Source organism: Helicoverpa zea, chromosome 16, assembly GCF_022581195.2.
Source record: "Helicoverpa zea isolate HzStark_Cry1AcR chromosome 16, ilHelZeax1.1, whole genome shotgun sequence".
Lineage (NCBI taxonomy): Eukaryota > Metazoa > Arthropoda > Insecta > Lepidoptera > Noctuidae > Helicoverpa > Helicoverpa zea.
In genome coordinates, this window is record NC_061467.1 from 1,805,996 (window position 1) to 1,950,174 (window position 144,179).

General features: G+C 35.8%; 1 protein-coding gene and 1 pseudogene across 1 annotated transcript; one reads left to right on the forward strand and one right to left on the reverse strand.

Annotated features, from left to right (window-relative positions):
- Positions 1–6,367: 6,367 nt before the first annotated feature.
- LOC124637842 lies at positions 6,368–7,545 on the reverse strand (annotated as a pseudogene).
- Positions 7,546–8,673: 1,128 nt separating this feature from the next.
- Positions 8,674–89,636, forward strand: LOC124637440. The gene is made up of 6 exons (XM_047173928.1): positions 8,674–8,987; positions 35,557–36,338; positions 40,521–40,608; positions 48,082–48,178; positions 84,882–85,004; positions 86,194–89,636. Exons 2-6 carry the CDS (start codon positions 35,651–35,653, stop codon positions 87,178–87,180), a joined length of 1,983 nt encoding a protein of 660 aa, XP_047029884.1. The 5' UTR covers positions 8,674–8,987; positions 35,557–35,650; the 3' UTR covers positions 87,181–89,636.
- The last annotated feature ends 54,543 nt before the right edge of the window (positions 89,637–144,179 follow it).

Below are 144,179 nucleotides of genomic sequence, written 5' to 3' on the forward strand. Positions count from 1 at the left end.
TGTTATGATAAATGAATATGTTATATGTAAAATTCATAAAATATAGGTAACGCTCGCTTAATTACAATTGTTCTACTGTTTCCACAAATAATGAATAAATATTAAAAGTTAATTGTAGGAACGTATAATTAAACGTGTTTATTCACAGATGAGTAGAAAAATATTTTATTTTGATGCTTACAACATATTTCAGAAAAAGATTTTGATTAATTATATTCGAGTTAATTAACAAACACGTTGAACATAGAACTACTTTTTTAGAAGTCGGTAAAATCACGTGCTACAATTCATATTTTTTGTTATTTTCCCGTTCAAATTATAATGTGTTTCCGATTATTTGATGTCAAATCTTCATCATAGAAAATATATAGGCATATGCAAGAATATTTTACCCTTTGATCCCGAGGATAAATGAATAAAAAGCTTTTCCTCAAATAAAACTGTCCATACATATCTACATATATATATGTACTAATATTATAAGGCTAAATAGATTGTCTATTTGCTTCAATGTGCAAATTATAGAAACTACTAATTTCAGTGTTAGATAGCCTATTTATTCAAGGAGGCTATAGATATACTACTTTTTACTCGGATGTGTCAAGTACGAGATTCCTACGAGATGCGGGTGAAACCGCTGCAAGAAGCTAATGCAAATTTTTTGTAGTATGTTTATGTTAGAGCCATGTTTCACCTTCACAGTGGCATGTTCATTCCATTTTAAATTCAATCACGTTCAAGAATCTGAACTCAATTGTAAAATTACCAAGATATAACTTACTCAATTCCATAAATAAACTCACAACTTCAAAGAAAACCCGAGTGTTAGCGCGTGCGGCGGCAATAATTAACCTTTATCTCGGCATAATGCACCAATCAGCTGCAATCCGGCGCATAATGAGTCGCTCTGACCCACTTCTAATGCACGGTCACGTGATACGCGTCCTACGTGTGTGCTAACTTGCACTGCGGCGTTGCTTGCTTTAAAACTACAGTATTGAAAATATTCATCGACTGACTAGTTTTTTTTCGAGTTTATCCCTACTAATGTTATAAATGCGAAAGTAACTCTGTCTGTCTGTCTGTATGTCTGTCTGTTACGCTTTCACGTCTAAACCACTGAATTGATTTTAATAAAATTTGGTACAGAGATAGAGTTGACCTTGAGAAAGAACATAGGGTAGTTTTTATCCCGGACTTTTGAAGAATTCTCTTAGAAATGCGATATAACCGAACTCTACGCGGGCGAAGCCGCGGGCGGAAGCTAGTATTTCATAAGTCGTAACAAACGTCAAACAGTGAAGTTAAACGCTGCCCCTTGTTACGAAGTTTTACCGTGTTACGTCACAAAAATTAAGACAGTTTGGACGCACTATTACTTTTGAGATATATTTCAGACTTTTTTTAAATTTAAATTCCACCTTTTCATGGTTAATGTCCTAAAATGACAACATCAAGGTTATCAGAGAGAGCTACCAGATCTAAACAAAGTACTCGGTGAGTCTGTAAAACGATATTTTGTAATTGACAGACAACCAACTACTTTTGCTATTAGTTAACCCACCTCCACACAGTCATGTGTGAAGTGTAGCTACCAATGAGCCTCGAATGGCACTTCCATTCAAACGTATATATTATATCTACGGAGCTCTGGAAGCGACACCAAACGGCGTGCAACTCGTTATCCAATTGATGACAATGGCTCAATCACGATATAGTTATTGTACGTACTGGAGTGGTACAATTCATTTGTGAAGGTCAACATTTTTGCTGGCTTGTGCGGAGTTTTAAAACGCTGTATTGAAGAATCTGTGTTGGCGTTGTAGTCTACTTTAAATATTTTAGTACTGCTGTGTAATATTTATGTAATTTTCTAGAATTCACCTTTTTATATAACCAATGTATTGCTGGATAATAAAACAACTTTTTATAAAAAAACTGAACATTGAAAGACTGGACTGTTGTTTTTATTTTCCAAATCAGTCCAGGCATCTTCGAGAAATTATTTAACAAAGACAAAAAAATAAAAACAGTTGAAAAGATGTAGATTCATAGATTCACATTTTTTAAATCGTTTAAAAATCCATTATCACACCGAATATAAAAAAATACTACTTATTTTTTAAAATAACTCGAACATTGCAACAATTATGCAAACCCCATTAGCTGACACTATAATTACCAACACACTTAGAACAGAAAATAAGGAATGGATAGAAGAAGGCAAGCTGGACACTTTTAACCCCCATCCCCCATCCGTTGGGGTCTCTCGGGGGATGATCGTGACATTATAGTAATGATAATACCCCCACTAATGTTGAGCTGCTAAGTGCTGGTCATTTGGCTGGAAAACTAATAGTGAAGATTAAATGTTATGATAAGGCTGAGTAAAGTGAACGACTAAATATTTGGTAGACATTAAATTCCGTGTTGTATTTTGTAATAGTTTTGTACTCTGGTACATTTTAGTAACATATCTTTGGAAGGTTCGGACAACAGTGTTTTATGACTGCCAAACAACAATCGTGAACATATTTGTGACCATTTACGATGTTGTTAGTATAATTGAAAACATAAGCTCTCCATTGCAAGAACTTTATACTGATTTGTATCTCACATGGAAATCATAAGCTTACCCAAATACTCAATGAGCTCTTCCGTATCAATCAAATCTCACTCAGCATTTTCGCAGAAAACACAAACAAATTGCAACTTAAAGCTGTTAATATATGAAAATCAGCTTTAAATATTGGATTACTGCACCATTATTCGTATTATTTAATTACCGGCCGAAGTAATTAGTGCCGGAGAACAGTTGACACAATTACTGAACTACCCTCTGAATGAGCGTTCCTCTTTGTCGGCGTTGAGCAAAGAGAATATTTGTTATTGTTTAAAATTGGATCTTTGTAGTGTGTTAAAAATGTTAATCGGTTGAGGTTTCTTTTTAATGGAGTTTCTATAACTTGTGTAAGTATTAAGTTAGATACAATTTAATTTTGTATTATTCAATCCTAGCCTGTTGAATTGGTATATTTGTGCAAATATTATAATTACTTTAGATTTTCATTTTTGAAAACCGTATAATTCATACTTATGATAGATAATAGAATTCAATTTCGATGGATATCTAACTTCAAGCCAATTTTAAACTTTTGCTTGTTTCAAAAATCTTACTCTTATTTTACCATCTAAATTAAATAATTTCCAACTAAAATTTCAGTAACTTGAAGCGCTTTCAAGCAATACTTGTAGTGTATATTAACTTAAAATTATTTATTATGCGAACCACTCCGAGTACTGTGTAAATGAATACTGTTCTACGTAAATTCCGTAGCTGCTATGCTGCTACGAGGCTACGGCGTAGCACTAGCAATGTTGTGTTTGGGTTTATTTTGCTAGAATTTCTCAATTTAGTGGAGTCTGTTTTCTAACGTAACTGGAGAATATTGAACCTAAGAGTTTTAGGTCAATGACTTGCTGAGAAGCGCTGGATATTTTATAAGAAACTAAACAATGAATAACATTGCTGGGTACATTTTAAGTTACAAAGTACAAATTGAGTATTAAAAACATTAACATTATTTCTTAGAGCGTAAATTGACAAAAAAAATCCGGGCATCTTTTCAAACACGGTCGCTCAGTCAAAATGGCTGCTAACACAACTGATAAACTATACATACCGACCCAGGAATCGAACCCTGGACCTCAGTTTCGGCAATCCGGCATGGTGACTATATTGCGCCGTCAAAGTTGAGTACTTTATAATTTCTCCTCCTCCTACGTCACAAATTGCTACACTTATCTCAAAACACACATACCCTTACACCTTCTTACGTCAACTGCATGCTACGTCACTCCTCAAAAACCCGTGACCTTGCCAAGGTCATACTCCTCCCGGGGTCACTCCCACGCCTGGCCTTCCTGTTTATGATCACAACATACTGGATGCTATCCTATCAGGTGCCACTTATCTTTTACTGGCACCTCGTAAACATCCGTCGAGCATCGGGAAATTACGGAGAGGAATTTTTGCGAGTGGGTTCTGGAGTTGGTTTAAGATTAGGAATAAAGAGCATAAGAAGTAGTAGTTAATTATTCTAAAATACAGTAATGATACGTGGTGAGATTCCACTAAAACTATTCGTGAACAAATGTGTTTGTATCGGCGCGAGTCCACTCCTAGAAAGTCGGCGTACAACGTTTTAGAAAAATGTTCGCACACAATCTTACCAACCAATTGAATAAGTTCTTTCAAAAATAATAAGGAACTTATTGAGTGCAGAAAATAAATGATAATTATTTTTGTTTCTACTACGCTTTACTACAGGTCTGCCCCATACCCCAAATGGTCCCTCAATTTAATTTGGCTAATAATTTCTTGGAAACCACAAGAAACAAATGACTTCAAGAAACATGTATATTACATTACTACACCTATTTATGAAGTCTACAATACAAATGAACGAGGAGCATTCTTGATGTGTGAATAATGATCGTCATGTGTCCGGTGTGCGCGCACCTTAAGCTGGCGGCCACCGGTCGCCGGCGACGGCAGCCGGATCGACATTGTGGGGATAGGCGATACCACTACTATGGATACTGATTATTGATTATTTTTATGGTACATAGCTTGTGTATTCTGAAGTGAATTTGTGTGGGTACTCCAAAAAATCTTACTTATATTATAAATGCGAAAGTTTGTTAAGATGAATATCTATGGGGTATGTTTGCAAGTGTTTAACGAGAAAACAGCTCAATGGATTTGATGAAGTTAGGCAGAAATATACATAGCTTGTATATTGGATTACCATGTACTTTATATCCATATCCTGGAAGCAGTTCCCCCAGGTCGTCGAAAAAGCTGGCGAAAGACATTCACCAAAAAATTTTATTAAAAATATTTATTGCTCTTAATTTACGATAAAAATTCTACCAACCAAATCGAGTTAACCCGTGAGCAGCACACAACTAGTAGGGTCTATGAACACGTGCAGCACAATAAGGCGCGGAAACAATTACTTACATTGTATCACAAACGTTTCGCGCTGAATTGAGAGAAGACATTTACTGCGTGCTCATGTACTGGCTGATGACGCTGCTTACAGTAGTTAATCTCTATGAAGGAAATTTGTTTACGATCTAGTTTATATAGGTAACATTTATTCCATTTTATGTTAATATACCTTTAAAACACTTGAACTTCTGAAGCACCACCTAGTTTAGGCAAATAAATATACGTCAACATACGTATACATTTTGAATTAAGATTTTTTTTGCAGAATTATCTAAAAAATTAACAAACGATTTACTTATTCCATCTGTATATCAACTTATCCTCATTGACTAGCTAAAAATAACAATATTCAGTTATGTTTCCTATTTAAAAGTTCGACATTTATACGCATATCTACTTTGCCAACCTTCAAGTCTACTATAAAGCGTCTATCAACATTTTTTTGAAACAACAATCAGTTCCAGTTTTCACCTAAACAGCAAAAGCTATGTTAATCGTTTGAAAATCTACAATAAAAATAATCCAAATAAAATAAAATCCTCAGCTCGTTCGCTCTGATAAGCCGAGGTACCGCTTTATCGCTCACTTTGCGAATTAGCGAGGGATGTTAGCTCTTTATACGATGCTCTGATAAAAGAAAGATACTAGTATTTTATGATGATGTATAAAAATAATTGTATATTGGTCAAACGCTCGAAGTCCAGTTTGATTGGAGTATAAATTAATATTTTCATTAGTTGTCCTGCACGTGTAAAATCCTAGGTAATTAAAATATCCCTTTTACCTCAAACAAACAAAACAAAACTAATTAACATAAACAGCCAATAAACTACGTTTAAAAGGTTAGAAACTACAAGAGAAACAAACACATACGAGTAGGCGGAACTACAACACCTTCCGTGAAAAACAAGTGAACGAACAATCGGATTCGAAAAGTTTATGATTTGAAATAGAGGTCTATTATAAATAATAAATTGTTTATTACTTCACTTTGAACATAATTTTACAATATTTTGCTAAATCTAAAAAGTGCTGATGTATAATTTGCCCGAACTAGGTAAAAACTTGTGTCTCGGGCGTAAAAGTGCTTATTATAATATTTATAGCGAATTAACAATGAATTGCTTTAAGTAACTAAAAACTAGGTCAATGTGACAAATACAGTGTTATTACACATGTTTGTTATAATGCTTACATACTAATTAAAATATAAATAGACATATTGAGTACCTACAATATTTGAGTGTTAATATGCGGGCCTAAAAATAATCAGTAATCCACTATCCCTAAGTAAAATATGAAATTATATAATGAGTAAAAATGATTACAGCTAAATATTATCTAGAGTTTGACGCTATCAGACGCCTTTATAGTCTACGGAGTTTATGTCCCTATATTCAGCGGCTTTTCTAGCAGGGCATTCGGAATATCCCGTCTTGTGATTGTGGGGTTTTTTATAGCGCTTACAGGTTGCACATTTCGGCGGTTCTTCCTTTGAAGAGCACTCTTGAGTCGCGTGTCCTTCTCCTCCACAATGGCCACAAGTAGAGGTAGCAGATTTGCAAGTCTTGGATGCATGACCATACTGCTGACACTTGAAGCACCGAGTCACAAGGGTGAAATCATGTACCGGGCACGACTTCCAGTTTATGTAAAGTCTATTCTGATTCACTAGTGCTTTCCGGACGTTGGCTGGTACTTCAACAATGTAGTTGCAGCTGTCAGCATCCCTTTTTCCTGACTTATGGCTTAATTTACATGAGGTCAAAAATGTATCCTTTGTATATATCATGTTGGAAGTTTGTCGACGATATTTTGTTCGTAAATACATCTAAATACTTCTTTCTCTGCCATATCAGCAGGTACTCCAATAATTATAATACGGGGCTTCCGCTTCTGAGGTTCACTCACAGTAAATGCAGACGTGGAGCGCTCGACAGTCTGCTTCAATTTTAGAATGTCATCCTTGGTCTCCGTGCTTATGATAACACCTCCATTTCTTATTTTCCGAAGTCCATGTATAGTCTTGGTATGGTCACTAGGATATATCGCAACTGAGCTAGTTGCTTGAGGCCGAATAAGGCTTTTTGTACCCTTTACCATGTCTGCGAAGGAAGTGCTTTCCGATTTAGGTTTGATGAGAGTCTCTTGTAGTTTCTGCTTGATTGCTTGATCTCAGTCAAACTAATGGCGAGGTCTTGATTTTCCTTAAACGTTTGCAGGGTGGTGTAGTTCTGGATGGCTTTATGTTTTAATGACTGATATTGCATAGCCATCTGAGAAACTCCGTGTCCTACTTTGCGACAGAGGTTAGTAACTCTTTGTTTTTGTTCGGAATTCATCTTGCCTTCCGAAACCGTTATCGATACCTCATTCAGGCACTGTTCAATGCTAGACATCCAGGATTGAATTTCAGAGGTAGAAAGAACTTCAACTGTTTCATCCTGTGCTCGACTACTGGGTGGTGCTGCTGCTGGTGGTGAAGAGTGATGCGACAGACCACCACGATGGGAAGGGCTGCTATCCATAATTGTAGATAATCACTTTTTAGCCATATTTGTAACAAAAACTGTATAATTTCACAACAAAAACGTTATGTCTCTAGAACTAGGTCACAATAAAAATGGTTAATTATGCTATTTTTAAGTTGCTTTGTTGAGCACGTCTGTATTTGTCCTATTGTAAGCCCATGGCCTGACTTTGGCCAAATATCTATTAGTTTGAGCGTGGGTGATTGGGACCAGTGAATAGGTAACGAATCTTACGGTCGAATGACCACAATGGTCGAATTCACCCAAACTTATGTTACTGAAGTAGAAGGGACTGTCAGACTCTTACTGACTAAAACCTAGAAGCTTGCATTCCAAAGTCGAAAAAATCCTAAGTACTAGCAGGCTTTAAATTGAGCCTAGGCAGGAAAATGTACTTAAAACCAAGAAACTTTTACCCGGATGTGGCAATAGTTACCTCGGGATGCCAGTGAAGCCACAGGCGGAAGCTTGTATGGCATAGCTAATATCTATAACATTTTTGTTCGATTAGATTTATCATCCATGTTAAATTGTTACCTATTAATCCCTACGAATCAACTCTTCAGCAAAAAAATTAAATGTAAAATTAAAATTAAATTAAAAAATATCTTTTTGAATTTGGAACGTGCCTAGACAACAAATTGAGAGGATTATTGCACTCACTTCGGAAGTGCTGTCTCGCTCTATATAACGAAGCCGGTATTGTCGTCTCGCTTTAATTTTCCAGTTCACGCCTGCGCACTGAGGGTTTTCCCGAATGATGTGGGTCGGTCGAAGCTTCGTATGGTGGAAATAATTTTGCAATATTATAGCGATTGTCGGTTCTGGTTTTGGTTTTAGGTGTAGGTAATAATTTTGGAGTTTTGCAAAATGTTAGTGATGGATTGAAATTCAAGTGCAGTTTTTTGAGTTGCAATTTTTTTCTCTGCGTGATCGAATTTTTGGTGTGTAACCTAAAAATAATTTAAATCAAAATTAAACTCTACAAATAACAATAAAAACATTCCTTAACCAATTTAAAGGATGAATTGCAAAAAGGAATGATTATAATATCAGTTACGCAAGAGGGGAGGCGCAGTATACGCAGCTTCGACTATCGGTTGGGCTAGACTCAGCCGCTGGAACCGGCGAGATCTCCCGGGCGAACGTCGTGCGCGGACGAAAACTCCCGGACGCCGGACAAAATTCGATCAGTGCCCTCGTAATAATTAAAAAAAGTAATCGAACTGTCAAAAAATGCGTCTGCCGCGTTTTCGAGCTGTCACATTTGAATTTGGAATTAATTTCTTTTTTATTCGGCCAGTGTGAGAGTGGAGGTTCCGCGTGTGATTGTGACCTTTGTTTTAGAAAAAAAAACGGTATTCGGTTATTGTCACATTATTTTTTATGTTCTAGTGTGGTGACGATTTGTGATAACCGATTCGGACATGCGATTTAGGGTAAGTCTGTTTTAAATATGCGAATAGGTATATAACAATGTACTAACCCTTGCTTGAATATTCATTGTTCTTTATTAAACAACCTGAATTTTTACCGGGTGTGACAAAACTAAAGCAAGATTTTTTTAGAGTAACGGTTATTTCATGGCAAAGGCAACAAGTAGAGACTTCCAATGCTTAACCGGTTTTTCAAAGGCAACAATGTAAGCAACAATTGCGGTACATTTATGTAACTAACGTTCAATGGTGCTATTGTCTACCTATCTCTTTGACCTCAAAGGACTCGAGGATTTAGGTTCATCTCGTCTCGGCTTTACTGGTTTACCTGATCGAGGAGTTTTGATGCTTATCGGATTATCTTCGGTATATGTTTTATGGACTTTTCAAATAAGTGTGTTTTGTGTATTCCTAGTAGATGATACCTGTTATTTGAACAGCTTTAGCAGTCGTTATGGGTAGTCAGAAGCCAGTTAGTGAGTGTGACAATAAGTCTTATTAGTATTGGTTTGCCTGGGTTGAGGAAGTCAGATAGGCAGTAGCTCCTTGTTAAACACTGGTACGCAGATGCATCTGGTTAGACCGACCCCAAACTAGTTGAGAAAAGGCTAGACAGATGATGAGTAGATGTTTTTTTGTCATAGATTCACATTATTCTTTTGGTTCTTCATTAAATTGGCTCCAATGTCAGTGCGTTTCAGTTCCTTTTTTAAGTCGGAAATAATTCGACAAGTTAATTAAAACTACTGTTTAACTACATTTGTTAATGAAGTACTTGTTTGTGGTTGTCAGTACTTATTTAATTGGCGTTGTTGCCACTAATTATGTAATTATGCGACAGCAATTGATTCGATTGACATCAATCGATCACGTGATTTAAGTTAATCATATGTGTATCGTTTTACTTTTGGTCATCGTTAATAAACAGACGTACTGACTGCACATCAAACTACCCTTTTTTAAATATATTTTTTACTTTATCAAAATAATGGAATGTTAATGTTCGATTGGTGAAAGAAAGGGTTTGGAGGAGGATAATACAGGTTTGAGGAAACCTTGACTAGCTTAAGGAAAACCAACCACCGAATAGACGGTAACAAGGAAATTAATATACGTAATGAAAGAATAATTCAGCCCTTCTATTATGAGCACACACACACTATATCACAGTTTCCTATAAAAAATATTCATTCTCATTTTACTAAAATTTTCACACTTTATGAAAAGAAGTCATTGGATTAGTCAGCATACTCCAGTGTTCTATAATTACAAACATTTCACGTAAAGCATTGCCAAGTGCCTCGTTGGTTACAGTAGCTGCAGGCGGTTTCGATTTCGGGGTCAAGCTGAAATCGCTTTGTGGGTCTTAGAAACTTTCACAAAGCAGCCCGGACACTGGAAGTTGAGGTGTTATACCACCGTTCATGAGAGGGCACGTTGAACAGGCAGATTTCTGAAAACTGTAATAAAGGGCTCTTTGGACGATTCAATTTTCAGCTCTATGTAAAACAGTGGTATTTAGCTGAATCTGGTAAAAGCACGAGCAATACTTTTGATACTTTTCCAAGAAGAATTAGCGGAATCTATATCTTTTATTAATAACAAATTATATAGCTAGCATCGCTTACCTCAATCTAACCAGTTCCCGAAATAGTAAAAAATATAGGTACCTACGTTAAAACAGCTACTAAAGTAAAACCTATAGGTACTTAAGCGGAGATTGAATCTCTCTATCTCACTTCCAGTGATATAAGGCCGAACCCTTCGCGTTGTTATCACGTTCTCAGCCTTAGACCTTGAGATAAATAAAGATTTCTAGATTATACCTTCTTTCTCTTTAGTGCTAGTGAACATATTTTATTGAAAATTATCTGTTTTTTGTGGTTCTATGTATCTGCGTCCCGAAGGAATTACTTCTCGCTACTGGTAAAATAGTAGCCTTTGTCTTTTTTCGAGCTCTTAGTCTATCCGTGTGTCAAAATTTATTAAAATTGGTTCAATAGTTTTAGCATGATATACTTACATTATACTTAGTTTTACGTATTTATAATATTACTAGCTTTTGTCCGCGGCTCCGCTCCCGTCAACTGACTTCTCTACTTTACCCTATTTTTTTCATAAGAACCTTCTCCTGACAATAACAAACACAACAAAAAAAGAATTAGCCAAATTGGTCCAGGCGTTGTTGAGTTATGCGCTTACCAACACATTTTGCGATTCATTTTTATATTATAGATTTATTTTGGTTTGGCCGATATTATAGACAAACAAGTATAAAGTTTTATATTTATAATATTAGAAGGAATATTCGAGAATATGCTTTAATTGGAGACTGACAAATAATCATAATGGCTGTCCTATTTGATATTATAATCTTGTTTATGAAGGCTTGTTGTCGAGGGATTATGTAAATTCTCATTATCCTATGTTAATCAGTGTTATTTTAGAAATCAGTAAACATGAAAGATATTAAATTAAATTCAAGATAGCTAAATGTTATTTATATAAAACGGAGAAGACAAATTGTTTTGAGTATTTTGCCTTATTTACCATAAAGTTACTCTTCTCTGAGTGTAAAAAGAAAATAGAAAAACATAAACTGTCTCAAAAAAGTACTTTGCAGTAAAATATAATAGAGAATTATATTTTCCTTGCAACATTCTCTAAAGCGAGAAGGTAATAAATAAATCAGCTGTTTCAAGCGAGGCGCGGGTCGACTGCCACAATAGCGCTCATTTGTTTCTACCATAGAGCAAGAAAACATAGCGGAGATGCCTTAAGGAAGGTAGGTCAGGCACCTTCTTGTAGGCTAAGCAACGTACGGTAGGTGTGATCAGTTAATACAGCTAACGAGACGTTCGGGTTCCTTGTCAAATAAAAACCAATCTGTCGAAGATTGGCCTTGATTGATTGATGATTTTATTTTGGCAATCGTGGGCGAGTTTCATAGAAAGCGTGTTAGGGCGGATCTAGTAACGTTCTTCGTCGTAATTTTGCGTTATGACATATCCGCCTGTTATTTTGTTCTCCATGGATCCTACAGCGGCCATTTTCTTTTAGCGCAACAAATATGGCGCTGTATTTGTTGTCATTAGTAGGGTTTTTCCTGAAAAGGTTTTAAGTAAAGTTTGGAGTGCTAAACACAGTAAATTAGGTGTGAAATTGTTTGTCCCTTTTCGTTTTCCAAATTCTGATGAGTGGTTTTCAGACCGCTGATGGTTTTTCCGCTGCTGGTGAAATTGCAGATGCACCTATTATGTAATCAGATACGATTGTTAGTTTGTTTCTGTATTTTTAAAACCCATATCTGAAATGATTTAGATTCAATTTACAATGTACTGTTCTTACTTAATATACAAAAGTGAAAGTAAAGCTGTCTGTTGCGTTATATCAATATTGGTACACATTTGTGTACGTGAGTCGACTTGGCTAAGCTAGTTTTTAGTCGGGTAAAAAAGTAGCTTGTACCCAGATGGAACCACGGAGAACTAGTGGTTTAATTCTTCTTGGATTCTCTCAATTTAACTAAAGAATCCTAGAAAATCTTCCGTGTGAAACTTTTCATTAAAAAACTGAAATCGAGACTTCGAGAGTTCTTGCTGTTTGTGGCAATATCCTTAGCAATCGTTTTTATTCCCGTTAGTGGCGGCGCATACGTCACAATGGACGTTTATAGCCTTTGTGGGGGTGTGAACGCGGATCTTTGTACAACTTCGCACAATAGGATAATGTAGGACAATGCTGTAAGCGTGTGAAAATGTATTGGTTTGCAGATTAGAAGGGCTTTTGGAGAGGTACTTTCTTGTTGCTGAAGGAAATTGTGTTTTTTTTTCACTATGAAAATTCTTGTTAATAGGCTATTTGTGCCATAAAGTTAATGTTATGAAAATATAATGGTTTTCAACTATGCCCTTGTGTACGTAGATAAGAAGAGCTGAGTAATTTCAACAATAATGCTACGAGATATCTGTTTTAAAATGGTAGAATTAATTTAATTCACACTCTAATTCATTTTTTGTACATCTAACTTGATGATCACATTCAGATCTGCCTTCATCTACCATTTTACTTTTACCAAAAAAATCGCATCAGCTTCCCTCAATTTGAACGCAAAAAGGTCACATATCTGGATTACATTACCTGTGCGATTGGATTGTCTCTGGCATTTCTTCAATATCTCACGTCTTTATGGGCTGAGCCCCCGGCTTGCCCCGGCCTGCCGGCACAATGATTTGTTGGCAATACACACTCGCTTGTGTAGGGAAGAGGCAGTAGCGTTTGAGGGTTATCGAGATGTGATTTGAATTTGTAGATCGTTTGTGCTTTTTAGGGTTCCATAGGCAAAGTTTACCTTTTGCATATGGGACTCTAATACGTAGTGTTACTAAGAATTCGTTGTCCGTTTGACAAAAGGCTGTACCTCATGAACTGTGATAGTTGGTCTGACAGGTGATGTATTTCTTTTGCCGCTGATCATCAAATGAAAACTAGAATATAATAAATGTTTGGGGAGAGTTTCCATTACATCAGACATTATTTTTTTTAGCAATTTTAAGCAATGTTAGCTACATGTTCTGCCTAGTCTTTTCCTAACTTTGTTGGGGTCGGCATTCGGATTATTACAACACTAAATATTACCTATATCTATAGTAGGTATGTACTGTCCATAGTATTGTACAGTACCTAAAAATAAACTATCTATACAACGTGCCGTGTTGCCGGTCAGAATACGTAACTACGAGCTTAGCAACTCCAGTTGATCCCACAAACACTGGTGACGTCTATTGATGTGTGTCTATTGTTTACAGATACATACATGCATATACATAAACTTTATATCAATGGGAACTTTGTGTATAGGTACACCTACTGTGCTCCGTTTGAGTAGGCGTTTAACTAAAGGTTAAACGCCAAAAATAATGAATTAGCCGTTAATTTTGATAGAACGTTTAAAAAGTGCAGCAGTGTGAATAAATGATTTTGAGGTTGAATACAAATACATATTTAAAGAAATAAACTGCAACTGAAAATATTGACTCGATTGATTAAGTTACTGTGGCTATTGAATTGCCATTGATTTTCGCCTGGATTTAATTTAGTTTTGAAATAAAAAGTCATGTCAAGAGTTGTGCTTAAGTTAAGTGCCTGCGCAAATAGAGTAAGTAGGTAGGTTTTATTAGTTGTCAGGAATTTAATAGTAAAGTTAGTAAGCCAAACCTGAAGTAAGTTTCAAACTGCAAAGCGACAAATCCTCTGCTCATAAACGAACGTAACTGCAAAAAACCTCATTCAAAATAAAGCAATGAACTAGAAAACACGCTAACACGACTTACACTCTCTAATACGAAAAACCGTTTATTTTTTAACAGAGTAAAATAATTCCTCGGAGTAACTTCATAAATATGCAACATGTCCTGTGTTCAGTCAGATTAGTCAGAACTTTGTTTTTTTAACATCCCTCGTTTCAATTTTGGGAAAATCGATGAGTTGTGTCACACGAGATTAAGGCCTGTTTCACTGGTTATCGAAGTGTTAGTTAGCTAATAGTTAATGCTATCTGCTAGATAATGGCTGCTTATGATTTCTGCTAAATATTGCTATCCGAAACCCGTTTGACTGTGCAAATAGTTACCAAATCCTATAACTATATTATTTGTGTAGTACATTTATAATAGGTATGTATAACTACTACTAATTAGTGCGAGTATTTACCCAAATTAGTGGAATGCTACTATCGGATTTTATGTAGTTATAGGTTTATTTCGTAAAGTCATATTGAACAGTCTTCTAATTTGATTTAATTTAGGTATTGTCAACTCTATCGCTAAAATGTTGAACTGAAGTATTTAAAGTTCATGCTAACAATAAAAATAAAACTACAACATATTGCCACAATTTCATTCAATAAATTCCCATACAACAATAAAACAAAAATCCTCAAATAACCAATATTTAAAATCTAACAAAAGACCTGAATTTCAAAACAGAATTGCACACAAGCGCACATTATTCAGATGAGCGTGAAAACTGTTCACTGTTCGAAACAAAACAGCATCGAACATTGCACAGTGAACGAACATTGAATATCGTGATATTGTGATATTGCGAGCAATATGTGGGTTGTGTAGGATTCGTCATCATTGTGTTTAGTGACGAATAACGATGATGTTTTTGTGAGATCCTCCTGTTATAATGAAAATAAACGATAAATTTTGCTTAAGGATGGTAATTTTGACGTTTATTCGATTGTTTTCTATAAACTAATCGTTTATCTTTGCAAGAACCGAAGGCATTTCCTGCGGTGAGGTTACATAAGACATAACTTAAGAAGTTTTTTTTTATATAGTTAGCTTAGCTAGAAGGACAAAAAAATATTAATTAGGGACAAAATAGTCTTATTAGTACTTAAAAGAAAAAATAGCATAAGAAATGTAATAGGAAAAGCTCTGACGGCAGTCAGTCGGTTCCACAAACGTAACATGCAAATCAGAATTTTAAAAGGATTTTTTTCTTTCCCTTAGTATAAGGACGAAGAGGGACGAAAAAGGCGCGAATGCAAATAAAAACCAAAAAGCTACTCAATATACTAAAAGCGTCGTTACTTGGTTTTTGCTTCTAAATTACATTTTTATTGTTTCTGAAGGGATTTTGTAAGACATTACAATTATTTGAAGTAATTAAATGAGCCATTACAAGCATTTCGGAATTTAAATGGCGCTTGGTCGGAATGCTGGTGATTTTCGGATATAAACTCATTTTACACGATTGTTTGAGTCTTATCTTTGAAAAAAAAAATAAGATTCAGTCGATTTCTAAAGGAAAATCTTATATTTTCATTTCATCTCACCTTCCAGGGTTACATAACACAACGCTAGTGAAAAAACATCACAAATATATTCACGTATGGCTACCCTGGAGCTAAGTCAGGGCTGGCAATAATTTGACTGTCAGTCGCACGATAAAGGCGTTTAATATTTTTATATCGAAAAGGGGACGCGTGTTGTGTGTCAGCCATTAAGTCCTTAAAACAAGGTTTACACGAGTAAATAAAATTGGGCGCCCAATGTTTGGCAGTCAAACAACGTTGTTTTTATACAAAATCCCACAGTGAAAAGTCGGAGGGATAAAAATAAGTTTTTTTTTTACATTTACCTTTGGGTAACGGTCGGTTACAATGAAGGGCGCCAACAATGGCACATTGAAGGTATCGTTTGACTTTTCTGGCGCCCAGGGTTCATACTTCCCTGCAACGTTTTGGTAATTTTAGATATTAATATTTTATATATTCAGTGGATAGTGAATATGTATCTTGAAATTCTACAATATCATGCAACTGTTATTATTATGGTAGCGGATACCTACCGTCAAAAATTTGGTTTCGAAGGTTATGATTTCTAAACAGAATTTCCTATATGGCCCGTATTAATTAGTTGCAGTTAATTGACTTTAACTTAAACATTTTGCAGTTGAACGGGTCGATTTCTCACTAGACACAAGCTAAGATGGAATGGGTAGTAGATAAACTAAGCTTGCATTGTAGTTTATTTATAAATAAGTTATGTACCAAAAATATCAATAACTGAAACACAAAATTTGATGAACTTGACCTTCAAATTACCAATCAAATCAACTAAGACTATCCATCCAAGATTATAATCTGTGCTAACCCTACAGTAGTTGGTACTCACAGGTCACGTTGCACGTTAGTCCAGAGTCAGCAAGGGGGGGGGGGGGGGGGGGGGGAAGCTGTCAGTCGCTCAACGATGATTGACGTACGATTAAGTGGGTTTGTGCGCGTGTGAGTGTGAACACATTGATTTATAATATAGAGGAGCATGTGATGTGTGTGTGTGTGAGTTTGGAGGGGGCTTTAGGAAAATGCATTTTTTTAGAATGAGGAGACTTTTAAATGTTGTGCTCATCCTACTTCCTACTTATATTATAAACGTGAAAGTTTGTGAGAATGTATGAATATATATGTTTGTTATGTTCTACACAATGTAATGTTGTTCTGAATAAATAAATGAAATTCTTTCACGCAATAATGGCTGGACCGATTTGGTTGAAATTTGGTATGTAGATAGGTGATACTCTGGATTAATACATAGGCTACTTTTATAGTGGTAGAAGTATAAAATATTCATAAAAAGAGTCGAATCTTTATTCCAAGTTTATTTATCGGGCTCCTCCAAGTTCACAAAAACACCAACTGGACCACTGACTGTGATGTTTTATCGTTGATAGATCTATCTTCTGATTTAGACCACCTCCCATTCTAACCAAGAAACTTACAATGTTACCCATAGTCATACCACTATCCAAGTCCACATTATGGTTCCCTTGACTATAAAATCCTATGCAGCTATATCAATGTATGCTATTACAGGACAAAATCCTATACTTCTCTGCGTAATCAACATATGACGCGAAAAATATTTTTAAATAAAAAATACATACACGGCCACTTTATATGCCAATATTCATACTTAACATAAACACTTGCGTATATTGTATATGTATATAATATGTATATTGTATATACAGCATGTTTTGTTATTTGCCAAACGTGCGTGGGTCTGACGTTAACCCAAACTGACAAGTGACTGCGCGCCATTTTTCACAGATTTTTGCGCACAGATGTGAAAATGGTATTATTTTTCGAAAATGATGGTTTATTGAAATATTTGACTGCCTTTATTTAAGATACGCAGTTTTTTTACTAATGTTTGATTCCTTAACGCACGGACGGTTAACTCTGTGCTAACACAACTGATAAAAGAAATATAGTTACTTCAAATATATATTATGACACCCAGACCACAGTCAACAAGCACGCTCATCACACAAATCATCAAATATTAACCGTACCGAGTATCGAACCCACGTTCATCAGTTCGACAGTCATGCATGGTGCCCATTACGCCAACAAACCGTCTTAGTAGATTATGCTACATTAACTTATTTTCACTTTTAAAATCGTTATCATTTTACTTTACCAATGTTAAGTTAGTATGTGTTAGTACATGTGAAGTTTACAAAATGCTGTTTTAAAATCACGACGCATTTCCAAGACACGCGTGATTTCACACAAATGTAAAAGATTACAGTGTCTTATTTAAAATTAACAAGCCGGCGTTGCCTAGCAACCGTTCGTCGCGACATAATTAGTAGCGTTGGGGGGCGGCGGCGTCAATTGCTCATTAGAGCACCCTGTAAGTGTATTAGTAGGCACACCTTGTAGACGCGGGGTTTTAATGGTGATACGTTTTCTTAGGTTTTATACTGATCAAGTGGAAATACCTCTATCTTTAGTAATACTTTTTTTCTTTTAAGTGGGACTTACTTGGACTTACTATACTTACGCGATATATTTGCTTGCATATAGAATAAACCATAAAGAAGATATCCAAGTACCGTTTATGTGTAAAAAAGATAGTCTTTGTTGAATTACCTACCATACTTCCATACTTCTTTACTATACTTCCATGTGTGTATAAACGAAACATTATCAAAAAACTCCATATATCTACAAAAGCCTTATAAAGTGTAACTCGTGGGCAGCGGACACTGACATGATGTGACTGACTGACTTTCAGTAATTCTCGCCGACTGTGTGGCTCCACACTGCAGTTATTTGAGTAGCTAATTAACCGTTCATTTGTTCTGACTTTATTTATTGATGGATTAATTTTATTTATTAACGATTTTTGACGCGTATTGTTGTAATGCTTGCCTGAGATAATTATTGGTGATGATTATTTTTCAAAAGATATGAAAAGTCCTGCTAGATAAAGCAAAACATCAATGTTTTAAGACAATTTTGGATATAAAATTTCATTGTACTAGAGTCAAATGTCTGTTCATTTTTTTTATAACACTAATGTTCTAGACCTCATAATAAAACTATTCAATAAAAGCATATCCCAAAGCTTTCAAGGTGCGAACATTCAGTCCGTAATATATCGAATTCCCTTTCAATATCAAATACGGCTCCTTCCAATAAATAATAATAATATACTGCTGAATTTTAACCACCACTCAAGCATACACGAAATATGTAACTAATATTGCGAGAAACCTTTGTAAATTATCCAAAGGCACCTTGTATGAAGGAAGCCTCTTTGGAAAATAAACGGACGTCCTCAAAGAGCAATTTGAGGCTTATTTCCATTAAGTGAGATGTTGAGAACCCTTTGCGAAACAATTACTGATCAGAATTAGGGGTCCCCTTTCTTGCTTTTTTAACAAATTGACGGATTGAGATGATGGAGTTAGTCGTTGTGTGTTTGTGCTAGTTTGTTAGAACGGTTTTGTAATTGGAGAATAATAATAGTGATTGTTTTTCGAGTACAGAAGAAATTGATTAGAGGACGTAAAATTGGGTGATAGTATAGTGTTGGCCATGAAGACTATCATAATATCTGTTTTCTCACATAGGGCTCGTGGTATTCATATTTATGTATATAGTGATATATAGACTCAATAATTAATTTGTAATTAAAGTGCGCTAAATACTTAGCAAGCGTACGAATTCGTAAAAAGTCACTTGTCGAACCAAAAAATTTAAACGCTCCTTTTTTTAACATTCTTTTTCTACTTCGTTTCCAACACTTATTTACAATCGACACCAACCACATTCTAATATTGCCGTAAAAACGTACTAACTGCAACCACTACGCAATTACAAACACCATTGACTTAACAGCACCCTAAGCAATATCCCACAGAACTACAGCTCCCATGGGTGCAATGGGGAAAATGCCGCTGAAACCACATAGAGAAGTAATAAAATTGAGCGTGTCAACAAACGTGACGGTCTAGGAATTGGCAGCTGTCTCCACGCGTGACGGACTGGAACGTGACGCGGTTGCAGTAGGGAGTAGTGGCTTTATATAAAATGTAACCCTTCTTGAAAGTTGGGTAAAAAAGGGTGTAAATACATATTCTTGATCGAGGTAAAATGTACCCCCTTCGTCCTGCAGAATTCGTTTTTCATCTATAGAAGTAAGTTCCTTTTCGTTTTTATTGTCTCACTACTGGGCACTTATCATCCAGGAACAACCGCGACCACATTTGCTCAAGGTGGATTGGCGATTTCAGACTTTAATGTCCAGGTTTCTTCGAGACGTTTTCAGTCAAGATATTGAACTGACTTGAAAGTAAACACGCACAATCGTACTCGAGAGGCAGGGGATTTGGCCACTAGGTTTTATAGTCAAATGTTATGGCATTCGAGGTATATTTGTTCTCTTTACTATAGTTCGGCCATTCAGAGAATGCGTTCCTGACACGTCGCGATTGAACTGACGACGTAACTTTGCAATGGCGTTGCAGTTACGATAAAAATATTTTTGCTGGTTGTTTACCGTTTTAACAATTGAGGAGCATTAAAACAACATTATTATATCAATAATCAATGAATGTTATTACGTCGTCAGTTCAATCGCGACGTGTCAGGAACGCATTCTCTGAATGGCCGAACTATACCAATTGTAATAACTTTCAATCTGTTCATTTGCTTGCTAAAGACAGGATTCGTACGATGTCCTGATTACCAAATTGATTTAAAGAATGGTTCAATCAGTCTTGGGGTCGTATTTAGTGGGGTATGAAACGGGATGACCTTATTAATGCATGAATTAAGACGTTTGAATTGCAAAGCGATTGCTTTAACGCTTACACATGTAAACAGGGAAGGACTTGAGAAAAGTTTACCATTTAAAGTGAACTTATAACTCGCGTGTTTGATATATATGGTGGGTTTGTATGAAACCGACTGTACGCCACTGCACGCGACGTAAGAAATGCGTAATTGATTAGTTTTTATACAGTTTGTATAAGTTCCTTTTAATTATTTTTCAATTTTGTCTTCATTTTATAAAATAACTAGCTTCCGCCCGCGGCTTCGCCCGCGTAAAGTTCGGTTATATCGCGTTTCCAAGAGAATTCTTCAAAAGTCAGGAGTAAAAACTATCCTATGTTCTTTTTCAAGGTCAACTCTATCTCTGTACCAAATTTAATTAAAATCAGTTCAGTGGTGTAGACTTGAAAGCGTAACAGACAGACAGACAGAGTTACTTTCGCATTTATAATATTAGTAGGGTTTACAAACTTATTTACAAGACAATGAAATCATGCTGGTAGAGGTATACACAATAATTACTAGATAATTTCAGTCAAGCCGTTCAGTGTGTATTTTGCTCGTTGTAAAAAACACATCGCCAAACCCTAACTACACAACATCATAATATGTCTGCTTATTTTGCATTTTATTTTATTTCGAATGCAGAGTTTTAACAAAAAAATCCTCGTTAACAAATCTAATGTAAGTTTTAAAAGTTTTGCCCACGTTAAAACCTCAGGTGGAAGTTTTAAAAACTTGAACTGAAGCTAACGATTTGTTCCGAGTCAAGTTTAAAGCTGGTTCCCACCTGAAAACTTCGTATTATTGTGGAGTCCACTAAGTTACCGGTAATAGCTTTTTGTGTTTTGTACTTGTGATGCCGGTTCGATTCTCGGGTGAAGTTCGTTTGTTATTGACTTATGGGAAACTAGACTTATATTATAAAGCTATATGGCCTCACTACAAAAACTTAAAACCCTGTTTTACACTTGTCTAAAAAAAATTTGGCTGCAAAATGAACCATATGTCAACGTCATAATTTGAATTTTTTTTAGACAAGGCATAAACTGACGTTTAAAAGTTTTTGTGGTAAGACGGATAAAGTTTGTTAGGAATAAAAAAAATCTATAATCTAGTTACATAGCCTATTTCTCGAGAAAAGCTATAGTTGGCCCGATGGTTGGCTTAGAGTTTATTTTCAAGATAATCGTGAATCTAATTAAACTAAACTTTTCGCTGTAATGTGGGCACTATTATTTATCACCATACTGATTTATGAGCCCTATCAAACTATCTAACTAACTATCTAACTAGCTTATCCTGCCGACAAACTGTTAATACGCAGTTTGGTGGGTTTATATATTGTAAAGTATGTTGGTACAAAGAAAGGATTATTTATTTATTTATCTTCTGTCTAAAACTTTGCTATGTGCCGTTCTAGGGTTTAATAGAGGTATAAAACATCTTTTTCCTCGCTACCTCGTCCTTATTCTATCTTATATTTTTTACAATCCCAGTCTTTACCACGAACACCTTTCTCATTATTCTCCCGAGTTCAGAAGCACTGACAATAAAACGGTGAGGAACAATGTTTTTCCTTCTCAAAAGCAATAAAATAAATTCTGCCGGACGATCATCTAATTTCAATGAAAGCTTCGTCCGCAGTAAATCTGCCGCGTCTGTTTGTGTGTCACTTGTTAGGATAAATGCAGAAGGTTTAGTTATAAAAAACCGGCCAAGTGCGAGTCGGACTCGCGCACCGAGGGTTCCGTACAAATCCTGTATAGATAAAAAGTGAGTCTCGCGCCAACCGTTCAGTTTAGAACAATCATAGTTATGGTAATTTCGTGAGAGTCAAAATAGTTAATATTTTTTATTTTATAATATAACTAAAATAGTAGGCCAGTACCTTGTAAAAGTTATTTTATTAAAGTTATTTATATACAACATTTTATAGTTATCATTCAGAAATCCGATTGAAAATAACTAATTATGTCTTAAAGGTCATTGGGCATATCTGACCCGCTTTGTAAAAAGTGGCGGACACGAATCAAAGTAGTTTTAAATCGTGGAGAATGGTATGACGTTTCTTTGAATATAAATATTTTATTAAAATTCCATGGAGACGAATGTCCAGGATCGTTTGAAAAATATAAAAGACAAGCAGTTTCAGAGGATTGTACAGGTTGCAATGCTAGTTTTTATTGTTAAAGACTTTTCATAAAGAAGGAAGATGCCAATTCGGATGACCAGGATCTGATAAGGATCTGGAAACTCTGAGAAATCGAGGGCTATCTTGAATATTGTAGGCACGCATCGAGTCAAAACCAGACATGTGAGTGTATTTTTGAGGGTACTGGTAAACAGTGAAGGTTTGGAGCTGATTTGATTATGGAGACTACAGAGAGTCGAGGGAACTCCTGAACGGTATGTTGCAACTACCACGTGTTTGGGCTTATTTTATTCGTATTGGCGAGACTAAGACTTTCCACATAGATAGGTTTGACTGCCATTGTGGGATCGATAGCAAAGATCAGATATAGTTATGGGAACTCCTTAACAATTTATAACGTAACTTACGTAACCTTGTGTTGGAGCTTATTTTATTTTAGGTGATGAGAATTTACTACTAATGGGATCTTTTATTTTTAAGGGATTAATCACCTAACCTAACCTAACGAGCCCCAGTTTCAGGTTTTTTTCGAAACTGCCTGAAGACTTATAACTGTCGAATTGTAACAACGACTGCTAGAGAGTAGGATTCGGGGCTGCTGGCTTTACGTTTCTAGCGCCTTGACAAAAGTGTAATTCTGTCCCTTTCTTTGTTTTATAAATTCGGCTTTATTTTATTTTGTAGCATTTTACAAACAAATCCAACTTCAAACATATAAAAAAGCAACAAGAAAACAAAAGCAAGAAAGAAATTAAAAAAGATGTTAGATGCATCGGTCTAGAAGTCGGTGTCTAGAGGATGCATCTATAGTTATTTAACCACCGAGATCTAGACCGATGCATATAAACAGTTTTCTTGTTGTTTTTAGAAGTTGTTTTTTTTTTTTTTTTGTAAAAAGTCTTTATTTTTAAATTTTGTGAAAAGTTCTCGTCAATACGAATAATATAAGCCCAAACACGACGTAACTAAAACATACAGAGTTCTCTCGACTTTCTCACGTCTCCATCATCAGATAAGCTCTAAACCTTCACTGTTTGATAGTATCACCAGACATACATCTGAGAATCAAGTTTTAATCCTATGCATGCCTACAATTTCTGATAGTTGCCCTCGATTTCTCAGGATTTCCATCATCAGATCCTGACCTGATGACAATGGAAATAAACGGCGAGTATACTCTTTCACTACAAAGAAATGATTTCTCAAATCCGTCAAACTTGGTCGTTTAAATTCCCCATTGAAATGAGGAAAATATTTGATGTTTACACCTGATTTTCTCTAGATTCCCATGGTTCACATTGATGCGACTAATGCCATAGTAAATCAGAGCCTTTATCATTATACTGTGCTATATTTCGTTCGTATCCGCCGTGGGTATGGCTTCCATACTAAGGTGCCCAATGACCTTTGAATGATTTAAAATTGTTCACAGTTTAGAGGCAATTATATTTAAGAAGTGTTTGGTATGAATTTCAACTTTAATATCTCTACGCGTTCATGTGAAAAAGGGTAGGTAGTAAGTTTATAATTATTAAAAAAATATTTTATGTCATGTAAGCAAAAATAATATTTTAATATTTTATGTACCTTCAAATTTATCATTTTCGCAATTTTTCCTTTATCTGTACTATATAACGTTGCTTCTTGCCGAATTTCAAGATTCTGAGTTCACGGGAAGTACCTCGTAGGTTTTGATTCCCTAGCGTGTGACGGAAATTCGTCTAAGGTGTCGGTATAACTGCTGTATCTTTTGATCGCGTTAACTTAGAAGTTTCATTTTTTCACTGCCTAAAGGGACAATAGACCTAGGTATTTGGTATAAATTTCAAATAAATACCTTTATTCGTTCGTGAGAAATAAGGTAGTAAGTTTCATTTTATTAAAATATTTTTTTTATATTATTTAACTAAAAAAATGAGATTTTCGAAATTTTTCCTATATTTGCATTATATGACAATGCTTTGTGCCAAATTTCAAGACTCTGAGTTTACGGGAAGTATCCTGTAGGTTTTGATTCCTTTGCGAGTGTCGAAAAGTTGAAAATATCGATAAAATCGGCTGTATCTTTTGATTGGCTTGGCGTAGAAGTTTGATATTTTCACAGCTTAAAGGGGCAATAGACCTGAGTATTTCATGTGAATTTCAGCTTGATACGTCCACGCGTTCTTGAGATAAAGGGTCTTGACAGACAGACAGACAGACAGACAGACAGACAGACAGACAGACGGACAACAAAGTGATCCTATAAGGGTTCCGTTTTTTCCTTTTGAGGTACGGAACCCTAAAAAGTATTAAAAAATGTTTATCGTTTAAAAAACTATCATTTATACTTATGCACAGATCTACTTGTTTATAAAGCTGAAGAGTTTGTTTCATCATCATTGTCATATCAGCCAATTGCCGTCTACTGAACGTAGCCTCCCCCAAGGAACGCCACGAGTGCGGGTAAAACCGCTGACAGAAGTTGTCTCCGTATATAGTATCACTAAAATCTAACCTACTGCAAATATTCTTTATTACGGCACAGATTTGCTTCGTCTACTTCCCGTCTTATCGTTAAACCGTTGTTTTGAAATACCTTTGTACCACTTTCAGAGGTAATCGTTTAAATGGATACTCTACCTGGTTTTCATAATACTATTCCTGAGCAATGGTTTTTAAGAAAACGCAGAAATATTCAGAAGGTACTTAAACTCAAAGTGATAGCATAAATAGACAATATACAACTATTTTACTGTTTTGAAGCTATCAGTAATGGGACTGGTCCTGAGATAAACAATTTTTTTATAAACAGGTAATCTTTGATTGTGTTTCCTAAGATGTTGTAGGCAATTTTAGAAACCATGTATATTTTTGCTTCTTACTTGGGATGAAGTATGAAACGAATATGTTCTTTTAAGGTAAAAAGGCGTAATATTATGGCTAAGCTCGTGCAGCAAAACACTAGGAAGATAAAACCCGTATTGTATAACATTTTTAATACCCAGAGCTTATGTGAAAATTTCCAAGGATTTAATTTGAAAGGATTAAAACGAAATTTTGTAAAGCGGTCGTGAGCTCGCAAACATTTTTAAATCCTGTATGATTAGACGCCTACGGAGGTAACGTTCACAAAATCGTGAAAAGAACAAACAAGACCAGACCGCCTTTTTTTTTTTAAAATAATATTCGCGTTGTAGAGAAAAACGAGGTAAATAAGCACTTTTAAAGCGTCATTTTTATGTAGGAAAAGGACGTATCAAAATATTTAGGCATCGTTGTTTCTGTAATAGCACATAGCAAAAAGTAATTAATTTACATCAGTCATTGTTCGTCTTATTGTCTTTCTGCAGAGCTAAAGGCTCTTCTCATACTAAGAAGGAATGAGTGTTAAGCACTAAGTATGTTTGCTCAAGGCGGAAAGTCCAGGAATCCCCGAGATGTTTTCCTTCTACTCCGTCATGGGTGTCTAAAACCCACCATGGTTAAATCATGACACGAAAAACATAACAAAATAAATCACTCAATAATTTCCTTCTTCCATGAAGAAAATTCTTTACGAGGAATTTGTCAAACTTTAGATCAGCGACCAATTTTCCCCGATATTAAAAAATGCCAGTGCAAAAATGTGCCGTAATCGCGGGCGTACACCGAAACCCTTCTATGTCACGTCGGTACTCAGGGCGTGACAACTCAGCTATGTAACGCTTCGTTGATTTATAAATGGAAGTAAATAGGTATTACAGAGTTAGTAAAGTTGGCTGTGACGATTTATTTAAGGTGTTTTTGGCTTTGAGATTGATGCTGTAAAAACTTATTTCAGAAGTTGAAAGAACTAACCAAAAATAAATGATCACATGAGATATTTTATTAATTTATAGGCAAGTTTGAAACAAGCAAGCTGTCTTACCAAAGGGTATACAGTTGCCCAGGTAAATGTGTTGATTAAGTCAGATAGGCAGACGCCCCATTTAAACAACGTTTCTCAGCTGCATCCTTTTAGACTGAGAGGTAAAGTTCAAAAGAAACAAGTAACATTACAGGTTTAAAAATCTCAAACTTGAAAATAATATCCACACATTACTTTTACTCCAGTGAACACAAAAAGATACACGAACAGAGAGCCCACACAACAATTTCTTGAACAATGTGCAATGGTATCTGAAGCATTGTTCTGCGTGAACCTGGGTTCCCGCGGGAAATCTGCACTTTAAATTAACTTGCCTCGCAGCCTGTAAAGTAATAAACTCTTGTATTTCATGAAGGCTTTCCGTAAGGGCTGTAAGTAATGTTTCTACCACCCTTCATGAAATAATCTTTCAATTCGTTGCGTTTAATTTATGTAGCCTGTCGTTAACATACAACTTATCTGATAAATCAAAAACATAAGCTTATTTTCTTGAGATCACTAGATCCAATAGAGGCTTGACGTATTTGTCTTTGATTTAGAGCGATACAAATTTTCTGAGGAGCATTTAAATATTTATCGAAATATTTTACTGCATTAAAAAAAACTAATGTTGATTCTTTATAACAAACTAATTGTTTCCCACGCTTTCACTTGCATCCCGTGGAAACTACTTCCCGTATCTGTGTGGCTAAGTGTAGCTAATCAACAATGACATTTTCCAAATCCGTTCAAAAATTTCAGACCCTACAAACAAACAATCATTTTTTAATACTGTACAGAAATCGAATTTACAAGAATATACCTACACAAAACACACATAAGATTCCAGTTTCCCCATACGTTGTAAGTTCCAATATTTTAAAATATCTGATAAACACGCTCTCGGTAACCCATATTAATATCCAGCTCAGGCGACTATGTCCAATATCTAGCTGATGTTACGCTTCATTGATTTTGCAAGTAAGCGCCTGCCTAACTGGATTAATGTAGGCTGAAAGTTAGCCTGTCTTGTGGAACGGTAGGCCGATATGCATTATATTATCAAGGATGATTTTGTGTCTGGAATGATTGTCATACTGTGGAGCGAAGCAATGCGACTTAACGTGATGAAAACGTAAGCGGTAGAAAAAATATTGTTGCGCAATCAAAACTAAATATTTTTCTCCTTCTTTTCCTGCCATACACAGGTATCCCACATGGTGTTGGGGACAGCTATCCTTGTTTTTCTCGTACACTTCACTCTGTCCATGACATCCTCTTATAATGTTATTTAGTTTATTTAGTTATTTATTTAGTTATCAAAAACACAGCTAATTTAATCTTTACAGGCACTTAGCCTAATACGACAAAATTAGTTACATTATATAAAATTTAAAAATTCAAAATTACATTATACATACGAAACTAAATATAATATCACAAAAATAATACCACAACTAAAGTTTTAAATACTAACAATACTATAGGTGGCCCTTGTGAACTCATTCAGCGAACAAGTAAACAAATCGACTCTACTCGACACTGCGTTGAGCGTGCGCAAGGCGCGCGTCAGTGGCGCTCGCTGCAGCAGGTTGGTGCGCGCGCTCGGCACCGCCAGCAGCTGCGGCCGTAGCCGCCTACTCACATACCCATCCGGCACGCACATGCGTAGCTCCATAAGAATTGTGGAGTTAAATAATTTACCTCGCAATACTTTAAATAAATAAACAGCCAGTGCCACTTCCCGCCTAGTCTCCAGTTTGAAGTATCCCACCATACCCAACACAAATAATGTTGGGTATAGTAGAGGATAGCCGGGGTATACCTTGTATATTTTTAAATACAAAAATCGGGTGAATTTATTTTGTATCCTCTCAACCATGAATTTGTATTTGGCTTCACTTGGTCCCCATATCACTGCACAGTACTCGAGGTGAGATCTAACCAAGGCGTCATACAAAGCCTTGAGAGCCCCCATATTATTAAAGTCATTAGCTTGTCTCAAGATAAATCCCAAATTTCTTACTGACTTTAATAATATGACTTCTGAATTTTAAATCGGCCGCAAAATAGACACCAAGGTCTCTAACCTCCATCACTCTCTCCAAAGTTTCACCCTCTAACTTATAACAGTGGTGGTGTGGACTGCGCGCACGAGTGAAAGACATTACTGAACATTTGGAGACATTGAAATAAAGTCTGTTATCATGGCTCCATTTAACAACTCTGTCTAAATCTTCCTGGAGAACATTATGGTCAGTAGTGTCTTTCATCACACGGAATAATTTTAGATCATCGGCAAAAAGCAAACAAGATGATTCTTGGACTACTGCTGGTAAATAGTCAATCATTAATATGAAAAGAAAGGGACCCAAGTTGCTGCCCTGACTAACGCCTGATCTCGTATAATATGGCTCAGAAAGGCATCCTCTACAGTCGACAAACTGACGCCTGTCCCGCAAGTAACTGGCAAAGAACCTCAACGTATGTGGCGTGCAACCCTTGCCAGCTAACTTCGAGAGCAAGACATCATTATCGACTGTGTCGAACGCCTTCCTGAAGTCAAGATACGCGACGTCTACTTGCAAACCAGCATCCACCGCTGGTACTAATGTTGACATAAGATGAAGCAAGTTTCCTGTGGTTCCACGTCCCGGACAAAAGCCATGCTGAGCGTTAGACAAGTGAGCCTTAACCTGGTCATAGAGGGAACTATGCACAGCTGCTTCAAATACTTTGGCAGGAGAAGACAGAACAGCAACAGGTCTATAATCGCTCGCCTCTGTTCCGCCACTTCCTTTTGGGACTGGTTATAGATTTTTGCAAAGTAGGTAACCCCTGATTCCAAAATTTAGGTGTTGAAAACTGTTGTCTCAAACCACTCGTATTTTGAAACTGCTATGATAGTTATGTAACTACAAAAACACCACTTTGACTTATCACTTCCGCTTCAAAAATGCCACAGTAACATTCACACAAATATTAGCTTTTAAAGGATTTAAAACCTCACTCACTCATAAAAATCGTACGTGTGCTAGTTATAGGCTCGCAGCGCGACAGATAAGCACGCTCCCCGTAACTTAATAGTGCATGAAGTGGTCTCCAACGCGACGGGTTTTATCACTTTTAGACCACACTGCAAACTTTTAGTCGGCCGATAGTTTTGGGCTCATAAATCTGTATGAAGATGAATGGTACTACGCATATTACAAAGACTAGCTTCTGCCCGCGACTTCGTACGCGGATCCTGTCCCTTATGTCAGCGACTACGGGGTCAGCAAAATCAAAGATCTGAATAGTCTGATATTGAATTTTAAGGGCCCGTTGACTTGAAGACAGCGGAATACGCATAACCATTAGAAACGTTCCATATATTTAATTTTTGTACTTTAACGGCAAAAGCACAGCAGACTAAACAAAACGCTGAGAACTGAACCGCAATAGACGTGACCATAGGGATAAAAGTAGTGATTCTAATTAGTCAGCGTAAAAAAACATTAAATAGAAGACGAAGTCGTGGTGGTTTAGTGGGTAGAGAACCAATCTCTCAAGTATGAGCGTGCGTCTTTGATTCCAGGTCTGGCAAGTGCCTGCCAATGCAACTTTTCTAAGTTCGTATGTACTTTCTACGTATATTTTGGATACCAATGACCGTTATTTGGAGGGGATGTTAAACTGTAGGTTCCGGCTGTCATTGAACATTCTTGGCAGTCGTTATGGGTGGTCAGAAGCCAGTAAGTCTTACCAAGGGGTGTTGGGTTGAGCGGGTAACCGGTTTGTGGACGTCAGATAGGCAGTCGCTCCTTGTAAATACTGGTACTCAGTTGCATCGTGACTGGAAGTCGACCCTAACATAATTGGGACAAAGGCTCTTGAGATAATAACGACAATAATAATGAGATATAGGCACTGCAGGACATCTGAGGCTGATGACGGGGAGTAGCGACCCCGCGGGGCTATATATACTGAGTTCTCCAGGGAGAGTATACTGTCCCCCATCTCCGGCCGGTCGGAGTGAACTATGACGGGGGTAGGTCTCACGTCTCTGGCTTGGCTTGGCCGTCCAGAGTGGAGTCGCTAGAGCAGGATTAGTAGCCCTGCTCGGAGGGTAGGTGCCTCATGGTAAGCACAGGGAGCGCGTAATCTGCGTTTAAAGTCCGCCGAGGTGTCCTCACCCTTCAGCCGCTCATGTCCCTGTTGCCCTCTTGTTGCTATTCAGTGACTGGTTCCCGGGGGCCCAGTAAGTGAGGTGGCGAGTCTCCACCTGCCATTTTTACATGTACCTAATACATTGTCATCCACTAATATCCCATCACAATAGCCCAAGTAGTTTTCCTCCATAGTTAGCAATAGTTTAGCACAGTACCGGGGATTGTCTTTTTTTTAAGGACGTCCACCGGGGATTGTCCTTGGGTTCATTTTTATAGTGTTTAAAGGGATAATCGTCGGTTTTGTCATTTGTGTCACCATTTCATTAAAGTTGTCTCAAAAGGGCTTCAGCGTGTTGGCTTCGGCCCCACGTTTGCCTCCCAAAAATTCGGAACTTTGTAGTCCCGAGGTCTGGAAGAGACATACAAAATAATAATGAGATATAATAATGTTGTTGTAACTTCGTTATTATTTGTTTGTGAGAGAGAGAAAAAAAATACGTGTCCATTATTTTAGGGTTATCTCAAAGACGGACTTATTACTTTTTTTGATTCACCATACCTATTTCATAACATTAATTTCTATACATTTCAAGTGTAGTATTGCTCTTGAAGTTCCACATCAGGTGTTCCAGATCTTCGATGTTTATATGTACGTCAATAGAGAGTGCTTATCAGATTGAACCACTTTTGCTAAAACGTCATATCTTCATATGCTATAGTCTAGCTGGGCTCCTGGAGTTCCACATCAGGTGTTTTAGAGAGTGCTTATCAGATTGAACAACTTTTGCTAAAACGTCATACCTCTATATGCTATAGTCTTGCTGGGCCCCTGGAGTTCCACATCAGGTGTTTTAGATCTTCAATTTATTTAGTCAATAGAAAGTGCTTATCAAATTGAACAACTTTTGCTAAAACGTCATACCTGTATATGGTACAGAGAAGCTGGGCTCTTGGGGTTCCACATCAGGTGTTCCAGATCTTAAAATTTATTATCTCAACTGAAAATGCTCATCACATGAAACAATTTTTGCCATGGCACCATTTTTGTATCTCTTATAGTTTTGTTGGTCTGTTGGTGTTCTGCATCAGGTCTTCAAGTTTCGAAGATAAATTATAGCCTATATGTTGACCAGGCTTAATACTGATACAACAAAGAAAAAATCATTGAAATCCGTCCAGTAGTTCCGAAGATTAGCGTGTACAAACAAACAGACATACAGACATACAGACATACAGACATACAGACATACAGACAGAATTTTTTTTTTGGATTTGTGCTCCATCACTGTTTCTAAACCCCACTCAATTATTATTTTTTAAATATATTCAATGTACAGACACAGTTTTTTTACAGATTTATTATATGTATAGATTAGGTGTTTAGCTGGTATTAGACAGAGTGAAAACTTTGATTGGAATCAAGATTCATCATTATTCTCCTTTTATTATCGAAATGTTCCTCTTTGTGGTTGGCGCAGTTTCTTCTTTCATAATGAAATGAAATGAAATGAAATCGTTTATTTAGCAAGTTGGACATTACATCACTTTTACACGTAATTTTAAGAACGCTGAGGTCGGCATTTCCTAACTGACTGATCCCTGAGAAGAAACGCCGAAACAAACTCAAGGGTCATAGTCTCTTTTAAAGTCCAAACATAAATCAAGTAATATTATGTGTGAGTGTCACCATGTACGCGGTCTGGAATGGCCTTTTGAGGAAAGAGCCACATCAGGCTGGAGCTGACCAGTTCCAACAGACGGCACGCATGCATCAGTCGTCGTGTAGCTCAACCATATCTTAGGGAGCTCAACGACCTGTCACACGACGATACCAGATCTGCAGAACATTTGCGTAGGCCATTCAAAAATACTCAAACCCGCCAGACAGTATACTCTTCTGTATGCCGTCATCTTACAACCCATATTGACTTTACATAATCCTTCCATCGTTTCTTTGATCGGGTTAGTTGGAATCAAATTGCCAACCATTTAGGTCCACTGTCGGTCGACAGTTTTGTATACAGTGTGTGTAGGCAATTTTATACTGCTCCTTAAGTACTCTCCGGTATCTGTTGACAACGCATTTTATGTCACTTAATTGCATTAAAAGTTATTTACCTTAAGCACGGATTTCACGCAGAGCTTTAGTTTGATTATAAAGTTTGTTCAAAGAAAAATAGATAAAGCAATTTACGACGCTCTAGTTAACGGTGTTTTTTTAATTAGAGAAGTTTTAGTCCAATCTGAAATGGTGTCACTGGAAATTTTTGCCTATAAAATACATAACACCGCTTAGCTGTTTTCTACTTTTCGTACATGGCTAAAAGTGTCCTGGGTATGTCTTTTCTCGGGTTCCAAACTATCTTGTTTTGGTGTGAAAGCACGACCGACACACAGAGTTACTTTCGCATTCTTATTATAATACATATACAATGATTCTCGTACATGACATAAAGGTTTGCCATATTCATAAGCATAACACATTTCGCCATGTGAGCATAAAGAATTTTAAATTACATACGTTGACAAAGACTCTCCCCACATTATTCTAGGTAGGCAAAGAAAAGCCACAAAAATAAACAATATTGTTTTACAAAGATTTTGAGAACAAACAAGGGTTCAAGGGTTCAAGGTCATTGGGGTCTTTGAGGTGTAACCCTTCCACCGCAACGATGTTAAAGGTCCACATTATGTAATGCGTAGATTTAAGTGACCCATGCCTTGGTATACCAAAGGTGCTTGTGGGGTTTTTAATAAAAGCACAAAAATGAGTTTTTTTTCACAATCACACTTTATGGTATACGCTTATTTTTCTTCTGGTATCTATGCTTATTCTCAAAAATAAAATTGAGATAAGAGTAGGAGGATGATGATGGTCTATGCTTCTTCTCATACGGAGAAGTATTGAGCGTTGTACTTGAGGTGGACTTGTGATTTCAAATGTTTCAAGTTTAAGTTTCTCCACGATTTTTTTCGCCATTACTAATCAATGCTGTGTAGACTTTGACAGTATACTATATTTCGAGTATATAACTTTGATACCTATTTGATAATTTTATACCCGAGAAGCAGGAAGTTTACCCTCTCATCCACTACTTTCACGTTAACTTTTAACCGCGTCAGACCAAGAAAAAGGAGATTTTCTCAAAATACACGTCATTCAATTGAATGAGACGTCGCGCTTGACTTTGACAAATTGCCGGCAAGTCATTCCTAATTCATACGTTATACTGACGACCTCCTCACGGCTCCCGAGGTACCTCCATGCTTGCCTCTTTAGGGTACTCTGCACACGGCAAACTTTTTGTCGGCCGATAGTTTGTTTGAGCTCATAATCTCTATATATAAAAATGAATCTCTATATCCCTTGGTCATGGTATCACGCGTGAACGGCTGGACCGATTAAGTTGAAAACTAGAGAGGAGATAGCTTAAACCCTGGAAATGAACATAGAATTGTTTTTGTACCCATCCAACTAAGGGAAGCAGTTATCTCGGGACGCGGGTGAAACCGCGGACGGAAGCTAGTTCAGTATGAAGGTGAATGGTAGGACTCACATTACAAAGTTCGTCTATTAAGACTTTATAGACTGAAAACCTTGAATGGAAACAAGTTTTACTTAAAAAAAAAAATTGCCAACAAGTTGGTCGACTATTTAGTCTGCGGTGTGTACTCTTAACGTTATCGTGAAGCCCAGATTGTATTATGGTGAATTCTTTATGTACTGTTCATTGTAGTTGCGTGTTCATTTATTTAGGGGGAGCGAATTATTCAATTTAGGGGTTATGAGATTTTTCTTGTTGCTTATTAGGTGTTTGTGATGATACTAAGTAATGTATTGACGTAGGTAATGATTTAGCGCCTCTAAATTAATTGTTTTTTTACGTAACACATTTCAGAGGTTGGGTTGGGATGTTTGTTACATTGTGATGAAAATCACATCTCTTCAAATCATTTGCACTTGTCGAGTTTATTGCGCCACTTCATCTTTCCAACAATAACACATAGTATTTTTTTTGACGTTCAAGAAGTGCTGATTTTGAGCCTAGTTTGATAACATCATCTTGATTAAGAAAATATCGATAGTTAATCCAATACATAAGGTTTTGGACATATTACCTGGTGTATATTTCTTACAGTAATATCAGCCTAGCCTATATCTTTAAATTACATCTTCTAGCACACTATACATGCGTTAGTTAAATTCATAGCACATTGTTAGATGTTCAGAAGTGGGTCAACGCGCAGGGTTAACTGTACGGCTGGCCTGTTAGACCAATTACATTGTTTAGTTCGTGGGTAAGTGCTAGCAAATGTCTTACTTGCATATAGTCGGCGTTTGCATGCGGTGGTGTTGGGGTAATGGGTCGTGCACTTTGGTATATGGGTTTTGGTAGGTAGAGAGTGTAGGTATGGCTGAAAGTTATGGGATAGGCTAAGTGTTTAATCTGTATAGAGGGTTTGGAATAGATCGCATCGAAAGATTCACTGTATCGATGGAAAATTTTCAGGGCATTTGGTTATAGTTTGAGTAAATGATGGATGACGATTTATGAAATGATGATCTATATATTAAATAAAACATATCAAATAAAACAGTCATAGCATATCCTAGCGGATTTAATAATAAAGTTTCATCAATAACTCCATCACAGAGCAAGCGTCCTCGTGAAAAATTAATTAGCCAGCCATTGTTGCCGCTCAGACATTAATCAAGTTAGTTCCAACTTTAATAGTTAACCGTTCTTTGTCCTCAGATGTCTGCCGACAACCACTGAAGCGCCGAAGATCCCCTCATTAAAAATGAACTGACACTCCAAAAATAATAATGTACTCTTGATCAAAGGAAAGATGACAAACGTAAAATTAAAACTTATGTTCTTCCTGCTGAATGCTTTACTAACCGCGGATATAGTTCACGCGAGACCGTACTCCGACATGAACAACACAGACATCGTGCTGAAGTTTGGGAATAACAACAACACTTTTCATTTACCCATCGATCCTAACTCTGATACTCTAATCGTAGCTGAAGAGACTGAAGAAGAAATAAGAGAAACTGACAGAACATCTAAATCGGAGCTAGAAGATTTAATGAATGCAGAACAAGGGAGGGATGAGGATTTATCGAAGAAGGTTATGAGAGATCAGACGAAGATTGTTGATGTTCCTAACAGTGGCGCTGAGGCGGGCGCAGCCGAAAAACAAACGAACATATCAAGTAGTTTGCTAGATGATATCATCAATTCGGAGACAGACAGAGAAGATACTATTACAGATATTCTTTTCAGGCCAGAATCGGAGTTTGCCGAAGATATGCCAAAGTTTGAATTTTTGATAGCAGCTAAAATAAATGAGAGTGACTTTTTAAATAGAAGTGTAGGTGAGGTGGACAGGGATAGAAACAGTAGTGATGTGCTGAAGAAGGTGGACTATGTGGAGCTGGTGGAGGTGGCGAGGCCGTCGAAGGAGAACAAGAGTGCGCTGATGATGAACATCACTGGGCATGAGGTGGATAACGATTTGGCTCCAGATACGAGTGAGTATTCAGATATTTTTCAATTTTCATTAATAAGATAAAAAATAGGATTTCAGGTTTTAAAGCTCCAACTGCATCTACTTAAAATGTCTTTGAAAGTGTTCATATATCACTCAGTAACCGCCTTAATTAAATCTTAAAGTGTACCGTACTCTGAAAAGGAATATTAGTAATCTTCCAACTCACCTGCATTTATAAATTACTCCCTATCGCTTTCATAATAGGGTTGCTTTAGCACTGCACCTCTCTTATCTCATACCACCTGAGCAGTCTCTGGACCACTAAATTAATAACCAAGAAGGTTTGAATGTAGTCATTGAACCGGATCATTGAACTAAACGTTATCTAGTCGAGATACACCTGGGACGGGTGGAAATAGATCCATGTTTAGTTTATATGAGCTTGGCATATAAAGCAAGGCTCATCTAAAAATTGGAAAGGGTCCGAAACTGCTGTTTAGTTGCGAAATTATGACAATTAAGTACATAGATGTAAAAAATAAAATTACCATAATTTTAGGGTTTACCACACGCATTACGAATTTTTATTTCTATCTTCAGACCTCGGTCTATTTACATATTTTTGCAATTTTACCAAAACGGATCCTTTTCACAACAATACAACAAAATTTAGCATTAGCATTCCTCATTCCATTTCAACCATTTCCTGCATAATATAACGAGATTATGACTTGAAACATGAGTGAGGGTCGGAAGCATTGTGAAACCAACGTTCTGCTATACACCGCTTTGTCCCAAATACCTTTTTTGACAAATTAGCAGGCCTTTCTTGAAATGTATATGGCTGGGATCTTGCTCCACGCAAATTTGTATTCAGACCCTGTAGGGGTACGGTGGACTAAATCATATGGTGTGTTACAAAAAAAGGTAATAAGTGGCTTTGATGTCAAGTTTAATTTATTTTTAGAAAGATTTGTGTTTTGGAAAATAGAAGTTAAAGAATATTAGATTATATGACATAAATAAATAAAAGACTAGAGCCAGTTCAATACATTTTAGATCACATTCATAAAAAGTGTATAGATAGAATGAAATATTTGTGAACAATATTTGTTGATATGCAAAGCATCAAAAATATTATTTGCAAAGCCTGTGGTTTCAAACAAAATACTTAATCCTAACATTCCGTTTTGATTGCCCAATAAATTCACAAAGCTGAAGTATGCAGTTGACAAATAATGTAATTAAACGAATAGCACGCAAATGATGGTTCATTTGTCCCCGTGTTTGTTATTCGGAAGCAGTTTAAAGCTCATTGTTTGTGTCAATTAATTCCGTTTCATCGCAATTCGTATTGTTCTCGCCAAGCCTCGTAGAAGCTTCAGTTATTGATTGTAAAAGCTTTTGAGAAACGATATGAAAGGATTTTAACTGATGGAGTTTCGGAGAAGTGGGTGTGAAATTGAGTCCCCAGTAAGGAATGACTGATTGATTAAAAAAACTCAATTGAAGTTTTAAATTAATACGAATATCAAGCTTTTATTCCATAGCATCACTGAATGAAAATATCCTTAGTACCGTTTAAAACAACACGAATACGAATAAAACATAGCAGTTTCCAATAAATAAGAAAACGAGTGAACCGAATAAATTCAGGAAAAGCAAAAAGTCTGCGAATACGTTCCATTGCGGCTTATTATTGGCTAATTCCTCAAGCGACTAATTGGTAGTTGGGTCACGTAAAATCGATGCTTGTAACGGAATAGCGCCGAGATTTGAGCAGCGGCAAGATAGACCGGTCCCACGGTGGGTGCCAATTGGAAGTCTGCCCAATGTAGGATGTTTGCTTCAAAGAACATCGGAAATTGACTTATTTAGAGCGTGTTCTTTAGCGGTGAGTTTAGGAATATGCTACATGACATATGTACAGTCCAACGTATTATAAGCACTCTTGTTGTTGTCGTATTTGTATGCTCGTATCATATTTCTTTAAGTATCACCTTGTGTGAAGGGCGGGCGTTTTGGGGGCTGTCTTTTGTTTTGACGTTCGAAAAGTGCTGATTTTCAGCCTACTTTGAATAAATGACTTTTGATTTTGATTTTGATTTTGTACAATTGTACCACGTTTGGGCGCCAGTTGATAATTGGCGCCCAAGATGGGACTAATTATTTTGGGATGGGAGATTTCATGGATCGAGTACCACTTCAAAGATATGTAATAATAGGCGTAAAAGCTCTTAATTTATAACTTATGTTAACAATATACTGAATTGAAAGATAATTGAATCTCACACAACGTAGCTTCAGACTAAATATTCGATCTACCCACGTTTTGCCAGTAACTTCTACTTCGTCGGAGCTATTGTTCGAACTTTATATTCATAGAAAGTTTATTATGAACATTACACTTTCCTACATTTACTCAAGTCGGTTCATGTTTATGAAAACACATCGGTGTGGGTACACCTGAAGGCTGTTATGGGTTCACAAACTTTAATAACACTTTTATTTGTAACTGGCTGTTTCCCTCGGCTTAACTTTATATAAAACGCCAATGAAAATCTGGTGTCAAATATCTTTAAAACCAAGCGTGAAAACATAAAATATATTAAGTTTTTTTTTTTTTTATAATTAAAGGTGATTAAACTACCAGTCTTCCCATGGCGTATTATTGGGTTGCCCATGTTACTGGGTTGAAGAGTTCAGATAGGCAGTCGCTCCTTGTAAAACACTGGTACTCAGCTGAATCAGATAAGACTGGAAGCAGACCCCAACATAGTTTGAAAAAGGTTGGACAGATGATGATTGTAAGGTTATTATTAACCACTTTATATTCAAAGATGTTAGTATGAAACCGATTACTTCTGTTTTCTAAGTGCTAAAGAGTGCCGCAGTCGAGTTGTTGTTGTTTGAATAAATGACGATATTCTGCACTTTCAGTGTTATGACGCGCGCTCCATTTCAGTAGCGGCTCTTAACTGCATAAAGAGTGGTTTACTCTAGCAATTTTATGTAATAGTTCTGTTGGTTTGTATAATAATATTTATTTATTGTATATGTGTGTATGTTTTAAGTTCTTCGGTACTGTAAGGTTTCTAATATTCCTGTTCCTATTATATACAGATAATAGACTTTTTAGGATTCTTAAACAAAAGTAATTTTACGGATTTTATCGTGTTATATTAATATTATTTAATCCCGACGTTCCGTAATAGTAGTTTTATTCAAATACTCGCGTAATTAAGTGTCAGAAATCAATATTTTTATGATTTTTTATGGGTATTTTCCTATGAAAATAGACGGTTTGGCAAATAATTTGGACTGTAACAAGATAGAGGGGGGATTAGAACAGACGGATTGCGGTGATCCATCTTTTCCATTTAATAGGTGTGATGGAGCGGTTCATGCGTTGCCGAAAATGGGCACATTTTTTATTGAACGTAGTATTTTTTAGTATAGTAGCTTCGTCTAGCGAGCTTCACCCTCCTGTTGTGTTAACTCTACACACCTGGAAAAAGTGTAGAAGAGAACGAGAAGTAGGCTGTCTAACACTGAGAGAGATTTTTGACATCGGAAATTCCTAAGATAAGCGTGTTGAAGAAAATTAACAAACTCGAAAAAATGAATGCGTGTACTATTAAAGTTGACATTGGCTAACATTATTATTTTCTTATGTACATCGTCTTTTACATACCCAGAGTTTTAGAATCTCACAAGATTATTCTTGAACAAGACTAAGCCCTATATTTCATGAAAGGACTAAGGCCCCGGCTTCATCCCTGTCCTCTGATTTATTATCATAGTTTGAGATAGATGAGATATATTCTCAGCTCTTATGTGTTTTCGAGATTATGTGGCTTATATTACCATAGTGTTGAAATGCTAATGTAACTGACTTAATTTTTGTACAGACTTCTTTTCATCAGTAAAGCTAGTTTGCCTGTCTGTCCATCATCGGTCGACATTAGTGACAGCAGGAAATAATAGAAAAATACAAGAAAGCTTTTTGAATAAATTGTAGCGCCATCAGCGCGTTCGATGTTCAGTCAAACAACTGCCTATATGACTCAGCCTATGACCATCAGTCAAGACCTTTGCGGATTAGTGATTTTTACAAATTGAATTTACAGGTATTTTACCTGTCAGCCAGTCTTTTTAGTCGATGCTAGTAAAGTAAGCTGCCCTGGCATGTGAACTGTCGCAGTTTTGTCTGTTTTCTCAGGCTACTCGGATGTGCAGACTTTGTTCCTCGCGTGCTTCGGGACGTTGCTGCCGCTGCTGGCTGTGCTCTTCGCTACGCTGCTCATTAGGTGAGTTCTATATGGCCTTATATGTATGTGATGCGTGAGGGTGATGCGATCGGTGTGATGTGTACCATGGTCTTGCTGATAATATAATTATAATATTGGTTATTGTTCTGGGTCTGTGTTTAGCTAGTAAGATGACAGTGTTCAATGAATTTAAAAATATAAAGTAAAATATGCTATACAACTGGTTATTAGGTAAGTAATAGCAGCCCTTATATGGAACAATGGCTAGAGTGACAATATTGCCAAAACTACCTAAATACTCAAATGTTCCACTAAACAGTAACATCTCAGACAAATTGCTACTAATTTCTCACAATACCTTTAATTACTACTCCCTCACAACTAAATACGTTTTCCTAATATTGAAATCGTCACCACAACTAATTACTCTTGTTATTGAAATCCAAATTGTTATGTAAACGTCACAAACCCAGCTCATATTTCATGTCTTAGTTACCGGTAGTTGAAATTAAACGTCTCGTCATATAGCCGTTTTGTTGTAACTGAGGTGTGGGTAGTCGGAACTAGGAACTATGCAGGCGTTTCCACGAATTATGGGCCGTTATTTAGTATATTGTTTTCGAGTTTCCTGCTGTAAAAAGAAATCTACAGGTGGTTAAATATTTGCTGTTATGTTCAACGATATTTAGAGCTGTTTACAGAACCTCTAGTGTTTAATCTATTTAATGGTAGTTCTATTTATTCGGATACGAATTCGGAACGTATTGCTCGAAATTTTATGAAGATTATATTGGGTCTTAGAAAGATTGATCTATTCTTTATCAAAAACCTCATAGAAACTCCAATGAATGGCACTAAATATATGAAGGAAATAGATATAGAAGAAAATATGACGAGAAAATATTACGGCGCATTTCCTCTTTCAATACACGACTCATGACAAATAACGGAACATTACTTAACAGTCTGTCAATACCCATTGGTAGTCACTCGAGTTTTTTTGCAAGCGAAATAAAACCTTATGTTAGTGTGATAAGGTGCAATATCCCTTGTCTAATTTCAAAGTATGAACGTATAATATAAGGGCACTTGTACACGGCAGGATGGGCTTACAAATAGTTATTGGATTTGTCGAGTGTAGTCGGCTTTATTTTTTGTTTCATAGTAAACGAGCGGCAGTGTGTCGCGGGTTTTATTCCAACTTTTGCATTTGAGTTTTATGAAGTGGGCGGAATATTAAAAATGTTTCGCAATTTGTATGCTTAATATTTTTGTGTTGTTTTGTTTGTCGGTGCGTGTTCAAGCTCGAGTTATTTATGCACGTGTTCTGTTTTACTTACTTTTTAAGCTATTAATTATTTCTCTACTGGACTTAGTATTTTGCTATTTTATTCAATGCAATGTTAGTAGAGTTGGATTGGTTATTAAAACCTTTAATATTTTCTTTAATATGGACGTTTATTTAACACGAAACCATTTAAGACGACTTTTATTTCAATATTGATATCTAACAATCTAAGGCAAACCAGAAAGCCACTAATTCTGCAATAAACAACAAAACCTTCTAACAAAACACACTAGCCAACTTAGAAAACTACCATTCCACAACTATTCTTCGTAATCTATACATATAATAAATCTGTAAAAAAACTGTGTCTGTACATTGAATATATTAAAAAAATAATAATTGGGTGGGGTTTAGAAACAGTAATGGAGCACAAATCCAAAAAAAAAAATTCTGTCTGTATGTCTGTATGTCTGTTTGTTTGTACACGCTAATCTTCCGAACTACTGAACGGATTTCAATGATTTTTTCTTTGTTGTGTCAGTATTAAGCCTGGTCAACATATAGGCTATAATTTATCTTCGAAACTTGAAGACCTGATGCAGAACACCAACAGACCAACAAAACTATAAGAGATACAAAAATGGTGTCATGGCAAAAATTGTTTCATGTGATGAGCATTTTCAGCTGAGATAATAAATTTGAAGATCTGGAACACCTGATGTGGAACCCGAAGAGCCCAGCTTCTCTGTACCATATACAGGTATGCCGTTTTAGCAAAAGTTGTTCAATTTGATAAGCACTTTCTATTGACTTATACAAATTGAAGATCTAAAACACCTGATGTGGAACTCCAGGGGCCCAGCTAGACTATAGCATATAGAGGTATGACGTTTTAGCAAAAGTTGTTCAATCTGATAAGCACTCTCTATTTTGACGTATAAACATCGAAGATCTGGAACACCTGATGTGGAACTTCAAGAGCAATACTACACTTGAAATGTATAGAAATGAATGTTATGAAATAGGTATGGTGAATCAAAAAAAGTAATTAGTCCGTCTTTTAGATAACCCTAAAATAATGGACACGTATTTTTTCTTTTCTCCTTCTCACAAACAAATAATAAGATATAACACGCTTGAATTTTGTGTTAAGTCACTGCTTAGTACAAATTTTACATACCTAGACGTGGCGTCACGAGCCTCCACTCTCCGATTTTTTTGCGTTATATATATCTCATTATTATTTTGTATGTCTCTTCCAGACCTCGGGACTACAGAGTTCCGAATTTTTGGGAGGCAAACGTGAGGCCAAAGCCAACACGCTGAAGCCCTTTTGAGACAACTTTAATGAAATGGTGACACAAAACCGACAATTATCCCTTTATACACTATAGAAATGAACCCAAGGACAATCCCCGGTGAACGTCGTTAAAAAAAAAGACAATCTGTGCTATACCATTGCAAACTGTGGATGAATACTACTTGGGCTATTGTGATGGGATGCTATAGTTCGGCCATTCAGAGAATGCGTTCCTGACACGTCGCGATTGAACTGACGACGTAACTTTGCAATGGCGTTGCAGTTACGATAAAAATATTTTTGCTGGTTGTTTACCGTTTTAACAATTGAGGAGCATTAAAACAACATTATTATATCAATAATCAATGAATGTAGTTACGTCGTCAGTTCAATCGCGACGTGTCAGGAACGCATTCTCTGAATGGCCGAACTATAATAGACTAGGAATGGGGAAACTACGGGAACTATGGCTCCTGCCGATGACAATGTATTAGATACATGTAAAAATGGCAGGTGGAGACTCGCCAGCTCACTTACTGGGCCCCCGGGAATCTGTCACTGAATAGCAACAAAAGGGCAACAGGGACATGAGTGGCTGAAGTGTGAGGATACCTCGGCGGATTTTAAACGCAGATTACGCGCTCCCTGTGGGTCACTTACCACGAGGCACCTATCCTCCGAGCTGGGCTACTAACCCTGCTCAAGCGACTCCACTCTGGATGGTCAAGCCAAGCCAGAGGCGTGAGACCTACCCCCGTCATGGTTCACTCCGACCGGCCGGAGATGGGGGACAGTATACTCTCCCTGGAGAACTCAGTATATATGTCCCGCGGGGTCGCTACTCCCCGTCATCAGCCTCAGATATCCTGCGATGCTTATATCTCATTATTATTGTCGTTATTATCTCAAGAGCCTTTGTCTCAATTATGTTAGGGTCGACTTCCAGTCACGATGCAACTGAGTACCAGTGTTTTAAAAGGAGCGACTGCCTATTTGACCTCCACAACCCGGTTAACCGCTCAACCCCCAACACCCCTCGGTAAAACTGGTCAGACATACTGGGTTCTGACTACCCATAACGACTGCCAAGAATTTTCAATGACAGCCGGAACCTACAGTTTAACATCCCCTCCAAATAACGGTCATTGGTATCCAAAATATACGTAGAAAGTACATACGAACTTAGAAAAGTTGCATTGGCAGGTACTTGCCAGACCTGGAATTAAAGACGCACGCTCATACTTGAGAGATTGGTTCTCTACCCACTAAACCACCACGACTTCCACTAAGTCATCACGACTTTGTCATCTCAGTAACATTTAATGTTTTTTACAACTTAAATGCGGACTAATTAGAATCACTACTTTTATCCCTATGGTCACGTCTATTGCGGTTCAGTTCTCAGCGTTTTGTTTAGTCTGCTGTGCTTTTGCCGTTAAAGTACAAAAATTAAATATTTGGAATATTTCTAATGGCTATGCGTATTCCGTTGTTTTCAAGTCAACGGGCCCTTAAAATTCAATATCAGACGATTCAGATCTTTGATTTTGCTGACCCCGTAGTCGCTGGCATAAGGGACAGGGTCCGCGTACGAAGTCGCGGGCAGAAGCTAGTACGTAATAAAAACTTTCAGTATCACACTTATATACCCGCATACCCGGCTACACCAGCATACCCGGGTATAACCAGCAGACCCGGGTACCCGGTTTACAGTAATTCGATAACTTGGTTGACCCGCTTCTTGATTGTGTTCCTCGGAGTCCATTTAGGCTGTATTGTGTTAGGTATACAGAACTATGAGAAGTAAGGTTAGATAGTTCATGAAGATTATTATTGGTTTTGGTTTTTGGTGGGTAGAATTGAAAGTGAAAGGCCTTAAAATATGGCAGTAAAATTTGGCTTTGCTTGGAATATGTAATTTCATCAATAATTTTACCGAGGTAATTAAAAATTGAATATTACGTAAACATTATATAAGTATGTATTTATTTACGTCAATTTACTTATCTGAATTTGTCACTCATTTTAAACAGGATAATTTTTAATTAACTTCCAGAATTTATAAAACGTCATTAGGCAATTGATAATTAAATTTTGCTTTCCTTTGATTTTTTTTCCTGTTGGGTGCCAATAAGTGCTAATTGCGCCTATTGTGGGACATAGTGTAAATCACATAATTTGAAATAATTACTGCCATTCCAAGGGACCTGAATAGACTAACATAAATTGTTTGAAATAAACATAACCTTTCTTGGCAGTCGGTAAAAACAAGGCTAAAGAAGATTAAACAGCAGTTTATTACAAACCTTTTATATTTCCCACCCACAAGGGCTTGTTTACCGCTCAAACTCCTTAACAAGGCTGTTAGCATAACCGAACGTTACAAAAGGTTGATTTTACAAGTACGTCATTGTGTCCCACGTTGGGTGCCATTATCCCGGGTCAGTGGACGTATGTCTCTTTGGTGAGTAGGTGACAAGGGGTGCTCAGTTCTCGTCTTAATAGAATTATTAAGGTAAGAACCTTTTGGTAAAGGGTATATTTATTAGGTTATAAGCTGCACATGAATATTATAGCTTATTGGGGTATGGGTGGAGGATGGATAGAAACTCGTTTTGCTCAGATATCTAATAGTCAATCCTAAATATAATGTATTGTAGGGAGGCTTCCGGAAGCGATACATGATATCCACATACATTACCTTTAGTACCTACTAAATTACCAGTAAAACCTAATGTTTTAATATATGCTGTATGTAAAAAAATCAATCTAAACATTACTATACGTCTACTGATAATGTCATACGATGTTTGACAATCATTCATTAACTAAATTGGAAATGAGCCTACCCAAATCCTGTCTAATTAACAAATCCTTACTACACAGAACACTCAATCGGAATATTTATTAATGCCTCAAACACTTAATTCAATATAACCAGACATTAAAAGTCCAGACCAATTTCTTTCCCCAAATTGGTTTCAGCTAAAACTGTCGACCGGCCCCCGAAGTAAAATTAAGTCGTTTTAAAATATATTCAGTGGCGCTGGAGGCGAGCCAAACTGTTTATTGAATTCTATCGACTGCTTAAAGTCTACCTTTATGTTGTACCACAGACTAAAGAAGGATGAACGGAGATGCTTTAATGCAGGTAGGTCAGGCGCCTTCTTCTAGGTCAATTACGGTGGGCATGACCGAAATGATAAGTTACGAGTGAATTAACAAGGCGTCCGTGTTTTTTGAGACATCTGTCAAAGATTTTTGGTATTACAAATATTAAGGGGTCCAAAGAAGGCATATAAAAGGTCCTTCACACACACGCATTTTGGCGCGCTATTCTTTTAGGAAGATTTTCCGTTATGGCACCTCCACTAGTCATTATGTTCTCCTTATGCTGAACCGACTTTGAAAAATCGCTAAGAATTCCCAACTATAGAAAATGGTGTTCTTGCAATGAAAAATGGAAATAGTAATTGCTTTGCGCAAGTTTAAAAGTGCAATAAGCAATTTTATTGCGGTGATCTTTCATGTTAGATTGTGCATGTTTATCGGGTGATAAAATGAGGGTAGTCTTTCATATTATTATTAGCATTTAATCAGATTTAATTTTACCACTGAAATAATTCTGAAATAAGCGTTTAATTATGAAGTTAAAATACCTTTATATACAGGTAGCCTTGAACTTATAAACCTAAATTTCTCAACGCAAGAAAATCTATCTATAAAAACTGCATTAAACAGTAATGGCCTTACTACAAAAACTTAAACACCAGTTTTACACTTGTCTAAAAAAATGCGGCTGCAAAATGAACCATATGTCAACGTCATAATTTGACATTTTTTTAGACAAGGCATAAACTGACGTTTGAAAGTTTTTGTGGTAAGACGGGAAGTGGTTTATTTCAAATTATTGTTTCCTCAAAGAAAATGGCTTCTCCACTTTTGTCACTTTACCTCATTATCCAAAATAAACAACCGAACCAAATTCCGACTACCCGCTTTACCTTGAATAATAATTTTGGCGCCAACCTTCGTATCCTCCTATTGATAGTACACTGGTCCTATATAAGTTTCATTAAAAGTTCACTGCACACTAAACAGTTGGCCGACAGTTGAACCGATAGTTGGCAAATATTTTTTTTAAGAAAATCTTGATTCCAATTGTAGTGTTCGCCCTACCTGTATCCCATCCGATAATTAGGATATCGGCTCGCTTGTCCACATAACGTCTTACTCTCGTGCCACACACTCTCACGGTTTTCCGCCAACTGGCCATAGAGTATAGTGTGCACTCTCCGCGTCTATGCGACAACGAGACGACAGATATCGGTGATAATACAGTACACTACACAATCACACTTTTCAGTCGGTCCTACAGCTCAATACCTGATCTTTGTAATGCGCGTACTACCATTTATCTTCATACTGCTTTATGAGCCCAAACAAACTATCGGCCGACTAAAAGTTTGCAGTGTAGTGCTGTAATTCACACTTGATGTTCACACAAAAGAGATTCCATTGGCCTGAGGTCTGTGGATCAGGATGTAGTCTCGGTATTGTGTGCCGTTTAGGTATTTGTCAGCTAATAGACACCACGGTACGTTTGAATGTATGAACACTATATTTTTCCATCTGTGAATAAGTGTATAGAATTCTAGAACATTCCATAGATACGTGTAGTTTTGTTTTTGCACAAGAACACGGATCCAGAACAATATTGTTTCAACTGTGTGGTAAGCTTTTATACACGGTGTCGCTGTCAATTCGAAATCTTCAACCCGATTTCTTTTGACTTTCTGGCTTCTGAATACCCACAATGACTACCATAAAGGTTCAAATTACAGCAAAGATAGTCCTTCAATGATACTGAAATATTCATCCAATTATTTCAACAATAATTAAAGTTACACCCGTAATTTCTCAGGTGTCTCTGCCGTCGCTACTGCCCCACGTTCTGCAAGAAGCCGACAGGATCCACCACCTCCGACAGCAGCGAGAAGCAAGATGCTAATCATCAACAGGTAAGAGATCAGATATTCATTACAATTCTCTTCGGACAACTTTGCTTACACAGACAACGTTATTAGTGACTGCAAAGTAGTAAGTAAAATGTACTAAGAAAATACGCGCTGCGTATACGCGATTAAATGGATAAGTTTATGAAAAAAGGAGTAATTTGACGAGAACTGTAAAGTGGAAATGACGAGTATCATCTTTTAATACTTCGTATCTATTTACGTTGAAAAATATATAATTTATCTTTAGCCTCACAGTTTGGTCTACACTGGCATCATAGTCCCGGACTACAACTTTAACACATTCACTGCGTTACGGCAAGTATTTAGCCGTGTTTGACTCTCAGCCAGTGCGGTAGCTCGTTGTCCTTGTTTTGCGTACTGTGCGGGGGCGATTTATCTAAGTTCCCTTGCGCGTAGGAATGAGATAGTGATATTTTCAATATTGTTGCTTTTAATATAATAATATTGTACACTAACAATATACGGCAAAATAGTTGCCGTAACGCACAGTAAAATAATTATTTTCATTCAGTGCGGTACGGCGAATATCTTGCCGTACCCCCCCAACCCCGCACCACACTGCATGCGTCCGCGCGGCGGTTCAGTGTGCGCTAGTGCTGGCCGTAAGCAAGACGTAACAATATTTTTTGTGAAAAATATTACGCGGTTCTGCTACAATGAGACGTTCACATAAAAAACTGGATTTGAGTAGAGAGAGAGAGGGGAAATCATCATCTTGATGCCAAAGATGTCAAGTGTGAAAATAATTCAGTGGAATAACTACCTACTTACTAAGTTTCATACACGTCCTTTAATAGTTTTTAGTTTTTTTTAAATTTGTCTGTTGGCGTAGTGGTTGTGGGTTAGATTCCCACACAAATCAAACATTCTTTGTCTAGTTGTCTTGGTCTGGGTGTATTTTCTAACTATACTATGCATTATATGTATTTGGGACTAGGTGGCGCTATAGTGTGATTGTGGTAGAATATAAATACATATTTATACATATTATATAATTAGGTTACATAATTATGTTGATTTATATAATAATATAACACTGATAAATATGAATATTTTATCTACAATAAAAAATATTTTTAAACCATCGACTATCATTCCAGAAGTAAACCCCATCCCTAGCATTTTTTCACTTCTACGCTGTACGGCATATATATTGCCGCGAATGAAAGATTTTGAAAAATCTCTGTATCTTTCAAAGTATAACAGAGAACCCGGGGCGACTGCAGCTAGGTGTATACAAGGATATAGTCTATCGATTTGTTGATAAAAACCATTGATATAGGTGGTTTCCACGTCTGTATAGGCTTTGAAAGTCAGGTTCTGGTACGGCAAAATAGAAGCCGTAACGCATATCAGGAAATATAGATACGGGCAGCATTTGTCTCGTATCGCACTAGTAGAAAGTTTAGATTTAACGCTGCCGCAGTGAATGTGTTAAAACAAAGACAATTATAAAACATCAAGTATTTAGCGTCACAGTTTGGCCTATGCTGGCGTCGATTCTATACCACCACTGTAAAACGAAAACTAAAACATCAAGTATCATTTTAAACTCCAATAGTCGTTGCCTACTATCCAAAAGATTCGGTTAGCGAAAAACCAATTGTACATCGGAGGCCCGGGCCAAATATTTGCTGAACCAAGCGCCGGACATTTTAAACAAGGATTATATTCGATATTTTCTACCAATAATGTAATTGGATTTAGCTTGTTTGAGGTTTGGCCAGATATAAAATTAATTTTGGGATTGGCCTTTTCATGTCCCGCTTTGTACCTATTTTTGCTGGTTTAATAACAGGGTGATCCTTTTATATGTTTTATGAAGTCAATCTATACAGTATACATAGATGTGTTATCTCACGAAACCGCTTTCATGAGATAAAACATCTATGTATACTCGCCCGCGTGAGTAATACTTGTGAGTGCTAATTGTCTTTATGTGACTTGCGTCCCTCGGGTACTACTTTGTGCACTCGGATAAAAAGAAGCATTCATCAATTAATGGACAATATAACGCTGAAGATTAGCGAGAATTATAGAAAAAGTTATCAAGATTAGCGCGTTCAAACAAATAAACTCTGCAGTTTCTAATATGTTTGTTAAATAGAACAGAATTTTTCTATTAACACACAAATAGTAATAGTAAGGCCTCATACGTCAGAAAAATCTACAACGATACATAAAAACTACAGTTCAAAGGTAATCTTCCCTTAGATGTAATCTTTCTGTCGAAGGTACATCACACCTAATATTGATTCTGCCAAGTTTCCGGGATCTCAGATATCCCCCGAGATCAGTTGCTAGCAGAGATGGATTTTATGACGGGAAACTATGTACTTAAGTATAGCTTCCATATGAAAAATAGGGATTTTGGGCAGTATCGATTTATAGTTTTTGATGCTCTACGTTATTTAAGGCTTGGATTTATGAGTAATTTTGCCGGGTTTTATCACATTTATGATATCCACACACTGCAAAGTTTTATTCAGCTGATAGTTTGTTCGGGCTCATAAATCAGTAATGAGATTAATGCTAGTATGGACATAACAATAATCAGGTATTTAGTCGGCATCAGACTGAGTGAAAACTTTGATTGGACTAGAAATTTTCTAAAAAAAATCAACCATCAGGTCGACTGTCGGCCGACTGTTTATTCTGCAGTACCCCAGTACTCTTATTGTTAAATTATCTAGAGAGGAGTTAAATAATAATAGTCATTAAAATACTATTAACCTCTACATAAAATATTCTGGGCAATGGTGAATGGAAACGGAATTATTTCACCATTAATTTTCAACTAATAACAGTACTTTATATACTCTAAAATCCTTGCATCCATTCCAATTCTATTTTGCAATAGTATTTGCAAACGCCAGCATTAAGTTTCCCAGAATCAGGGGCCGAGTGATCTGACACGAACCAGACGTATATTGTAATCTGTGCATGCAAATGCTTTCTGGGAAAGTCCGTCAGAGTTAAGCCGTGTGTTGGATGATGGTAACACGATTTGTTAAAATCGGGAGAAAATCTGTGCGAGTTGATTTTACTGAAATGGTTTTAAAATAATAATGTTATAGTGCTCGCAATTAGACAAAATGTTGCCTATGTACTTTCTCAGGCTTAAGAATATGTGTACCAAATATTCAAATAGATTCTGAAGTTTTAGCTTGAAACCGCGAAAGACAAACAGATTTAATTTACTTTACGTACTCACCCGTGTACATTATTTATTTCTTCTAAAATTTATATTTCTCTATAGATAGTGAGTGCAATAAAGGAAGATAATACATAACACTTTTGCATTTATAGTAGGTAATAGTAAGGTACAAAGGTAACTAGGTGCAAATAGCAACCCAAAATCATATTTAATAACATTCAAACCCCCTAACTGTCCAATTTTCGGCAAGTTTATATCAAAGCTTAACACGAGTAGTATAATAAAGTTACATAAGTGCCAGTTATTCAGCAATTCACTGGCGAGACTAGACGGTACTGGACCTAACCCAATCCGCTGCTAAAGTGATTCCGTTGATAACCAAAAGCAGCTTGTACAGGTATTTGATAACCTTATTATGTATTTAACTGGTCTTTTATGTATAGAGTAGTGAATTTGTGATGGCTGAGATGATGATGATGATGATTATACTAGGTACAGTTTGAGTTTTGTTAAAGCGCCTGCCAAAAATATGTCCGCAAGATGTTTTTAAGTATAGTGAACGTAAGACGCACTTTAACATTATTATTATTTACCATCATTTTTTTAGCTATAGGATGCTCTAGACAAAATGCTGAACACAGAACTCCCTGATTTACTTCTTATACACCTTAACGTTACCAAACTTAGCTGTTTCTATGTATGTATATTTCAAGGAAATATAAAACATTTAAGCAATACCTACGTATTTAGCTTGTGTTTTGGTGTTCAGCTCTTCTTTGAAGTAAATACTTTTCTAAGGAGTACACACCTTTTCTAAAAATTCATCAAAACATAGTATAACCTATTAACGTTTAGTTTACACAGCAGGAACAGTGTATACGTTACCGAGTGAAGTGAAACCCGCATATAATTGCGGCGCCGCGACTGTTTGCGCGCGTCAACACAGCAGGCGCTTGCAGGAACTTGGAGATATTTACCTTCTGTATTACATTTGTATGTTTAGTTTAGTTATTATAATTGTAACTAAAGGATAAAAGTGATCGACTACATTTTTATCAATAAAAGTGTGTTAGAATCTGTACCGAGTTATATGAACTATTTTCGAACTCTGCCGTCATAGACATAGATAGACAGCTGATCTAATAATTTAATAAAAATAAAAATAAATACATTTCTTTACAAGTTTAATAATACATGTAAAGAACATACATAAAATGTTGTTATTTACTGTATCCATACGATATTCTCCTCCCAATTTAAAATTACTTTAAGGTACAACTCCTTCATTTTGTATACCATGTTTAATGCAAATAAACGATTTATTATTATTATTTTGTATGTCTCTACCAGACCTCGGGACTATAGAGTCCCGGATTTTTGGGAGGCGAACGTGGGGCCGAAGCCAACACGCTGAAGCCCTTTTGAGACAACTTTAATGAAATGGTGACACAAAACCGACGATTATCCTTGTATACACTATAGAAATGTACCCAAGGACAATCCCCGGTTCTGTGCTAAACTATTGCTAACTATGGATGAAAACTACTTGGGCTATTGTGATGGGATGCTAGTGGACTAGGAATGGGGAAACTACGGGAACTATGGCACCTGCCGATAACAATGTAATAAATACACGTAAAAATGGCAGGTGGAGACTCGCCAACTCACTTACTGGGCCCCCGGGAATCAGTCGCTAAATCGCAACAAGAGGGCAACAGGTACATGAGCGGCTGAAGGGTGAGGATACCTCGGCGGACTTTAAACGCAGATCACGCGCTCCCTGTGGGTCCAGCATCACCGGCCCACTCGCCACTTACCACGAGGCACCTACCCTCCGAGTGGGCTGTTAACCCTGCTCTAGCGACTCCACTCTGACCGGCCGATGAAGGCAAGCCAAGAGGCGGGAGACCTATCCCCCGTCATGCTTCACTCCGGCAAGCCGGAGATGGGGGACAGTATACTCTCCCTGGAGCACTCGGATATATAGCCCCGCGGGGTCGCTACTCCCCGTCATCCGCCTCAGATGCCCTGCGGGGCTTATTATTATATTATTAACTTGCACCAAATGTACATTTTTGCTAAAGAAAATCTTGAATGACTTAGAACGACTAACAAAAACATAAAAAAATCACCAAACCGTTTCCAAAAAATACGAATAAATTAATGACCAACCAAATGACATTAAAATAATCCTCAATAAACACTCCTACTTCTTCAACCCTCGGCAGTAAGTAAACCCACAGACGGGGTATTTGCACGGGAGTCATGACGTCACGGAGGTCACAGGATTTACCTTCCCCCGGGGAGGGATCACACGTGCCGATGATTTACTACCCTCTGTAGTTACTGCCTATTCTTTTTCAGGGTTTTTTGGTATTTTTTTGGCACGTGTAAGTTAATAAATAGGTATGTACGTGGTCCATAGAAATCGTTTTTGGTCCAGACTTGTTATACAATGTTATGTTGGCTAAGCCGAATTTTCGTAGTTATGATTTCATGTTATAGTCTTCTTCTTATGGCTCCACTGCAGAGTGCTAACCTCTTCTTATATAGAGAAGAAATGAGCGTTAATTACCACGCATGCTCAAGGCGGATTGGTGATTTCAAATGTTAAAGTCCAGGTTTTCTCAAGATGTTTTCCTTCACCTTTACCCAGCCTTTGTCCATTGCCATCACCTATAATATAGTTATCAATTTGATTATATTTTTTTTATCTGAGTGATACTTACACTCTATACTCATACTTTATTTTAATGAGTTAATTTAGGTCAGGAACATTCACTGCTATATAATTGTATTAAACCATTCCATTGTGAACATAAGCTTCACATGTAACACACTTTTCAAACCAAACTAAATTCAAAGGCAAAATAATCTGCAAGTTCCAAAAAATATCGCTAGTTTCATAAATCAAACAAAAAGAAACCATTGCACGGCCGTACAGCAACGGCCCCGAAATCGGTCGCCGGCGCATAGGTCAAACTCCTTCCATCTCTTTTCAATGCAGGCGTTAGAGCAGGACGGAACCATCGCTCTCTAGAAGCCAAAAATGCAGTTTGGACAAGCTTGCAATCGAAGTAATGAGATATTTGGCCGTTGACTTTTTATTGCACTTCTTTGCTGGAACTAATGCGTGAAAGAAAGCTGGGTTTTTAGTGGTTAGAATATAATGTAGGTATATATTGTATGTGCATAATATATGTAAAGAAAATATATTTCTTTAATTTTGAATTTGGCGCGCTTCGCGCGATCTATGGTAAAAAGTCAAAGTTTTTGTCTATAGTTGGTTTTATAGGTTATGAAAATTGGCATGTGGTGTTACGAGAAGAAAACTTTATGTGAGATATATTTTGTGATAAAACGATTGGAATTGGTGGAAAAATAAACTTTGAATGTCGTTTCTTTGTTTTCAGGTGAGGATTTTACAATAGTGCATAAAATAAGATGTTTTCTTTGTTAAGTGATTATAACAAAATAAAACTTTGTTTTCAGAAGCAACACATGAGTTTATTTGAATCCTAGACTATAAGATATAGTCTTATAAAACGACGTATTCAAAAAAATTCGATAAAACCGGTGAAGGACAACCTAATTTCAATAAGGGATTTCCCAGTACCAAAAACACAAAAGAATGTCAGACAATTTTTAGGAAAAATAAATTTCTACCATGAATATATACCAAGAAGCGCTATCATACTAGACCCACTACATAACTTACTTAGAAAAAATCAGAATTTTTTTTGGTCTGAAGAATGCCAAAAAGCATTTGAGAAGATAAAGAGTCTCTTATGTTCGCAACCAATACTAGAAATATTTGATCAAGATCTACCAATTAATATCTATACCGATGGATCACTGAAGGGCGTTGGAGCAATTTTAAAACAGGTACAAAAAGATGGTAGAGAAAGACCAGTAGCCTACTTTTCAAAAAAACTAACTGGAGCTCAAAAGAAGAAAAAAGCTATATATTTAGAATGTTTGGCCATCAAAGAAGCCCTGAGATATTGGCAGTACTGGTTAATTGGGAAATCATTTACAGTTTACTCAGACCACAAACCATTGGAGAATTTAAACTTTAAAGCAAGAACAGATGACGAGCTAGGAGATCTCACTTATTACCTCTCACAATACGACTTTAAAATAAAATATTCCCCAGGAAGAGAAAATTTAGAAGCAGACTGTTTAAGTCGAAATCCTGTGTTGGAACCAGAAGAAAATATAGAAGATCAATTGAAAATAGTTAACTTGATTACTTTGGAAGATATTATGATAGATCAGAATAAAAATGAAGAAATACAGAGAAACAAAAACAAAATAATTGAAAAACATAATGTATACTACAAAAAAATAAGAAACAAAGAAAAAATAATTATAACAGAAGAACTCAGTATTAGACTTATAAAAAAAATACACGAGGATTTGTGTCACATTGGAGTTGGACAAATGCTAAGGACTGTAAGTTCATTGTATGTAGCAAAGAATTTAACAAAGAATATAAAAAATCTCTGTAGAAACTGTGAAATCTGCATAAAAAACAAAACAAGAGGACAGGACAAATACGGATTGATGTCACATTTAGGTCCGGCGACAAGACCTCTTGAAATAGTATCAATAGACACAATTGGAGGATTTGGTGGTTCGAGATCAACCAAGAAATACTTACATCTTCTAGTAGACCACTTCACTAGGTACGCATTTATTGTAACATCAAAGACCCAGAGTGCACATGATTTTATAAAGCTAATAAATAAAGTTACCGAAACAGAAGAAATTGAAATGCTTCTCACCGACCAATACCCGGGAATAAATTCAAAAGAATTCAAGAAAGTTCTTAGTGACAAGCAAATAACAATGATATTTACAGCGGTGAACGCGCCTTTTTCAAATGGCCTAAATGAAAGACTCAATCAAACATTAGTAAACAAGATAAGGTGCAGAATAAATGGAAGTGGAGGAAAAAAGGCTTGGACTACTATTGCACATGAATGTGTAGAAAAATATAATCAGACTAATCATTCGATAACTGGCTACGCACCATGCTATTTGTTATATGGGACAGATGCTACACTATTACCAAATGAGCTACGCCAAGAATGCATACATAGTGACTGGATCAAAGATAAGGAAAAAGCGCTTAATAATACTTTAAAATCACACTACTATAATAAAAAGCTCTATGACAGAAAAAGAAAAAATACAGAACTTAAAGTTGGAGATATGGTATATGTAGAAAATGGGAATAAACTTAATCGTAAAAAGCTAGATGAACTGAGAATTGGACCATATAAAATAGTAGAAAAAAAATCAAATACCATTTATGAGATAGATACAGGACACAGGAAAACAGAGTCAAACCTATTTCACATTTCTAAATTAATTCCAGTACATATAACAAAAGATGAAGATGACGAGGAAACAAGTGATGATAGATGAAAGAAGAACTAATCGAGAGCCTGAGAGAAAATTCTCAGGTGAATTTTCTTCCTCGGGAGGGAAGATGTAAAGAAAATATATTTCTTTAATTTTGAATTTGGCGCGCTTCGCGCGATCTATGGTAAAAAGTCAAAGTTTTTGTCTATAGTTGGTTTTATAGGTTATGAAAATTGGCATGTGGTGTTACGAGAAGAAAACTTTATGTGAGATATATTTTGTGATAAAACGATTGGAATTGGTGGAAAAATAAACTTTGAATGTCGTTTCTTTGTTTTCAGGTGAGGATTTTACAATAGTGCATAAAATAAGATGTTTTCTTTGTTAAGTGATTATAACAAAATAAAACTTTGTTTTCAGAAGCAACACATGAGTTTATTTGAATCCTAGACTATAAGATATAGTCTTATATATATGTTCGTAGGAATGTGTGTTGCAAATGTGTGCAACGGCTGGGGTTCTGTTTTCTTTTGTTTTCACATTCATAATATAGTTATTTATGATTATGAATACTTAGAGATATTGTACTGATCAACAAAAGTACATTGACTGTACACTTTCAAAACATTTTCTCAACTCTCAGGCACTTCCTGTGCAAAGTGATAGTTGTATTATCCAATTTTAGAATCTATTTTAGATCTATTTTACTAAAATCTATTTATATGCACCGTTGCATGAAATATACCCCAGTCTTATTCGGACCTTCACAATTTTCCTTTACCATCAATACCGTACCCTACAGAAGATTATACCCTACAGAATTAAACAAGATTTATTTGACAAATACTAGTTTCCAATTTACTACACTGTCTTATTTTAAAGGGTATCAGTAAGCCATATAGGTGAGCGTTATAGCTAGTTGCTTACTGCGGACAATAGTAATAATTAACCGATTGTTTGGTTACCAGTCGCGCGATCGCTAAACGAGAACCACTGCTCTACGCAGGGCCGGAGTAGGGAGGTTTTTTTATTTATTTATTTATTTATCTACATACATTTACCATTACAGGTTGTTGGTATGCAATGGAATTGGGTTTCAAATAATGATTGAAAATTCATTCAAATTATTGTTTGCTGAACGGAAGTAAGCAGAGAGTCTGGATTAAATAGTGGAACAAACAACACTCACTATTAAACAAGATTTGTTTCCATCACTAGAAATTAACAAGTGTATCATCTAGAGAGTTCTGATCAAGGTGCGCATATGGTTAACTGGTAAAAAAAATATTTTATTCATGGTTTGCTTACTGAAACTATGCTATAATTGTTATATTACGGAGTGATAATGAGATGCAGTGAGTCTTACCAATATTTTAGATGTGAACGTTTGCACACATTGTGAAGTTTGTTACTCAACCACACTCAATAGCTCAAGCAGAATGATAACGGTTTGACTTAAAAAACAGTACATATAAACATATTATATATATCATATTATCCGTGAGTAGAACGTTATTCACTTAGGACGTGAATAGAAGCTAGTATCTAATGCCTCTAAAATAATATAAAAATATTTTCTTTCCCAGTTAAAACATTTTCCCAATATATCAGCAGCCCGTACCAGACCCAATCCAGCCCTGTCAGTGTTCGTGATTTAATTAATTAGCGCTTGACAGTTATCGATTTCGGCGAGATGTCGACTTGCTTGAAATTCATCAGGTTACCGCGTCCATTTTGTTATTTTAGCGGCTAAATTGAATAAGATGAAGTTAACGTTATTAATTTTATTCGTGAATTCATTTTCTTTCTAATATGTGTGGGCTGGCTTAGTTATCAGTACTTATGTAATAGCAATAGAAGTATTTTATTTTATTTCTGTGAAGCACCTTCGTACTATGAAAACATGTTGTAGGTAAATAAGTACCTTAAACATCAAAAACGTGTCCAAGACAGGTTATTTTTTGTCTTCACTTAGTATATACTAATAAACGAATACTTGGAGATCATTTATTGAACTTGAGCTAAGATTAGTTTATACATCAGCTTTCGAAAGTTTGATTTCACTACTACTTGAAATGGTAGGTAGCTGCTTCTACACTATCCAAAACAAAAAACTTTTATTTATTTTATCACATACAAACAAACAGTCAAAGAGTTATAAGACTCAATTCGGTAAAATACACAAGCAATAAAACTTTTAAACTTAATATCGAGGTATCTTCGGACACATACATGCATACAAGTCTTCTCTCTAGTACTTACGAATAATGATCTGCACGCACACATGCAGAAACACACACACAAACATACCAATACATTGATATGTGTGCATTGCTATAATGTGCGTTCACTAAAATATGCTGCGAATTTTAGTGAGAAAAATCAGTACCAAAAATATTCTATTTTTTCATTGTTTTATTGAATAAATAATAGCAGTGTGTATTTTAATTCAATTTGTTAAAATTCTGTTAAACAATTTCATATAGTTGGTATTTTGGTGTCGGGTGTAATTCATGGAAGTTGTGAACTGATGTTGGAAATTTAATTTATTGAACATTTTCCCCGAATGAAATCGATACCAATTTCGTGTATTTTGTAAAATAAAGTGAATAAAGTCGTGGGAAAAAACTAACTATTGATACTATTTATTCATCTATTTAGGGTTGCCAACATTTAATAATACACTAGCTACGAAACGCCTACGAAATAGACGATACTACGCGTGTAGCACTTCGTAGCACTTGTTAGATTTGATACATAATAGAGCAATTTAATTTATTATTTAATTACTGAACTCTCAAGAATAAATGTAGAAAGCAAGGAATAAACATAAAGGTATAAAAAAATAAATAAAACAATTTCTATGATCAATATCAAATCGAAATGAAAAATCATTTATTCAAACTTGGCTGCAAAACAGCACTTTTAGAACGTCAGGATTTTACAATAGACAGCCCCCAAAACGCCCACCCTTCACCACTTCCTATGTGTTTTTGCTGGGAAGAAGAAGTGGTGGAACAAACTCCCCAGCAACACAATTCTGTCTGTATGGTTATAACCCATTAGAACATAAATCATATATATCATAAAGAAATAATTCCATATGGTACCCAATGTAATACACAGTACAGCATAAATATATCTTAAAGACATGTATAAAGCGATAGATCACTATACATTTTAAACATCAGCACAATAATACATAAAACGACAATTACAATAATCACATCACAGTAAGAAAATATAAATCAGGAAGAATACTTAACTTTCGTGAGTTGTCTACACCTCAACGTCCACCAGAAAAGTGCCATGACTATTTTAAAACATTATTTCGAACAGTCATACTATCCCGCCACAATTGACCAATCACAGACGAGTAAGCTTTGTACACAAATAACTAAATTCACAATTGAAATAAACTAATTTAAACACACCAAATCTTATTTAAAACTTATAACGATAATTTTAATATTTATTTTATCATTAAACATGTAAGATTTTAGATATAAAATTTAATGAACATAAAACAATTACATAAAGGTACCCTCGTTTTCATGTGCGTTTACAGAGACAGTAAAAATATTCAATATTTGACATTTAAAGTTCGTTTACAAAGATAGTTAAAATCAAGAAATATACAATAATCTAACACACTCATCTATTTTGCTACGAATTTCGTAGTCTTAAGCTGGGTACTCACTTAGAAGTGTAGCACGTAACGTATCAGATACGGTATCAACCTGCAAGTGGGTACGGCTCGTCCACGGTCCTCACGAGCACACCGCGAGCCGCCTTTGTGTTCGCAGTGAAACCGCCACTCAGCGGGTCACTGCGAGCTTACAGCGCTCCACGCGCGAGCGGCTCGCAGCGAGCTCGTGCCTACGTACTCACTTGTTACCGTATCTGATACGTTACGTGCTACACTGCTAAGTGAGTACCCAGCTTTAGACATGCATAGATTCAACCATGCATATTAGCATAGCATGTACGTAGCATTGCATATAAGTAGCGTAGCATGTAAGTTGTATGAAGACACGCGTGGCATGCACGATGCGACAATGCAACGACGTAAGAGGCTTATGTTACGGGGCCTTGCAGTTGCGCCGTGCGTGGTAATTTGTGAAGCTCCTTAACATTCACAGTATATTTTGAAGGTATATTCCGGAAGATACTTACAAGGCTGTGAAGTAAAATGGATTGTTTTCTTTCATAAAATATGTATAAATACGAATAAACATTTACAAAAGGAAAGAGAATTGAAATTGATACGGATTTCTGAAAATTTTCACCAAATCGAACCACATAATTGTATATTGAATACCAAAAAAATAAATAATATAAATCAACGCACCACCATGTGGAGATCTAAGGGGGAGGCCTATGTTCAGCAGTGGATGTCCTATGGCTGAGATGATGATGATGATGATGAACGCACCATCACCAATCGCACGACCTATAAGCGCAACACAAAATTATTGCCAAAATTTCCCTTTGCCCTTCCTTTGCATGTGTGCGTCTGCGCTTGCACGTCACGCACACACACACACCATACCTGTACTAACCACGTCTGTGTGTGTAAGCCGGTTTACCAAAGTACATTTTTAGGGTATACATCTATAAATAGTTTAATGAGCACTGTAAGAAATTTTGGGGATTATTTCGTATAGAGAGGCATCTGTTAAAGTTTTTTTGTGAATTTCGATGGCCTCTGGCAGACTGGTGTAAGGTCTGTGCCCTTTTTTGGAAAGTAATTTGAGTCTATGGAGTGTTGTGTAGTCGTGTTTGAAGTCGAAGGAAGACATTTTGAGGTTAAGCGTATGATCACGTTTACGATTTTTAAAAAGGAGATTAAATCTTATAGTGTAAAACTCGTCAATTGAATATATTAGTTTAATTATGTTAATATATTTAATATATTTGTTTATGCTTTGAAAATGACGTTGAATGCCCAGTATTGTTGTGTGTTGTATGTTAATGTACTTCTTGAAATATCGTAAATTAGTAGTTATCTACTGAATAACTTATGTTAATCGATTTGTACGACTAAAGCTTTCGTATCCTACAACTTTAAAATCGTATAAAATTACCATTAATCAAAGGATTACTAAATATCATATGTCTTGTCACCATAATACTGCCAAAGAGAACTTATAATGGTCAAATCCAGTAGCCTATATTTTTTTTGGTGAAGAAAAAAATATTTTTTATGTGTTTTCACCCTCGTAATGAAGTTGAAGTTTTATTATATAGTTTTTGTGATTTAACTTATTTTTTATAACTTCATCAAAATTGACTTGTTTACATCTTCTGAACTTGGACTGTCTGTGTCTATCAGAGAAGTTTTTGGTGGTAAATATTTTTTTTGCGATGTCGGCTTTTCGAATTGTATTGGTTCGTTTAATAAGATTTGAATTTGTGTCTGGAAGATTTTCGTTTTCATCTCATCTGTACTTTAACTAAAGAGCCGTTAAAATATAATTTATAATAAAGGTTTTCAATTGCCAACATTTTTTGTGTGGTGATGAACGATCATTCTTTCTCTATATGAGTGAGAAGAGGCCTCTACCCTGCAGTAGGACAATAAAAAGTATGATGATGAATTGCCACTCTAATTAAAGTGCTCCAAAAATCTGGGGTCCTTTTTCTCAATTCAACATCAATACAAATTCTTAATCAAAAATACTATCTTCATTGTCAGCATCATCTCACGAGCCTATTACCAATTATGTTGGGGCCAACTTCCAGTCTAGCCGGATAATAACTAGATGTACAAACATGTAAAAAAATACCTTGTATAGAGGTAGTATTGTTTTTTCCTTCATATACATACATATTATCTCCAGAATCAACCAGAATCAATTGATCACCAATGATCCATGTTACTGGATGTAAATTTTAATTGGTTCTCGGCGAACTATCAGCAGTTTTGTAACTTCCTCGGCGCTGGCAATTAGTGGTGCCTTGTATAGCAACGTGAGACGAATTGCGAACCACAGGGGACTTGGGGGAACATGGGGGAATATGGGGAAGTAGGGTAGGTGGGGTGTTGAGAGCAATAAATTAGGTGTATATTGTAGTGATGTTAAGATGAGGTGTGGTGAAAAGATAATGTTAGTTTATTTTGATAATGTAAGAATTGGTGATTTCTCCGTATAATGAGTGTATGTACAGCATAAAAGAGAATCCATTTAGAACTTTTTATTAGCATCGCTTAGGGCTGCAAGCTAGTATTAAGTACTAGCCAAACATTTTACTACCTATCACTGAAAATGTAGTTGTGAGAGTGGCAGAAAAGAAAACAATTTTTAGGAATCAGCGGGTGGCGGAGATAAAGGGAGAGCGATGGGCCACGTGCGCTTACATTTTATCGGGATTTTGTACCACATACTCGTAACTATTATGGTTGAATTTTGACATTACAAGTACGATTGGAATTTATCTCCGCCTAACTAAACCTCCGTAATAAAATCTTCTGACCAGCAATTTCCCCAAATTCTCTTGTCAATAACGTCCAGCCTATCTGAGTGAAGGCTGAGCTACAATAACCACGATTTATGATCATCCCACATTCCTCACACGTCGCTGCCATAACAAAAACCATCACCATTGTTCACGAAGACCTATACAATTGGCAAACCCGAATAAATTGCACCAAACTTTCTAAAACACCCGTAAAAAATTCCCATGAACCTTAGTGGTGTGGCAATAAGGGTGATTTTTGCTTGTCCATGGTGTTTATGATGTGATGGGTTAAAAACCACAGCATCTTTGTTACTGGCTGTTTTGGGAGCTAACGGTAATTCAGGTTTGCGAGTACCTATGTAGGTTTTGAACTTTGTTATATATTTCCTTCACAAGATGGTCGGTGAGTGATTGAAAATGAACCCTTTGTGGGCGGGTAGATTGATAACGTTTGAAGATTAATTATTTTATATTTCGGTAATGGTAAAACTTTTGAGTAATGAATCATTTTCATTAGTTTTGTTTCTTTTGACTTTGATGTTAATCCTAAGTTAGTTAAGTGCTTTTGATGGTATAAAATCATTTTACTTTTCAAGAAACTACATCTAAGGTCACCCGTATGTACAAATAAGTGAACACTTTTTTCAAATCAAATCATATTTATTAATATAGATATTAGTAGCTATACACATACGTGTTCGTTAATTTAAATCTATAATTATTAACTTCCGAGGATAAAGATAACTGGAATGGATTAGCCAGAAGCAACATTATATTTTTATACATACTTTTTACCAATTAACACAACTTAATTAATATAATTGATATTTCTGCTATAAGTATAGCACCTTTTCGACATTATAACTTCTAGTTAAACAATCTGCGCCACAATTACTTAATATTATCACCACGTACTGTCTCAATTACATAACACAAGAAAATCTGAAAACGGACCTTCCAAAATTACTAGAAAAAAGGTTGGAGAAAACTTTACGGTCAGCTAACGGACGGTTTTCAAAAGAAAATGTGTTAACACATCTTTTGTTCTTTACAATGACACAAAGAAGTACATTTTTAGCAAATATTCGACCTGTATTTTGGCACTTTTTCCTTGTACTTTTCAAAAACGCTTTTTTACGATTTCGGGTTGTAAATTATAATACCTTTTTTTCTTGTAGATTTTGTAGGCAAAGTGTCATGAATCATTTCGTTGTGCAATTTGAACAAAAATAAAGGGAAAATATATTATGTTGTGGCTTTGAGAAAGTATATTCCAAGTTGGTGATGACTATTCGTATTTCAGTGGAACTGTTAGTAGGCTACGATTATATTCTTTTTGTGGGTTTTTATCTCTGCGAAAGATCGAATAGTTGTCTGTTTTATTAGTTGGGTTATAAGTCGTAGATTCCTGTTAGCAAGTTTACTTAATACACATGTTAGGAAAACGTAACTTTTACTTATTTTTTTCTCATCAAATGAGATACTCGTGAGAGAGGCAGATACTGACGGTGAAACATTTTCGTTTAGTTCCAGTTGATAGTGAAATTACAACTTCAAATAAATAATCGTGATACTCAATCTCAAAATTACATATTCAAGTTCAACTGGTTTATTAAAAAAGTTGATTTGTTTAATCAGCACTTTCTGAAAGTCGAAACAATCGACAGTTATCAACACTCCCCATATTTTTGCTGGGAAAAAGTGGCGCAACAAACTCCTTAGTAATACATCTTGGTCTACATAGGTTTAAAAGACCAATTCCTAAATTAATCTCATAGGGTATCTTCAGAAGACCCAATATACGGTCTACCACGGCGGGAAGTAGGCGTTGTCGCTACCCAGCGAGCCGTCAACTGCATGTCGATTCTATAAAATATCACAACTCACTTCGACATCACTCTCACTTCGACTTCGATCTAAAGGTAGAATTCCGTGGACGCGACAATAGTCAACCTTTGAAAATGTATGGCACCGTTGTCGAGGCCCGTGACAGTCGCGCGCGGCCGACGAATTTCGTAAGCTGCTCGCGGCATTGTCAAAAATTTAATTCTGGTTTTACTAAAATTCTATAGATGTTATTAAGCGCTAGACCATGTTGAGAAGCGTACGGCCGCGAGCGGCTCACGAAATTCGTCGTCCGCGCGCGACTGTCGCAGCCCTCGGCAGCGGTGCCATACATTTTCATAGGTTGACTTTTGTCGCGCGCGGCTGCGACAATCGCGACCCACGGAATTCTACCTTAAAGTTTCGTGATTGACATTGTCAAACTACACTAGCGCTTCACTATCGAGCGTGTTGACAAGTTGAACTAAATCAAAGTCGAGATTTTGACAGATTTGTCAAAATCTGTCTATCTATAGGGGAGGTAGGGGAGAGATGGGCAGTTGGGAGACATGATCAAATCAGAATAAAAGGGGGGTCCTTTTATTCTGATTTCTGATCATAGTTTTGTTTTTTTTTAATTGGGTAGTTTACGTTACCGACTGGTAACGGTGTTCATCCATAGACTATCTGTCATTTCTGTGAGTTGTCAAGAACAAACACTCGTAAAAGTACTTAAATATTTTGTTGCGGTTTCGGATCGTTATAAAGAGAAAACTAATGAAAGGTATGTGTATTTTCTATTATTAATTATTGATTGTCAAAATCTCCAGTTACAATTATAGTAAGTCGATGCAATCCACACCTATTATACCTTTAGAAGAGAGTACTACAGCAATAGTTAATGGGCCCCACGTTTTTATTTTAGTCTAATATGACCGGGACCACCTACGTAGGTTGACAGGTAAGTAACTATTTTTTATTTTCTAGTTTTCAGTGCACATAAGATAAAACCGTTTAACTTAAAAGTTTTTTTACCGATTTTTTTTTCATAAACTAAGTCAAAAGTGTCCAATGCTCTCTATGGTAGGGAGGCTTTTCTTCGTCAGTGAAAATTTGTGAGGTTATAAATCTGCGCGAAAAATCCTTTATAGAATCTTGTTTCAGGTACCGTTGCCAACTTGATCTAGAGACTATTATATTTAAAATAGTGTTTAAATAAAGTTCTAAGTGTTTTAAAGTGATTAAGTGCCTACATTTAACGACGGCTAGAATGTTTTTGCTTAAATCTTTATTAGAAGAAGCTCATGCTTTAGATAATTTAGAAAAGCGTCAACAATCTGCTAGAATTCGTAGTTTACCTTTATTAACTCGCGATGATGACTATGTGAGCATATATAGATTGTCAAAGGAGCTAATTGACCAACTGGAGTCTGATTTACTGCCCCTGATAAAGCCCACAAAACGTCGAGGCAAAGGACTTACAACTCGTGTAAAAGTAAGTATTGACACAGTTTATAGTTGAAAAATTGTAATCAAGCACACAATAATAAGAAAAACACTTAGTTCTTAATAAGGAGTATTCCCTTTATGTGGTTTCCCCGCCAGCTGATATGTTTTCAAAAGCCTCTGTACTTCAGTTATAATATTGGTATTCTCTTAAGCATGAAAATAACCAAATTGGTCTCAATTTTGTTTTCACTAAATCCAGATAAAGTAGGTATTACATTTTTTATTGATTTATTGTTTCACAGATACTATGTACTTTATCATTCTTGGCTAGTGGCAGTTACCAGAAGGTTATTAAAGAGGGCATCAGAACTTATTTATCGCAACCGTCTGCATCTCGTTGCATAAATGAAGTAGTGGAAGCTCTGAACAATCCGGCCGTAGTAAAAAAATATATAAGGTTTCCTCAAAATCAGCAAGAAAGGCAAATTTTAAAAGAAAGGTTAGTACCTAGATATAATATAATTTTAATATTATTATAATTAAACTGACCCTTTTATTTTTACAGTTGATCATGTTAGTGATTATTGTAAATTACAGGTTCTACAAAAGGTTTGGGTTTCCAGCCACCATAGGCTGTATTGATGGCACTCTGGTGGCAATGAAGAGACCAGCAGAGAACGAAGAACGGTTTTACTGCCGCAAAGGCTACCATGCAAGAAATGTGCAATTGGTAAAATGGATTTCAATGTTGTAATCAATTATAATTAGGTATAATAGAGTCATTGTAATTTATTTCTTTTTCAGATAACAGATGCAGATTTAAATATTTTACACGTGGATCCCACATATGGAGGAGCTACTCACGATAGCTTCATTTTTAATTATAGTGCTATCAAAGACCATTTAGAGGCATTAACAAATGCTGGTGAAGAAGTAGTTTTGCTCGGTAAGTAGATCCTTTCCTGACCCTGCTTCAGAATATAAGCCTAATTACTAAGTATAAAAACTACATAGTTATTTTTTTTTCAGGTGATTCAGGATATGCTCAGCGTGCCTACCTCATGACGCCAATTAGTGGCGCTGAAGAGAATTCCCCTGAAGCTTATTACAATAAGCGTCATTCAACTGCTCGCAACTCAGTTGAGAGAACAATAGGCCTCCTAAAAGGACGATTTAGGTGCTTATTAGTACACAGAGTACTCGACTACCATCCAGATGTAGTTGCAAAAATAGTAATTGCATGTTGTGTTTTGCACAACATGTGCAATCGCGCGGGAATTCCGGCAATCTCTATTTCCGAGGAAGAAAGAGTAGAAGAGCTTGAAATAATTGCTGAAGCAACAAGGAGGCAAACTAGAGATTTAAACAAAACCGTTTAAATATCTCGTAATGTTGAAACTGATTGTAATTTTTAGGAAAGCTCTTTCATTATATCTAGCCGAATATAAGAAATGGCAATAAAAGTTGATAATGATCTGTAAAATCTGATTTTTTATGCAATAAATTGTGAAAAAGTGCCCATCCCTCCCCTACCTCCCCTAAAGTATGAAATGACATTACGAATCGAAGTGAAATGCGAGTTGTTGATCGAGTTTTATAGAATCCCAGTACTGATCATTACCTCTATAACAATATTTAAAAACCGTTTAGTAGTTACGGTATTACTTCATGACTAGTCGTTACCCACGGCGTTACTCGTGATACAATTATAAAGTATTTTTAATTAAAAAAAAAGGTTATAAGATATTCTCAATAATATCTACCGCATCTACCAAACATTTAAGTTAGACAAAATATCCAGAGTATATTTAGTTATATTAATTGTGTTTCAAAAGTCAACTTGTTTTAGGTACTTAAGCCTTTAAAAGCACTTACGAAAGTCTAATCTAAAGAGTCATTAAATAACATTGAATTTAGCTGAACATGTGAACCTTTCATTACACAATATACAAGGTTTACTATAGTTCTATTATATTTTATTAAATGACAAACAGACGAAGCAATTTCATTTGCATGGGTATATAACCTGCAATGCAGGGAGTTCCACCAGGTTCGTCAGGAAATAGACCGTGACTCCACCGTGCTCAGGGAATACACAAATATTTAACATAACGGCTGTTAGCATGGGAATTCATCAAATTGAACAATCTGTGTTATTTCAACAGTTTTATGGACTTTCAAGAATTTTTAAAATCGAGTTAGTCGTTTCTGAGTTTGTATAAATGCATTTAAATAATAAACAATAACACACACAGAATAAAGCTATTATTATGATAATTTGTTTGTTTGTACCGTAAAGGCTCCGAAACTATGGAACAGATTTGGAAAATTCTTTCACTGTTGGAAACGGGTTATATTTAATCTCGGCAGGGGCAGTAGTTCCCAAAGGACGCTATAAAACCGTGGGAAACGGCTAATAATAGTATATTATGTATACTTGGGTACCGTTGATCTGTGACGAATAATGAGAAAACTTTTTTTCATTTAAGTATATTTGACTAATTTGTTCTTACAAATATTGCTAAATCCTCGACCCACATTAAACAAAGCATGTTTTTACAATATATAACATTGGATCCATTTTAACCTGCCTACATAAAGAGTGATGCGCAGTATTTCGTAAGGTTACCCCAAACACGGACTTTCTCTGCTAATAATAAAGGCAAACTCGATATTTAAGGACTCGTGCAGGGTGAGCGTGGCAGTAATCGTCCTTGGTATTATTTATGATTTTATGTGCCAATATTATTTTTCGGTGATTGAGTGTGATAATCATGGAAAATTGCTGTTAGTTATAAATTCGTATTAAATTACTTTTCTTGATATTTCTATTATATTTTATTGATTTTATTTGTATGATACTGTATAATTTTCTATAAACTTAGTTTTGAAAAAAAGCTTTAATTATTTCAATCCAAAGAACAAAATATTTGTGAAGCCTATGATTTGTGATGTTTATCTGACACAAATGTAGTTCAAAAAGTTTAACTTTCAAATCAATGATTTGGCTCTTATACTTATTCGCTTACTGCGCGAATGTCTACCGAAAGTTATACTTAGAAAGAATAATGTTTCATAAAAACTTTTATGAAACTTTTTCTAATAAATATTTCTAAGATATGTGCGGTGTCTAGAGCAAGACTTGAGACGGCAGTATATCAAAAGTATGAATTACTGATGTGACCCAAAAACTACGCTTACACTCTCTAAACTCAAGCAAGGTTAATAATATGTATCGCTAAAACTTAAAGTCAAAATCAAAGTCAAAAGCGTTTATTGAGAGCAGGCTAGTTTTTAGCACTTTTTTGGCGTCAAAATTACAAAAGGACAGCACCCCCAAAACGAAACCATTGACCACTTCCTAGTGTTATGGCTGAAAAGAAGAAACGGTGAAGAACAAACTTCCCAGCAACATATTTTAACACCGTTAACATATTAAAAAAGGTTTGAACTTCCAAAGATAAACAAAAGATTAGAAAATTGTGGCTTCAAGTTAATTACGGTAGGTTCAACAATTATTGGCTAGAACCCCGTTATTAGGCCCTCGGGCATTTTATTTTATTAACGGCCGACTGGGTTTTCTCAATTTTGTTAAACTTACTCCATTATTCATGTAAATATAAAGACTTGAGTTATTTATGGTAAAAAAGCCTAAATCTTTATTTTTGTTAGTATTAAGGCTAAAATTTAAGTGAAATGAAATGTAAATCAATATTATGCTCTAAAATTTAGCAGTTTTATTACTCAGCTTTAAAACTTTTATTAGTACACAAATTATGGACGTTAATTCTTATCAAAGGGTATTGAGTTGCCCAGGAGACAGAATTGAGGAGATCAGATAGGGTAGTCGCTTTTTGTAAAGCACTGGTACTCAACCGGTAAAACTAGAAGCCGACCCCAACATAGTTGGGAAAAGGCTAGGCAGATGATGACAAAGACTTTAGTTATTTGTGGTAAAAAGCTAGTACTGTGGCACTTATTTTTTCATATTTTTTTGTAAGTAAAACTTCTTTTTTAAATATTTAATCTAAAATTAACGTACTATAAGATACAAATCAGTGTTATACCTTAAAAGTGAGCAGTTTTATTACACAACTTTCAAACTTAATCAACAAAGTTATGGACGGTAATTCTCGCGTTTACCCCAAAGTTTTTGCAATACATGTCAACTTTCAAACGTTGGCACATCTGCCGATGCCTCTAATTAGCAGGTGTGCGCTCACTTTAATATTTTAAGCCTTTTTCGAGTTTCTTTAGCCTTTTAGGAACCCCACCTTTGGTATCCAGTTAATACTGATTAGTTTATTTGCATAAAATCTGAATTAATACGCAATGTAAAATCAAGCTTGAGATTGTATCTCTGATTATTTCAGATTGATTAAGTTATAAAAAGATCTACTTTTTAAAGTCCAAAGGTATCCGTTGTTCAGCATGTTTTCTTCTCAGAGTTCAAAATTCATTCATATTCTTTGATATATGTAGATCTCATAATTGTTTGTATAACAGGTAGCCCACATACTTTATTTAAATTGTTAACTCTAATCTTTTTATTTATTTAAACTTCATGTGCTCAAAATAGTATATAAGCGGATTTATACCACAAGGCATTTTCTACCAACCTACCACCGGATTAAACGGAGTTGACATAGTCACTATGCTTTAATAAACTTTGTTTTAAACCAGTTTCCAGTTCAGAAATACTGAAGAGCCTCTTCTTATAAACATGTTAACTAGACACCTTAACCACACACCTCCAGTAACCCCATTGTACGTAACCACAAGTTAAAGTTAACTTTAACTGACCCAGTTATACGGGCCTTTCTCTCATTACTGGGGAATCGAAGCGCCGACCCCTAACTACAATTTATTGCTTATATATGAGATAACGTAACTGGGTGTCCGATACAAAAGGTTGCTGAAAGTTATAGTTATTAAATATTAAATTTTGGGACCGTGGAGAATCTTTATTGTTCCTTTAATGTAAAATGGGTATCAAGATGTAATTATGGACCTAATATATATATAAAATAATAGAAGCCTGCATGATTTATAATCATCATAATTAGCCCAGTTTTTCTCCAAATGTCTTGAAAGAGCGATTGACTATGTGACTTCTTCTACTACCATATTATGATTTCAAACGATCCTGAAAAAAATACGATTATGAAATAGAGAAAAAAATATGTTTAAATGTTCTTAATTCAATGTTTGCTTACGCTTACATACTTAAAAAGCAATTAAATATAAAAGATTCATATTAAAAAGCAATTAAATATAAAACATTCATATTAAAAAGCAATGATTATAATTTATTAAAAGAAAGATAAGCTTGTATGTTATGTATCTAGACACATAATGTGACAATAATTACATTCATTAACTTTATCACCAAATTGTAAATCTGACAAAATAAATCACAATAGACAGATAAGAAGTTCTGCCACGTAATTGAAATTGTTTTTCATTTACCACCACAACTCGCACTTATCCAAAAAAGCCAGTAGGTATCACTGAAATCTTGATAGTGAGACAGGAGCCAATAAAATATGATTAATGTGTATATCCTGAAGTGGTATAGTTATAAGTACAAACTTTCTCCACGGCGTTAGCGGCTCACCACACCCTTCAGAAGAAACCCAATAGGGTGACCATAACTCAGTGACCAAGTGAGGGACATTATTTTTTTATGTAGAAGGATATCAAGTTAAAAAAATAATAAAGATTCATTACTAGAATTTTTACAAAGAATTTTCTTTTATTTCTACTGATGTATCAGGGCTTTCAGCTTATACTGGGATAAAAAAGAATTGTAAATGATTACAATATGGCAGTTGAGACGACTCAAAAATATGTTTATATTAAACTTCAGCTTTTACGCAATTTTATTTATAGATAGAAATATGAGCGGCCTGATACAGGCCGCTCATATTTCTATAAATATTATACATAAATATTACTATTAAATTTAACTATGATAAATATATTGTCTTCGTAGCTTATAAACTTCATACAAAAGTTTAAGTTTTGCTACAATACTGAAATGTCAAACATCACAGTCACCCTACTCATGATCGATAACTTCAAAGCTGCGCGCGCGCATTGCTTTCTCCCGCTAACGCAGTCGTCCCACTTGCGCGCTATTTGAATGAGTTACGTAGAATTCGTCACCGCATCGTTACGCGCGCTCCATTTTACGTAATTAGACGTTAAGTTGTGCCTATTCGTAGAAATAAAGAGATTTCTTTGCGGAAAATGGCGACTTTTACTTTTGCTTTGGCAAAATGTTGAGGATAATTAGTTAATTCGCTTTTGTGTATTTGCTATTGTACAATGAAGTTTTCAACCGCCCGAAATAAGAAGGAGGTTTTCAATTCGACCCCGTATATATTTTTAGGGTTGAAATTATTCTCAAATGATGCCCCTATACCATCGTATTTACTTTACGCTAAATGCTATAATACATGCAAAACTAAATACAATAAGCAAAAATACAGTTCAGAATGTTCATATTTTAAAAAAAATTTGTAAATAGTATATTTTTCTTTCTTCCAATTAGTTGTAAAGAAAGTGCACTGTCTACCAAACACAAAACAAGGGAATATTGTGTAAATTGTCTTCTTCCATTAGAGTGCCCGCAGTAACACATTATGATAACGTCGAGACATTGTAAGGTCGCTCTCCGTTTCATACAGGAGATTATTGCCTTGTTTTTTATTTTTTTCTATAACATTACTAATAAATCTTTGGACACTTTCCAATTTGTACTGAAAATTGTAGTTTTAAAAAAACGGTGACATAACGTAAAATCAAAAAAGCTTTAATTATTTCAATCCAAAGAACAAAATATTTGTGAAGCCTATGATTTGTGATGTTTATCTGACACAAATGTAGTTCAAAAAGTTTAACTTTCAAATCAATGATTTGGCTCTTATACTTATTCGCTTACTGCGCGAATGTCTACCGAAAGTTATACTTAGAAAGAATAATGTTTCATAAAAACTTTTATGAAACTTTTTCTAATAAATATTTCTAAGATATGTGCGGTGTCTAGAGCAAGACTTGAGATGGCAGTATATCAAAAGTATGAATTACTGATGTGACTCAAAAACTACGCTTACACTCTCTAAACTCAAGCAAGGTTAATAATATGTATCGCTAAAACTTAAAGTCAAAATCAAAGTCAAAAGCGTTTATTGAAAGCAGGCTAGTTTTTAGCACTTTTTTGGCGTCAAAATTACAAAAGGACAGCACCCCCAAAACGAAACCATTGACCACTTCCTAGTGTTATGGCTGAAAAGAAGAAGCGGTGAAGAACAAACTTCCCAGCAACATATTTTAACACCGTTAACATATTAAAAAAGGTTTGAACTTCCAAAGATAAACAAAAGATTAGGAAATTGTGGCTTCAAGTTAATTACGGTAGGTTAAACAATTATTGGCTAGAACCCCGTTATTAGGCCCTCGGGCATTTTATTTTACTAACGGCCGACTGGGTTTTCTCAATTTTGTTAAACTTACTCCATTATTCATGTAAATATAAAGACTTGAGTTATTTATGGTAAAAAAGCCTAAATGTTTATTTTTGTTAGTATTAAGGCCAAAATTTAAGTGAAATGAAATGTAAATCAATATTATGCTCTAAAATTTTATTAGTAAACAAATTATGGACGTTAATTCTTACCAAAGGGTATTGAGTTGCCCAGGAGACAGAATTGAGGAGATCAGATAGGGTAGTCGCTTTTTGTAAAGCACTGGTACTCAACCGGTAAGACTAGAAGCCGACCCCAACATAGTTGGGAAAAGGCTAGGCAGATGATGACAAAGACTTTAGTTATTTGTGGTAAAAAGCTAGTACTGTGGTACTTATTTTTTCATATTTTTTTGTAAGTAAAACTTCTTTTTTAAATATTTAATCTAAAATTAACGTACTATAAGATACAAATCAGTGTTATACCTTAAAAGTGAGCAGTTTTATTACACAACTTTCAAACTTAATCAACAAAGTTATGGACGGTAATTCTCGCGTTTACCCCAAAGTTTTTGCAATACATGTCAACTTTCAAACGTTGGCACATCTGCCGATGCCTCTAATTAGCAGGTGTGCGCTCACTTTAATATTTTAAGCCTTTTTCGAGTTTCTTTAGCCTTTTAGGAACCCCACCTTTGGTATCCAGTTAATACTGATTAGTTTATTTGCATAAAATCTGAATTAATACGTAATGTAAAATCAAGCTTGAGATTGTATCTCTGATTATTTCAGATTGATTAAGTTATAAAAAGATCTACTTTTTAAAGTCCAAAGGTATCCGTTGTTCAGCATGTTTTCTTCTCAGAGTTCAAAATTCATTCATATTCTTTAATATATGTAGATCTCATAATTGTTTGTATAACAGGTAGCCCACATACTATTTAAATTGTTAATCTTTTTATTTATTTATTTATTTAAACTTCATGTGCTCAAAATAGTATATAAGCGGATTTATACCACAAGGCATTTTCTACCAACCTACCACCGGATTAATCGGAGTTGACACATAGTCACTATGCTTTAATAAACTTTGTTTTAAACCAGTTTCCAGTTCAGAAATACTGAAGAGCCTCTTCTTATAATCATGTTAACTAGACACCTTAACCACACACCTACAGTAACCCCATTGTACGTAACCACAAGTTAAAGTTAACTTTAACTGACCCAGTTATACGGGCCTTTCTCTCATTACTGGGGAATCGAAGCGACGACCCCTAACTACAATTTATTGCTTATATATGAGATAACGTAACTGGGTGTCCGATACAAAAGGTTGCTGAAAGTTATAGTTATTAAATATTAAATTTTGGGACCGTGGAGAATCTTTATTGTTCCTTTAATGTGAAATGGGTATCAAGATGTAATTATGGACCTAATAAATATATAAAATAATAGAAGCCTGCATGATTTATAATCATCATAATTAGCCCAGTTTTTCTCCAAATGTCTTGAAAGAGCGATTGACTATGTGACTTCTTCTACTACCATATTATGATTTCAAACGATCCTGAAAAAAATACGATTATGAAATAGAGAAAAAAATATTTTTAAATGTTCTTAATTCAATGTTTGCTTACGCTTACATACTTAAAAAGCAATTAAATATAAAACATTCATATTAAAAAGCAATGATTATAATTTATTAAAAGAAAGATAAGCTTATATGTTATGTATATAGACACATAATGTGACAATAATTACATTCATTAACTTTATCACCAAATTGTAAATCTGACAAAATAAATCACAATAGACAGATAAGAAGTTCTGCCACGTAATTGAAATTGTTTTTCATTTACCACCACAACTCGCACTTATCCAAAAAAGCCAGTAGGTATCACTGAAATCTTGATAGTGAGACAGGAGCCAATAAAATATGATTAATGTGTATATCCTGAAATGGTATAGTTATAAGTACAAACTTTCTCCACGGCGTTAGCGGCTCACCACACCCTTCAGAAGAAACCCAATAGGGTGACCATAACTCAGTGACCAAGTGAGGGACATTATTTTTTTATGTAGAAGGATATCAAGTTAAAAAAATAATAAAGATTCATTACTAGAATTTTTACAAAGAATTTTCTTTTATTTCTACTGATGTATCAGGGCTTTCAGCTTTTACTGGGATAAAAAAGAATTGTAAATGATTACAATATGGCAGTTGAGACGGCTCAAAAATATGTTTATATTAAACTTCAGCTTTTACGCAATTTTATTTATAGAAATATGACCGGCCTGATACAATTTAACTATGATAAATATATTGTCTTCGTAGCTTATAAACTTCATACAAAAGTTTAAGTTTTGCTACAATACTGAAATGTCAAACATCACAGTCACCCTACTCATGATCGATAACTTCAAAGCTGCGCGCGCGCATTGCTTTCTCCCGCTAACGCAGTCGTCCCACTTGCGCGCTATTTGAATGAGTTACGTAGAATTCGTCACCGCATCGTTACGCGCGCTCCATTTTACGTAATTAGACGTTAAGTTGTGCCGATTCGTAGAAATAAAGAGATTTCTTTGCGGAAAATGGCGACTTTTACTTTTGCTTTGGCAAAATGTTGAGGATAATTAGTTAATTCGCTTTTGTGTATTTGCTATTGTACAATGAAGTTTTCAACCGCCCGAAATAAGAAGGAGGTTTTCAATTCGACCCCGTATATATTTTTAGGGTTGAAATTATTCTCAAATGATGCCCCTATACCATCGTATTTACTTTACGCTAAATGCTATAATACATGCAAAACTAAATACAATAAGCAAAAATACAGTTCAGAATGTTCATATTTTAACAAAATTTTGTAAATAGTATATTTTTCTTTCTTCCAATTAGTTGTAAAGAAAGTGCACTGTCTACCAAACACAAAACAAGGGAATATTGTGTAAATTGTCTTCTTCCATTAGAGTGCCCGCAGTAACACATTATGATAACGTCGAGACATTGTAAGGTCGCTCTCCGTTTCATACAGCAGATTATTGCCTTGTTTTTTATTTTTTTCTATAACATTACCAATAAATCTTTGGACACTTTCCAATTTGTACTGAAAATTGTAGTTTTAAAAAAACGGTGACATAACGTAAAATATTGCTAATATTCATCTTACTATGTTTTGTATCTATGTAAATGTTTTTAGTAAGTAGGTACAAAAATAAATTCCATTTGCAAAATTACAGTTCAGAATGCTCATATTTAACAAGGTTTTGTAAATAATAAAATTTTCAAGACAATAGGATATTGTGTAAATTGTACTACATTAGAGTGTTGCCGCAGTAACACATTATGATAACGTCGAGACATTTTAAGAAAGCTCTCTGTTTCACGCAGCAGTTACATCATTTTATATTAGTCGGTTTATTTATTTTTTGTTAGAAATTGTTATTGTTGTCGTAAATCGGAATTACTTATACATATATGTATTATGTGCAGTCCAGATGATTTAGAAATATGTACATGTGAAGACTTGATAAAGAGTATCGGTTGTTTGTCACTTTTACTCAGAAAATAATGAATGGATTTAGATGAAATGAGGCATAGGTACAGGATTAGAATTCAGATAAATGTGTTGCAACAATTTGCCTTTTAAGTATATTAGTTATGTACCTCTTAAAGATCCGACATTACTTGAAGTTTCAACCGAAAATCATGGTCGTATAAAATTTAACAAAATTAGAGTTACGACGAGAGTTAAAATGTTATATTTTACGATATGCATAGAGATAATATCGCTCATAAAAACAGCATTAAGTGTGTTTACGAGATTTTTTCATTACGGTTGAATGTTCGCGACTCAACTATGTACGTAAGAGTAAACTGTAGACTAAACAGTCGGCCGATAGTCTACCCGATAGTTCGCTAACATTTTCTTTAAGGAAATATTTATTCCAAATTAAGTTTTCAGTCGGTCTGACACCAGCTAAATGCTTAATCTTTGTAATGTGCGTAGTACCATTCTTCTTCATACTGATTTATGAGCCCAAACAAACTATCGGCCGACTAAAAGTTTGCAGTGTGATCGTACTAAGGCTGTTGTTTTTGCTTGGAGTTTCGGAAAACTTGCACTGCCTTTGTTGCAAGTAGGATAAGAATATATGTAATGTTGTATGTTGGAGTTTATTCTTTGTGAGCCTTTTAGCTTACACGGCGCGCGAGATATTACTCTTGTAATGTACCATTCGAGTTTTTCATGAAGGTTCTCTTTCAGCTGAAAATGTTCAGAAATGGTTTGTAAAACCTTACTAAGCTAAATAGAACTGAATTTTTATTCAACTTTGCGTTTATTTTTATGCATATGTGATAGTTGTTTGTGGACAAAGTTTTGTATTGGCTTTCAAAGTCTGGACTTAGATATTATGAAACTTTTGTGGACATCTTTTTTAGCTCACGAAATTTTTGAACTAATGTGATTTCGATAGAAAGGTTGGGCTTTAGTTTTTGGATATAATATGAGTAAAGTACAAAAGTAATAATCTTTACCAGATAATATTATGAAGAAGATTTTTTTTATTGTTTTTTATCCTAAACTCCCCGAAATTATAGAATCGCTATGAAAGTTGCACGGGTGACATTAGCTGTATCTTCTTGGAAGTTTTTTGCAAAGTTATTTCATAAGAGATGGGCCTGTCTCTGGTAATAACTGCCACACTTCTTGACCTGAAACTCCAACACAAACGACATTATTCTCACTCACAATTATCTCAACTTTTAAAATATACAATTATTCTTACTACGCTTATAACGCACAATCTTCACAAAACACCCAAGTTTCAGAGGGTGAACCAACCCTGAAGGGATTACTCACAACTGAATAACATATAGGACAAGTGGCTGGGGAATACGGGGGTACTTGACGGTCCTTGTAGACTTGATTCGTTTAGCTACTGATTTCACATGAGACGAAAGCTTTTAGTAGTAATATGTTAAGGTGAATTCGATGACTGGTAGCGGATATTCAGACGTGAAACAGTTTTTTGATGTCTTATCTAAATTAATTGCAGATATGAGGCGTGATCTTATAACTTATGTTTTTTTTTTGGTCTGATGTTTAACTCCGAAACTGTTTTCAATTCAAATGTTAAGTACTTCTTAAATGTCCACGAAAATGCAACTTTTGTGTGCAAATATATACTTGCGTTTATACTACTATGTAGTGGACTTGCGATGACGCTTACACAATACATGTCATGATTTGTTTGCAAAAAAATGTTCTTTAATTTCAAGAGTTGCTTTGAACCGAAATAAATGAGTTGTAGACCAAAACATCGCCACATTTCTAAAAGAATACACTTCAGACCGATAAAACAGCCTATAAAAGTCTTTCTTTAACCCCCAATTCCTGCAAAGACGACCCCGAAATTCCTGAAAAATTATGAAGGTGTTTCAATAGATACCTATTTACACAATTGGGGGAAAGGTAGGATGTTTGAAAGACGGTAACCGGATGGTAGGTATAGCTGTGTCGGCCATTCGGTGCTGAATGCAAATAAAAGGGGACGCGCCAAGAAGCCTTCCGGGTCGGGCCAACATTCAGATAGGTCTTGGAATGTAACGATACAAAAAAAGGGGTGAGATAAGAGCCAATTTTTTAAAACTTTTTTATTATTTACTGATTGTTTCACCCACGTTCCGGGAGAGCCACTTCCAGCAACCGAGCAAAAAGTAGCCTTCTGTCTGTGTACCTTTCGATCAACAGAAAGAGTTACTTTCGCAATCGAAATATTAGTAAAGATGAAACTTTAATTTAATGAATGTGTCCTTTAATTAACTTGTAGTAGGTACTAAAAAGTAATAATAAAGTACTCACTTTGTTTTGTCATACCAAATGTCTTACAAAGCGAAAACCTTATGTCTTTCATCTCAATCATCAATCCACTTTGTCTCAAAAGACTATCAAACAAACTCTTCAATCGAATAACTTATAAAGATTAGATAAAACAAAGGTCTCTTTATTGTTATTTTTAGAGCACAGGAACAAAATACAGTTGACCTTTCCTCAGTCTGAAATTCAAGGGTCCCTTTGATCTAAGGTCAGAAGATACAGGGTCTGACACAAGGGCTTTGGAGTTAATTAATGCCCTAGATGCCTTTGAGGTATCGCTAGTAATGTGTTTAGCTTGGCCATCCGGTTGCCGGTATGTGGAGGTAGCTTGGTAAATTGCTGTACTATGGTTGAGAGAGATATGAGGTTTAAGTTAGGTACTGTGTTCCTTTTTTCCTGGTTCAGTGCGTTGGATTTTATGTGAATAACGTTGTCATTAATTGCAGTGAGCATCAGGTTAATTTTAATATGAGTGTATAAAAACGGAAAAAAAATGCAAAAGGCGATTATGTTAACTAATAAATGTGCAGTTTTTTAAAGTCGAAATCCAAATTCATATACCCACTAGCTGTTGACCGTGATATCCCGGGCGGTCCGGCACCCGGGTATAAGTAGTTTGTTGGTGTTTCTGATGCTCATTTTAGTAGTTTTGGCATCAAAGAGTAACAAGTAGCACAGGTATAAAAATAAAGCTGGAAAATTTGTTTGCATGAATTCGCGAAAAATTGTGTCTAGACTCTGGAAACTACTTTTGATCCGGGCGTTCTTGTGAACTTGCAGTGCTGCTTTGAAAGTATAGATATTAGTGTAAAGTTACATCAATTTATTCTGCTATCGGTACGTACCTATAGGTATTTCGGCAGAGGTCCGACCGCTGACCGTTAGCGCCGATAACTCGCGTCGCCCCGGGCTATCGATATATATTCAGCTGCGATAGTATTTAGTGCAATTATTCATGTTAAATGTGCTATATGTCTTGGGTACAGCTTGTTTGTCAAGTAAACTAATGTTGTAAATTATAAAAGTAATCTAGTACTGGACCGATCGAGCAATGTACTACTGCGTACGAGTAGTTTAAGGCTTTCTTTCAAATTGGTCGTTTCGTGTCAGTGCAGCTGCAGATAAAAAAAATGTATAAAAACTCTCTGATCTTTTCCAAAAATACAAAAAAGTTTGTTTTTCTTTAGGTATGTGAATGGGATGACTGCACCATTTTAATTGGTCGTTTGTGACTAAATATTGGGTTTTACAGTGTAGGGATAATCGATTATACATGGCGAATTGATTTAGCCACCGATTTCTAATTACTTACCTTTTTAATTTCCGTCCGGTACGTTAGGTACCTACAATAATTCAGCTTGACTCAGGATAAAAAAAACCCTCAAAAAAGTCATTGACTTTGAGCCCAGTAGCCGAAGTTTCATAATTCCCAATTGGTATTTCAGAAAAAAAAAAAACAATGTTATCGGAATCGAATCTGAGACATTAAACAATTTGCTATTATCTTGAAAAAAAAAAACTTTAACTAATAATTTTTTTTTGGTCAGAAAACCAACCAATCTTAAGTTAAAAAAATGTCATCCGAATTTTTACTGCCACAATCACAAAGGATACCAACCGCATTAACGTACATTCGAATCAAATCTAACGTCAAAATCCTAATTATCACAATATTATCCTTCATCTCTTTCAAAAAGCCATCAGAAAGTCATAACCACGCCATGTTCGTCGGTGCGGGGGGGTGGGACCGAGGTTAGGGGAGAGGGAGGAGGGGGGGGGCTGCGCATGCGCCGCGCGTTGCCAAAAATCTAGTCAAACTGGCTCGCTATAGTGCAACGCACTTCTGGATGAATGCGTGTGCGCGTCCGAGAGGTATGGAGTTGAAATAGATGGAGAAACTTTTTCGTGGGAATTCATTTTCAATTTGACGTTAAAAAAGCACTTCTGCTATAATCAGAAGGATTCGCCTGCTTCCTATGACTACTACTTTGAGCTTTGGTAAAAAGTAGCCTATGTAGCCTTACTCATTAAATTGATATTTTCATTTGGATTGGTCACAAATACCCTGATATGTGGGTAACAAATGTAAAAGAAGTAGGGTGAAATAAATACCATTTCCCGCGTAGTTATAAAATTCATTACCTGCACAATTATTTTATCTTTATCCTTATCCTTAAACGTTTGGTAAATACACAACCTGTGTTACTACAGCCAAGGTGTACTTACAATTTACTATCTTTTAAATACCTCGAAAAAATTGTGACTTCAATAAAGACTACATACCCATGAGCATAGCCATCTTGACATACCCACACAAGTCCCAAATATTTGCAAAACATACCTACTCCACGCCACTCTCTATTCGGGTCGTTAGATAGTCATACGACTCAAGTAGGTGCATCTAAAAACTGCAACTCGATTGGGAGGCTGCGACGAGGCGGGGGGAGGGAGGCCCCCAAAAAAATAAGTGTACGCCAAAATGCGCGGGCGTCGACCGGTCAATGAACTAACTTAGACCTACAGTCCTAGGTAGTAAGAATGTGGGCGTGAGGATTGTATTTTGTTTTTTTTTTCTTGTGTTTTATTAGTATGTACTTGTGTGTAGTTAGGTATTGAGGGTTTAATGACTGTGTTTTGTTTGTGTGTGTGTGTGGTGTGGAAACGATAGGGTAACATTTTGGGTAGGAGTGTTGAAGTGTAGGTACAGTTCATTGCTGCTGTGAAGTTAGCTACATACTTGTAGGCTCTGTAGGCTGCATTAGTACTTCGTGAAGACACTGGTAGTCAACATCGGAGCGGCAAAGTTATTTGATGAGAAGTGGAAATAAGAATAGAGCTGCAGTAGACCTAAGTGAGAGCTAAAGAGCAAAATGAAATCTATTGTCACTTTATGCTGGTCTTAATTTCGTAGACAAAGAAATATCATAAATATGTTATTAACTATCCCTACTTCATAAAATATCTTTTTTATATTTTATATGTCATTCGAGTCTAGAACTACGTAGACTGAAAATACACGTTTAAAAGCACATGTCCTCAATCCCACAGTTTTTCCCGCGCTTACGTGTTGAACTCCACGAGTGGGTCTGAAACGTGCGCAAGCGCAAGCTTCGGCGCGGGCAAGCGTGATAAGCACGTGGCTAGTTTTATAGTCATTTTGAGTTATGAGCATTTTGAGTTAGTGAGTCATTTTGTATTGTAAAATTATGTACAAAGTGAAGAAATAAACTATTTATTTATTTATTTATAGTTATAAAAATATTATTTGTGTTGTTTTGGTTCCCTTCTAAAAGGTCTTGCAGGTAGATTGTAATGATATAATGCGGAATAGAAGCAAAATTATTTTTATATAGGTATTACTCTATGAGTTATTTATTGCAACAAGTTTAGTTTTATTTTTATACTAATTTTAATAAGAAGTTACACGGAAGCTGTTAGTAAACCCTTTAATAAAAAAATAAAAAATAATAGTATAAGATTTTTTTTTTATATACCTAGTAATTCGGTTTAGACATTCTTGAAACTAAAACGGTTCCTTGTCCATTTGATATTTTATAACCCATTGAATATTTCAAAAACCTTTAAGCGAACGGTTTTACGTACGCTCTTAATTTAAGCACGAACCCTTATTTCAAGGCAATTAGATCAAAATCAATGTTACACATTGATATCATATTACTTTAATAAGTAATTAAAACCCCACAATGTTGCCAACACCTGGACACGCTTCATTGCCCGTCAAAAAGTTGAAATACCGAAACACTTTTTTATTTTTGTATTCAAACGCAAATCATAAAATTACCCCTCAAGTAAATTCCGACGTTATTTCGGAAGCAATAGAGTACAAAATCCGTATTTCAATCGTTATATCTGCATATATCTGAGTATGAAATGACGGGTAACCAATTTAAGTAGAACTGCCCCGCTGCCTTCAGTTCGGAAATTGTGAAACGAATTAGGGATTTTTTATGTAACGTTAGAGGTCCTTTTATTTTGGTTCGTTTGGTGTAAAGCGTGGGAGGTTGCGATAGCGATGAGTTGACCTCTAACGCTGTCCGAATCCTTATAATCGTTTAAATCCTTACGATTTTTGAGACACTTAGCGGAATAAAATCCATGAGAATTTGATTTACAGGCCTCAGTCAATGTACCTTTGGGTCACCTTTTTTGAACTAAGGATGACGCCTTCTGTAATTCGGATTTAATGTAAAGTGCACTTATTCCTGACATTTCTTCAGTCGATTATCATATTTAGGTATCATAATTTAGATAAAGTCATCATTTTCCAGTCTATGTTGGAGTTGCTTTTTACTCTTACCAGATGTAGCTGAGCAGCAGTAAATAGAGTTGACAAAGATCAACTGTCTATGTCGATGTGGCCTCCTTAGCCCCGTGACCTGATCTCGATATTCCTAGTTCTGTAACGACTGTCAAAGACGTACAATCAGCAGCCGGTACACTCAATTTTTTTCAAGCTTGCAAACCCGTTTCCTCCTATACCTTGCAGCCATAACGTGGGCGAAGGTGAACGATTTGTCAATGCGGGTCATTAGCGGGTCCAAACGAGAGGATAGTCTCTTTGTCAGTGGCCTTACGTTAGTCATTACGAATGCCATCACCATTTTCAGTAATAACAGTTGTTATTGCAGGTAAAACATGGCTGACAGCGTTTGAATGTGGTGCTTAAGTTTTTGATATATATTGTATACCAGTTTGAGGGCTACCTTATAATAATATGGTTTGCTGTTTTAGGGTTTGTGTGAATCCTGTCCAAAAGTTTAAATAAAATCTCAATAATATCCATAGTGACAGAAAGCTTTGAGAGTCTTGTCTAAATGAACAATAACTTATGCATTATTGAGGCCTGTTATAAAGGCTTTTCTTACTTTAGATACGCTAGGCAATTCATATTACTTCGATGAATCTGATGTCCGAGTCTATCGATTTATCACCCTAATTTAAATAAACAGTTTTGAGTTTGAGTAAGCAAAGATAAGTTATTGAAATCCGATTTACTATTTTAGAACAACATGATATTGCAAGGTCATTTATCCTTATTTTCTCTTGTAATTCCAGTTGAAGTCTCCAACGGAAGAGAGTACCGGTACCGATGGCGGGGAGGCTCCGGCTGCCAACGGCTCCATCTTCACCATGACCTTGAAGAACAACCATCTCATTGTGGAAACTGAGGAGAGGAATGTAAGTATTTATAATTGATTTAATCTTTTACATTAAGGCAACAATAGCCCACAGATATACCTTAAAAACGAACATAATATGTATATGTTATATAACACAAAAAGATTATATGATACTGTATTGAAAGATAATAATTACAAATTATTGGGAAGAAGGAATACCAAAAAAAAAAGAGAAGAGAAAGGAATAAAAAAATAAGGAAAGTAGATGACGCTTGATCATTCAATTGTTTTATTGAGAACGAAATGCAATAGTATGTAAGGCGATTATCACACTGCCCCGCATGATGCAGCGTAGTGCGTGGATGCGTTTTTTTCCGTTGTATGGAAATATCTCCGTTTGTATGGAAAACACGTATAGTCCAACACACTGAAAATGCATCCACGCGCGTTCATGCGGATCACGCACATACATGCGGAGAAACACGCACCCCCGCGCGTAGGTGCGGGGCGAGCCGCAAGGTATGGCACACTGAATCCCGCAATGCCGCGCGTGATTTTGAATGGGCGTGACGTGTATATTTGAAAATGGAACTCGCTGTGCGTGAATTTACAAAACGCACCTACGCGCGTGAGTGCGTGAAAAACCCGCACGATGATGCAGATCTGCACTCCCGCAGGAACGCGCGTAGGTGCGTCGACACGCAAGATGCAGCGTGATGCGGGGCAGTGTGAAGATCACCTAAGACAATGGGAAATAAATGGAGTTTACCTTAGATGGATGAATAAAAGACGTTTGCGAACAATTTGGGTTAGAGACTTGTAATCTCATTCTTTATGCGGTAAAAAGTCCCTCTTACTGATTTCAGACAAAGGGACTATTGGTCCTTTTACCATCAAATCATATGCATGAAAGCGTCGATTCGTAGAACAATATCCCAAACTATCGAACTAGTTCGGTTTGGGTAGTTACGAAGTTTGCGTACACATGCATTCTGGAGCAAATCGCCTGCAGGCGAACTTTGCACAAATTCCCGACACTGTCAGACAGTTTTTCGGGCATTGCGTTGATGTGTCCAAACGTGGTGGTTAGAACTTTTTCTTAGTTTAGATATCGTATTAGATATAATGTTGGCAGAAAGATTTTAATATAGGAAGCTTGGCTATGAAAAGCTTGGCATAAAACTGACAATAGCTTTACCATTTACAATGAACTCTCATTTAAATATGCTTATTTCTTGTTTTTTCAGGACATAACTAAAAACGGTCGAGAAACCAAAATGAAGTATTCACCTGACAATGATGGCATCTTCGTTGTAGAGGTTCAGCAGTCAGCGGCTTACAGACCCAACAAGAACATCCAAAACTCTCCACAGCATGATCCTCAAATCTCCACCAACCAGGCCCTCATACACCGCGTTCCTGATGAATTGGACAAGAAGATAGAAGAAGACAGTGAAAGAAGCAGCGAGAAGTTTGAAAGAGATAAGGCACTAGCTTTATCTAGTACGGGACTTTCAATTTCAGACCTTAGCATGTCATCCATTGGTTCCCATAACGTCAGCTATTCTTACAGCAGTCAGATGGGCTACGAACAAGGTCCATTTGGATATCCCGTGTACGTTGGCTATGATACATCTAAAGACGATATGCCAGAAGGTATAGTTAACGATAATTCCCAAGAACCTTTGATTACCAAAACGCCAACTGACCCTGATAAGCCTGTAGTAACCGCAGCCATTTTTAAGCAAGATTCCATTATAGGTAGCGAAGCGCTGCAAGGACCAGGCTACTGTATCGAAGGCTCAACTGACGGACCGTTGCTATCAGATGTTCAAGCGAGAGAATACAGCTTACAGCACCTTCACGACCAGAAAAAAATGGAGAACGGTGTAGCAGTTCCTGTGGCAGAGAAAGTGGAAGGTTTAAAATCGTTAAATCGAGCTGACAGTCTTCCAGTGCGGTTAGAAGAAGATGAAGTTGAAAAAGTACCGATGGAAACTATCAAAGAAGACGACGGCTCTGGCAAAGATGTTTTGAAATGTAAGAGAGGGTCATTGCCGATTATAAAGACGGATATGTACGAATCAGTGAAGGACGTGATTTTACCTTCGGGGTCTCCGAAGTTTGAGAAGCTGATGAATGAGACGTCGCCGGGGGATGGAGCATACGACTCGCCTCCAATGATCACGATCACAGAGGAGAGTGAATCCAGCAAGTCTGATGGCACGAGTTAATTTTAGCGCTCGTTTTTATGTATATAGTATGTTTCAGGTTGTTTTTAATGTGTTGAAGTGCGGTGTCGGGGAACGCGATAAGAAACCAGATTTTTTTATCATTTTATTCATGACAATTCTTTGACTTTTTGATTGACTTGATTGTTATAACACATTTTTCTTCTTATATCTTTCTGATCTTCACCTGACCTGGTATTATCTTCCCCATCGACACCGTGTATCCTAGTAAATAATTTTGTAAAATCTATTAATGTAGTCGTAAGCTTGGAGTCACCTCGTTTCATTGCGTTCAGGTTCTGCCACTAGTTACCCTGACCGTTCTGTGTGTCGCTCCGTAGGTGAATTTGTATAAATTAGATTATTGCTGGCATATTTGGATGATATATTTTGTGAAGGTTAGGGGATGGCTCTTGAAGGTCAACGAATAAAGATATTTCAAGTATACAGAAAATATTGTGATTAGCATCAAATATTGTAAAGGGATCTGGGAGAAGAAGGGAACTGAGTTAGCCAATTGGTGGTAAATATGATGTAATGGCTAAGCTTGATGGCGATTTTGGAAGACAGGAGGAATACAGGTGGTGGGCTATTGAAATGTTAGACATTTTTATGGGAAGTCTCAATTACTGCTATAAGGTCGATATCAGAATTAGTATCGCTTCTTAATTCTTTTCTAGGAATATTTCATCGGTACCCGTAAGTTTCGGTATCGGCTTTATAGTGTTAATTGATGACAGTTGTATTGTTTTTGATGTTGATATGTCATTTAAATATACCGGTATTTAGGGGTTAAGGATGAACTTTGAAACTTGAGATCAGATTCGTTGATGGTTAAAAGTTGACAGTTGAATTCAAATTAGTGATCCAGCTGCTTTTAACAGTATTGTTGCTAAAACACTTGAAACTGTAAATTCTATAAAAGATTTTAGGCAATTATTTTGATCATTTTACCAAGTGACTTTGACTGGGGTCAAGAGTTAATGTAGTCTGAGTTTTATTGTGTTTTTGACTTCAACTTCATCATGTAACCATTGGGTCTGTGGTGCAAGGCTGTCGTTTCCATGATATGTACATTTCTGTTCTTCATCGTTGTGGCCAAATAGATGTATGTATAGACTAAGTGATAGTGGGGGAATGTTGACAGGGCTATCATTTATAATGTCATTTCTATCAAATCTGTCTTGAGGAAAGAAAACTATGGAAGGCATGTTTTATGTGGAAGGTATTTATTTCCAGGGTATGACGATAATTTCCTTGGTATGTTTTCGAGCTAATTATTACCTAGTTTACTCTTAATTTAATTTGTAATTCGAAGGAATAGTGTAGGTTAAATGGAAATTACTGAGCTCAAGAGGTCTTTGCCTAAATTTTATCCTATCCTATTTTGAAATAATGGTTGAATAACATAAATTATTATATACTGTGTGATACAGATGACCCTGTCAACATTTAAGTTCTGCATTTACACCAAATTTCGCTACTAACTAGTTTAAGATACTTATTGTTAAAAAGTATTTATAAAATTAAGGAATTGATTCCAGTATTCGAAGCTCTTTTAATTTGTATTCATATAGTTTATAAATAAAATATTATTTGTTAGTTATTAGGTATGATAAAGTTAGTTTTGCTCAGTTTTTGAAATTATTTTTAAAGTTGTGATAGAATTTATAGATATTATGAAAACTAATGTTTTTGTCATAAAGGTTTCTGTCGAATAAAGTGTAATGAAAGTCAACTGATTTTAACACAACAAATTCACGTGTATTTTATAGATTTTATTTTTAACAACATAACATAATAAGAATTTATAAAATACAAATATAAAGTTAAGGCATTAATACCTTCCCGAACACAAGTTTACAATACGAATGTTACGGAGTTACACTACAGTCGACAGATGTCTTTATCTATATTTAGTTTGAGCGTTAGTGCCGTCCGCGAGACAAACGAAATGTTTACGTGCCAAATCAACCTTTATGAAGAGAAAACCTGTATTAAACTATACAGTTTTACGGATTTTTAAACTGGTTTTAAAGAAAAATGTAATTTTGATTTTAAGGATTGAACGCGTTCTAATGTCATTTGAGCATCTTTGGCAGTCTGACAGGCAGTCGTTCCTTGTGAAATACTGGTATATACTCATCTGCATCCCAACATAGTTCAGAAAAGGCTAGGCAGACCTTAAATAAAAATACAAGTTCAGAAAATTATCTTTGGTTCTTTTTGCTCGGAAAATCCGTAAAGCTATAGTAGTATAATAAAATGGAATATTCGCGTAAATTGATTATGAATTAAAGAAATTATGATTTCGTTGTAGGCTAGTTCAAAAGCTAAGAGTTTGAGAAATATAAATTAGCATGTAAGTGATAATTATTGTATGTAAATGAATTTAGTTTGCATTAATGATTTTAATATTTTATTTGAAGTTACTTTTATAAAATAAATTTAAAGTGATTTGCGGAATTTGGCGGTTTTTTTACCTTTTGAATTTAGTTATTAGGCGATTATCACACTGCCCCGCATGATGCAGCTTAGGCGATTATCACACTGCCCCGCATGATGCAGCGTAGTGCGTGGATGCGTTTTTTTCCGTTGTATGGAAATAGGCGATTATCACACTGCCCCGCATGATGCAGCGTAGTGCGTGGATGCGTTTTTTTCCGTTGTATGGAAATATCTCCGTTTGTATGGAAAACACGCATAGTCCAACACACTGAAAATGCATCCACGCGCGTTCATGCGGATCACGCACATACATGCGGAGAAACACGCATCCCCGCGCGTAGGTGCGGGGCGAGACGCAAGGTATGGCACACTGAATCCCGCAATGCCGCGCGTGATTTTGAATGGGCGTGACGTGTATATTTGAAAATGGAACTCGCTGTGCGTGAATTTACAAAACGCACCTACGCGCGTGAGTGCGTGAAAAACCCGCACGATGATGCAGATCTGCACTCCCGCAGGAACGCGCGTAGGTGCGTCGACACGCAAGATGCAGCGTGATGCGGGGCAGTGTGAAGATCACCGTAGTGCGTGGATGCGTTGTTTTCCGTTGTACGGAAATATCTCCGTTTGTATGGAAAACACGCATAGTCCAACACACTGAAAATGCATCCACGCGCGTTCATGCGGATCAAGCACATACATGCGGAGAAACACGCACCCCCGCGCGTAGGTGCGGGGCGAGACGCAAGGTATGGCACACTGCATCCCGCATTGCCGCGCGTGATTTTGAATGGGCGTGACGTGTATATTTGAAAATGGAAGCCGCCGTGCGTGAATCTACTAAACGCACCTACGCGCGTGAGTGCGCAAAAAACCCGCACGATGATGCAGATCTGCACTCCCGCAGGAACGCGCGTAGGTGCGTCGACACGCAAGATGCAGCGTGATGCGGGGCAGTGTGAAGATCACCTTACCCACACAGTTCAATATATAGAAACACAGACACAAATTTTCAAAACCACTTTTAGGAGTTAGTACAGGAAAAAATACATAGATGGCGCTACTGCGTATAGGCAAGAGTACACTAAAGTTTAATAAAATGCCATCTATCGGGTGGTGTGTGAACTAACAAAAGCTTGACTATCGTAGTAATGGAGTTTGTTTTCTTTTTATCAAAATGTACGTGGGTGATTTTGTGTTTGAGTTTTCCCGTGAGTGAAAAGTGCCAGGAAATCTATGAAGATGGCGGTTCTTTATATTTTCAGTATGTTAAGTTCACGCTTTTCAATGTGTATGGAGTAAGCAGTTTTAGTAAACTAAACTGAGCATAAGAAAAGGACAACATAAAACTTTTCACATGGCTCTAGAAGTCAACCACTATCCCTAAATCATATACCTACCGGGGTTTTTTGCGAAGCAATAAGAAAGTGTAGTTAGGTTCTGAAAGTGCCAGGAGTTTTGATAATTCTTATTTGGAATATTGTTCCTGTATTTACTTACTTACTAAGTAAGGCAGGGTAATAAAACTGCCACTCAAGACCGCATAACTGTGCGATTCCATAGAGAGTCTTGTTAGTAACTCTCTTCTCTTCTTCTTTTTTCTTATCTAGCAGTCTATCTTATCATACAAGTAGGACGGCTCTTTGTATTTAACAACTCCGAGGGTAGGCAAGCCAAGTACAACTTACGACGTGAGTTAATTGTAATTATGGAGTTTTTGTTTATTATATATGGATCTACTGTTGTGTTGTGTTGTGTGAACTTTCTATATTTTACCACTAGCTGTTTTCCGTCGTGTCACCTGTGACGAGAAAAAGTTTAGTAGTTTCGGAGCCTTTTGGGTACAAACAAGAAATGATTCATTTTATATAATATCAGTTTAGATCAATCCCATATTAGATATCATTTTTGATTCAGATCTTATTTTTTATTTGGGTTCGTTTTAATTACCACTGTTTAATTAATTTGCCGACTCGTACACGTACATGTTATTCGTCCGTGATCAAAATGTGTTCGAACAATTTTGTCATTTTCGACATAAATACAGTTCAGTCCAGCTCTATTACCTACTAACTACTTGCTTGAGAAGCTATAAAAGAAACAAAGTTCTCTGATTTATGACTAACTTCATTACCATTTTTCGAAGCTCAACCTACAGCTACGGTAATATAATTATAATGTGTTAAACTTTCACGTTTGCAAAATAAAGGAGATTAATGTTATTCCGCCGCAATATAACAGGAAGTACCTTCCGAAAATAAATTATAAAAAAATACATGGCGGTTATTTATACCCGCGCGTATGTTTGAAATACCCCTCGTTTCACTACGTACATTTTTATTCCCCTGGACCGCAGCAAGCGGGAAATAGGTCAAACAACCGCCGTGCGCTCAAACACGGAAAAATTTAAACTGATAAAAAGACATTAGCCCCGTCACAAACATCACAACTACCCTCATCTCGCCGCTATTGATTCACTGCGGATAATTGAGTACACGCGTGTCACCCCCTCCACACGACTCCCTGCCCCCCTCATCACCCCCCACACACACGCGTCGCACCTCATTTGATTACAACAGAAAAAGCGGCGAAAAATCGAGTAGATGCGATGCAGTAATCTACCCGTTGCCATAGCAACCGATATTAACGCGAGGGGGGTACATCACATAAATAGATTCCCACATAAGTCCGATTCCACACACGCGCCCCCACTCACCCCCTACATTTTTGTACAGTGTTAAAATGCCTAAAACCACCCCTCCCGAGTTTAAAAATGCCGCGCGGGCCTTGACGCAGATTAGCTAAAACTACGTATTTTTTACCCCACCGAGAGGGATCTGTTTTCTCTTTTGCCCCCTTGCTAACTACCGAAATGTGGGGGGAGGGGGTACGGGGTCGAGGGTACGGAAAACTTTGTGTTTTAAATATGTCCGAAGGCACGCATTAAAACCGTTTGCGAAATACGAATCATTAGTGTGTTGTTTTACCCTTTCGTCGTTTTATATTTTTGTTTCGCGTTACACTTTTATTTTGGGATGGTGCCTGGATTAGCAGGTTAAGGGTTGGGGTAATAGAGGTTTTAGAGACTAAGATATATGGATATTTAGACATACATAGGAGTACTAGTCCTAGACTAACTTACAAAAGTATTAAAGGAGGTTCTTAGTATTTTAGATGCCTTACGTGATAAGAAACAGTCGAGACATTATTTCACATTCATTTTCGAAGTGAAATACGTCATACTTCAGTAAACCCATTAAAAATATGACGTAGAGACATGCTTTCTTGATTTAACATTTCTTACAAGTAAAGAACATTTTGGACTGCGATAGGCTGATGATGATGATGATGATGATGAAAGAACATTTTCTGGATACGAAGATTTCCGAAAAAAAACCTTTGCATTAAATATCTTCTATTCTCCACCTGTGGAACACCTATTCAGTACTTACTATTTAGTAGCTGATTAACTACATAAACTAGAACTAAAATGGTCAGTAATAATTTACTAAAAGCCGACTATTTGTTTTCCGCGGTTCCGCTTGCATCCTCAGGGAACTATTACATGCACTCGGATAAAAACTATTCTAATAAACTAGCTATAAACTACGCCTGTTGTTTAAATGCTATTTCTATGTGCATGTAACAAACATACAATCATTATTATCATTTGAATATATTTGGCAGTCGTTACGGGTAGACTGTGGTAGACCAAAGAAGTCTGACAATCAGTCTTATCAAGGGATATTAAGGTGCCCGGGTAACTGTGTTGAGGAGGTCAGAAAGGGCAGTCGCTCCTTGTAAAACACTAGTACTCAGTTGCGTGCGATTAGACTGGAAGCCGACCCCAAAATAGTTGGGAAAAAGCTAGGCAGATGATGATACAAGGATTATTGTGGCTGTATTATGTGGTTGGTAACACCACAAATTGTTTAGTTTGTCTTCATAGTTGAGTAAAGCTGGTCTCAAGTGAACCGCAATTCTGAGGGCGTCGTCACAGCTTCCCCTCAGATTGACGGGGTGATAAACAATAGCTTGAATGGCGTTGATAGCTAATACACCGTGTTCTATATAAGATCAAATGTTCTATTAGTGAATGTGCAAATATATTCATACTAAAATGTTTGTCAATGTGTGATAATTTCCAGTTTATTTTTATTTCTAAAAGTGTTGATTTCAAACTTTGCATAATGATTAAGTTAGATTTTAATAGCAAAGTATCTAGAGGATACTCTTCAGACTACAAACGGGTTAACATGTGGCCTACATTTTTCCTACCCGACGGACTTTATTGTAGATAAAGTTTGCAACTGCAAATAAAATTTGGCAGATTAAAGACGAAATAAAAATATAAATCTATGGCTACTTAAGTCTGCAGTTTGTGCTCAACTAAACATCATATACAAAATAGTAGTAGCTCAAAAGTATTCACTTCCCAAATCAAAATACCATCCAACTTCCTACCCTCATCCTATCACGTTTATAGTTGCCAATTTTTCCTCTCTACCCTAATGCATCATTCCGTATAACCTCTAATTAGAAACTGCACGGCTGTGATAAATTATTTTCAATCGGGAGTGCCACCCCGGGTTAAAAAACCAGGGTTGTTGTACCCTCTCGCATTTAAAATGTCGCCCGGTACGTCACGATTAGCTAACACTTTTGTGTTTCTGTCTCGTTTGCGCAGTTTTTTGGGTAGTTAAAATATTGAACGTGGAAGAAAAAGTGTGGGATTTAAAGCACAGGATTTTTGTGATGTTAAATATATAAGTATATTTTATTTCTATATATAAAGTAGAAAATAAGAAAGGCACAAGTAATATAAAGCAATAAATTAGTGTAGTTTAAACCCAAAAATATGAATAAATGAGTTATGTTATTTTTTCCAGTGAAATGTTGTTAGTTTCCATTCAGGCTGTGTAATGAAGTATTTTCTAGGTCCCTGACTAAAAAAAACCTCATTTAGTCTCCTAGACCTAATATAAATAAGAAAATGTTTGTTCTTGAAGTTCATACATGTCTAACCCTCCAAGAACATTACGTTTTTTACATCATACCTAGTTACTATAAAAGTGTACCAATAAAAACACACCATGAAGCACTTCCCTTTCCGGCCACGTTTACAAAAACTATCAATACTTCAAATTGATAGCATGGCTGTCCATAAAATTCCCCCTAACCTACATTCTTCCTTTTCCATAAATATTAGTATTCCGTCCACATTGTCTACCAAAAGAATAAAGTTAGAATTATTTAAAAATGGAATCCGAATGTTTTATATTTTGTAAAAATTTCTTAAGAAAAGAAGATTTTAAGAAGAGTTTGTAAGCTTTTTAGCTAATCGGAGAACAAATACTAAATAAATTGGGCTTATATTCATCACAAGAATTAAATGCATAAGTTTATATAATGACTTGATAGGGGAAAATCATTTTACTATACTTATTTTTAAATTAGCAGGACTCGTAATTTATTTGTAATTCATGTAACTAGACTCTTAAACTACAAAAAATACAACTCCACAGTAACACATGTAAAAATATCTACAATTCCATATTCTATTCCAACCAAAAAATACAAAATGCTCGATTTAACGAGAGCAAACAGGCAATTTAGAAAAAATAAACGCTACACATTACAACGAACATACCGTCCTACAGGGCTGGCATTCGCTAATATAACAAGCCTTTGGAAATATTTGGCATTTTCTAAAAGTTATGCCTATGTCGTTAGCGGTATGTTCAACACAATTTTCGGGTTAGATTTAATTATGTGAGCTATTAATAAAATCTGTTTATTTTGTTGTTTAAAACACTAGCGGTTTCACCCGTATTCGGTGGGAACCATTCGCGTACTTAGATATAGTTAATAGCTTCCCTCGTTAAATGGGCTATCTAACACTGGCAGAATTTTTCAAATCAGACGTTCATTTTCAGTTTTTCTATGATTCTACATTTTGGCTTTAACTTGGCGCTATTGTAGAGTTTCCACACACTGAAGACTAAACTGTATTCTGATAGTTGGCTGACAGTATGTAGGTAATCGTGAATCCGATCATAGCTTTTAGTCGGTCTGATGTCGGCCGGATACCTCAGTATCTACCAAGCCTTTTCCCAACTATGTTCGTTTCGGCTTCCAGTTTAACCGGATGCTGTTGAGTACCAGTATTTTACATGAAGAGATTATCTATCACACCTTCTCTAACCAGCTACTGACGTAATAATTGCCAAAGATGATCCAATGAGATCCGATGACAACTTATCGTGCCTTCCAAAACACCGCCGGCCGCATACCTGATCCCTGTTATTTTTATTTTCTTGTTTTTGAGTACCTAAAAATGTTTGCAAGATAAGTATTTGCTTAATAAATTCATAGGACATGCATCATGTTAATTTAGAACCGGTTTTTACAATGCAGCCGTTATATGGTTTCCACTCACGTTTATTTTGGGTTTTTCCGACTACTGTCTAACTTGAACTAAGTATATTAGTCATTTAGTCATAAACTTAAGGTATAACGCTGCTATTAAGTTATTACTTAGCTATAGCGAAGGTTTTGATAAAGTTGTGCAATACCTACTTTGTGTTAAAATTGTATACTAAGGCTTTTTTTCTTTTCAAACCAGATTTCTCTCATAAAACCATCATAACAGGTCCTGAAGCCAAGCTTTGTTATGTTCTAGGACTGTTTACCAGCCTCATTTCATTACCTAACACTACCATAATTACCTACTTATACCTATAACAGTTTTGTACCTCTAAAAATTAATGCTAACAAAAATGAAACAAACCTTTTTGACTCACGCTAAATAACTAGGTACACGATAAGATCTAATTACCACACGTTACACAAATAAAATGAGCCTAAAAACATTATTTAACATTTTAGACACTTTCTATTTCAGTACAAACCCTGGTCAGAAAGTACCTTTATTATTTTGCAATTTATTAGTTGCGGCTCTGCCTACCCCCAGTTAATTCCTACAGGAGATCTCTATGCGCGTTTTATTTCCAAACGATTTTAGATAGGGGTTGGTTCGCATATCTAGTGGATGGTGCAAAGATAAAGTGGAAAGCGATTTGGGTTAGATTTTTAGGTTGTGGTTTTTGAGTGCCATATCATATTGTTCAAAAGCTAAACGCGTTAAATACGACAACCTACGTGCGCGCTACTCTATGTTAGATGGCGTTAAATATCTAACATGTAGAATCAGATATAAAGACAAATACCAGAAAATCTAAAGAAAAAAACTAGGAAAATATAATAAAAGTACCTAAACGTTTCTTCGTACTCAGGAACGTGTATCAAATTATCTCAAAACTTATTTGTGTAGGTGTGGTTGAAAATTAACGAATGAAGCGAAGCATATCATAATGAAACCTGAACTTTCAGGCTTTTAGAGCCTCAAAGCCTAAAATGGGCAAGCGTGGCAAATTTATTCCATCTCTGCAATAAAACATGGACTACCCTGTAACACAAAATTATAAAAAAAAAAACCGGCCAAGTGCTAGTCGGACTCGCGCACGTAGGGTTCCGTACCATTCAAACTAATATTCTATATATAATTATGGATATCGAGCAAAAATAAGCAAAAAAATCACATTTGTTGTATGGGAACCCCCCGAAATATTTATTGTATTCTGGTTTTCAGTATTTGTTGTTATAGCGCCAACAGAAATACATCATCTGTGAAGATTTCAACTCTCTAACTATCACGGTTCATGAGATACAGCCTGGTAACAGACGGACGGGCGGATAGAGGAGCGAAAACAATAAGGTCCCGTTTTACCCTTTGGGTACGGAACCCTAAAAAACGCTGATCATGATGATGATGTCTGTGTAAAAAGCAAAGATGTATATTATGAATCAGTAGGTACAGGTACTCCTAAGAGCGTTACCAATACAATACCTACAAAAAATCGCTATCGCTTATTATCCGTTCCCCGCTCCCCGCTACCGCCTATGCCTCACACCGTGCATTAGAAAGCTTTACATGTTGTGTACGATCGATGTCGCCCTAAGGCGTCGTTTCAAACGCCAATAAAGTTTTTTTGTTCCGATTCTCTTATAAACGAGCGGTTAAAGTGAATTATAAGTTTGTACGAATGATTGCTATTTATTGCTTGGTTATATTTAAATGTGTACCTACAAAATACTATGTATTCTGTTTTGTCAGATGTATTATAGACTAGCCTTTTTCTAAGCATGCTGGATATGGCTTTCATTCCTACTGGATGCAGAGTATCAGTCACATTGAAGCCAAATAGTAAGCTGACTGCTAAAGTTAGGTGCAAGACATTAAACAGGGAAATCAAAAAGTCCATTACCATTATTTTAAGCCATTTTTTTTTCACATTATTATTTTTATGTCTTTCCTTAATACACGAAAAATAGGAAAGTGTATGTATGTCCACACAATAAACGAACGTATCTATTACATAAATAGTATCATTAAAACAAAACATTCCCAAAACCCTATAAAAACCATAATTAAACTCCCAAAAATACAATAAAAAAAAAACTTTCGTCCTAAAAAATTAATAAACAGTACGTCTACCCATGGTTGAACCCTTCACCGCACCACATACATTTGCTCAACATATACATGCCCCGGGAATCGAATTAGTGACCTCTGGCTACTTTCCCGTATTTGTTCAACCCCCCTCCCCCCAACCCCGGGGTGGCATCGAAAAAACCCTTCAAATTTGTTAAGTTAGAAAATGGTTTCGACCCCCGACTGTAAATTAAAATTGTAGCTAGCTTTAGTTTTTATATGTAGGTACGTTCTTTTTTGGTCACTCGAAAGCTTTGGGTTTTTTTTAAGTGTAATTAGTTATGGAAATAGCTGAGTATATTTAACGGTAGTAATAATATAATGAATGTGTTTGCTAACCCCTTTATTCTTCTTGTATTCTATCTATCATGTATTATGCTTACTGGGGATAGAATTTTGGCTTTAGCCACAAGTATTGTGAAAATACTATCTCTAGCGAGCTATGTCGTAGACTTTACTACACTTTTAAGGAAACCAGATCACATTTCTAGCAAAACTATGTTCGATTGATTCATCGATATAACGACTGTATTATCTTCGTTACAATTGTAGTCTTCAGTGGTGTCCGGAGGAGATAAACGTGCTCAATAGAAAACTTACATCTCTTACTTTACAAGCTATGGGATTTGATTAATTTTCCTATAATTGCGTAAAGAACTCATTAAAGAAGGCTTGTTACATTAAATTCCTAACGCAAATGTAATACTAGGCCTAAATACAAATATGTCTATATCTTTATGATTTAACGAGACTACTGTATTCGTTTAATTTTATATTTGTCTTTGATTCATTCGTTTGCTCTTAAAAATCCTATGAAATGTGTTATATACCAAAATTTCAGTTTAGGAGAGATGAAGAGCAGAAATAAAGTCTAAAACTTATAAGATTTCGGTAACTGGTTCTCAGAAGGTCTTATGAAATAACAACAAATGCTTTCACCACTATTTTATCATATTATGGTTTTCTAAGAAATTATATTTGCCTACAAAGTTGGCACTGAAATCTTAGCTGAAAGGTCTACTCGGAAAACAGTAAGTTTGACGAAGTTTCAGTCAAAACATCGCTTTATGATTTAATGATCGACATCATCAACATAATTAGTTATTGTCAAACCACAATTGAACATAGTTTCATAACCAACCCAATTTTTTTTTATATTAGTTAATTTGCTCACTAGGGATCGTTTTTTATCATGATACATACAGGGGTACCGTGAAATTCATATCTACTGAGCAATACAACACATAGATAGAAAATTAGGATTTTCCATAAATAATTTAAGCTCTCGAAAACTAAGTAAGTACCAACTGCTTCAAAAGAGGTCGAGAACTACTTGGAGGTACCTCAAGAATATACATAATATACCCTATGCTCAGTCCTACAGGGCGACCGAGGTCATTGTCCTAGGCACCCGAAATTCGAAAGCATTAAAAAAAAGTTTCAAAATGGCGGCCAGACCTGTTACCGCGTAACATTACTCTATGCCAGGTGTTGCCAACTTTTTGCAATTATACTTCGCAAATAATGCTTGTTCGGGGACTTTTTTGGGGGAACTAATATTTTTTTGCTAGATATAGTTATTTTTCTTAATGGCCGTGTCGTGTTTATGGACTTAGTTTTGAGTGCTTGTGTACGTTTATTTGATTTGGACCTATTTTCCCGACGGTGCTTTTGGTTTTTAATGAGTAAATAGGTTTTACTTGTTTTTAATGGTTTTCAGTGCTTTTAAAGGGTTTGTTTGAAAGTTGTAGTGGCTATGGTCGCAGTTTTTTGTTAAATTAGTGCTGTGATACTGTAGGCTTCATCGGCGCATTACACCATTTAAATAATAATAAGTTATTAAAGTAAAGGTCTATTATGCATTTGCAATAAGCTCATTAATTCCAAATGTGAATTCAAAAAATCCTTTAGGCAATAACATTCAGAATTTATTAGCTGCAATATTGGAGTGATTTTTAGTAGAAAGTAATATAATGTGTGTTATTATGCATTATGAAAATGTATAAAACATACAGCACTTAACTAATGCTGTTATTGAAGACGTGAGCTCAAGCGAAAACAATATTGACGCCATTTTTGTTTAAAGATGAGTAAACAGGAAGGAAATGCTTTCAAAGTCTCAATATTTTCCTATGCTTGTAGGGTAGGCTCTATTTCACAAATAAAAGTTATTAAGCCCGGATGACGATAATTCACAGAGGTAAACTTTAATCCTAAGAAATAAAAACCCCATAGACTCAATACACTTGATTTATTTTGCTACCTTTTAGTCTGTACTAGTAGATATATAACAGATAGATAACTCTTTGATTTCTTTAAATCATGATAAAAACATTATATTACATTGAGAATAAGAAATCCTCAACAATTTAAACCAACAAAATAATAGCATGATGATCATTTTGATAAAATCACATTTTCACATAAATTACTGCCTTAGCAAAAACAAGACAAGTCAAGCAAGATTTTTTTTTGTATTTTGTATGCAGCGTTGTAACCTTCTTCATTTTAGTTTGTTTCCTAAGGAATTTTCAAAATTTTCATTTCATAATACCTACACACTAACATCCGGGCTTTACCTAAATTCGGAGGCATTATTTAGCGCTTAATTGATCAGAAAGTCAGTGAGACACTCTTTCACATTGTTGTAGGTTGTTTGCTGTTGCCTTAGAGGTTGGATGAGAACAGGCAGAACAAAGGAAAATACTGAGAATTTACGATTGTAGAAAAACATGGAAAAGTAATTTGAATCTTTAAATTGAGCATCGCCAAACTGACTTCGTTTGACTGTCAGTCTTATTGGTAGGAAGGTACAAAACATATCGAGTTGCAATTTTTCCGTACGAGTACCGAAAACCATGTCCAAAAATAACCAACGCTTGCGCTCCGCTGACGTTCTCTACTCCTAAGAACGAGTTGCATTTCACCCGGCACGCACACATTCACAAACTACACCCACACAAACACACGCCGCACTAATGCACACCTGTAGGGCAAGGAACGTTTTCGGGAATAGACCGGTTGTTACCGCTTTGAACCGGCTCGCGCCGGATCGCTGCGGATCGCACTAGTTTCGTTAGTTAGGGCGACACCCTAAATTTGGGAGAATTTTTAATTACGTCCGCCTTTGCTTTGAGATTCAAATGCAGGGGATGAAATGGGGTGATGGGATGTAGGTAGTGTTAGATACGTTAGATGTTAGGTTGCTGACTTTTTGCCAAAGCTTTGTCGCTAAGAAAGCATTTTTACGGTAGGCCGCGTGTTTTTTAGCAGCTACCATTAGAGCTAACAAACTATGTAAAGCGTCGAAAATGTGAAAACTTGTAGTTTAGTTTATGTTTGCCATTTATAAACTATTTCCAGTATTTGACAGTGATAAAAGAAAATTATAACCAATTATTATGTTCAAGAGTATATTTTTTATTCATTTACACATAGATGGGGTTATACTAACTTTCATTAGAATAAAATTGAAAATGTTTACTGAGACACTGAAACTGAATATACAAAAACAAAATTAAAATGAACAATCCTGCATTTTTTGCTCTTTCGAGATAAATGTTATCTATGTGAAACTTATAATTACAAAGACAATACACATATTAAGTCATGACCTTACTAATGAAGTGTTTTTCCTTTGATAAAATCAATTTTCAGTTTAGCATTTCCGTTATTTTATTCACACATTATATTATAATCATTAAATTAGTAGCGTGAATCATCACCTGCCTAGCCTTTTCCCAACTATGTTAACGTAGCCGAGAATTAGTGTTTGGAGCGACTGCCTATTTGAGCTCGTCAAATCTTGACACGGACAAGCCTTCTGAATTCTGACGACACGTTCTATCAACGATGTTATATTAGAAACTAGCCGTTTCACCGCCGTTTCAACCGTGTTCCGTAGGAACTACTGCTCGTGCCGAAATAAAATATAGCCTACGTTACTTGGGAAGAGTGTAGCTTTTAAACAGTGAAAGAATCGGTTCAGTAGAAGACAAGAAAATCATATATAAAATGGTGCATTTATTTCGTCTCCACATATTCAGTCTTCTCATTGGCCCACTGTAAAGCACATACATTCTCATACAAAGAAGTAATGAGCGTTAATCACCACGCTTGTTCAAAGCGGATTGGCGATTTCAGACTTATAAGCCTAAGATTTCCCATGATGTTCTCATTAACTTTACTTAGTTGGTGTCCAAGCTAAAAAACAGAAGTTCATTTTCGATAAAAAAGAGTGAAAACGTTGAGAGTGCTATAAGTAAATATATATGACCTTTCATACTTTGTACGTAGGTCTAAGTTAAAAAAAAACTACTTCAGACGAATGTATAGTGAAAGACAAAGAATCCTATTGCATAGACCATCTCAACCAAAAAACTGAAAAAGCAAAAACGAATCGTACTTAATTAGAGGATTGTTTCAGAACAATGAATTGATCATCTAGCTAGAAATGTTTTTTTTTTTTTAATATGTGAATTTATTTACTGTGGAATACTATAATGAGCCATTTTAATTTGATAACCAGTCGCCATTTTTTTAAGTCAAGTTTTAAAACACTTGGTTATCAAGACAAGTCCAACGATATCATAATTTTTAAAATTAGTTAAGCCATTTCGAAGATATAAGATACCTAATTGATATTATTATATGGGTGCAAACATACATACAAGATATCATAAAAGCTAGAACATACGTCAACTTGTTGATTCTCGGGGGACGCCATCGCATCATAGATGAAAGTGAAAAGCTTGCACGATTGACTAAAATATACACGTGCATTTTCTTGAGTACCTGTAGAAACCTTGAGCTTAAGTATGTCTTAATGATCTTATTTAACATTGCTACTTATACCCCGGAAAACCCTAATAAGTAGTCAAAAGGTACATTTTATAACCACAACAAAGAACAGACAGCGTCGCATAATTTGCTAGTTAAAAATCATACATAATTATAACCCACCATTTTTCTACGCACTTTCGTGCACCCACACACTCGCACAGACCGCGTGTACACACGTGACCGCAACGCACACAACTCCAACAACCAATAAATAGATTGAACTAAACGGTGAAATTTAAAAAAGGAACAAAACGAACGAATCGCTCGTGCACACATGCAAAAGCAATGCAACCCAATCATTAAACACATTTTTTTGAATATAAACCTTGTGTACTCTGGTTATGGCTCAAAGTTGAATGATGTGACGTTGTTTGTAGAACTAGCATGTTAACACATTACCCGTGCGTGGGAATGACGGTACGCACACAGGAACAAATTTTTGATTGTAGGAACACCAAATTTTTCTTACGTGTGAGTATTTACGTTTGTGGGCGCGTATAAGTGCATTCTTTCTGCTTCAGTATTCCGTAGTAGTTGTCAATGTGTTGCGTGAAACTGTTTGTTTGTGTGCGTCATTTTGTTGTTCACATGATGGATTTGCGTGTTTGTATTAGTGCCTTTTTCGTTTTTTTTCGTATATACGGCATTGGACACACAGTGGGCTGTGTAAGTAGTGAAAAAATAATTTTAACTGGCACACTGCAAAGCATGTTTAATTTTCGTTCAGTCGTCCTGCGAAATGGAACGTCATTACGTTTTAAATTACGATGTGCGGCTTTTTTATATATACGCGTTTTAATGTACATTGTTTGTTTAATTTCAGATGGATTTTTTGTCTTGTTTGGTTTTTCGCAATGCAAAGGAAATGGTGATTTATTGATTCGGTCGGATGATGGTTGGGGAATTAATGCGCTCCAGATGTCTGCTTCCGCAAAGGCATACATCGTTAAAAGAAAACAGATTGTTTTCGTAAAATGTAGCACAATATCTGTTTCGTACTTGTACATCAAAGGATGTACTATGGAAGCATGAATATCTTTGGCTGAAATTTCAGTATATATTTGAATAGATTGAAATAATATTAAGTAGAAACTTATTATAATGTATGGGCATTCAACATATTGGGTATCTAAGCAGTACACTACTATCTAACTGGTAGGAAGTCCTTCACAAACCCGATTATAGCTTACCACAATAAATAAACTATCAAACACTTAGAGTTTCTCAAATCGGGTCAGAATGTCCTGTTTATCGCATTAGGTTAAAATAAACCTGTAATGGTAGATTAAGAGTGTAAATAAATGTATTAATATATTTATAAGAATTTCCTGGAATTAGCGTGGTCCAACAAACTCTTCACCTGTATAATGTAAGTTTTACATTATCTTCTTTTAAACCCATTTTCATTCGCTATAGACACAGGGTAAGAAGAAGAACATAGATGTTCCTCAAACTTTTACTATGCTTTTTTTTTGTTTCAGCTGAGGAAAATGCCTGACGCATACACACACCGCCCGAGGAGACGGTGAGGTTATGTGGGGCTTGCACCCACTAAAAAACCTCAGCTTTTGTGCCGTCTTCTGCCTTTTAGAGAGGGGCCACGAGGACCAAAGACGACAAGACGACTTTCGTGACCTCTCGGCAGTAGCTGGTCGCCTCCATCTACTGGCGATCCATCTCAGCAGCAGCTCGTGCAATGCAAGTAGCAGGAGTTCCTCGGTCTGCTACCCACTGGCTGCTGCTAGGGCGGCATCTGGGCGGCGTAACGCGTCCAACGCCTGCCCACTCTCCGGCGACACTTTTACTATCCTACACTGAATATTCACTAAGCAGATTCGAATTCACAGTCAAAATTGTTTATTTATTGAAAATAGGTTAACAAAATAATAACTTTTTGACGTCAGTACTTAAATACAAAAGGATAGCACCCCCAGAATCCTCTTTTACCACTTCCTAGTGTTATGGCTGAAAGGAAGAAGCGGCGATGAATAAACTTCAAAGCAATACAGCTGTCTATTACAACTAATTATTTAATTGCAATTTTGATTGAAACAATACATTATTTAATGTCATAGGTAGTTTAATTTACAAAAAGGTAGGAATTTAACCCTTTGCGTTACGTTATATAAGTTATTACAATTATGATGTTACGCCGGTCATGCGTGCTAATTTTCATGGAATTGCCACACAATGGCAATTGATTGAAAATGAAATAATTTAATCAAAAAATAAAATAGTAATGTTAATTGCATACTATTAACACTAATTCAAGGTAATTATGATATTTTGTGGTAATTATTTTCAGTAGTCCCGACGCTATTAATTAAAGTAAGTGTTAATAAACCATTTAATGAAGTTCTAAGTAAAATAAAACATCACAAAACACTACCAAGGATAGAAGAAATTCTCATAGAGGAAACCCTATTATTTGACCAGCTGTCATCCCGAGAGAACTATTTCCCGCCCCCAAATAAAAACTTCTCATGATTCTAGGCTTAACGTGTACCTAACATTTATATTCGTTTAATAGTGTTGGCGTGAAAGCCGGTCAGACAGACACAGGTACTTTCGTATCCTATAACATTAGTAGGTAACATTAATAGCTAGAAAAAAATAGGGTTTTCTTTCTAACATTCTCACAACTGCCAAGATTGAATGGGTTGAAACAAACTACTGATTTATGAGCGATAGGTATAGAAAAAACAATAGGGAAAACAAACCTTCATTCATCTTCATACCTGGAGAGCTGTGTAGACTTTTTTTGAAGTTACATAATACTCGAATACTACCTAGCTTACTTAAGTTTTCTTAAATATACAACTACTGGCTTGTGATGCCACGTCACGTAAAGTGTAGTATGTCATGCAGGTGATCAAACACTGAAAGAATTTCAAGTTAGACCTGCAGTTATTAAGATTAGCCCGTTCTAGCAAACAAACTGTGTATCTGTAGATTTATATAAGGTTTTTGACTTGAGTAGTTAGTGGTTCTTAATTTAAGAACCTCAAAGCGTTCCTACTCGTTTTTCCTTAATGCCATTGGTAATTAAACCCTAATATCACCATTTGAAAGCACATTTCCAGACATAATCTGAAAAGAAGAAGTGATGACAAATCCGGCCAACACAGCAGTCTATTACAGTTTAATTAATCTATTAAATTGTTTACTACTATTAAATACAATATTACAATTATAAAATTAATCACCAGTTATACCATAGTTAAATAATTTGCGTAATATAGACAAACTATTTCGCATATCGTATTTGCAATCTAAATCGTAATTTTATCTAACTTTTTTCCATTAGGGTAACGTTAGCAAAAGTAACGAGAATTATCTTAAGTTAATGATAAATAATACTAAACTAGTGTTTTAACTGTAATTCTTTTAGAAATTAAAAATATTTGTGTATAAGTTGTCAAAAAAACTGCCTGTGCAAATAAAATAAAGAAATTGTACCTACTACTATTATGGTTAATACCTTAAGCTTTGTTTTTTACCTAAACATTTCATCTTTCAGAAATAACTTCACGATAATCTTCAGCAGGCCGAAAAAAGCCGACGGCTAGTTTTCCTGTTTATAATAACGTCAAAATATTATATAAAAAAATATACTGAGTAAAAACTGTTTCTTAGATAATAAGACAGGTGATGTTGGTATATTTATTTTAGGATTAGAAAGAGTTTTTGTTGCTACGCCTAGTATTAATAAACCATTTTATTTTTTTGCGTAATAAATAGTCAATGTTCACCTATACCACAGCCTATACTTACCCTCACACATAAGCGCTCACCCACACAAATACAAGGATACTGATTATAAAACTAAACAATGGGTAACCTCATTCTTCCAAATCGAAACAATGGAAGGCGTAATGACGAAGCACGATTAAATTCAAACATAGAATCGAATCATCATGATCATCTGCCTAGCCTTTTCCCAACTATGTTGGGGTCGGCTTCCAGTCTAATCGGATGCAACTGAGTACGAGTGTTTTACAAGGAGCAACTACTTATCTGACCTCCTCAACCCAAAATAAACATAATCGAATAAACAAAAAAAAAAACAACTGCGAATCTTGCTTTCATAGAATTATAAATAAAGCGATTTGTATCAAAAGTATGCATGAAATTTTGGGTTGTTAGAGAAGAAGAGGTGCAAATGAGAGAAACGATGAGTATATAGATATATACAAGCAACTACAGTACCTATAAATACTATTTTATATAGGTACTTTTCCTTCCTTCTAAACATTGTCATCGTCACTAAAAATACGTCTAGACTCAAATTACCAGCTCAACCGGTCTATTTGTTTAAAATCCGCCGTGTCACAGTCTGAGTCAACGTTCACATCAAGTTGAAGGCTACTACCTAGACTTCAGGTCTAGCTAGACTGAATAAGTTCTAACCTAACCTAGCTTTTCTTCGCGGTTTCACCCGCGTTCAGTATTTGTTCATGTATTTTATGCTGCCCTGGTACATGGTAAGCAGTGGCGTCTTTACTCGGGATTGGTATACTCATGTATGTAAGTTATGCTGCCCTGGTACATGGGAAGAACTTTACTATTGTGGTTCGGCCGCATTCTGTAAATTGGTTTTTGACTAATCCCCCTTGTCCCCGGGGAAAGTTCTTTCCGTAGCTGGATGGTGACAAAAACTATCCTATGTCATTCTCCAGTTTCTAAGCTGCTTCCCCTCTAATTTTCAGTTTGTAGTACCAATAACAGTGTCTACAAATACTTACTATTTTATTTACCAAGAAATGCCTAAGTAATAGTTTGTTTGTTTAAAATCCGCCGTGTCAGTCTGAGTCAACGTGCCTCGTCAAGTTGAAGGCTACTACCTAGACTTCTAGTTGTCGTAGGTCAGGTCTAGCTAGACTGAATAAGTAGTTCTAACCTAACCTTGGAACGAGTCGTGAGCAAAATTGTAACAGTTTTTTACGCAAAGAATTGTGAATGGAATATTTTGTACCTAATATTATTTTATCGTAATTTTCTCTGGAAATAGTGAATTGCTTTTATACTCATTATAATGAACGTTTTTGTTTTTGATGTTTTGGTAGTATTTTAGAGGAAAAAATATTCTTTGGCATACTAGCTATTCGCACTTCGACTTGTTTACATATTTTTCTAACTGAAACGGATTTGTTTGTTTGTTATTAGTCTTATTAGTTGGTAGTGTACTTTTATTACCAGTCCGTTTGCAAAATATCAAACATCATATTTCTATCCTAGAAAGTACGGTTTCTTCATTTTCAGCGGAAAATCGAATCAAATTCAATACACCTTATAGACACTACAAATAAAAACAGACACATATTTGCCGGATTTCCAGTGTTCTTTTAATCATGTTTTTGTAACCATTACTTATATTCTAAGACGCATCAGTTTGGCCTTGATCTCCGGTCGTTGCACTAGACACGAGGTGTAAACGTCAGGTCTTTAACCATATCTATTGCGCAGTTAGCAATCGTGGTGAAGCATCTGTGAATCTTCGTTAGGTAGCTTGTTAGGTCAATATTTACTTTTGAAGTTTTTATTTTTTTGGGAGGTACAAGACTAGTTAGCGCTTGTGTTTTCACTACGGCACGGGTGTACGGGATGCGCATATAAAATACTTCATGCACCGGAATAAAAAGTAGCCTATAGCATGCCTCGATAAATGGGCTAACACTGAAATAATCGGATTAGGTAGGTACTAGACGTGAGATTAGCGCGTTCAAGCATACAAACAGCACACAAAATCTTCAGCTAGAAAGTTGTAGATGGTTAAGTGCAGAGCAACATCATCATCATCAGCCTTTTTAATGTCCCACTGCAGGACACAGGTCTTTTCTTACTGAGAAGGAATAAAGGTTAGTCACCACGCTTGCTCAAGGCGTATTAGAGATTCTAGCATTTTTCACCACATCTACACAAGTTCTATATTAAGCGCATTAAGAATTGTTGCACAATATTTTCAATACAGGTTTGTAACCGGATCTATTGCGTTTTAGACTTGTGGGGAAGGAAACGTAGGTATGCATTAATGACGCATTGATATAATTATAACACCTTCTTTGGTAAATATTTACTACTTAGTAGTTTTTTGCTTTTTGATCAAGAGATTTAGATTGGTCGCAGTTTACGCAGAGGAGAAGAGAGACGTGGATGAAATCACTGGCAGAAACTACTATTGGCAGTTAGTTTTGTATTTTTAATGTAAATATGGAATTAGTTTAAGTTATAAAAATATGTTTTTTAACGTGTAGGTAAATGAAAAAGAAAGTGACTTTGTACCATTAAAAAAAACCGCATTGAATACAAAAGTACACAAAATATACAGAAACAGTAATATTTCCTTCTTTTTTAGCGTACTGCTAGAAGCAACTTTTTGAAGGACACATTCATATAAAAAACACAGAGAACAGAACAGTAGTATAGTAGAACAGTATTTTATACCGTAGGTAGGTATTTCATTCTAGGATTAGCTAAACATTTCAAAACAGACCACACAAACTAAACAATTTCTCTTCACGACCTATAGCTACACATCAAAAAACGAAAGTAAGTATATTCACCAAGCCCTAGGGGTGGAATGCACCCCGTCGCACGTCAAGTTAGGGCGAGCTAACTGATTATACGCCATAAAAACGGTCAGTCTGGCCTTGAACAACATTTGTGTGCAATTCAATGAGGGAATATCGATAAATGCGTTTTAGACTGCAACTGCGTCATAGTGCATTTTCGTTGAAGATATTTTTTGTTGTGGATGTGTATCTTCTTTGCCAAATATTGCTTTGCCAGAAATGTAGAATAGATTAAACTACACAATATATTTATCTTCATCATTAGCCAGTCACGCTGCCGGGCATAGGCCTATTTTCCTACACGAAAGGGATGAACGTCAATCAACACTCGAGACAAATGCTAGACTAGACTAGAGGCAAATGCTTTGACTACTACGCAACTACGACTTAACTACTTAGAATGTTATACCCATTATTATTGTTTTCCGAAGTTTCAAGTCTCTCTAATTACAGGCGTTCCATGTAAAGCAGTGGTATTCAGCCATATCTGGCTAAACTGAAAGCCGAGCCTAACATAGTCGAGAAACGACTTATCATGATGTTGATGTTGTATCTCTAAACTAAAACAACCCTTGCTTTTTAAGCAAGTTCGAAATAAAACTTAACAAAATGTGAGCTTTATATTTTTTATATTTTTCGGGTTGTGTCAAATGCTTTCCAAGAAATAGTTTGTGGAACAATTTGCTGCTTTCTGCAGGGCAAAATACTCCCAGTACTTATACAAGAACTACCCAGACTATAGATACATCAAAAACATTTGACAGCTAAACCCCAAAACGCACACGATTTGATCAACAATACCCCAATATTACCGCTATTATGATAACCGCATTCTAACCTGTAATACACCGCGTCATTCCCATTGGTCGTGATACATGTAAGCCTCCGTAATCCTTGTTCCCATTGGGAATCGTGTGAAGGTTTGATTAGCAGAAATAGTTTAGTGAACTGAGACAGGTTTACGGGTATTTTGTTTGCATGGCAACTTTACTCGCAATAACAGTATGTTTGATAACAACATCACTATGTTTTTTTAAGTTGGGTATTACAATTAATAAGGTTATTAATTAATTTAACAGTTTTTTTTTCAACAATCTCTTTGGGGTTAAAACTATCTGAGAAATACTATTATAACTTCTTATTGTTTCAGTAAATAGCACCCCGGAGTGCATTCCAAGAAACAGATAAAATCCCAGCTTTACAACTGAAGTACCTGACACCTTTTCTTCGATAAATACTTCTAGAAAGGTGTTAAGTTATTTTTTAAAGAAAATGTAAGTTCAGTTTCTTTAAAATGTCACAAAATCATAAAGAGACATATATCCGATTATAAATCAAAGGACGATGGGCGTTTTGGTACCCTGTCCAACAGTGTTGATTTTAGTACCATTGCGTAGGTCTTGGCAAGGCAAAAAATGTTTACTATGACGACTAGTCCCAAATCCTTGTCCATTTCACGTGACATCGACTAATAGAATGTATAATGTTTAAAAATCATCAATGTAGATGTAGTTCTTGAATCCAACTGTATTGAATAAAAACTGGTAAAGTAATAAAAAAACAGGAATTTGGCCTTCTTAGAATGTTTGCCTGCCCACTGCTTTAAATAAAGACTGTGCAAAACCTTTGCAGTTCACGCAGAACTAGCTTATGTATTTGATGAAAGTCTTTAAGTATCTACAATCAATTAAAGTTGAAAAGTCAGAAGACGATGTTTACATAGTACATATTACGACTCAATCTTGCTCCTCAAGAGGTGCTGAGAAAATGAAGAATTTCTTCTTAAAAAAAGATGAATAGAAATGTTTTGAACTTTTGTCAAATCAGATGGCGATTGTGTTTCCGTAGTAAGACTCCATAGACTATTACAATCTTTAGATTATAATAGAGTGTATCTCAAACAATGTAAGATGTATATTAACTTAGTTTAAAATTATTACACTGACGACATATGCCTCTTAATGATTTTGCCTATATGGATGACATACTTGTTGCTATGTCGATTCAATTTTTATCGTCACTCGGATCGGACAGCTAATTGAGGCAAGCCCCATAGTTTTTATTATTGTTCGCGTAAATACCTTTCTAATGATATATCATATGTTACTGTTGGAGCGGGTACCAAATCCCATACAAAGTGCCCATTGTCCTTTACTCCAGAATTTCCCAATCCCATTGCCTTCGTACAAATTCCCATTCCCGTACTCGTCGTCTTCACGTGTAATCGTGTTTGCTAGCACAATACACGCGACAACTATCGCACACGTGCGCCTGTGTGCGTGAGCTAGTGTGAGCGCACCGATAGCATCCGAAGTTTATGTGGATTTTGTTTTTGATTTATTAAATTTTTTGATTGTTTTTTTGTGTGGTGATAGTTTTTTTTTAGGAATAATTAGGAATTGGATTGCGTTATATTTGACAGTTTTATTTTCAGTCTAGTTCTATTCGGATCTGGGCTTTGTTCAGCGTGCCATGGAACAAACCATGATCAGCTCTTTATCACTACTCTATAAAGGACATAAAACAGATTTTGTGTACGTTTATCCTCATAGTTTTTGCCAGACAAAACTGTGACAAGTTCGCCACATTAGTCAAAGAAACTACTACCATAATGCTAAAAGGCGCTCATCTCAGGAATTATTGCTCCAATTTGAAAAATTGTTTCAGTGTTAGATAGCCGGTTTATCGAGGCAGGCTATACATTTATTTGCTGACTAGTATTCCACGGAAGTCCAGGTTAGTTAAGCAGTAAAATAAAACTAAGACTGTATAAGGATTCCTCAAAGCTGTTTTACTGATCTGCAAAAGACTGGCCACCAGAAATGGAAGAACGAGTGCTTCAAGATATATTATGCAGCTGGCAATAAGGCCTACATTACAGAAGGGTGCTGAATATGAAATTGCTGATGATGATGTTATAAAACCCTGTACACCATAATAAAGATAGTTCCAGAATTAATGAGCAACGTCTTTCAAATACCCTAACATTAAGTTCAGTGGCTTCACTAAATATTCTCGCTGCGTGTGCCGGAGTTCATTAATTTCGGTGTTTGTGCTAATTGACGCACGTTGTTGCTAATTCTTGGGGCTTGGCGGTTCGGGACATGGATCAGCTGTTCTTTGTATGTTGGTGGTATGTGGTAGGAATTGAGATGAATGTCGTGACAAATAATGCCTTGTAGAATTTTGAAGATTTTTTTTCTGATGTTTTTTTTTTGTTTTTAGGTATGACCAAAAATTGGCACTGGTCAAAAAGTTGGGTATCGTATTTGATTTGTATCATAAATAAGACATTTGATCAATATTGTACTTGCAACAAAAATGCATAATAACGAAATTAATTTAAGGATATCCCATGCAATCAAAAAAGCTGCTAAAATTCAATCTTGCCCTTTTTTTGGTAAAACAAGTTAAATTCCAAATTGAACTATCTATAAAAACAACTTCACACACTCAATACTATACCCCACAACACGCAAACTAATCGACTTTTACTATCTATATAAAATAATAAATATCAATAAATATTTCATATTTTCTTACTATCCCTACAACTACAGTAGTGTGCGTACTAGACGCAGCCTAGACGAGCTGACCCACTGCCCGTCGACCTTGTGTTTCTTATGTTATTCTGCCATCTCCTTCACTCCTACCTCGAGACTATCGCCGTCTCCCTCGTGCGTGGATTCTATTGATAGTTAAGAAGCTTTCAAGGTTGCAAACAGGATCGGGTTGTGTGGGAGGGGGAGGGTGACCATAGAGGTTCGTAGTGATTGATCCGGGATAGTTTCATGTGGGTTGCGTTGTTGTATGTTGGTGTGTGAAGATGTTTGATAGGATTTTAGGGGTATGGTTTAGGTAGTAGTTCATGATGCAATGGAGTATCTTGTGTAATATTTTAGGTTTGCCTTAATAATAAAATATGTTGATTTAGAGTAGTAGTTTGTTTGGGCTAATAAATCAGTATGAAGATGATAGAATGAAGTACGCACATTACATAGATCAGAGTTTAAAGCCTGTTTGAAATTGCTTGAAAAGGTTGGAATCAAGATTTTCGTACTTTTTTCTCTGATCGTCAGATCGACTGTTTAATCTGTAGTGTGGTTGAGGAAGTCAGATAGCTACTCTTAGCGGTAAAATTAGGGTTTCTGAGCGTATCAATATTTCTTTATAATCACTAATTTCCTTTCTACTGACGTAAATAAACGAAATATTGACGCACTAATCTTACCTACCGTTTCCCCTATATTCTTTCCTATAAAAAACACAAAAAAAAAAAACGTATAGGAAAAATAAATCTTATAACGGGCTTTCCCCAAATGGGATTAGTTTTGTATCAGACGTTAGTGGTATCTACTTGACCGCCCCCAAGGGGTCGTCTAGACATGTGGGGTGGTAGCACGGAATAAGGAAATACGCGGAGATGCTATAATGCAGGTAGGTCAGGCGCCTTCTTCTAGGTCAAAGATGTACATTGATCAGTTACGAATAAATTAACGAGGCGTCCTTTGAGAGATCTGTCAACGATTATTAGTATTACAAAAAATCATCGGGTCTAAAGAAGGCGTATAAGGACGAAGACAGATTTCCTTGTCCCCCGCACACCCGCATTTCGCGCTACTTTCGTAGAAGATTTTCCGTTATGGCACCTCCGCTAGTCATTTTGTTCTCCATGGGTGGTTGGAAGTGGGTCACTAAGGTATGGAGGGAACAGTTACATGGCACGACAGTGTAATTTTCTTCGCCCTTCCGATTGTGGATGAGCGATTTTGAGGTAGTTCTGTGAGGAGAAAAAGATGTGGATAAAAGGGGTTGGTTAAGCGCGTTCATGTAGATTGATTGAATGATTTGTTCGTGATAAAAGTTAGAGGTATTTCTGATCACAAATATTATTATAATATCAATACAAAGTTTAGGTATAATCATGTTTAATAGATGTAACGGAAATAAAACCTATTTAATGGCATAACAAATTAATAATTTAAAAAATGCATTAAAGTGATATTAATTATTTGATAAATGTTGTAGGTATGTGGGACGTTAATCATTATAATATGAATGAATTTAAGAAAATTATAAAATGAATACATAAAAATTAAATCATATAGTTAAGAAATAGAGTACATCTGGAATCATGATGAATTTATTTATTTGAAGATTTAGGAAAAATCACTAGGAACTGCTAGTATTTTCTATTTTCAAACTATACAATCCCTTTCTAAGGTATTTTAATCACTCAACCATAAACAGATAAATCACAAATAAGCCTCAATAAATACAATGATCAACATCAAAGGTAAATAGCACAAATATTTACCCAAACTTGTTACCCATACCCTCACAATAGCATACCCTTACCTATTCATAGACCGTCTGTCTAGTTGACCGTTCTTGACCTCAAGGGTCGAGGGTCCGTCTAGACAGCGGAAATAGTCCGGTTTATAGTTTATTTACGTTGTTATTTAGAGGGTAGTTTTGTGTTTTCGGGGGTGATTTGGGAATTCTTGTTTAGTAATTGTTTGTTGTGTTAGGAATGTTTTGATTAGGTGGGTTTAGAGTGAAGGTGTAAAATGGTGATTAAAGAGGGTGTATTGTACGATTGTTTTATTAATATGGGTCCATATTACGTTACTTACATAGATATATAAAATGATTTTGTGTTTTAAGGTGAATTAGTTTTTAGTAGCTCTATCGAAAATACTTGTTTGCTTTGTTAACTTTCATTTCTTTTTATTTCTTCTCGGCAGTCCAGTAAAAAGAACATAGTAATATTTTTATTAGTAATATGTAGTGCATTTATTTATCTTTCAACATATTATTTATATTTTTAAATATTAGATTATATAAAAAAAAACATTTAAAAATATAAAAAATAGATGGCCACCGATATCGGGCACAGGGTCCAAGGTACCGTAAGTAATATTTTTATTAGTAATATTTTTATTATAAGCTGTAAAGATTTTACAACTCGTGTCTTATTTTTGGAATTTGAAACAAACATGGACAAAGATTTATAATAATCCTCTGGAGATTAACATGGGCTTGCTAATATAATAATTTTAGATAAAGGGTTTTCAAATTCAGGTAAAGTACAAGCATATTACAATTATGTATTTGAATCTATATTTTTTTTTACTTATTTCTTGTAAGTCGAAGCTATATATTTTTTCTTTCACTACCAAACAGATGGTTTGATTTAGGACATGTCACTATTAATAAATTCTAAAGCATGTACACACAAATTGAAGCAGGAACGAAACTCACGATAATCAGGTCGCCAGCACATTAGGACCAATGACCTTATCATCATCACACGGGGCTGAATCAGAGGATATATCAGGCAACAAACACCTAATCAGAAATATTGCAAATAGTCATCAAATATTCACTAATATTGTTCATAGGAAAGTAAGTCTATCTGTCCCGCTTTGGGGTAAAAAGACTGAATCGATCTATAGCCTGACATCAGGATGTCTTTGTATCCGGGTGCAGGAAATACTTCCTTCTAATGCGAGCGGAATCGCGTACAAAAGCTATTGAAAAATATTTTCAACCTGTAATGATACAAAATCCACGCAAAAGATGTCGTCATTCGTACGATTCATTTGTTTTTATACATCCATAGGTGTAGGAAGCATCATTACCAAAAATAGAGGTCTATTCATGACCTTGAAACCAAAGGGTCCATTTGATACATTCGAAATCGCAATCTTAACAACTGACGTCACCTATTCGAATCTAAAAAATACAAGTCGGGACATAAAAATTCGCACACATGCATATTATAATGTTCTTCGTAAATGCACACAGCGATGCGTCTGCGCCGATCTAAAACACTCGTCCGGCGAGCCCGATAATGGCGGTCGGGGTTAACGAACTGACGGTTACATATTTAGAAAAAAATATTTGGCAAATGTTCAGTGCAGCGAGGATTACACTGCTCGCCGGGAAAATGGGACGCGCTTTTTTGGGGGCATTTAGATAAGTATCTTGATAACTGAGGGATTGTTAGTTATTATTTTTGGTTAGTTCACTATATGTAGAATATTTAATGTGTAATTAGTAGCATATTATTACTAACCGAATTTTGCTTTCAAACGACTTTCTTTCTTTCCACTTTCTTTCTTTTAAGCCAGATTATTTGAAATATTCGAATGTTTTTAAAAAATGATTAAATTGATCAAATAGTTTAACGAATTTATAGCTGTCACGCTGTGTATGTAATAGGCACAATGAGAGCTGGTGCGTGCATGCGGGCTAGGAATGAGCACCACTCTAGTCTAACTGCTATCAACACAATCTAGATTATTTAATTTGTTCATAGTGGTAGGGGTTGGTTGGTTGTTTTCTGACATTTAAAAAGCTGATGTATTAAATGTAATTGTTAATAAAAGGGCTAGTTTTAATAGATGTACTTGTAACCAAAACAATTTCTTAGTACAAAGAAAATCTATATTTTTTGGGTAAAGCTTCTCCTTCCTAGATTGTTGAAATAGAGATGAAGAGGGTTGCACCTAAATATACTTTACTGTTGGTACAGATATAGGACACTAACTTTCGAGGTTAGGAACGATAGTAGGTGGACTTACCCCTTATCCATCTCCACCACTCGTTAATACCTAAAAATCGTTTCTAACAGTAGTTTAGTGTTTTTCGTTAAAAGAAATATCGCAAACATTATTCACGTTGTATAGAGGTAAATAAAGTGTCCCAATAATTTCGGCCGCCACTGTATGAACTGGTTCGCCAGTAGAGATGGGTTCACACAACATACCTATGTGTTTATCTACTGCAGTTTAATGAACTAACACAATTTTATATTTATGCGCTTATATACATATACGTATGTGCATATAATGTCTTATGTACAGGGATATAGCGAGAGGCCGCGGAAGGAGAATTTCTGTCCGCAACCATTTTTAGATACCTATAGACTTTTCGTATATTTTTCTTTGTTGTTTTCAAGATTTTCTGTTTCCTATCAATGGAATTAGAACTTTATGGTGACTAGATAAAGTTGTTTATTAGGTTTTCTGTGAAGGTGTTTTGGTTCTGATGATTTTTCCGTCATGGAAAGCTGCAAAATGACCTTGTTATTGTTTATCTATGTAGTTTTGTTTTGATTTTGGAGCTCGTGGATAAGCCGAATGGATCAATTGATTGTAAGGTTAAGCAACGACTGGCATGGTCGGTCGGGGGATGGGTGGCCATCTTGCCAAGAAAAGTTCTTCCATGTTTTGGAAGGCACGTTTAATTGTCGGATTCCCAGCTGCAATTTGCACCTCTTTGGCATACATTAAAGATAGTCAGAAGGGTATCGTGTTTCCTTGGAGGATTCGGATAGGCAGGCGCTCCATATAAAACCCTGGTACCCAGCTGAAAAAAACACACATGTAAGAAGAAAGCTAATTTTACAGGAAACAAAAAAGTTCATCGACCCCATATTTCTACGTTTTCATTGGTAGCTGTTGGTTTATTTTTCTTTATTATATTGTGTTCTAAGAATAGGTGAATCATGGCTGTGGGTGAATGCTCGCGATGTGTGGATATCAGGATATAGCCGGGAGGCCTAACTGGGAGGTGCATCAACGTATCAACATAGATTGAGATTTTTTGTCGTGGGTGCATCATTAGTGCATTTTAAAAAAGGGAGAGTTTTTCGTCGGAATCTCTTTTTAACCGATTTATAAAAAAGGTGGAGGTTCTCAATTCGGATTCCCTTATATGCTTATGTTTGATGATGATGATGCTTGGTGATGTATCAATGTGGAATGATATCAATGATTGTGTAGATTGTCTTAGCAGGCATTATTTTATACATTTTTTTAAACAGCTTACTGTTCGTCTTTACCTACTTATGCATCAATTAATTTCTGACTGGATTTCCGACTGGCGGTTTCTGATTGGGATGAGATGAAATGAGTGACTTAATATATATTAGATTAGAAAAGCGCATTTTGAGCATTTGAAACTGTTAGAAAACTTTTTAACTGACTAATACCATTTTAAGGAATTTGTAGTTTAAAATACTGGAACAGTTTTCATGTTAATTTTCAAACAAGACAAGGCCTACGTTTCTATCCGGACCTACCTTTAAGAATAAATAATGAAATGAACTGAAAGCACAGGACTCTATTAAAGGTCAAAAACATTTCATCGTTTAATAGTTCAAAGAAAATATTTCTTAAAGGTCTGTAAATTATTTTGGATCCATTTATTTTTTCTGGCATTCTTACCTTTTGGATATCGGACAGTAATAAATTATTGATAATACAATTGTTACTAGGAAGAAAAAGGAGCTTTCTTTCCTATGACTATTTTGTTATTATTTTTGTGTGTCTTGTTTATCATTATGTAGGAAAACCCTGTAACCTGAAGCTAATAGTTTGCTGTAAATTGAGCACAAATCCTGACCCTATGTTGCCATTGAAAGCGGACTAGAGTCGAAAGCCGCAGGTAATTACATACCACACTTCTCTACGTTTAGTTAAAACAAACGTATAAAGAACCAGATCTCTAACAAGAGATTACCTATTTTTTCTTCTTTCAAAAGTAACAAAATAACAGTGTAGAGGTATGTTGTAGTCATTAAAAAAATGGAAGGATAGGGATAGAATATGCTCCTTCGAGTAGCAGCTCTTTTACACAGGGGTATTTTACGTCCTTTCGATACGCTTGGAAAAACTGAGCGGAAAATGCGATAGTATGAAAGCGCTCTTGAATCCTTTCTACTGCGAGAGCGTGTCTTTTTATTGCGGATAGTATTATTTAGGTTCAAACCTAGAAAAACAATATCCGCGATATTGTTACAGAAATTACGTCTTTAAAAATGAGTTCACTCTCTAGAAGATCATATGTTAATCCCTCAACAATACAGTATAATAACAAAAACATCTTTATTCTCTAACTTGGAATAGAATTGCAAAACAGTGATATTGTGTTCGCAAAACGAGCGGCGCCGGGGGGCAATGCACTGTGCCTTAGGTTCAAGGAGACGGCCTTATGTTAATTTGTGCTTAGTTGTTATCATATACATATGAATTGATACGACTATGGTTTGTTGAATTTTAAGTTTAGGTGTGGCAAATAATGTAATAAATACCTTCCTTTGGCATCGGTTTAAAAATGAAAATGTATTTCAATGTGAGATAGCTTCTTGATGAAGCTTGAGGCGCCGTTTATCCGGGTGCGTGGAGGTGCCCTTACGAGACACTGTAGAAACCTCTACGGTGTCTCTCTATGAAAGTACTCTTTACTTTTGTAATATGTGCTCTACGCATCATCAATTACAATCTATAAAAGACAAAAGCAAGGATATTTTGGTACATTTCAAGGGCTCATTACTAGCTCACGCAGCCCATAGCCTTGACACCATCCAACTGCGCAGTAACACATGTTCTACGTCACTCCGAAACTACCTGATTTACAAATCGGACCAAAATAAACAGCCCACCATTAAAGCTAAAATAAATACAAGCAATAACCCAGCGTTTGCAACTAATATGAGCAAATTTAGTGCGTCGGGGCTGTGTGTGCGTATGCGCAGAAGGTCAAATGCGTCTATAAGTGGTTTGTTGACTGCATTCCGGGTGTTAAATGGAGTGATTGCATGCTGCTGAAATGACAAAGTAAACGGTTTGTAGGGTTTAGATTGATCAGTTTTTTTTATTATTTAGTGTTTTCCCGCTGCAGGGAACAGGCGTCTTCTCATACAAAGAAGAAATGGTAAATTGCCTATTCCTCTTCTCATACAGAGAAGGAATAGTTAATTGCCATACGGCTTTACAAAAGGGTTAAATTATTTTGTAGTTTTGTGACCTGCTGGAATCGAACCCCCTTTTACTTAAAAGACAAGTCCTGTAATCACTTGTAAAAAGTTTCAGCAACTTTTTCTTGGAAATAGCTCTAAGATAGGCGTGGGAATGATGTTACAGAGATTAAAACATTTTAAGGTTCGACGATTCTGTGAAAAGATATTGAAAATAAACAATGTAATTTTGGATATTTCTTTATTAAAAATACGTATTGCCAATAAGTAGTTACAATAAAAGCCTATTTTGTTTTCAAAGATAGAATGGGCTGGAGATGTATTAACTTTGATATGGTTACATGACAAGCCAGCCAGCAAGTTTGGTGTCAGATTTGACTATTAATGGGACACTGCATTTTTACACACTTAAAACGGCCCATGTCTACTTGCTTTCTCTATTTATGATAACTACAATTTCACTATGACTTCTATATAACATCTTCAAGTTCCGAAGTCCATCTCAAGTTCTGCACTGACTGGTCCTTCGCCACCTTCTCTGCACACGACCCTGGCAGTCCAAGGCGAGAGTTCGACAGCACTGCCAAGGTTGCCACAATACCTACAGCTGTACCTACTTGATGTCTGCTTAAGCGCTGTTTTGGTCTAGTGCCTGCGACTTTTTTGTCGCAATCGCGTTTTTTGTTGGTTGTAGATTTTGGTAGGTTGAAGATAAATATTAGGTTTGAAGATGAGTTTGTTTAATTGGTTATCTTAGGAATTGTAAGTCTTATGTGAAAAGTTATTTCTATCGAGGAAGGATACTTTTTACGAGGGAGCGTGAACAGTTTTCGTGGTGGGTGAAAAGCGTGTCGATGTTAAAGTATGTTCTTTGTAAGACGTTAAGTTATATATAATAGATAGCAATGCTCATATCTACTATATATTCTTTTTATTAAGGAAGGAGTATTTGAATCTTGTGACGCGTGTCTTAAGTTTTCCTTGATCCTTGATGTTAGAAAAGTATCTCTTTTTCAGCTTCTGAATAATAATTTTTTTTTAAAGAAACTGAGCCTACTAGAGAAAGCGTAAACATTGTAGACCACTTTTATTAATAAAAAGAAACTTGTAATAATTACCAATAAACACGCTTTCTTTGTTCTTTCCATTTTAATTTTATAGATTACCTGACCTTTGTAAAAAGGTATTTATTTTACAAATTAATAGGCCGTAATCTTTATACACGCACAAAATATCTTAAGAATTTTATAAGCGAACTAGCTGGTTTCCCTCGGTTTTACCCGCGTTCCGGGAGACTTTTTCCCGTACCGTAAAATATAGCAAGTCACTCGGGGATATTGAGGATAGTGTAACTTCCCAAAGGTGAAACTTTAGTAGTTTCAGAGCCTTATTAGTTTAAGTGAAAAACCAACAAAAATCAAATATTTCCTTTTTAGGGTTCCGTACCCAAAGGGTAAAACGGGACGCTATTGTTGTCGCTCCTCTGTCCGTTCGTCCGTCCGTCTGTCACCAGGCAGTATCTCATGAACCATGATAGTTAGAGTTGAAATTTTCATAGAAGATGTTGCTGCTATAACAAAAAATCCTGAAAACTAGAATAAAATTGACATTTTGGGGGACTCCCATACAACAAACGTAATTTTTTTGTCCGTTTTATAAATAATGGTACGGAACCCTTCGTGCGCGGGTCCGACTCGCACTTGGCCGGTTTTTATATTATGTCAGTATAAGTAGTAGTACCTATAGAAAAAAAAAACTACAATAACTTTTATCGCATACTCCCCGCCTAAAATTCAACCACACACGCACACTACTAAACATACACACACTATTACACTATAAACAATGACATCTGACTATCGCGTCTATTGTCGTGACTCAGTCCTGACCTGCCACAATGTCCGTCGCCTAGACCTTGCCTGTTAGAATTCATTCACACTAAATATATATTCTAACATTGCCGATGCCGTGAATCTATCATTGTATGTGGTTTTAGAATTGTTTCTTGCTTTTTCTATACTGATATATGAAAACGAAATTATTGTTTGTATGTTTGTTTGTTTGAAGCGAATAGCCTCCGGAACTATCGAACCAATTTGAATGATTCTTTCCTTTTTAGGAAACTACACTCTCTGCGCTGAACATGGGGCTATGTTTTATCCGAGTACGGAAGGAAATTTTTCCGGGATGGGGGTGATTAGTCAAAAATCACTATCGCGTCTATTGTCGTGACTCAGTTCTGACCTGCCGCAATATGTCCGTCGCCTAGACCTTGCCTGTTAAAATTCATTCACACTACTGTAAATATATTCTAAACTGTCATGGCCGACGATTTATCGAAGTGAATATATCAATTATTTATAGATGTTCCAAAGCTAGGTTTGTTTTTACAGTTCTGCTTTTCATATTTATACATTATAGCCGTTTTCCCGCTGTTTCACCCGCGTCCCGTGGGAGCTACTGCCTGCACCGGGATAAAATATAGCCTATGTTACTTGCAGTTAATATAGCTTTCGAGAGGCGAAATAATATTTAAAATCGATTCAGTAGTTTTTGAGTTTATCCATTACAACCAAACAAACAAAGTTTTCCTCTTTATAATATTAGTATAGACTAGCTTCTTCCCGCGGTTTCACCCACGTCCAAAAATTAGGTACTGCTTCCCGTAGTCGGATGGTGACAAAATCTATCGTATGTCCTTCTCCCGGGTCTAGCTCATTCGTGAATTATAAGCAGTTTAAGTAACACGACTTTTTTATATATATAGATTTGCAATCCTTTTTTAATAGTGGGGTTTAAAAGTAAATCCTATTATGGCTTCATACATACTTCAACTATTTAACTGTAAAGGAAAAAAGCTGAAAGCGTATATAATTTAATGTTAGTATTTTAATTTGTTCCATTTTATATAACGACTTTTACTTATAAACAATTTGTTCCATTTAGAGCTGTACAAAATAACCCACCCAAAACAAAAATGTGAAAGGTTGCCAAGTTCGATAATATGGGAATGCATCGCCTATAAAAGAAGTAAGATCTGAATAAGTACCAAGTTCCATACACATACCTCAGTTAAAAATAGTTACTTTTTAATGATGTTACTTGGCAAGTTTTCACACACCTTGTTATAAACCTACTAAACGCAATGAATCAAGTATATATTTATATTTATTTATTTATAATACTTTTTGCACAAATAGTACAATGGCGGACTTAACGCCTTAGGCGTTTTCTCCCAGTCTACCTTTGGGTGGTGGGGAAATAGCAGTGGTAGGTGCAGTTATTAGATATTATCTACATGCAAAGAAAAGAAATATATATATATATATATATATAGAATATATGGACAATAATAAATAAAATATATACATACATACATATTAAATATATACATTTGCCATGAGAGACAAAGGAATAAAAAAAAAATAAAAGAAAATAAGCTATGGTAGCGATTCTGCCAATTTCTTGTGAATGTGGTCGCGTAATTTCTTTTTAAAGAAATATCGACTGTTAACCATCCTGATTTCCAGAGGAAGCTCATTCCAGAGAAGAATGGATTTAACGAAAAAGGAAGAATGAATGATGTCTGAACGATGAGTAGGGCAGTGCAGAAGACGATTATTTGAATCGTACTTGCGGAGATTAAAAACGAATCGAATGCAATTGTTGAGAAGCCGGTCGAGTTTATTGAGCAGATCTGCATTCAGGTCATAGTAGCAAACATGACCATAGTCGATTATTGGAAAGATTAAGGTTTGCATAAGCGTCTCCTTAACCTTGAACGGCAGAAAATTTTTCAAGCGATAGAGGAACCGTAGCGTGCAAGTAACTTTCTGACTGACAGCTGCAACCTGTGATTGCCAATTCAACGTGGAGTCAAGGTGTAGGCCAAGATTTTTCACAGTGCAGCTGTACGGAATGAGGATACCATTAAAAACTAAAGGTGGTAAGCCAAGACCATCAACCCTGCTCATAGCTCTCGAGCCCCCAATAATAATAGCTTGACACTTGGTAGGGTTAACCTCCACCCCAAACCTGTCAGACCAATTCTTCACCACTTCCAAATCTGCATTAATTTTGTCAAGCGTATCAGTTAAGTCAATGGCCTTGGTGTGTCGATAAAGCTGCAAGTCGTCGGCATAGAGATGATACGAACACTGAAGCTCGAGAGTGAGTAGATTTATAAATATCGAGAATAGAAGAGGTGAGAGTATGCCGCCTTGTGGAACACCAGCATTCAAAGTACACCAAGTTGATGAGCCTTCATCCACCCGAACAGACTGCTGGCGATCCCGAAGATAAGATGAAAACCAGTCTAATGCTTTAGAAGAGACCATCGAGTGGGATATGATAGATAATAAGATATCATGACTGACGGTATTGAACGCATTCGAGAAGTCGACTAAAACCAGTACTGTCAGGTTAGCGTCCTCCGTAGCCCGTCTAATATCGCCAGTCACTTTAAGGAGGGCAGAGGAAGTGCTGTGGCCCGGCCTAAACCCAGATTGTAGTGGGCTCATAAGTTTATTTGTATAAACAAAACGCGCAAATTGCTTATGAGCACAAGCCTCAAGCACTTTGGACAAGAAGGGAAGAATAGAGATTGGACGGAAATGATTGGGGAGAGTGGGGCTGGAAATTTTGGGAAGAGGGCGTACGTAAGCTTAAATTTAAAGATAATTTTCTATTAAAACTTGCCAAGCGAAACAATACAAATAGCTGATAAATTGCACTAGAAACATTACACTTGCCGTCACAATTAATGAGTCAGTCTAACGCCGACCTACCGCAACGTCCGGCCTTCGACCTAATCGCATCACCTAGGTTGTTGACATTCAACTACTAAGTGCTGTGTTATGACTGGCTAGATAATGTGTCGGTTATTTTGGCCGCTAGTGTATCAGTTATTTTTGTTTATATGTTATCTGAAATTCTAGGTGATTTGGTAACCTCAGTTCTTCTTAACAGCTTCGAGAAAAGTCGCTTTTTCTTTTCTTTTCAACCGACTTCAAAAAAAGGAGGAGGTTCTCAATTCGGCTGTATTTTTTTTTTGTATGTTTGTTACTCGATTTCTCAAAGACGCCTGGACCGATTTCAAAAATTATTTTTTTATTTGAAAGGGTATGCTTGTCATTTGGTCCCATCGTCATCAGATCAGGATCTGATGGTGAAAACCCTGAGAAATCGAGGGCATCTCTTGACAATTGTAGGCGAGCATGGGGTAAAAACTTGACAATGAGGTGTACGTCTGATAACACTATGCAACAGTGAAGGTTTGCAGCTGACCTGATGATGGAGACGAGAGAAGGTCGAGGGAACTTGACAACTGAATATGTAAACTACCTCGTGTTTGGGCTTATATTATTTGTATTGACGAGACCTTTGCAACTGTGAAGGTTTGGAGCTGACCTGATGATGGAGACCGGAGAAGGTCGAGGGAACTCGACAGCTGAATATGTAAACTATATACCTCGTGTTGGGCTTATATGATTCGTATTGATGAGAACTTTCCACAAATGCGGATAGTGACAACTATGCTTGTCACTGAAAAGCCAAAAATAAAAAACGTTTTACAAAAAATATAACCGACCGAGATTTTTATGCTTTTCAGTGTTTTTGGGAGTCGATTTTATTTTTTTGCAAAAAGTTTTTTATGTCCAGCAGATTTTGTACCTATTTCTTTAAACTGTCAAAGCGATTTTGATCCACGTGGGAATTGAACTCAGGATTCTGAGCTCAGCAAATACTAGACCACAGGGGTCTCGGTTTCGATTCTAATTCTCTGTAAAAGATTTCCAATGTAAAATAGTTGCTCTATTTACTGAATGTTTCCTGATTATTCCACAACATACCTATTTATTGAATCTGGGATTTTTCTTACAAAGAAATCGAAACGATTACTCGTTATAATTATAATGCTACTGACGTCAGTGTACCTATTAGTAGAAGTCATTATTTAAAAATAGTAAACCCACGTTATGCAGAAATTGGAACGGGGAAGTACTAATACCTATACCATACATCGTCTTATTTTCAATTTGAAGGGTACATGACTACATGTAGGTAGTTATTAAAAGCATACAACTTTATGGCCACATTTTCACCCGCATCCCATTAAGACTACTTCGCGCACCCGGATAGATAAAGCCTCCCTCGATACAAGCTTTCTAGCACTGAAATATAAGGTGCTTTATTATTACCTGCCAGGACTTGAATGGGGGGTAGTATTGCGTTTATTGATTACAATAGTGAAGAAATTTCGTTCCCCGGAACCGTCAATTCAATTTGAGACAGTAAACAAGTTAAATTAACATTGACTGTACTCTGCATAACGTGGTTCACAAATTACGCGCGTATTGTCGCTTCGTCAATGGAAACAACTGCTATCTCTTTCTATCTTTTCTGCAAGAGTGGCAACGCGCAACTCTGCTGGATGGTTTTAAACTAATCAATTAAGTCAAATTTATTCGTATTTTTTTTTTTATAAAAAAATATGACAAATAATCAATAAAGTATATTTACTATTGTAATCTATAAACGCAATACTACCCTCCATTCAAGTCCTGGCAGGTTATAATAAAGCACCTTATATTTACCAATATCTCCTGAGATTTCAAACATACCTAACATACATACCGTGTTCAAACATACAAACTCAGCTTTATAATATGACATGTAGATTCATTATATGTCTTAAGGTTTTCAAAATAAAAATAATGAAAAATAAAAACTATAAAGTATGAAGGCACAAATAAGTGCCATTCACTAACGTTCATCGGCCGCTTCAAGGATAGTCGTTATTTATGTTAAATTAGTCAGTCTACTGGCTACCGTCTACTTTATTACATTTAGTAAATATAAATGTATTTTGTAATATAAGTACCTACCTACTAGTTGATTTCTGCTTTGTAAGATGCTAGGGGTAGCTTCTTTTTACCTGATTGCCGGGAAGTGTTATATCTATCAAGTTCTCAACAAAAATGGTCTCATTTCTTGTTTTCGATGAGAAAATCATTATTTGGCGGATACACTATTTTATCTACAAATTAATTCTTGTATATATTTATTTTCCATAGGAACCTATACCATAGGTAATTCCTAATTTCTTCTATTTTCTTTCCTAATTTCTAATTTCAGTTAACCTTCTAACTGACTTCTTTAAATCATTGCTTTAGAAGTTACTTGTTTCTAAACATAGGTTCGTTGCACCTTAGCATAGACATAGAGACATATCCTGAATACAAACTATCATCATGTAATGTAAATTATTAACTGTTAATCATATTGATTAAACTATCAGCTATCTTTCTAACTCTACAAAGCTACGCAACACGAAAGTCACGGCCACTCAATTGTGCAGACTCTACTAACATAACAACACATTGACATAAATTGACTCTACGTAGAGCCGACAATAGTTGACCGGATAGGCGTAGGAGCCGCGTGAATGACCACGCCAAGGTCACGGCCCAAGGTCAAGGGTGGGAAACTACTCTACATTGTGAACTATAGTTAGTGCTACGTTTTGTAATGTGGATGAGTAAAAAAAAAAATTGACTCATTTGATTTTGACCTTGGGATGTAATAGATTCTTCTAGACTTATAATAGATATAAAAACCTCAGTGAAACTATGAAACTGCGATGTCATGGGTTTTTAGCATTCAAGGTCAAATAGAGTCATTGTCCATCCAAGGTCAAATGTAGAGCAAAACAATGACACCATGTTTACGCTCAAATGTTTATGTTTTAATCATTAGACCGTCATTGTTTATTCTAATTTATCAGCTCATTGAATTTGTTAGTCCGGCTGTCCGGTTCCTATATCTAAAAATATTGCTTGTTTACGTCAATTATTGTAAAAACTACGGTTAAGATGGCGCTGAATTTATTTTAGGGCAAGCTATATGCGTTCATATATGAATTCAAAAATATGAGGTCTGAGCTTTCTATAAATTCAATATTAACTGCAAGATAAGGCTACACCACGTAATGTTTCATGGCCTGAACCTTCCTTAAGTCTATGCGTGGTACCTATGTAGATGTGAGAAATACTTATGATAGCATAATTTATAGTGGTTTCAATAATGAGAAGAATTCTTTTTTTTTAGACAAGTTCCAATCCAACTCATATCCAAAAAAAGAATTGTGTGATTTGACTGAAATTTACTTATACATCTACTCCACGACAAACATTAACTAAAATCAATTCATTAATAAAATTAATAGAGACACCATATTTCACACGAACATAGAGACCTACGACAACAAACATGCCTCTACATGAGCACACAAATTCTCCGAATGCATAACTCTACGTGACTAGTTAGATGACGTCACGTGGCTATTGCTGGTAGAGTCGGTAGAGTCGCCGACCGCTTCAAGGTCAAGATCGCCGAATAGAGACGACGTTAGTGTAGGTCAAATGTTTATATCAGACTTTTAGTTTGCGATTGAGATTTTATGTAACTCTGCATCCTGTAATATGATGGTTGAGAGTTTGTTTGTTATTTTTGAGATGGCTGAACCGATTTCGATTAAATTTGGTGCTGCGATAGATGTTGACCCTAGGCTTTTGTGACTATTGGAAATAGGTAGTTCTTTAACATAGCCGCGGAAAGAAATAGGAACGTTATACCTAGATAAAAAGGAACTTTGCTGTCTGTGTTTACATGAATACATACACAAATGGAGAAGGATAAAGAATAGATTATTTTCCTAGATTTTTGTGAAGAAGTAAATGGCACAGCTATCATAACATTTATTCGTCCCAAGAAGGAAAGTGAACGCCAACTTTTAAATAAGTAATCCGGACAGTTTATATAATATGTTTGTTATTTTTCAGTTCATATAAAAATATTTTAATTCTGTTTCTTTTGAAGATCCTTCCTCATTGACAAGACAAGACTCAATGTTCAATCTCTACCCCATTTCAGTGCATAGAGAAAATATAAATAATTTGACAAGCTGACATGTTTATAAAATTATCTACAAAAGAAGTAAGTTAGAAGATTAGAAAATTATTTTAAAATGACGAATAAATCAAATGTACAAAAACTGCAACTAAATAGCTAAAAGGCCAGTATTATTTCACACATTGCTAGAGTCAACGACCGGTAGAGTCATACCTAATTTATCATTCTAACGTTGGCGTAGGTCACGAATAGTTGTTATAGTGTTTGGTAGAGTCACTGACTTATCCCAAGGTCATTCCGCTAGGCTAATAGAGACATTGATGTAGGTCGTGCTATAATAGACCAATATTCAAACTAGCGTGACTCTATTTTTTCAAATGTAGAGTCATTGACCTTGGGACTCAAGGTCACGCTCTACATTAGATAGCCGTTAGAAATATTGTCTTAGGTTATGGCTTAATTTACCTGTATTTCAGTACAGAGAAAATTAATCTTGGAAGATTTCCAATTATTCATGTCTATATTTATAAACATTGTAAAACGTTTGTTTTGCTAAAATAGCTCTACAACTCTACTTCAAAATTAAAAACAGATTTTTTATTTCTGTTTTTTTGGTAAACAAAACATGTTTCGTCTCTACATTGCACAACGAGCTCTACGTGCTTCTCACACTTGTCCGTTTATGTAGTATGTTTGTACAAAACAAGCAAAAAGCCATGGTTGAGTAAACTTCTATGATAGAGACACATGTAGAGTCATGCCGACTCTATGTAGAGTTCATTGAATCTGAATCTAGGCAAAGTTGTGTTTGCTTTTTTATTTTTCATTTTAGTCATAGTTTTTGTAATAGAATACTTTAGCTTAAGCATTTTAAGTTCATCATCAAATGCGTCTCGTGGGTCTCAAATCAACTAATTGACGGAATTACGTGCTTATGTGTTAATCTAGACTGTCAGCTACCTACCAAAATCAAAGTATATCCAGCCGTTTTCGCGTGAAAAAGTAGTAAATATAGACACACACTCACGGACTTTCGCCTTTATCATATTATTAGAGTGATAAGTATTTATATTAGTAGGTAATATTCCTTGCATACAATAGTATGCGATAATATAAATACGAGTAAGAACAGAAGCTTCTTTTTTTCATGATTCATTTTTATAGTCTCATAGTCCCTGAAAATCCTTTATGATACATTAATAACATAAAATCAAAACTCCAACTACAAGTACCTATTTCAAAAAATAATTCCGAGACGGAAAATTAACATTTTATGGCAACAAAAAACATTAATCCTCGAGCCGTGGGTTCCAAAACAAAGGGCGTCTACGATCGGCGCGGGCGCAGCGTGTGTTACTCACACACACACACATACACATCACATTTGAAAATGTTCGCAGAAGCGACAATTTTTATTTCATATATTAAGTACGCAATCCTGGGTGTCATTTGAACATCTTTGGCAGTCGTTACGGGTAATCAGAAATCTGACATCTAAATCAAAATCAAAATAAAAAATCATTTCTTCAAAGGCTACTAAAACAGCAATTTTCGAACGTCAGAAATTTACAAAAGACAGCCCCCAAAACGCCCTTCACAATTTCCTATGTGTTTTCGCTGGGAAGAAGAAGTGGCGCTACGAACTCCCCAGAAAAGCTTACCAAGGAGTATTGGGTCGCCCTGGTAACTGGGTTGAGGAGGTCAGATAGGCCAGATGCTTCTTGTAAAACACTGGTACTCAGCTGCATCCAGTTAGACTGGAAGCCGACCCCAACATAGTTGGAAAAAGGCAGATGATTCTATATTCCTCTCCATTTTTTTCTAAGATCGCAAAGTAGTTCCCACGTGATGCTGGTGGAAGCTAGTCTATGTTATACGATTAGAAACTATACTGACCACTACAGAGCTTGTACTTATAAATAATTTGGAAACCTTCGTCAATGAATCTACAGTACAATTTGTTTTTGTAGATTTGATTTGTTAAATAGGTATGTATTTGTATAAATAGGAGTTTGAACATTGTAACATTATTAATAAAGATACTTAACTGCTAAATAAAATATCATGAACAAGACGAAAATTAAAAAAAAAATACCAAAAACATTAACAAATGGTCCCTTCGACGAACTTAACATATAGACAGGTTTGTAGGTAATAAATGTTAGTCGCATCTGTTAAATAATCTGAGGGCTATCAGTATTAGTCGATTCGTCCTTCGTCTAACAAGGGCGGCGGGCCGGCAACCCGGGCTATCGATCTAATGCGCGCACGCCGCTGTTTTCAACATTTATCACTCGATACTGCAGGAAATGCAGTTTTTATTATTCTTTTATTACTTATGTTTTATTGTTTAGCGCTAGAGTACATAATGATAGTAAGTAAATATGAGTTGTGTTTAGTGGGAAGGCTGTCCGGTATATTTCAGCGAAATGCGTAAAGTTATCTCATCATTTGGTGGCAGGAAACTTAGGTTTAGTCAGTAGATTTTGTACATTTTTTATGTTTTACTAATATTATTTTGTCAGCAAGCCAAGTTCTCAGTCATTGCCTCACAGCTTTTCTCCACACATAAGATCTATATAGAGTTGCTATAGTTCGGCCATTCAGAGAATGCGTTCCTGACACGTCGCGATTGAACTGACGACGTAATAACATTCATTGATTATTGATATAATAATGTTGTTTTAATGCTCCTCAATTGTTAAAACGGTAAACAACCAGCAAAAATATTTTTATCGTAACTGCAACGCCATTGCAAAGTTACGTCGTCAGTTCAATCGCGACGTGTCAGGAACGCATTCTCTGAATGGCCGAACTATAATAACCTTTATTTTCTGCCTCTACTAGGTACTGTTGATGTTAAAGTAACAATTTCACGTTCTAAAACTGCTGACACAATTAAGACACAATTTCATAAACATTTAAAGAATACGAAAGTCTGGCTCTTATACCAAAATAACGGAATCAGGTACACCATATAGTCTAGAGCCTGTCAAGGACATAGGCTACTTTTTATCCAGATAAAGGAAGTAGTTCTATCACGGGTGTAACTGCAGGTAAAACCTAGTATTCCACAAAGCCTAAATCACTAATTATAATTTGGCGAGCACCCGCTATATATAGTTGGCTAAGGCTCAAAGCCCACTGAGTAGTTTCAAAGGGTTTTTTACTATTTTTGAAGCACCTGTGTCGCCCGACCTTTATTGTCCTTTTTTGCTCCAATGCCCTTTATACACTATGGGTTAGGGTACCTTAAATATCGGACTTAGTTGTTGTTTATTTAATTTTGTTAGGAATGGAGTTCTGTGGGAGATCTTGTCTAGTATGTTGGGATTGGGATCTGGTTCTTAGATTCTTAGTAGTTTTCGTAAGATTGGAGCAATTGTGAGTTCATGTGTTGTTAAATGGTAGATTGGTAGTAATAATGTAGGTGTATGTGCCAGAACTTGCTTGTGGAACTGTGTAGTTTTGCTTAAAGATATGTAGTGGACTTTGGCTTGATAGAGCCTTATTATTGGCTGAAATTATAGTAGTATGTTCAATATATGTCTAAAAGTGAATGGTTGTGTAAAGCAACGGAATAAGTAACTTAGTAAGATATCTTTACCAACGATAAAATACGACACTGGGTGAAATTATTTGTAGTTTGTTATAAGTTGCAGTAGCACATGCATGAGTAAAGGATGTCGGATATAGGCAGTTGTTCCATGTAAAACACTCATCCAGTTAGACTGGAGGCCGACCCCAACATAGTTGAGAAAAGACTAGGCTGGTGATAATGATGATACATGAAGAGTAAAGTATCGATATCATTGAATAATTTTCATCTTAAAATAAACCTCAGTGCAACGACTAAAATATAGGTACCTACAAAATAATACAATCCATATAAATGTTGCATATCGTATCTATATATCCTGATACATAGCTATATGAATCAGTAGTTCTAAGAAGTTATAAAACTAATAAATTGTAAGTCCTATAGATGTTATATAGTTTATTTTTAGATGACCGCCCTGTCTAGTCGCCGGTCTAATCGTCTTCCATTCAGTCTAATTCAACGTTTGTCTACATATTGGCGCTATGTTAAAACTGCGTAAATTATTTAAAGTCATTGCGGGAAATTAAGTGTGATTAAATAGGACTTGTTGTATGTAAAATGGACTTGAAACGTTTCGTTTGAGATGAGTGGGTTTTGGGTGTTTGCAAATGGTAGCACCACAGAGGATATTTGAACTGTCGAAACTCCTGTGATTTACCAACAAAAAAAAATCACCAAGTAAACTAATGAGGAATTTCGAAAGCAAACGTTCGAAGTTTAAAATGCGTTCGCGCCGAAACGATGAGCCACGAGCGGCGTTCGTGAACCGAACTTGGGTGTTCGGCTGCGACAGCCTCTGTGAGTACGAAAGAGATCCTTTTAGCGAAATTAGTCAGAGTTCCCGAAAAACGCGGCCAACGACCCTTTCGGGCAACACCTAAGTATTTTAGTGTATAAAAAAAATTCCCGTGTTTACATAACACGCCGAATTTTTTAAATAAACTCCACGTCGAAGGGCTCTCAACGCGCACAGACAAAAATTTCGTCGGTTGCGCTCGTGTGCGTGCCCCACACACTGACACCACATAAAAATGCCCAATCGGTACATGTCGCACCACTACAATGAAGGGACGACGTAAGTCGCATACAAGTGCATAATTCGGTCGAGATGCAAAAAAAAATATTTGGCAATGCGGCCCCTACGCGCCCGCCAGTCGCCCGCCCGCCTGGGTTAGGTTAGGTTAGATTTTTTGGCTCAAAACGCTCGTTGGCGATTTTTTGAAAAGAATTTTGTGTCTACATCACTAGGAAAAGGCGTTCTTCCTGCAACTTTATAGCGCGCCAGTACGTCGCGATTTTTTGAATAAACAACTCGAAACGCGTTACTGCGCTCTTATAGGAACCTTGTTTGAATTTCATAGTTCGTTTTTAATAGATAAATAGATTTTTTTATAGTTATTTAGTGAGCGTTTTGAACTAAAATACCGCGGCAGTCGGGCGATGTGTTCATTCGGATTTTATTTTACAGACGTCACCGATAATGACTTAATATTTTATAAATAAAACCAAGATTTTTCATCGTTTATATAATAGAACTCTAGTGCCTAAAGTGTCGTGTTGTGTTTTATTTTACAACAATTTAGAATTTACATTTTCTTTAATTGGACTTTTGTGTTTTCCGTTTTTATTTTTTGGTAAGTACTTTTTATTTTTTCCTGATTTATTTTAAGATTTTTATTTATTTTTTACCGTGTTTCCATTTTTCCGTTTGTATTTTCCGGTAACCCGTTCCTGTGTCTTTTTATAGCTGTGTATTATTTTAGACCAATTTTATTATCCTTAGAGACACAAAGGAAGTTTCGGCATCCTTTCCGTCGCCACAGATCACAGAACTTGACCATTTAAACTTACAAAAACACTACAAAACTTAGTGAAACGTATATTTTTCTAATAAACCGGGATTGTTCCCTAGACAAAGTGACAAGGGCACGTCGGACTGTGACGTCAGCGGTACTAGGCACTGGCGAGAAAGTCCGCCATCTTGATTCTGTGTTCTTTTTTTGAAGCCTACGAAGTGCGCGGGCGCGGGCCCGCCATGTTGCTTTATGTTCAAATTTCGAATTTGATCCACATTTTTTCCTTATAATTTTAGATGCATAGTTAAATATGGAATCTTTAGCATAAGTGGTACTGATATTGGAATAATTTAGAGTGTATTAAAAGGGGACGTTTCATGCCTTTTGATACTTGTTAGGCCTATCTGGAGGAAGTTCGGAACGTTTTTATATTTTAGCCAAATAAAATCCCTTTCAGCCCTGAAGTGCATGAGATATTTTTAAATAAAATATTTTGCAAATAGCGACACACCTACTCGCTAAATAATATTTATTTTTAAATCACTTATTTACTTGGAAATCCCATTTAGTTAAGCCATTTGCAAGGTAAAGACAATCCCGCATATTAATATTACATTCTGTTTCAATGACGATTGATTCACAATTTATTTAATTATGATTTTTATACCCTTTAATTACTTTATGCATTTCCTACTAATAGCCAAGCATTGAAAAAGTATTTTAGTTGCAAGCGTGAGCAAAGGTGGTGCTTTTCTAACTATAGAACCTGTGACTAGCGGAATAGAGTCCTACTGGCTTGACAAAGGCTTTAAGCTATAAGCTGCGTAAGACTGTAGTTACCATCAAATTATTATTAAAAAACTATAGTCACAGAACTATTATATAACAAGCTGTAAAAAATATGGAATTATTACAATTGAAAAAATAATAATTTGGGCACTTTTTTAAAGTTAACGTCCATCATCCTCCGAGCCTTTTTCCCTAACTATGTTGGGGTCGGCTTCCAGTCTAACCGGATTCAGCTGAGTACCAGTGCTTTACAAGAAGCGACTGCCTATCTGACCTCCTCAACCCAGTTACCCGGGCAACCCGATACCCCTTGGTTAGACTGGTGTCAGACTTACTGGCTTCTGACTACCCGTAACGACTGCCAAGGATGTTCAATGACAGCCGGGACCTACAGTTTAACGTGCCATCCGAAACACAGTCATTGGTATCTAAGATATACTTAGAAAGTACATACAAACTTTTAGAAAAGTTGCATTGGTACTTGCCTGACCTGGAATCGAACCCGCGCCCTCACACTCGAGAGGTTGGTTCTTTGCCCACTAGGCCACCACGACTTCCCTTTTTTAAAGTTAACGTATACTTTAAAAATATTAAAGCTTTCTGCTCGTTATCAAAGTACAATAAAAAGAAGAATGAAGCAGTATCGATTAATAATTTCCATATAATTAGGTTTATAATAGAATAACTATTGCATAGATTCTTAGAATACCAAAAGTATTCTTACCAGATAACCTTTTTTTCCTTAAAGGGTTTTTATATGAGAAAGCCCGGTTACTCTTGCTCGCGGGTAAAAGGCTAGTTTTTGATCCTGCGGCTTCTCTTCTAAACAAACAAAAGAAGCCAATAAAGTAAGAAATTAACTGTAAGCCTATTTAATTACTCAAAACCTTATAAGACTGATTTAAAAAAAAGGTTGAAGAAACAGTTAATCATAAATAAAATAGATGTCCATTTTCAGACGTAAAATATGAGAAGAAGTATGTAAAAAATACTTTACTAAAATTAATACTATACTAATTAAGTTAGGTAGTTATATTAAGTTTTTGTTGACATAATTAATGATAACTTATTTTTACCCTCCATGTTTTACCATTCCTTTTGTATGTATTATTAAAATCATACACATCATAGTACTTAAGCCTACATTATAAAACCTATAATATACATAACCATTTCATTATAGGGACCGGTATCTGTCAGCCTTCCGTGTCCTGTATGGTCCAGAATAAAATCTAGTTTTCTATAAATGTACATGCCAAGTAACATCATAAAATCATTCATTTCAAATATTCACAATATTTTTCATGTATACTTATATAATAAAGGTAAATAGTTTGTTTGCTTGAACGTGCTACTCTCAGGACTTACTGGACCAAATTGAAAGATTCTTTCATTGTTAGAAAGTCCATTTATCTACTTTTATCTAGATAATAAAGTAGATTACACGGGACATAGGTGGAACCTCGGCAAACAGCTAATCTGTAATACTAAGTTTGAGAAATAGCACAATATTCTTTCCAATATGGTTTTGAAAAAAATTTGTTATGTAGTTATTATAAAATATGTTTAAAACGTGTGAAACTAAATAGTCTTAACTATTTACTTCAAAACTATTAGATAAAAGGCAAAGAGTCAGATGGGAATCTTAGGAAGGGTGTAAAACAAATCTTATCTACCATATAACTACATGGTGCCAATTTCTAGTTAATAAATTATTATCTGCCGATTTAACATGCCGATTATATAACTTCTTGATGCTACCAAAAAAAAACTAAAACCTTCGCAATTATTCAATCTATCTCCACACAAAACTTCACCCAAACCATTCCAGCAATGTTCATTTCGTGTTGTACATTTCGTTGTAAAAGTACCTATCCAGACAGACTTTCGCATCCACTATATTGGTTAATACATCTTAGCCTTGAATTGATGCACGCGTACATCCGAAGGCCAAGCGAGATAGGTATAGCCTAGCATTCTATAGTATGCACTACTATATAGCATAGCGTAGTATAGCTATATACCTCCATAGTGGAGTCATTTAACTCTTGATTTTCAAACGACATTCATTTGTTTGCTAGCCTAAAACTATTCAGTGTATCATTGTGTTGATGCTGTGTGTGTGTGCGTGTTTGTAAGTGTGTGTGTAAGCTAATCTTGGTCTATTAGGTATGTTTATCATAGAACAAAGTCGTGAGGACAAAGTTACAATTCATGTGGGGTTTTTTATTTCTGATTATTTTAGGTGAATCATGAAAATTCGGAAAATGATTGCTGTTTTGTTTGGTGTGATGAATGATCTATCTGTACCTACTAATATTACTTTAAAGAGTTGTTCAAATGCGCTAATCTTAGAAAACCGTCTAGTCGGTTTTGAAATATTATTTCAGTACCTAGTAGATAGCCTAATTATCAAAAACAGCTACGGACTATTTTATCAGGTTGGGCAGAGTAGTTTCCACATGGTGAAGGTAAAAGCTCTAGCGGAAGCTAGTTACGTTTTGATATAATGTTGAAAATGTAGCAGTATAGAGGTACACACACGCTGAACACAAAGTGATGTTAAAGTTGGTATATCTTTGAGTTATTTTACTTCATGCCATAGCAGTAATTGTGCATATTTCAATTGAAAAGCTTCTAAAATAGAAAGTCCTTATTTAGATATTGACGCAATGAAAACATCCTACCAAATGTACCATGCGTCTGCGCAGCAAACAGATATTACGATACCTCTATTTTCAGGTTAGAGTATATACCTAGTATAGTAGTCAAACTATATTAATACTTGTTTCATCCGAGAACTAAAATACATTGATTGCAGTAAATCAACTTAAATACTCTTGCTTAAAATAAAAATAAGATTCCCCTCTTCCCCTAAGATTCAGTAATAGGAAACTATACAGCTCAACATTATTTCCTAGTTCGCTTCCCAGGTATGGAGTATTTGAGGATCTATTGTAGATAATAAAATGCTACCCCCTCTTAGTACCTATAGGTAGTTTATTAAGAAGCTGCAGTAGATTAAAATAACCTCTGCCAAACTCCGCAGGTATACTTACCCACCTAAAATGATAGGTATTTATTTAGGTACTTAGTTAAAGACGCAATTCATTGCAAAGGTTTTCAACTAGGTAGATACTGGTACATCTTAAACCGAAAATAAGTCATAAAATAAACATAAAATGAAGGCTAAGGGACCAATATACTAACATTCTGAATGCCCTTCATACAAACCTTAAGCCTTATCGCGTCCTATTCACGCGCGATTACTCTGTGCGACAAGTTTCTGAATGGCAGTCTAGACGAGACGACTTTTTTGTCGGCGTTTGTAAAGACGATTAGGTAGGTTTAAAAGGATGCTGATGTTAATTTAGGTTTTGTCGTGGAAATAATTATTTTTTCAAATGTTTTGTTTTTGTTTTTTCGACGTGGTAGTGAAGTTTTACGCAGTTTTGTACAGGAAAAGAAAATACTTTTATTGAGATAATTTATACAATTAAAATTAAACTTAACATTATTATGTTAGAAACCCCTTTTATGATAGATAATATATCTGTGATAAATAATATCGTACCAAACAAAAAGTCGCATGGTGTTTTCAGTCGCACAATCCATGCGACGCCTTAACCTCAAGTACAGAGAAAATAAACTAACAAATAATATAGGAAACAAAAGCGAGTCTCGTAAAAGGACGGCCAAGAGTCCACTTGTTGAATACCGCCAATTTACTCTGAACTTTGCTACCATATAAAAACCAAGGCGACAGGGGTCAAGCTTCACTGGTTATGTACGTAAGTACTGTTTTCCATCTATGACACAGAGTCTTGATACTTTAAAGTACCAATGTAGCGTGACCTTTGTCGAAGAACAATTTACAAGGTAACGAGTATCAAGATGAATTGGTCGTGTTACACTGCAGGTACAGTATTTCGTCAATGACACTATGCTCTTTGGAAGACTACCAATTTATAATGAGCTTCTGTGGTAAAGGAAATGTTCAAGGTAGGGGGTCAAGGTATTTTGGGTAGTTAGTGTTAATGATTTTCCAACTCTGTTGCATGGTGTTAAGAGCTTATTTTGTTTGGATTGATCAAGTCTGCTACTTTGTACGTAAGGAAGACTCAAAATGTTATGGCGGCGTGATTTAGAATGCCTATTTTCCAAAACTGAAGTTTTAAAAACAAATTAACGTAGACAGCTGCCATAGAATTAATATTTTTATTTATGAATAGGTGTTAAGGTTGTGTTACCTGTGTTTTCCATTTAAGGTACAGTGAAATTTTATTTTAACGAGACTTGGAGTGTGTAGATGCACAGAAGGATGTCGTATCTCTTTTGATTTGCTAATGTATGAAAGAGATGGCACATTCAATGAAGATATTTGTTTACGAGATGACTTTAAAAATAGACAGACTGATTATTTTGGAAAATTCTAGTTTATATAGAAACAAACTTATTTTCCCACAATAATTTCTTAGAAAAATTGTAATTTAGATATTTCATAATGTTACGTAAAAAACACAAGATCTGAGTTTTCCACAGGAAATAACCTTCTCAAATCCTCAGCCAAAAATCTAGACAGTTAATTTGTGAGTGCATCAATTCCTAGAATCGGTCTAGCCATGACCTTACATTATCTGATGTCTGCTTGCAAATTACAAGAAAACTATTCAAGTCTATTGTATAGTTCGTCTCGTGTCAAGCTTCGGCTAAAGTCGGAAACCCGAGCATTCCCGAAGTGCCCCGAGCATTCCCGAAGATCTCCGAACAATTGATTCGTTTATAGTTTGTAAGCGTTGTATTGTTGTGTGTTTATTATTTTAATGTGCATATGGTTGTTACTTTTAACCTTTTTATACTTTGTTTGAGTCGAAAATTAATTGATATTACAAAACTAGATAAAAACTGTAAAACGATTTCAAATAACTTTTGGCAGATTTCAAGTTGGTAAAATACATTCGTTTTTACATAGAGCGTTAGTTAGAAATCCATTCATTTAGTCAGTTTGCGCACGTTTCACACGAAAATTACTGAGCCAACTGTGGTTAGACTTTCACTGGTACGATTCCTTAAGACATTCTTGACACCGTTAGAACATGAAGTAAAGTTAAGAAATAAAAGTATATATTCTCTAATTGCTATTGCCATCATTAATAACTATACATAGTCTTATAAACATTATAGTTTCAAAAATTATTTATTAAAAGTGCTGAAATTGTATTTTAAGAATATGAGTAGGTACCCAGAGGCAAATGGCATTAGTAAAATTGACGTTCATAGGTAAATTCTGCGTTGCAAGCCCGTTTTATGCACAATATGCATAGAACTTATAAATAAACAAATAAACAATATAGTACTATGTTTTAATACTAATTAGCAAACAATAGCACATAACGTGACTATCGCGTAACGTTCTCAAACATTATTGGTCGGCTTTTGTTTAATTTATTGCACAAATCATAGTGGACTGAACTAATACATAATATGAAGGTTATTTATATTATTTTAATTCACAAGTATTATGAATATTTAAAGTTTTTCCCTTTGCTTTAATAATTAGAGTGTTAATTGTCAGTTTATCTTGAAATCTTTACTTACAATTATGAATGCGAAAGGAAGTAATATGTCAGCCTGTTCACGCTTTCAAGCCAAAACTACTGAACCGATTCAAAAATGTTTGTGACACAGATAGACTAGCTAAAGCTTAAGAAAGAAAGAACATAGGATATTTTTTATCCAGCTGCGGGAGTCAGTTTCTTGGAACGTGGGGAACAGCTAGTAGTTTACATGGTTTCCAAATTCTACATGCATAAAATACGTTATTTTAAATCGAAAGAAGATAGTTTTGAAACCATGTTACAAGTGATTTGAAAACAATAAAAATTAAGGATATGGATAAAGACCTATAAAATAAAATATCTTCATAAAAAATACCTACATGTAGGTAAAAAATAAAAGAACCCCAGTAACTCAATCCACCAGCCTATTTTAAAAACTTAAACTGGCATAGTAACTTGGATCTAAGAAAAGCCAGTATGCAGAGGTTTCCGTAATCAAACTCGAGTTTCATGGCCATCCGGTGCATGCTATGCGCGCCCGCACCTTGGACGCACTTTAGTTTTTTGTTTTTCATTCGTAGCTCCACGACCAGATAGACATGGATCAAGGAAATAGGTTTTGTGTAGTAAAATAATGTTTTATTCTAAGTTTAGGAAAAGTATGTGTTCCGACTTTGCTGAATAGATTTTCATGCCATTTTCAGCAACAGATACTTATAGTATACATATAATTATTCAAACTCAGAACTGGTCAATGGTTATAAGTATTAAATGTGTCATAGAACAGATATCATCAAATAACTTTGCCTCTGTAAAGTTGATAAAGTTGATTACTAGTTTATTTATTTATTCATAACATAAAACAATATAAGCTTACAGTTTAAACCAAAGCGCTTATAATGCCTATACTTTGTAATGGAACAGAAAACTATTGCGCAGGCCCGAGTCTTGATGCCTCAATCCAGAGAGGCAAAGTTATATGATGAGAGCTATAGCTATAGTGTTACGTTCTCACATTTTGACTATCGTGGAGAAACTAGTGTTCAACTTTGGGGCGAAAAAATATTGATAAGAAATATACACATACTAAAAGCTTGAATGTCAAAGGTGCTTGCATAAATTCCTAGAATTCCTCAGTATAAATTCCTAGAAATTAAGATCAATTAAATGAAACGGTTTCCTTGTTTGAGGAGAAAATAATGGGCTGCCCTTTCATCACCTGTGGGTGTCGTAAAATGCAATAATCATTCGATCGAAACTACTAAAATATTACTCCTAATAATACAGCCGACAAAGTTATCTTTTTATACTAGGCTGAATCCTTTTAAGTGATATTTTATAAAAGAATGTAGGTACCTATGATCAATTAAGTTCAATGTTTTATTTAAAGACTCATTGACCTCACAGGCAAACCATTGTGGTCATAATCTAGACTTGCTTTCTTTGTAATAAATTAATTTAAAAAAAGTTAAAATAATTGCTAGCGAAATTAACAAAAAATAAGTCTGTTTTAAGTTTCGATACATATTTTAAAGATTGAAAAGGCTTTTTCTATCTCAAAAATTCATTAAAAAATTTCACAATTTTTTTGAATTTGTGTGTCAAAGTGTCAAAAAAAACTTCTAAACAACCTTTAAATTATAACAAACTTAATCAAAAACTACTAAAATATGTCTAAACAAGGATAAACAAACAGCCATACAATTAACAAAGCTATATATAACAAAAGAAAGATGTCCGTCAAGGCTGTCTCGCTGAGTAACCACCGGCTGCGTGCGCGCAGCTTTTGTATTGCCTCGCAGATTTCACACTATATAGCTTATAGCCTAGTATTTAAGATAAAGGATATACTTTAGTTTATGAAAGTAAAGTAGTTAAATGTATAACTACTTGTAAATCCATTTTGTGCAGTGTGTATTTTACCCGACTGCGTAAGGGTTATGTTTCTCGCGCGTGTCATGTAGGCATGTAATATTATTTATTACTTTATACATAGCTTGAATACAGCTAAACGGATTTATCTAGGTAACAGAAAGTTACACTCACTTCTAAAAGACTTTTTCCGCTTTTCAGAATTCGGTTTTATTTTTCTGTAAAAAGACTGCAAAAAAACGTATTTTTTTGTAATTTCTGGGAACATATGTATAAAAGGAGATGCACTTGAATCCTTGAACTTTTTTGAAGTCGTTTAAAACATACTACAAGTCTCACCCTGGTATCACGTGCAGTAGTGTGTGCAACAAAAGCACGCTGTTCGGTGCATCAAGGCCGCGTGAGTAAGCCGTCTATAATAAATAAGTAGGCAGATACAAACATTACTTAAACTTAGATCCATCCAAACGAAGCCACATAATTACACTACAAGTAGTAGACGAGTACAATGGGCGGTCTTATCACTAAAAGCGATCTCTTCCAGACAACCTTTGGATGGAGTCGATCTGTAAAGAAATAGATTACATTATATTATGTTACAGAATTTAATATATTTTTGCAAGTCGGTTATATGTTTTTCTATTACAATGAATCCACATGCCCTGAAAGAGAATTTCGAAGCTCCTTTTTTAGAAGTCGGTTAAAACATCCTACAAGTCTCACCCTGGTATCACGTGCAAGTGCAACAAAGCCGCCGTTGCATCAAGGCTGCGTGAGTAAGCCGGCTGCACTCGCAGCTTTTCCTTATCGCTCCGAGCGCCGTTTTAACTTAGACTGGCGTTTTATCAAGAGATTTTTGTGATTATTTTGTCGTAGTAGTCTGTGTAGATATACTAATATCACGATAAAACGGTAGCTATGGCTTAGGTATATTTTTTTAAATTACTTAGCTTACAAGTATCTGAAACCTTAATTACTGAAAACGCTCAGTTGTTTTCTAATATGCTTTTGGAATGTATAGGTATAGAATAGGGATTAGGAAATACTAAAAAATACATTCACCAATCATTAACTCCAAAGATTTCCAGTTGGTATCCAAAGATAATTTCTTTTCAATAGTTTTATAATTTTCAACAAAGTAATTTTTCAAAAACATTGCGCAATACTTACTAAGTTATTAAGCTATTATTCGACCTCTACTTCCGCGGTTAGCACGCATTAACTGCACTATAAATAACACGCAAGGATACGTGAGAGGGGGGGGGGGAGAGCGCATCAGGAGACGAGGG

Bases quoted from the DNA above. Each gene is read 5' to 3' on its own strand.
- LOC124637440 (XM_047173928.1), top strand. From the start codon at position 35,651: ATGACAAACGTAAAATTAAAACTTATGTTCTTCCTGCTGAATGCTTTA. The intron at 36,339-40,520 runs GTGAGTATTCAG...CTGTTTTCTCAG, and splicing joins CGATTTGGCTCCAGATACGA to GCTACTCGGATGTGCAGACT. The intron at 85,005-86,193 runs GTAAGTATTTAT...TTGTTTTTTCAG, and splicing joins TGGAAACTGAGGAGAGGAAT to GACATAACTAAAAACGGTCG.